This window comes from Chanos chanos, chromosome 6, assembly GCF_902362185.1.
Source record: "Chanos chanos chromosome 6, fChaCha1.1, whole genome shotgun sequence".
NCBI lineage: Eukaryota > Metazoa > Chordata > Actinopteri > Gonorynchiformes > Chanidae > Chanos > Chanos chanos.
In genome coordinates, this window is record NC_044500.1 from 19,157,327 (window position 1) to 19,272,066 (window position 114,740).

A 114,740-nucleotide genomic window follows, 5' to 3' on the forward strand; every position below is an offset into this window, starting at 1 on the left:
TTAGCAATAAAATGGACACAGTGGATAGCATGGGAAGGAGGCTTGTTTGTGAAAGTAGATATACATAGGTGATATCTTTGTGCAGTTCTGACTGGCAAAGGTTTGAGAGAGGGTCTGGAAATTCCATTGAATTTTCATCACAAATAATTCCATATGTGTTCATCTTGAAACAATACCCCTCTGACTAACACACTTCCTATGTATTTTATAAACTGTTACAGTCGGTACGTACAGCAAAACCTGGTTATTTGTCCTGATATTTGAGTGGATTTTGAATCAACCAAATAACATAAAGCATATAGACATGCCTCTTCTGTACATATGATGTAGACGTTACTTTATGTATTGCAGCTGACTTTATTCTGAATATTTCTTATCAAAAATGTATTCATCCAACTGGCCTAACTGCATATCATCCAACTGGCCTAAGATCAGTACTGGCCATCTTAGTAAAAGGGGACCACTCTGACATACTTCCATGGTACATGTGGACCCAACATCGTTGGGTCATTTATGTCTTAGATAAATGTTTCCTCACAACATCCCCCCTAAAATTCCGACACAGACCCTGAGTATTCATTATGAAAGCTAAAACATGATAGCACCCTGAAAGTGGCTTTCCCTGAAATTTGCATGGTCTCCCTGTTCCCTGTGGGTAATAAACAGATCCTCTGAAGCAATTGTTATCACAGCAATTTTTTTTCTTTTTTGGACATGAGACAACCATTTGGGCAGTTGATTTTGTTCTTTGCAAAAAGAACAAAACAATACAAAACAAAAAAACACGCTGCTTTTAAAGTATGATGAAAAGGAGCATCCTTTAATCAGACTTTGAGTTCAGTATTCACGCAGGCACTGACATCATCCTATAGAAACTATGGCCTTTAATCCCTATAAACTTCATGCACATCCGTAAACGTGGATCACCAGTTTAGAAAAAAAAAACATGGTAAGGTTTATCTTCGTTTTTGTCTCTTTTTTTGCCATTCTGTATTCGGATCCGAATACAGCTCTTCTCAGTGAAAACAGCCAAGATGTATGATTGCCTAACACTCTTCTCCTGAATTTCTTTGATGTTTGTGAACATGTTCAATCCCACAGCATAACCTGATCCCCTGCAATGAATTTTCCTCAGAACTTAACGCTAGTGTTGCCTACTCAGCCTTGGTGTTCCAGTGTAAACCAAACTCTGTCATGTTGTAACATGCTCTTATTTTTGTCTTTCCTGCGGAGTGTCACCATTTATGGCTGTATACAGTTTAGTCTAAATCACATTCACAAGTGTCCTTGAAGGCTACATTCCAAAAAATGTATTACACTGTCAATTAAAACTGTTTGCTCTATACACACACACACACACACACACACACGCACAAACAATGTGTTGAAGTATTCATTCGCGTGTCATACACGTGTCCTGTCATGGGAACAGCTGATGGAGGCACGCCAGTCAGTCCCTTCAAATGAAAAATCAGACATGGAGTTGCTTGCTGCAGCAGCAGTGTCGTGTGGAATATTTTTGTGCTGACTCATTCTGCAAACATCCAGATTTCACTTTTATCCTGAGGGCACCGAACAGGAAGCAAGTACTGGATCTGAAGAAAGGTTAAGTGAATGACTCATTTTATCTTCTACGAAATGAAAATGAAAGTATAAGTTGAGTTATCACCACAGCACCAGCCTTCCTGCTGACATAAGGAAAGATCAGTTGGGTAAATGTGCTCTTCTAGTGAATGTCTTTTGTCTTACAAACACCACACAGTCTGGGTCTTTGTAGGACAGGAAATGTTAAGCAGTCGGTGTGTTTCGGTAAGATGTAATCACCTGTTTACATTGTCTTGGAAAACCTGCAAACCTGTCAACCTTCAAAAAAACAAACAAACAAAAAAAACACCTGTCAGTTGTGTTAAAAGGAAGCCAACAGTCACTAACTTCCTGAGATGACAGTTTGGTGGCGTCATTCCTTTAGGAGAAATTTAATCTTGGGCTTTTGAGTAATAGCTTGGAAAACACTGAGAATTACCAGTCTATCCACACCCAGAAGCTGTGCTCTTTCAGCATCTGATCAGGAAGTTTAGCTTTCATCCTGATAACCCGTTGCCAGCAAAATCCCGTAGGAAGTTGAACAGGAACTTGGTATTATGATTTGAGGCAGTGGGGGATACGTTTTTTTTTTTCTTTCTTTCTTTCTTTCTCTTTAACTTTTTATTTAGTCCCATAATCAGTTACCGTAAATGTACTCTGAGACCTTAAAGACTGATGGTTCTTGAGAGGCAGGAACCAGTTTTAAAGAGATTGGAAATTCCCTTGACTTGCAGTGGTGGGGCTTTCAAAGACAGTTATGAGGACCAAATAGACAAATGGAGAAAACAAAACAATTCTAAACAAAACAACAATAGCCCAAACACTTTGTTAATGCAGTTCATACAAAAAATTGAACAATAAAATGGAACATAGATTCATAAGAAAAGGAACAGAAAAAAAAGATCTGATTCACATTATCAAGAAATTTGATCCTTTACATGACTAAAACCTGCCACAGAAATACCCAATTGTTTACCTCTGGTTAGGTTTTGAGCTGCGTATTGTCAGGATTCGTGATAAGTCACCTGAGGTTGACCTAAACCATACAAATGACTGAGATATTGTTCCTCCATTCAGTTCCTCCTGTACAGACAATCCAGTCAACACTGAAGTTCATCTATTTGTGAACAAACCCACATCACACTAAACCATGACACATTTAGTGTTAATAATTTAACCAGACTTTGTAGTGAGAAATCCCAGTTGGTTATTTATTAGAAGGTAGTCACAGGTGTCCAAATGAAGCAAACATGAGTGACCTTGAGTGAACTTTAAAGTGTGTTTTTTCAGTGTTTGTTTAAATGCATCGATGTAGATGCATCCTCTTAATTTCTTTTCAGATTAGCAGCATTGGATTCTAGCTTATACTGAGTCATGTTGCATATCAGGTCATTGCTCCAAAGCCAAACCAGTTCTAAACAAAATTTCAAAGAATCTGTCACTGACGGGATCTTGCTTTTTTTTTAATGCTTAGACAACATTTAGTTTCTTGCCTGTTTTACCCACACAGTTATGATTTTATGCGATAGTATGACCGAAGGGAAAAGGGCTTTGCACGCTAGCTTGTTTCCTCTCAATTTCCTGCTCCCAGCTAATAGCAATCCTGGCTTCAAACATGTTTCACTTTGACAAATGATAGAGTAGTGGGTTCACTTCAGCAGCAGAGGTAAGCAGTAAGTCTGTGTGCCATCTTATTCAGGTGTATCTAAGAGACATCTGGTAAAACATTTTCGTAGATGTGTTTTTGCCTTGGTATGACAGTTTCTTCTTTCTGTCACACACACACACACACATTTGTTCTCCTTCCTTCTGATTTTGACAATCGCTTCACGTATTCTCCAACCTCAAAGCAGATCTGTGATATGTATCCTAAGGCCTTACCCAATGCTTTTTCAAGACAGTTATACTTGCCAGTGTGAGGTTTAATTCTGAATGGATAATCAGTTTTCCAATCAGAGTTAAACCTCACACGAGTAAGTATAAGTTATAGGGATCTGGATTACAGTTGTCTCTTCTGTACCTCTGTGTGTGGTTGTGGGCACATTGTCCTTCCACACGGCCCCTTCCACATTCCTACACACACACACACACGCACACACACACAGAGAAATTCACAAAAAAATGCACAATGGACAAAATGGAGGGGAAACAATGATTCCCAGCTTCTTGCTTCACTAACAGATTGCAGGGAGGAGAAAGTTTCTTGGAAAGTAACCAACTCTGAATTACTGCACATCTGAATGGAGGACGGACATCTCATTAGCAGGGAGCAGGGGAGAGACGGGAGCACTCTCCTGAAGCTGAGGCTGACAGCACTTCCTGGGAACCCTAACTGTGCAAAAACGCTAGAATACCACTATCATCCACCCCCCTGTACAATATTCTTCTGTTTGTGTGTATGTGTGTGTGTGTGTATGTCTCTTCAGTGACTTGGCCTGACAGTGCTGTGGTGAAAAGAGAGGCCTCCCAGCTTGAGTCACTACATACTTTAATATAGCTGTCACACCCTCTTAATAGAGAGATTTCAAGCATGTGTTTTTGACAGTTGATTATACCTATCACATGGGGGGCAGGGGGAGGGGGGTGGTTAACAAACTTCTAGTACAGCTAAAACTGAAACTTTGCTTTTATGTCATCATATCTGGGGTTCACGTTTATTTCTGTTTATGTTACTGTGGCCTGAGAGGTGTCTAAGAATTTACCAAACATGGTAAACATTGTAGGCACATCTGCCGTACAGTTGCGGTTTTTGACCCACCCCATTTATTTTTACTGGTTGTTGTTGTATTTCAGAAGCCTGGCCTTGTATATGAGTGTGTCTTTGTGTTTGTGTGTGTTAAAGGACTGGCCAGTTTCCAGAGACCTGTGCTTGTTGCCTGGGCCTGAGCCAGACTTACTGGCCCACGCTGTTTTCACAATTACAGCGTCTGGTCTAATGAGTGCTCTATGTGGGCCAAATGCCACAGAGGGAGGGCAAGAATGGATACCCTACCGGGAACTTTACCCCAACATGGCAGCACAGTGAGTTCAGTGAATTTTTCAACATCACTATGCTCCCTCTTCTGCCTAACGTACTTACAGGAAGAAAACATGGTCGGGTATTCCATCAGTTTCACCAGTTCAGCGCGCCTACACCTGCACAACAACAGCACAGAACATCACTATTCAGTCTGTGGTCTTCGCCATGAATCTGGATTCAATTACAAACGCACTCATATAGAACCTTTTAAGGAACAGTAAGGAGTTATGACTCCACTGACTATAGGATTGGGCCCTGTTAGGGCTCCTTCACTAGATGTGACATCTTCACTTTTAAGAAGATATTTTAGCTTTTAAGCCATTCCAGAAAGTTTCCCCTTCACTTTTCATCTTTTGTACACTCAACAGGATGGCATCTTTTTTGCCCATATCAGTCTGTCATCCAGGCCAAAAACCCTTCCCCCTTCCATTACTGAATTTGTTTGCACTGTGGCATAGCAAGAAACCTCCTGAATTACCACAACAAGGTAAATCAGCAGGTGCTAAAACTGTGAGTCATTTTGTTTAGATTACATTAAGAGAGAGAGCATAAAAAACACTTCTAGGCTAGGTCTTTAAGAGGTACTATGGTAAAGCTGATTATGAGTGAATACATTTTTCATCAGGAGCAGTCAGACGGTGATAAAATGTAATTGAACGCAACACTTTGTGTATTGTATTTCACATTTTCTCCTTTACAGAGACAATGGTCAGCTTCCTTTATAAACCTTTTCCTCCCCTAGCTGTCATTCAAAACAATAAAAGTGCAAAGATATTTATCCTTTGTGGATGAACATTTGCCTGACATTTGCTATGATAGCTGTTGATGTTTTCTTTAATTGAATCACCTGCCGCTAGTGATTATTATACTTAAATAGAATTAAACAAGTAAATAACTTGAATTGTGTTGTTTTGGAACTTCTTTGATAATGATAAGTAATAACTAACACATACTCTAAATAATCTTTCATGTAATAAGCATATTCATTTTTGTTTCTTTACATTACCCTTGAAATGTCATGTCACCAAACCAGATTTACAGCATAAGCTGAGCATTTAGGAACATCTGGAGAATCCTATCAATGCAGTAGAAGACAGTTTATTCACACATCAGTGGGATCACTTCTTTTTATCTATAAGCTAAACTAGACTAGATTTTTAGACTAGACTCATAACTCATCATATGCAACTCAGTGTTGTTGTTGAGTTTCAACAACAAGTCAGAGGAAAAGTTAAGTATACAAAATACACACTAGAACACACCTTTTGTCATTTAAAAACCATGATAACTGTGTGTTGCATAAGGTGTCAAAAATATTGTTTTCACTAGGGTTGCTTGCTTGAACAACAAAACGCTGTAGCATTTTCCCCCGAAGAACATGTACAGGATGAAAACCCCCAAAAGATCTGGTCTGTGAGGGAATATTGTTTGGTATGTAGAAATGTGAGTTTTTTTTTTTTGCTTGCTATTGTGCTGCTCCAGTGTAAAATGTCCCTTCCATTCCATCATGTTCAGTTCTCTCCTCCCCTCTGTAAAAGTACCATCATGTTCTTGGAAATTTCATATGACACCTGAGAAGATATCTCAAATTCAACTGAGCCCTGACTGTAAGGATATATTTCTAAGAGGTGATGTCAGGACTTTACTCTACTTTTTTTATGAGCTATGGCAGATAAGGTTCAGGGTATAAACGCCCTTGTTGGTTTGCTGGCAAAGGTGAATCTACATGCTTTCATTTTCAGAATTCAGATTGTGTTTAAGATAAGACATAAGAGAAACAAGAGAGCTTTATTGTCATTGTTCAGGACAATGACATTATACAGTTGCTCCCTGGTGTCAGTGCTGTGACAACATACAATAATAATTAAAGACAACAAGAATAAATACAATATACAAAATGTGCGATGTAAAGAATATGAAGAGTAGCATGGAACATAAATAAATAAAAATCTCTGAAAGCGAGTTAGCGACTGTTAATTCCAGTGTTGAGGAGGTCCTGTTGGCCGTATTGTAGTAAATTGGCTTTCCTTTCACTGAAAAGTAAACTTAAAACTAGCAAAAACAACAACAAAATGCACTTAAGCCGGGAGTTTGAGGACACTGCGTCTGTGCGCGCCGCCATCTCGAGCTGACACAGAGTTCAAACATTACTGGTGACTGGACAGTTTAATTGCAGTGACAAACAAGTGATGGAGTGCGGGAATTTGGGAATTTTTCTATGCCTCCATTTCCCCTGCTACTCCTCCCACAAATCTAAATACTTTCTATCTTGATAATATCTTTCCTGTTCAACAGCCAAGCCTCATATTTGTAATGCATATATGACCCTGTATTTGAGTTACAAGACACCAGTGGTGACAATAGCCTTTTTTTGTATATCACGTGCCGTGGCAGTCCGTTAAACCATTTGTTTAAAATGGGCCACATGGTTATATATATTATATATTAGAGCATGGCCCCATCAATCAATCATTCCTCACCTAGTTTCATTTTTTCCTTTCAGTCAGAAACCACAAAAGGTGTGGATTACAGGAAACAACGGCTGTGAAGAGAATAGATGCTGTTTTTTCAATGGATAATGTGCCAATATGTTTCTCTTAAACATTAACAAAACATAAATCTTAATGTGGTACTATGTATTGCTCCTCTGCTTTTTTTTTCTAATTGTCACATATAAAACAGGTTCTGAAGGTCTGGATTACAGTTTATTTAATTCCTAGATAATCTGCTCCATTACTGTTGGTTCATGTCACAAACAGGCTGTACTTAATTCGAGTCAGAGGGGCCATAATTTAGACCATAATTTTGTTTGACCCAACAAGCTGATTTATCCCTTGAGCAGCCATGAGTGTTGGTGCTCTTGTAAACAAAAGATGCATGCTGGGAAAGATAGCTCCTTCTCAGATAAACAGTCTGGAACCACTCAAAAGCGAACAATCACTAAAAAATGCAGCCCCTCCAACATATAAACTGCCAGTTTTTTTTTCCCCCTCCATCTTCTTTTGTGCTCTAGTGAAAAGGTCAGTTTGAATATGATGAGTCACATATGGTTGTGAGACAGATGATATGTCAGCATGAACAATGTGATTGGTCACTTTTTCTAAAACAAAGAGCACTCAAAGGCTGTAAGGATTAGCACTGCTGAAAGTCCCTTTGCTTTTATCTGGAAATATCTATGATAGGGTACACTCATTCATAATTTCTCAGATAACAAGAGACCATTTTTTTAAACAAATGCACTGTCAGTTTCCCATGGCTGACATGCCAAAATGGAAAAGAGAAACTATATCATCATCTAAGTTTAGGGTATGTACGCCTGTATTGTTCTCTCTGTTGGTGGTAATACCCAAACTCATCTGATGACCTTGAGGTCTAAAAATGCTTTTGTGTTCCAGTGGCATTTCAGTCTCATTTGAAATGCCACTCTAGTGACATCTATGACTTTACAATGGTATTTTCTGGAATTCTCCATGTGTGATATCATATGATGGTTGATGGAACATGTCAAATGGCTTCTTTTCAATTCCAGTTTAAATTACCAGTCAAAGGTGATTAGTGGCAACAACTTGCAATTTTCGTATATATTTCAAGGCAGTAAAACCTCGTAGTGTGGAATGAAGCTATGGAATTCTTAAAGAACATTGACCATAATAAGCAAACATTAAAAATGATTATTAAACAAAGTACTACACAGTTATATTTGAGTCGTACAACTGAGTGAAACCACGATTTTTATTGGAGTAATAGTTTGTTTACCATGTATGGTCAATCACCGTAGGTGAACTTAATCTAGAATTTTGCTCTTTAGTGTGTCCAGGCAAGTCTAGATTGTTTACATATGAAGTTTATCCTCAAAATAAAAACATTCCGAATCTGTACTTTCACTATGAGCTCTGCACAGCATATGTCTTTGCAAGACAACTGTTTTTTTGAGATATTTTGAAGACATGCAGTCTTGTTTTTCAGAACATGCTACACCTAGGTGATGGCTTTCCATTAGCTATGTCCTCACTGATGCTAACCCTAACCATATGCTGCTTTTACTTGGTAATGAAGAGAGAGGGAACATTCTAATAATCAAAAGATGTGGTTGTAATAAAAACCCTTAAAACTTAACAGCTGGTCAACTATGCCTCAATTTATGTATGTTTGGAATTACATATTAACAACCTGAGATATGACAACAAACCCCTCAATGTGCCAGTTTGCCTTGCCTGCACTCTCGTGCTATCTTTAGTCATAAAGCTAGCATACCTTTGTATATACACGTAACAGTCAAGAGTGAATGAACAGGGTGTGCAGGTGGTATGGCAGAAAAGATGCCATCCCACCTCGTCAGAGACCTGGGCTGTGGTGTCTCCAGTTTGGTGTCCAAATCACTAAGAGACCATCTTCTCATCCTTGCAAAAGCAACACTGACTGGTCACTGGATGGGTCACTAAATTAGTGGTGGACAGTTCTGCAGAGCACAGTATGAACTTCGCACATGTTATGGCTTCCTAGAAGAGTCCTCTGGAGCCTGGTGAAAAGAAGTGGTCGGTGACTTCACATGTAGCAGAGGAAACATACAGTAGTCTGCACACTCCCTGGCCAGCATGGGATTTGTGCAAGCAATAGGGAATAGAAACACCTGAGAATTGGAAATGACTAAATTGCATGAAAAGGGGACAAAAATGTGAAAGGGGAAAAAGAGTGAAAGAACAGTTGATTCGTTCCTCTATTTAAAATCTGGAAACTCACCCATAACTGGATCACATGAGATCAAGTAAAATGAAGAAAAATCAACTGTAGTTTGGAGTTGAGGTAATGCATCGAATACAGACTAAACTGAGCGGCTGAGGAGAGGAAGTGTTCAGGACACTTGGCCAAAATTCACATATGCAACTGTCTGTACAGCCAACAGAGGAGCATGGCACCAAAATGTGTTAAAGGTAAATTGCCCAACACCTCTGCTAAAAAATTCCCACGAAACTGCAGTACTTTTAGCTCTTGGAGAATACTGGAGATTCTGGGAACTCACAGAATCTTTCTTTGGAAGAGCCTGGTAAGATTTAAGGCACCAGTGAAACCTTATGAAGATCCTACATACAGTCTTAAGTCAGTAAGTAGGACTGTGTGGGACTGCTACCTTTTGATCTTGATTTTAATCTTGTAGAGTCATGCATTATATATCCTACCAGGACCCTACCAGGAAACTGTCCGTGTGGATCTTAAAAGATCTCATTTCACAAATTTGAGAAGGGTTCAAGTAGCTCCCTGGCAGATATTGAAATTGCAGTTCTGCAACATATTTGTTGTAGCAGAAGAATCCAAACTGAGCAAAATGAAATTCTTCCTGCTCTTCATTCTGTTAACTAGGGTGCAAAAATGTGACGTTGCATCATATATGTTGGACTGTTTTGGTCGTCAGCTCTAATTATATTTTTGTATTATTATCATAACTGAACATTTTATTTCAAATATTTAGACATACAAATACATACAAACAACAAATATAACAGACACTATATTATAATTCATCAGCGGTAGTAAATAAATATATAAAATGAAAGTACTCACCTGTATCATTATTTGTGTTACCAGTGTACAAAGTCATATGTCACGCTTCCAGGCCTCAAGTTTTACATGTTTACATGTTGTCATAGACAAAAAGAAGAGGTTTCAGTAGCAAACTAGCAGTCTCAGTGTAAAGTGTAATGAGTGTGGCTGGAGCTGAGATTGAAATCGAGGATGCGTCATCCTTCCTTAAATCAGAAGTGTGGCAACATCTTGGCTTTCTGATCATTCAACAGGAGAATGGCGACAAATTAACTGACAAAACGAAGACTGTATGCACTGTAGAAAACTGTCAGCTATACTACTGCTAGCACCATGAATATGATGCAGCATGTTCAACGCCACCACAACGACAAACTCCGGCCAGGAGAAGTGAGAAAGAAAGTGCTTAAAGGCCAAACTTCTCTTGCAAAAAGTTTTTGCATCCACTTTGCAAGAGCACAAGATATCACCAAATCCATAGGTGTGTTTATCGCTAAAACATGGGACCGTTCTCGGTAGTCGACAACGAAGGATTTCTTTGAGACACTAGAGCCCAAGTACAACATTCCATCACGCCCACACTTTAGTCAGTCTGCAATACCAGCCTTGTACAATGAAGCAAAAACCGTAAGTGACAGAAATTCAGAAAAGTGCGGTGAATTATCTCATCAATTTGTGTCTAAATTTGAGCGCTGCGTGTTGAGGTGCAATTTTCATAACGTCTTATTAATGTAATACAGACAGACCCATTCAATTTAATATTTTATATCTGAAGAGTATTTATCTTTTATTTTTATTAATTCCTCCTAAAGTCAAGCTTTTGGTTTAATGGTACAAAAAGACAACAATAGTTCAGCATTGTTCAGCATTTAAGATAAATCCATTGGTGTCAGTTCAATTGATTTTCTTAAAAATATTGTGGAAGAATCGAACCATAAACATAGTACTGTGAACTGAATCGAACCGTGAACTTAGTGTATCGTTACATCCCTACTGTTAACCACGTCATTTGTAGAACTCACTTTGATAGTGAGCACTACTATAGACTTCATCATTTCCCTCAGCTTCTGTGAAATCCAAGAAGCTTTAAGAAAAATTCCTTTAATGGTGAAATATGTTTCTGGAATCTAAGGAAAAAGTATTTTCTAGTTACAGTAATAATGTATGTCATCTGTCCGTTGAAATACTGACCATATCAAAGAAAAGCTGGAGCCCAAGGTCCACTTGAGGCAAAAATGAATTCCTCTCAGGCAGATTCCCAAGGTAAGCTCATTATACAGTATGCATTCTAAGAAAACTAGTCTAGAAAGACGTAGAGCAAAAATAACACAAGCTTTGATATCACCTTATAATTAAATGAAAAACAGCCACTGCACACTTATTTTTGAAACTGAAAATCGTGATGAAGCCATAGTAAAAGGTGGATGGTTCTGCAGGTTTAAGCGACCTTATCTTTACTGAAAAAAGCATTCTTCAATGTTATGTTTACAATCTTATAAATTTACTTTAAATTTTTTAACTTCCTTTTACAGAAAGTGTCACCCTGCACCAGAGGCTGAAAGGATAGAGGTCCTACAGAATACACAAAATCACAAATCAAGTCACTGGCAGGTTTACTGTATGTAGCACCTGTTTTATGAAAATGAATAGCTTTTACATATAGTCACATTGCCGAGGTTTGCTATATAAAACACTCATACAGGTAATGAGGAATCCAGTTGCTGTTTGACTGAATATTCGAATGGGCAAAACCAGAGGGCAGTGTGTAAGTGAAACAGAGTGTGGTGTGATCATGGGTGGCAGATGAGTTCAGTAATGTTTAGGGTTTGAAAAACAAAAAATATCTCGTCAGTGCAAGTCCTATGGCTGAAAAGAGCCTGATGATGAGAGATTTTTGAAGGAGAATAGCAAAGCTTGTGTAAACTACAAACAAGCAAACAGTGGCGAGCAGAAAAGTATCATAGAGCACACAACCATTCTGTTCCACTGTAGTAAGAAAACAAAACAAAACAAACAAACAAACAAAAACAAAGAATAAAGAGCTCCAGTGGATGTAAAGTCACTAACACTGGAAACTGAAAGCAGCAGAAAAATAATGTCTGGTCAGAAGAATCCCAACCACAGCTGGTGGGCTATTATGTCTACGAAACATCACATGAAGATGATCTTGACACTGAAATGTGAAAAGTTATCTTGACATGATGAATAAAAAAAACAAACATACCCTTGTAACCAATGAAACCCACTGGATTACATGAAGAAATTACCCTTGTGGTCGTAGGCTACCACATAACAACTGCAGCCCTGTTTGGTAATGGGTCGGTCTCTGGGACAGGCTAAACCTTAGTATATCTTGCCCTTTTTTGTGTACAGGGGCTGAGTTGTAGCTGTGGGTAGCTGATCCCTGCTAAATAAGACAGGCAGCCACTGGGGAGGAGTAAGGCCCTCTTTTCTGCGTGGCTGAGTGCCCACAATCTGTCACAATAAGAACGTGTACATGGATTGCAGACGCGTATCAATAGTTTACTCAATGGAAGCTCATTCATAAAGCATACAATTTACCGTCTGTAAAATTAGATTGACACAATAGTCTGAATTTAGGATCGTAAACAATGAAATCATTGTCTTAGAAACAGTATCGCCAAACTCAAATAGCTTTTAACCACAATTGTTCTACGACATAACAAACTCAGTCTGTAAAGAGTGGTATGACTGCAAGATCGCCCTTTATTTACTTATTTATTTTTATTTATTTATTTAGTTAGTTTATAAGAAACAGATAAATGATGGAACTGTTTAACCACGTGGCATTTTCGGTAACATAAAAAGGCATGTTCTTTGGTAGAATTAGCTCTCCCACGACTTCCAGTTAATGACGCTGTGTTAAGCCTGTTGCCAATGTGGAATATTTATTTGATTGAATCATAGATTACAACCAAACAGTAATGTTTTCCATATGGCAAGTGTGTATGTATGTATTTTCACATGGATAAAAGATAAATAATCGAAACGGCTGATATGCTTGTGCAGGCATATGTTCATCTTCAGTTTTAATCGTATTTTTTTTTTTAAATTGTGCAATTACATGAAATAATTTTCTTTAGATGAGTAATTGTGCTTTTACATATATTAAAATTTGTATAAAATATTATTTTGCGTGCCAGTGAAATGTAGTCTGACACGAGACTACATTACAGCAGTGACCATGACAAGGTTATATGAACCCGAACAAACAAAAAAAGTTATTACACACCGTTTAGATGTACTGGGACGTTACAACTCTAGATGGCTGTGTAAAATCTAAAAAGCTACGCTGCCATCTAGTGTCTGACATATGACAGATTTCAACAAATTCCCAAACCAGACGCTGTATGTTACACTGTGATAAAACAACTGACAGAACAGTTGATATCAGTGCCAATGAGCTCAGTTCACACCAAGTGGAAACCATTCTTATTAAAAATGAAAGCGAAATATCAACATGCAAAAAAAAAAAAAAAAAAAGTTAATGGGTTTCTCGTCTCAAAAGATTATAATATCTCCCAGGAACAGGCCAAGTAGGAACCTTATCTGAGCGTTTTTGCTGAGCGTATCTGCCCTACTGTTCTGCATCATTATGCGCAACGCTAAGAATGGTCGTATCGAGAAGTATATCATTTGTTTCATGATTCAGTATGTGTTCATCTTATTTGATTCCGTCGAAATTTGAATTTTCGTGGTTGTGTATTCTGACGCCTGGAGTATGTGTGGGCATCTTCACGGTGTTAAAGGAAAATTTTAAGTTGTGTATCGATTGTATGAAGGAAAAGGTAGGCTATCCATTAAATAGCGTCGTACAATTGGGCTGCGTAGTACGGCTCAGCTGTGTATCTTCTCCTGGTGTTTGTCCAGAAGGGCTGTCTATTCGGTACTATGTACTTTGTGATATTTGTCAAGTGTTAGGTGATAGGATTGTTTGTTGTATAACGTCTTCCTTTCACGCCGTGAACGTTTGCGGTTTAGCTAGGCGTAGGTACATTACGTGTTGCATGTACCATAGCACATCCATTTAGTATTTTTAGCTCCTAAAAAGCACCAGCAAGAAAAAATACCAGGAGTCTCCACGGTGCATCATCACTGCTGAAATGGAACAACTGAACAGAGTTCATGGCTCAAACACGAGGTGGTCCAAATAACTTTAAGGCCTCTGGATTAAAGTAAGTTAAGTAAGATATGTTAAACACTTAATGCAATGAGTAACTTACCAGTAGCAAACCTGGCCTTGGTGATAGGCTCCGTCGTCCGTACCCAGTACTTGGTAGTTTTGTCAAATTCAAAATTTTTATACGATAAATGGGAACAACAGCCCAATAATTATCTTCCAAGTACCTTACCAGAGCAAACTTTTTGTTGTTTTTTTTTTTTTACTGTGAACTAAGGCTAACTGTAGGCTGTAACTGCAAAGCCGCATTTTAACTGAAGCGAAATTCACGGGTTTTGATTGCTTGCCTTTGTGCGACGTTACAGCATGGATTTTTGAATACACCAATCAGATTACTCAAGAAGGGCTAGAAGCCACGCCTCCTTCCCAGGTATCTCTTCAGTCAAGACGGAGGACAAGCTGATCGTATAAGCAAAATGCTTGCTCTGATGTAATATAATTGTTTCAGTAAGTAGTGATCATGTCCAAATAAACAGTTTTTTCCCCCTTTTTGGTCAGTTTATAGCCGGCAAAAAATAAATTAATAAAAAATGACCAATAGGAAGGCAGAAAACTTTCTTTAAGCAATATACAACTTTAAAAATGAGTGTTTTTAAATTGAATATGAATTCATGTTCAATTTAAAAACACTTATTATTTTAAAAGAAACAATAACGGTTAAAACGTTTTATAAATGACTTGACATTTTCAAAAAACAATGTATTCTCTTTAGTGCACTTTGTACATTGTTAATTGATGAATCAAACAATTCATTTCATTAAATTTCATTATTTTTGAGTGCATTCTCAATTTACAGCACTTTCTCACCAAGTGCAGGTATTGGGTTTGTTAGACCAGTTGAGACCAATTGTTTCCAGTTGAAATAAATAGCAGACAACACCAGGTACATCCTATTGGTTTCAACTGGGTGGAACTGGTGAAGAAGCCACTGCCCATGGCTCTGTTGGTCTAAATGGGTTTCAAATGGTTTCAACTGGTATTCTTAACTGGGCAAACCAGTAGAATCTGAAAACCCAATTGGAACCAACTGAAACCAGTACAGACCATTTGAGACCAGTTCATCCCAGTAGACTAGCTACTGGATTTTCACCTGGAATTTCCACTAGGGCAGGGACACTTTAATGAAGAAGAAGAAGTCGTCCTCAGTGTCTTCCTGTTTGCTTTGTTGCTACAAAAGCCCAAGACACTGTATAAGAGCTCAACAAAAAAATGACTAGCATCCATCCCAGAGGACTAGTGGTGAGGGTAATAGCACGTAATTTGACTAAGGTGATAAGTTTGGTATTTCTCTGTGGCGAGTCATAGGCCTAATATGAGAGCGTCACAGACCCTTGATGCTTAGTCACATCCCGTGGGCAGTGCTAAAAGCCAGTTCTGTTATTAGCGGTGGGATTCAATTGCAAGCAGCAACTGAAACGATGTATCTTTTCATGAAGCTCTAAAATATGAGTGTTTGTGTTTCTTAATAGAAAGGGAACGTAACAAAAGATATTTTTTTTTTTATTTGTCATCAATGTTCTTACCTTGAACCTACGGCTGAAAAGATTCTATTAGCCTTTTTAGCTGGGTTTGAACTTGCTTAAGTTAGTATTCTCAGCTTGAAGCTATGTGAACATACTGGACGCCTTTCAATGACACTTTCACACAAAATCGTAAATCGGTGTGCTATGTAAAATCCTCTGTGCATGCCAGAAAAGCTGAACAAGGTCAACAATCTGTCTCTCTCTGTTTAGAAAGGGCTGATCAGCCGCATAGGCCTAACTGAACTCTTGACAAGTAAGTGAACTAACCAGTTTTTATCCCACTTTTACAAATACTTCCTGTTGTAACCACTGCAGTTTCCAAATATTAAAGCATAACACACAGTTAGAAGCATGAAAATCTGCATTATGCCAGACTGGGGTTCAATAAATCCAGTCCACTATAGCAGAAATCCGGCTGATGGTTGTGGTAACCACCCACTGCGGTTTTTCATCGCTATCAGGCTTTATTGATCATTTTAGGCCAAAGTTTAACTGGTTTTCACCCTCCCTAGACTGGGTTTTGGAAACCCCACGGGGTAGCCTACGCTATAAAGCAAGGTACTTTGGCTTAACATTACCCAACCAAGAAATCCCGAGTTCTTCTCTGAATACAATCAATGTACTCTTCAAAGAGGTGTTGATTGGGTGAGGTTAAAGAATATCACTTTCATATATGAAGACTTAAAATAAATGACTTATACAAAAAACAACAATTGAAGTAGACTGTAAGACGGAATACTTGTGTCTGTAGCGCATTAATAGCATCCTTTCCAGTGATGCAGGAATCTCATACAAATAGGGAAATATTCAGTTTTGTAAATGTTTGTTGACATTTTCCATCAATGAATTTCTGAATGCTGATCATGTATTGTACATGCAAAGCAGCGTTTAACATGAATTTTACTGGTTTGCTCAACTGCGGTGTTTCAGAACTCACTCTCTCACGCAGTGGTGTTCAGTTCCAGCAAGAATGAAACGAGTGGTTCACAGAGCCCGTTTCGTTTTATTTCCATAAGATCGCAACGCCCTCTGATCCCGTTGACCAGTAATGGCCGAAACCGACTGGACAAGATTTACGTTCAACATGCGTCTACGGATTAGTTGTAGGGCTGTCAAATATTAGATAACTGATCATTGCGCTATGTGTAACTTAGTAAACAAGCAGAGCGTCTGTAAAGTTTGTAAAACACTGCATATGTATTTTTGCATTTTATTCTGAAATGGGTTCGACCGCCTCCACCCTATCAAAAATTCCAGACGTGGAAACCTTGATGCAAGAAACAGGCTGTAAGTGGTTTTAGGGTTTTCCGTCAGTTTTAAACAATCTGTACTCCTACTGCACATTTTCGCAACAGAGTATTGTTTATTTTCCGAGTTGTAAATGTTGATTTCTGTGGTGGTTAACATGTCGACTGTGCTGCTGTCAGTCCTCGACAGATAGATGATCCAACAACATCAACAACATGGTTGTTTCTTACTAACACACAAGCTGAAATGTCGAATTTTTAAGTAATGCTCCTTGCTTAAAGTTGCAGGCTTTAAACTCAGCATCGTCCTCGTGCGTATTTGATACTACTGAGTTTTAAAATCAATTTAGGACTGTCGTGTTGTTTGCTCGCTAAACACAACACTGCGTTGGGCGCGACCCAAATACGCGTCCGTTACAGAATGAGCTAGAATGGCAATAACAGGTGCAGTTTGGTTTCACAAGTTGATTCCTGCTTTTGAGCATTTTAGAGGCGTTTTTGTATTTTCTAAAGCGTACCGCGCAGGATTTAATGAGTTAACCACTTTGTTTTAGTTGGGATTGGCTTTCGATTAAACTGTCCGCTATTTCTTTGGTTCAGTACACGCGAATCACCGAAAAATTACATAAGCTATATCACAAATAAGCTGTACATGCTGGCTCTGTTACAGTCACCCCTGCACACATGGTTCGACTGTACGACCGTTTCAAAGCCCTGGACAAAGAGAGGAAAGGACATCTCTGGTGAGGAACATTTCTAGAACTCGTAATGACTTCATTTAGTCTAAATAGGGCCAATGACGAAATGACAGCAGGTTTGACGTCTAAACTTAACGTAATTACTTTTTCTTTTGAGCCCGCAAGATTTTGGAGCCATTAAAGAACTGGCTGAAAATCCCATTGGGGATAGGATTGTTGGGGCTTTCTTTTCTCAAGGGTAAGGATGGTTCTTGCTTGTACTTGTGTTTTGAAACATTTCTATCGCAGTGAGGATTATGTTTGAATTACTGTTGTGGACCATAGTTTGATGCCGGTGGTTGCATGTAAGAAATACTGTTACAGCCTCTTACAAATGTCATGATTAAATGTGGTTAGAATCACGCACAGTGTTTCAGCAGATATTGTGAGATAATTAAGATAATCGGAAGCAGTTTTCAAAGTCATCACATGTGTGTGCTGATGCAAGGAAATGATGTCATTTTCAGACAGGAAACTCTGGATTTCCACTCCTTTGTGAGGATCTTGGCCCACTTCCGTCCTGTGGACAAGGATCGCCCCAGAGATCCAAACGTGCCTGAACCCATAAACAGCAGGAGCAACAAACTTAAGTGTACGTTTGCAGAACTCGGATGAGGAAAACCAGAGCAGAACAAGACAGTCAAATGTCTTATCAGTCTTGCCCAAAGACCTTAGACACAGTCCAAAGGGAAGGCCACGTTAGCCTGAATCCAAAACAACCCTCAGTCACACTTTACTTCAGTACTGTTATTTCCTGTTACTGATGTACCCAACATGGGTTTTACTGGGTGTCACCTTACGTGTGTAAGGTCTATTTGTTTTATGTGTATTTCCAACAGGTATTTTAATTGTTGTTTCACTTGTTGTAAATTGAGAAAGAGTGATTGTGGGAAAAATGAATGTGATGTTTTCTCTGTTTGATCTGCTTCATCTAGTTGCATTTCAATTATATGACCAGGACAAGGATGGCAAGATATCCAGAGCTGAACTTTTACAGGTCTGTATTCATCCATATACACACACAAGCACGCGCACACACACACACACACACACACATATATATATATATGTGTGTGTGTAAGGACAGAGAGAGATTCTAATTATAATTGTCAGTTCTTTATAGAAAAAATGTTAAAATCAACCAAATTATCATCACTAACTCCCTCCACACTAATTATTAACATGTACATACTCTTTAATGCTTCTTCCTTGTGATGAAGAGAACCCATTTTATAAACAAGATTATTTGGCAGGTCCTGCGGGCAATGCTGGAAATGCAGGTGACGGAGGAGCAGCTGGAGAGCATTGCAGACCGGACGATTCAGGAGGCCGACCTGGACCGAGATGAGGCCATTTCTTTCGACGAGTTTCGAAAGGTACCGCAGTTTAGCACCTTTCCCTGGCCTGTAAAATCTGTTTTTATAATGGTCACAGTAGTCCTATCACTGATAGGGGGAAAAACTGAAAGAGCAGTTCTGGCATTTTGTGGGAAATTTTGCTCTGTACATGTACGTTGGTCGTGATTTAGGTTAAAACTAAAATTTTATCTTTTCTTTTCCTTCTCCTCAGTCCTTGGAGAAGGTGAACATTGACCACAAAATGAGCATCCGCTTCCTGCGATGAAAGGTTGAGAGAGAGCCACTGCACAGAAGCACATAATATACACACTCCACATGTACAGTCTGTGTCTAATTGTGAATGACTTTTCCATCTCTGCTTATTCATCTGTGAGAATGACCTCCCCAGCGCATTAAAGCACTAGCAGCCTGTGTAACTTTTATATATATATATATATATATATACCACCAGAGGGACTCTCATCATAACTGGACAACAAAAATCTTTGTACTTACCCCTTTAGCACTGCACAATAACAACTTTTTTAATATTGAAACTTTTTTTTTAAACTATTGTGTACTTTTTGGCAGTCATTATGAGCAAGAGTATCTGGTAGTTCTACAGAATGAAAGCTTGTTAACCTGACTTTATGTGGACTTTTTTGTTTGTTTGTTTTTTTTGAGTGATGTGTATATTAACCTCAAAAAAAGCCACTGTGGAACATGGTTTACAGTGGGTAATGATACCGGGCTTGCGTTGTGTTACATCCCTACAAGTCTTAAGCGTGCACTCATCTGAATTATTATGGCCTTGATTTTCATGCCTGACTAAATATGAGCATCTTTGTGACTGAAAAGATGTTTTGGACAGGTTATGGACTGTTTTATTTTTTTCCCTTTTTTAAAGAAGGAATATGTATAATTTTCTGTGGGTTTGTTTTAAGTTGCATTTCTGTATTATGCAGAATGTGCCTACTTCTTTAAAATCATAATAAAAATAAATGTGTTAAAACATTTATATAAAATTTACAGCTTGTGTTGAGTTCTGGTACTTTTAAGTGCTTTAAGTGTCTTAAGACCTTTAGGGTGAAGGTGGGAGTTAATCACATGCTCATGTAATTCCTCCCTTTGGCCACAAGATGACAGAAAAGTCAAATTTCTGCTTGGCATCAGTTACTGGCCAGGATCTACAGGTCTGTCTCTACTGACTGTTATTTATACCAAAGATCTTTGTGTACAGACATTCTCAAGAAACTCTAGGTTCATAAAAACTTGAACTTTTGGTTTACAAAATCTGTCCTGTTCTATTTCAGATTACAGGAATGCTGAAGTGTCTCTTGTCTCATGAAAACTATTCTCAGTAACCCATGGGAAAGGACACAGATAACTGATAACAGTATTTTATTGGATGTAGTCACTGTTGGGTCTGCCATATGGCACTGGTTTTTTCAGATTTTTCTTTTTTTTTAACATTGGTGATACCCACCATTTGGTGGTAACACTTACTCAATGACAAGTCAATTCTTTTATGAAAGATGACCAGTGTGTGCCCAGATGTAATGAGGGACATATTTGATGTGGGATGCTTTTTTATTTAGGAAATCATAACTGTAATAAAATGTGTCCTCAGTCCTCTTTGCGCCTTGGCTGGCAAGCCACGAGGAGCCAGTAACAGGAGAAGCAAGTACCTAAACGGACGGAATCAAACGGACGGTTTTCAGCCAGGAGTTCAGTCAGACTTAGACAGAATGCAAGAGTATATCAGTTACATTTACTCTAGTATTGTTCACTTTCTGTGACCTGAGAGAGCCTTTGGGCAAAAACAGCATGGTTATTTAGTGCTGTTTAAAGGTCCCTATGATCTGTTTTTAGTTTATTAATGTCGCTAAGCAACCAGAGGAAACAACAGATCTGTACTTTTCAAAAAAAGAAAAAAACCTCACAATTGAATTTCAAATGTTATAATTTATAACTATTCCTTTAGGAATGTTGGGCATGTCAAGTCCAGGAAATCAAGTGATTCACAATCTCACAGGATCTCAGAGACGTTATGACCTCTCCACATCATCGCATTGTCTGGTAAGAGGAGAAGGGATTAGCTACCTGCAATTGTGATGGTCATAGTTAGACGGTACAGCAGGACATCAGTGGTCCCTCCCTTTATGTGAACTGGCAAGCCATTGTCCTCCTAAAATCGAGACGAGACCAGGTTACAGCGAACATGGCTTTTGTCACCTTCCATTGTCTCCCCAAGTTGTTGTTGTTGTTTTTTTTAAACATTTTTGTAGTAGTTAAATGTAAACAGACAAAATACCTACATACACTGATGAAATTTGAATGTTATAGTCTTATAGAAGTTCTCCCTCCATTTGATCATCTGATGAGGTGTTTTAAAATGTAGAGTTTGAATGTGGTTTAACATCATGTTACCTAAAAATGTCACTTAGTTGGAGGCTCTCTCTCTTTTTCTCTCTCTCTCTCTCTCTCTCTCTCTCTCTCTCTTTCTCTCTCTCTCACTCTCTCTGCCTTTCTGTCACTCTGCTTGAAGCAATCCAACTTTTGTATTAAGACCAAAAATCTTTGCGAATGTTAAAGAGGAACATGTAATCACTTGCACTACTGATAAACACTGTAAAAACAGTTTAAACGACACGGTAAACATTTGCTCTTCATTCTGGATTTCCCCAGTCATGTTTCCATGGACATGGACATGGTCTTATTGCCTCCCATTGTAGCCACTAAACTCCTCACCTGGAATAACTTCTGTCGCTCTGGCACCTTGTTTCTCATCTGGCGTGCAGTTGTGCTGAAAGCCCGGGTGGCCAACCGGGGAAGGTTCTGGAAAAAGATTCAGTTAGTCACGAAAGACTTTATTTATCATCTCAGTTCCACTACAGAGGTGTCTTTTAGATAACGTTATATAACTTTTAAATAACATTTTTATGTATTATTACTTTGACATATCTTACAGTAATGATCATGTAGTTTCATGTAAACACATTATTTCGATTTTATAGTTTGGGTTTTTTTTATAATTTTAATAAATATGACATGTTGTCATCAACAGTAAAAAAAATCAGTGTGATGACAGTTTTTGTACACTCTATCCAAACACACGCTCCTTGGCTGGAGAATTTTGTCCCATAATCTAGGAAGCCCCGGTCCTTCTACAGAATGTGGCTATGAATGTTTGGTAACATCAGAGGTGATGTTTCTACTAAAGCTTTTATGCTGTTATTGTGGGCTTTTTACAGAAAAGCATATAATACATATTAAACATCTATAATTCACTTAAAAGTGCATATTACTTGCGTACTTTTTTATTTATTACTTATATTTAAAAAGTAATAAAAAAGTTTAAAAAGTTTCACTGAATTAGACCCGTCTGTCCTTTTTGCATTGTGCAATATTAAAATTTTTCAGTACAGTGGCATAGTTTCCAAAACATAACAGAAAATCAGTGTCCTTTTTCAGAAAATAACAATGTTTTCCAGCATATATAGTAACAGCTATGGCAACATTTCCTGGCACTGTGTATGGAAGAAAACCTGTCATTTCAAACCCATATCAAACATTAGCAGACTGTCTAACAAAGTGAACTGTGTGTTCATCTTCCGTTCAATGACAAACTTAATTAACAGAAAATTAACATTATGCCCAACACATACACAAAACAATAGCTTCTGGTTATTTCTCATTTATTTCTTCATTTATTTATTTATATATTTATTACATGCAAGTTCTGCTACACTTCATGGCGCCCAAGGTCATATCAGGTGCAAGAGACAGTGAAACCAGAGCAGGCTCTTGCATTAGCCAATGAGTTTAAGTCAAGCTGTGAAGTGACCAATCAGAGCATTGCTAATAAACTATGGGAGGTCTGTAAGTGGCCTACTTGAACTGTCGCCAGAGGGTGCACGTGTATGTGTATGTGTATGTGTATGTGTATGTATAAGTGTATGTAAGCCCTAATAAATATGGAAACAGCAGCACAGGGTGACGATAGAAAAGTAACCTGACTTGACAAGCAAAAACAGTAAATTGGACACGCTCCAGAGACAATGAGGTATTGATTCCGATCCTTTCCTTGTCTAAACGCATCCAGTGTACGCACACTTTATTTGCATATTGACTCTCAGCCAAGAAGTGTTGCAACAAAAAAATGAAACGGCAAAAAAAGGGAAATGCCTCAAGAGTTCTCAGATAAAAGCATATCTTTTTTTTTTTTTTCAAGTAACCATGAACATTTTCAAAACAGCCAAACAAATTACATTAGTACATCAATCACTGCCATTAGTCATCATGTGGACCCTGTTCAACCTGAAGGAAAGGTCACTTCAGGACACTCATTTAGAAATACAAAAAAGCAGCAACTCTTTTTAAAGTTCTCTTATAAAATCTAGAGGACAAAACCTGCTCGAAAATAAAAGAATGAACCTGACACTTTCTAACTTTCCCCTGAAACACATAGAAAGCAACAACTATAAAGGTCAGATTTTCTTTTCTTTTCTGTCTTTTCCTTGTTAGCTGGACTCAGATTCCTCTTTAAGCTTTCTCTTCCAAAACCTGTTTGTGTTGGAAGGAAGAAAAAATCTCTAATGCTGTTATGCAGTAGACCACAAAGGACGATAAGAGGGAAAAAGGATATTTACCAGTAAGTGTCTCATGTCCGTCGGGGTTGTCAGTAAAGCCTCCTGCTACTTGTCTAGCCAGGGCCCGTACAAGGACACACACACATATTGCAGTGCAGCTGAACAGGAGCCAAGTATGGTCAGCAGCAGAGACCAAATTCTGTCAGCGGTAGACAAGTAACATCTGACTAGAGTCAAGACCTTGCGGAATCAAAACCACAGATGAACCAACAACAAAAAAGAAATTTGCCGTGGTTAAAGAGAACATTATGTGATTTAAAATTAATGGAAACAAAAAGTGGTTGTTACAATCTGACAGTATAATGGATTAGATTTTGTTTTATTTTTACTGCTGATTCTTCTTATATTTATCAACTCTTGATTACGCAATGAGTGTTTTGGTGACCGGTTCACAACAGAAGAACTTAACTGATCTTTCTCCTGGGTATGCGTTTAATTTTTCTGTGAACACACACAGGCCTTTTCTAAACACATTTTTCTAGACACATCTAAGTAAATAACCCATTGGTAAATAAGCAAAGTAAATAAGCACATCTAAGTAAATAAGCAAGTCTGAAAATCTACTTGACGCCCCAGCTTTACGTAAGTCACTGGAGTCATGACCATGACAAGACAAGAAGGTATAGAAGTTATAATACACACAAGCATTGAGGCTTTGCTGGAAGAGTGTAAAGCTTTAGCTTGAAGTTAGCTTTATGGCATGCTCGTGGCCATTCAAAACATAAATCTTTACTCTCTCCCAGCAAGCCTCAATGTTTTGTGTGTATTACACTCTCTGTATTTCACTTCCATATTTCCTTTTTCTGTCAGTGATCATATTTCCACCTGTGTTTGCAGTTTGAATAATTTCTGTTCTGCTTTTGCTCACTCTGAATACAGGAACTAAGACTGACTTCATTTCACAGTTCCATAAGCAGAACTGTCCTCGGGTAGTTGGAGTCAGACCACATCAGAAGCAGGTCTTCGTTAAGATAGCAACAGCAGCGGTGAGAGCCAACTTTCTTCTGAAGTATTGACTGTTGTACTGTAATTATTTGTCTTAAAAAAAAAAGGAAAAGACAGTAATGACCATATATGTGTCAGCGAGCAGATCAAATGGTCTGTTACTAAGGAATGTTGCCTAAATCAGTATCAGTGCTTTAAACAGAAATATCTGAAAGGTAAAAGAAACACAGAGTGCCTTCCATTCTTTTTTCTTTAGAAACTGTGTGAACAGTGTTATCAGCTACACAGACAGGCTGATAAATGAGATACGTGACCTGACAGTCAAATGAATTCTTGTCGTTTCTCTACCCCATGTGAAATGCCTTTTAATGTGGGCTCCAGGAATGCCTCTCTTTTGGAAACTCTTCACTCTTCTATTCATCGGATTGGTTTTCACATTAGACCAGGACCTGTGGTCCAGCAGTGAGGAGCAGGAAAAGTATGACTGTGTTTTTTCTATTTATCATAAGTAGCATACAACATAAACAGACACTGAGCTGAATGATGCATTCATATATAGACTAGTATTTTGTGTGTGGCATTGCACATGGACAGGCACTGCAAATGGACTTGTATGATCCTGACGTTGCAGTGGCCTGGCAGCTTCTGTCTGGTGAGTCCAAAGGTCAATTTGTAATGATGAATGATGCATCTATCCCATTTTTATTGATTCTGAAAGTTGCGAAAACATAATCTCTATAGATAGAACCTTCCCCACTTCCTCTCTTTTTTTCTTTCTCTGTTTTGGTCACAGATCCTAAACAATGAAACAATTTGCAATTTATCACCTGACATTCAGAACTGGACCATCCATGGCCTGTGGTAAACAAAAGAAAAACTCATTTCCACCACACATCACTGAATGGAACCCATATTTTCCATTATCTAACAGGGAGAGAAAACCATGGCAGTATTAATTTAACACAAATCTTGTCCTTGTGAGAAACTGCCTAAAAAAATAGCACTGTAGCATGCTGGAGAAGAAAGTCCCCTCAGACTTAATAAACAGACTACGATCCAGAGACCTACACCAAGTACCTAATCTAAAAAAGATTACCATCCAGAGACCTAATCCAAATACCTCATCTAAAATAGCAGCACCAGGAAAAAAAGTATAAACACACAAGGTTTTCCTTCTGCTCTCTTATTTTGGATTCAGGCCCATTCACACAGGCCACTGCTGCAGTTGCTGGCCAATATTCCAGTCTCACCTTGAGGTAATACGTTGTCTTCAACCTCCCTAAACTCCAAAGCCCAAAGACTATGTGTGATTGCTATTTGTATGACAGTGGTTCTTTGTTTGTTTTTCCCAGGGGCTTGAGCCTGAGCTCTCCAAATTCTGGCCATCATTCTTGAAGTCCACGACTGCTTTTATGTTTTGGTGAAGAATTGTTCTATTTTACTATAAATGAACAGTAGACTTTATGACTGCTACAACTACTACTACTGCTACTACTACTGCTACTACTACTGCTGCTGCTAATAATAATAATAATAATAATTATAATAATAGTAATAACAGACAAACAAAGTCAGAGACAGAGACTAAAACAATTCCTGGATTGACTGCATTTTAAATCTACAATATTTAAGTCTAGTACTAGAGGTATGTTTGGACTAGGCTTAATGATCACCTAAGAAACCAGACCAAATTATTATAAACACTTTATTCAAATGTGGATGCAAGTATGTAGTTTCACTACAGGGTGTCCTGTTGTTTTATGTGTCTGAAGAACCACCAGTTTCAACTACAGTTGCTGTGTGAGAAATCAACTGCACATGACCAGGTGTGCCGTGAGAACAAGTACTCTGGTAAACGAGGGGCAAAGTTGGGCATCAAAAGCCGTAGCCTAACAAGTGATCCTAACAAAGATCCAAACAAAGAAAAGCGTAAATAGATTACATTTCATTGTTATAAAAAAAGAGTTTCTCTTCCATAAACAGGAAACAGGAGTGGTTTAAGCATGGCACGTGTGCTGCTTGCGATGAGAGCATGGGCTCCACACAGCTCTATTTCAAAACTGCACTCAAACTGCGTTTGTCGCTCCGCATTGAGAGGTCAGTGCACGGCATGGTCGTTTAACGGTTAATCAAATGTGTTGATCAAGAATAATGCAAATCCCAACATCTGCAGTATATCAGCTAGTTTTGAATGATAAAAAATAAAGATACTTTCATCAGTGCTTATAACTTTTTGAGTGCATCTTTGTGCAGCGCCTTGGCTGATGGTGGCATCAAGCCTTCCTGTGACAATGCTTATCGGGTAAGCAATGCTAACATGGAATTCAGATTCATGTGAAAATGTGAACTTTACAGTGAAGTATTGGCTGTTTGTTCAGCCAATATACACTCACTGAGCACTTTATTAGGAACACCATACTAATACTGGGTAGGGCTTCCCTTTGCTCTCAAAACACTCTTCATGGCATGTATTCCACAAGATGTTGGAAACATTCCTCTGAGATTCTGGTCCATGTTGATATGATTGCATGACGCAGTTTCTGCAGATTTGTCAGCTGCACGTTCATGCTGTGAATCTCCCGTTCTACCGCATCACAAGGGTGTTCTACTCGATTCAGATCTGGTGACTCGGAAGGCCACTGAAGAACACTGAACTCATCGTCATGTTCATGAAACCAGTTTGAGACAACTTTTGCTTTGTGATATGGTGCATGATCATGCTGGAAGTAGCCATTAGAGGATGGGTAAATTTGGGCCATGAAGGGATGCGTGTGGTCAGCAACAATACTCAAATAGGCTGTGGCATTCAAGCGATGATTGATTGTATTAATGGGCCCAAAGTGTGTTAAGAAAATATTCCCCACACCATTACACCACCATCACCAGCCTGGACTGTTGACACAAGTCAGGTTGGGTCCATGGATTCATGCTGTTGGCACCAAATTCTGGCCCTAGCATCTGTGTGCCTTAGCAGAAATCGAGATACATCAGATCAGGCTACATTTTACTAAACTTCAGGTGTCCAGTTTTGGTGAGCCTGTGCCCGCTGCAGCCTCAGCTTTCTGTTCTTGGCTGACGGAAGTGGAGCGTGGCATGGTCCTCTGCTGCTGTAGCCCGTCAGCCTCAACGGTCAACGTGTTGTGCGTTCTGAGATGCTTTTGTACTTCCCACAATTGTACAGAGTGGTCACCATTCGAGTCACCATAACCTTCCTGTCAGCTTGAAACAGTGCGGCCGTTCTCCGTTGACCTCTCTCATTAACAGGGCATTTCCGTGCTTAGAACTGCCACTAACTGGATGTTTTTTGTTTTTCGCACCATTCTGAGTAAACTCTTGAGATTGTTGTGTGTGAAAATCCCAGGAGATCAGCAGTCACAGAAACACTAAAACCAGCCCGTCTGGCACCAACAATCATGCCACAGTCGAAATCACTGGGATCACATTTTTTTCTCATTCTGATGGTTGATGGGAACATTAACTGAAACTCCTGACCTGTATCTGCATGATTTTATGCATTGCACTACTGCCACACCATAGGTAGGTGTACAGGTGTTCTTAATAAAGTGCTCAGCGAGTGTAGCTATCAAGGCTGTATTTTCAATGAAGTGATTACTGGCCAGTAATTTCAGTTCCCTCCTCATAATATTGGGGGAAAAAGTCTCGTTTCATTCAATGCTCCAGCTTATAGATCAGGATGGGGAAAATGTTTGTTCTTTTCTGTGGACTAGCGTAAGTAATATAATGAAACTGGTTAATTATTCATCTTCATCAGTTTTTCAAAGTGTGTGTGTATTTGTGTGTGTTAGGGGTTGCCCAGACTACCCGACCATTCGAGTACTCGAGCAGTTACATCAATTCTAGAGTTTCTACATTATCCTCGAGTACTCGCTAATCGCCTGATGCTAGATCTCGCGCGCACGCAGTTTCCAATTAGACTTCTTGGTAAACAAGAGGAACAATGGTGACAGCATGAAAGGGTGAATCGATTGTTTGTTTGCTTTGTTGTTGTATTTCACTGTGCAAAATTTGTCCCAAATGTTGCTTTGATGAAATAAACGTGCAACATTTGTGAGTTGTGGATGGATTTCTCAAGGATGGCCCTGACATTGAGTCTAGGCTACTAACGCGGCTAAACAAATTAATGTTGTTAGATGCAAGCAAATATGACTAAATTCATTATTAAGTCGGTCAGGCTAAATAATGATGACCAGGAAAAGACAAAAAATATCTACACACAATAAGAACATTTAACAGAGAAATAATTATGCGTTTTCAAATTTACCCGGGTTTAACACTATAGTGTGAAACGCTTTGTTGACTGATCTTCCTATCTTGGGCTACTGTAGAATATTGGTGACAATAACTTTTTAAGGGTATCATGCATACTCCACCATTGCGTAAGGTAAGACCAAGTGTTATCTTCATATCATATTGTTAATTTTATGCTTTGCCCTGTGCGCTGGGACCAACCGCATTATAGCTGCGTCTTTTAATGGATGCAGCAGTATCCTCGCCCGCCAGCACAGGGTGATCAAGTTGTAAAAATATGCACTCGTGCAACCCCTAGTGTGTGTGTGTATGTGTTTGTCTTACGGATCATATATGCCTAAGTATTGTAAGGTGTCAGAGGTAAATAGCCCACGGGCAAATATTATGTGAAATAGGAACTCTTGAGGTTTTGTTTTTTGTTTCTTAACTTAATAATATTCCGGGCAAATTCAAGAGTACACACGAGGAGACTGCTTTCTCCTTTAGAGAACCACACCATGTTTGGCCTGTTAGCTGGCTAGTAGAGAAAAACTGAATGGGAGCATTCTCCAGGTTATCTGTTCCGATGTGTGTGTTTACAGCACGACGACCTTCATGCCGCCCTAAGACCGCTCCTAGGCGACAACTGTGTCCTTCAGTGCGTGAGAGATGAGAAGGTGAGCTATGAGCATTAATCAGAAACCAGGGCTATCACGTCGTGTTAATGTAATTCCGTTTGACCTGTGAATTGTTAAGATCTAAGTTAGTCTTTGTCCGTCTGGACAAGTCTGCTGTTGCCGTTATATATTCAGTTATTCATCTTTTCCATCAGATCTCAAAATGCATAAGCGCACACGGATTTACAGGGTTTTCAGACCAGATCTACTTAACCAATCACCATTGGGGAAATTCCTTTGTTTCCCCGCAGCTTGCAAAAATAAAAAATCAATAAAATATATAAATATATATATATTACAAAAAACAGAGTAGGCCTAGTTGTAAGACAGATTTCCTGAGTCTTTTGGTTGTGTACTGCAGTGGGATGAATGTATAAGTGAAGCTGAAGAAAATCTGCACTGAATAAAATGAGGTTTTGAAAACTGAAAAGTCCTCAGAACTCTCTCTTTGCCTTGTGTTGTCATGCAGGGGCACGAAGTGTGGGCGCAACTGAAGATCTATTTCTTCCGGAATCAAACTCTAGGTTGTCATTTCAAGGAAATCGGATATGCAGACAAGATTTTTCAACCCTCAAACTCTTCAGGACATCCTTGCCCTACAGAGACCCCAATCTTCTACTACCCAATCAACTATAAGAACCCTAAAAGGCCCTGCCAGTGAGAGAGACCAGCTCAGGTACACACTGTGGAGACTAGAATTCTAATGCAAAGGTTTTGCAGGAGCTATACAATTTCAAAAGGCCCCAAATAAGGAAGTTTGGCTACCTGCTCAATTTTTTTGATCAGTTTTTATGTCTAGGGCTTTTATTTCCACAGAACTCTTCATTCAGATTCTTTGATAGTTCTGTAATGCAAAACTAGTTAAGACTGAGGTTTGTTATAGCATTTGTGTTTTGGGTTTTTTGGAAAGCTTGATTTTCATGTCTTCAGTTATAGGTCGACTGCGATGAACTGGCGACCTGCCCAGGGTGTTTCCCTGCCTTTCACCCTATGACAGGCTCCAGCACTCCTGCTACTCTGGGTTAAGCAGCTTAGCAAAGGAAAGAATGAATGAATGAGTTACAGGTTGAGTCAGATCAAAGCTTTTGGAACTATTGGAACCTTCAGAACATGCTTTCTTCAAGGTTCTTTCATCTGTATTCCTCTGAATATACTTAAAGCAAACAGGCACTGAGTCATGTAGTCCAAATATTTATTGACATGGAATTGAATTGCCAAAAACTCAATTTCAACACCACCACCAAAAGAAAAAGAAAAACACAAAAATACATCCACTATATTGACTAAAAAGAACTCTACTAAAAATAATAAAATGCAAATCATGTGAACTAATTTTTAATTTCAATATATGATGGCATGGGAGGCGTCAAAAACAAAACAACACAAAAGACATTGCTGATTTCCTTTGAAACATGGTTGACTGTGTTGCTGCTGCTGTATGTGTGTGTGTATGTGTGTCTCCTCCCCCTTACACCTCAAGTTTCCCAAGGAAGCGGAGATTGAGAATCTTGAGCTGCTCGTCCAGTTCCATTCGGACAATCCCATCTTCTCCATCAATGCTAAGGAGGACTCCTGTAGCTTCCCGATCTTCTCCTAATATAACTTTCACCTGCCCAGAGGACATAACAGATGTTCACACATGCACAGACACACATTCACTGCCTAATCACTTTGACTTGGCACATCTGTATGCTACTTTTTGAGGGCCATAATTACTGTAACTTTCAACTTCAGTTACCCCATAAAACTGTCAAAGGCAGGGTCGTTTGTAAAATGTGCGTTTCCATTGAGCTTGCCTCTTTTTCGGGAAAACTGTAATAAATGAATATACTATACTTCAGACTGGATGTGCTTTGATTGGTCTTGAGCTATGATACCAAACAGCGATTACAGCAGCACAGCCAAACAAATCTATTAAAAAAAGAGTTACTGATGATCACCAGAGCTGAACAGACTTCACTCTCTAGAACAGGAGAGGCCTCCTATTTAAACTCTTACATTTAGGAGGGAAGACAAAAAAAAGTGCACTTGAACCCACCCAGAGCTGAGTCAGAGCTCTTTGAGTTATAAGAGATCTGTGGCTTATCACAGAGTATAGCCAGCATACCTTATTGTTTTTGGTTGGTGTCACAGGCTCCAAGTGTTCACTGGAAATGCTAACTACCTTTTCTGTATCCTGGAGGAAGACGGAACACATGCCTCCCTGCAAAACAGAAATGAAAGAAATCTCAAATGTCCACGCTACTAAATACTGAACCCGTTCAGGATTAAAATAATGAGAAAATCCCCAAAAGTCTATATTTTACTCCAAAATCCACAGATGTTAGATCTCTCAACACTGTGGCTAAGCCCCTCTTTCTTAGGAAGGTATTCACCCTTTCCAACATCTGGACTTAACAATATCTCAGGTTCCTGAGAAAAAATCTTTTTTGGTTATTCCGCGGTGGATTCCTCTTTTTTTCTATTTGTCATCAAAATCTGATCTAAAATGCACTACGAATTATGCAAGACATAACATGGCCTCAGGCTCAGTGTGGTGTTTCTGCATTAAACTCCCCAAAATAAATGTCTTTTAAAACCCACAGTGTTTAAAAGGGAAGACTAAAAACAGTTTTTATCCAACACAAGGGGTTTCATGAAGTGTGTAATCCAGTCCATATTGCTTTTAGATATCCTCACAGAAGGTGGGACGACGCAGACTCATACTATTGGTGTTCAAGACAGGGTATGACGCTGCTTTCACTTGGCTGGCTTGATACTTAATACTTTCACAGTGTAAAGAACCAAAAAAGGAGAAAAAACAGATCTACTTATCTAAGGTTTCAGGAAAAAAAACTGCATCAAATATTCAGTTTCAAATGCAAGTTTTCCCTTTAAACAACCAATATTTAAGAGCAATGACAGGAACATGAAAACGTTTTTGAATAATGTATGAAGATACAATGACGTATGTTCAACGTTTCCTGAACGTTTGAGGCTTTGCTTACAGTCACGCTGCGGATCACGCCGGTTTGGTTAACGACCCCTCCGTCCAGGAAGGTATCCTTGACACGGACCAAGATATCAGTGGTGACCCAGTCACTGGAGGTTTGATCTATGTTGGAGCCCGGGGTGTGGGGGTTGTAGCCGCCCGGGGAAGGTGCTCCGGGGGTCATGGGACTGTAGCCTACAGGACTAGGGCTTGGACTTGCCTGGCAAGCAGCACAGGAGAGAGCAGAGTTAACCAGACAGACACTGCAGTACTGAAGCATAAACAAGCCCACTGTATGTGTTGAAAAACACACACACACACAGACACACACACACACAAACGCACACACTGGGGTTAAACCTCTTTTGGAGGAATGATTTGAAATACATCAAAGTCTTAACTTGTTTCTTTAGTGCAAGACTGTGCAAAATACACCAATGTATGTTCTTAAGTACAATCAAAGTCGCATATTTTCACACATTAAAAAAAAAGATTATAAGAAATCTTATGGACTTAGCAACAGACTATGAAAGATTTCAACTGCAGAGAGTTTAAATGGAAAGGGAAATGTGGTAATTCAGTGTTTGTGATGGAATGCATAAGGCTTTCGTTGAATACATGAGTATATTGCTTTCATGATATCATTTCACTTTCTTTACAATATCATTTCTCTCTCATCACGCTCATTAAGATAAAATGTGATTATAAATAGATGCGTACAGATATTTAACCTGTGTACACACTTTGGATCATGCATTCACAGGCTGTAAAACTATGCCAAGGCAAGTGCCAGTGAACCTGTGTTGATCTTACAAAAGACCTAACGGGAAGTTGAGATTACCTGATAGGCCATGGGGGATGGGGTTGGGTGGTAGCTTGCAGGTGAGTGGGTGTTTTGGTATCCCACCGGACTGGGTGCTACCTGATGGTAACTCTGTGGGCTTGGGCTGGGCTGGTATGAGCCCTGAGGAGAAGGTGCAGCGTATGGAGAATACTGATCTGTATTATACCTGTGGAGAGAAAGGGGAAAAAAACCAAAACAAAAAACACACACCCACAAACACACGCACACATACACACACATACAAACACTCCCAGTCAGATAATTTACTTTAGGAAATACAGAGCTAAAACATGTATGCATGGAACATGCTGGAAATGAATGGGCCCTTACATGGCTGGCGTTCCAGGTGTCTGGGGGTTGTACTGGGGGTTGACCTGTGGGGAGGGCACTTCTGGGTAGCCAGGGGTTTGGGGGTTAGGGGTACCCCCATATCCCTGAGGAGATGGGGAAGGCTCATCATCATAGCCATATTCAAACTCATCATCCGGCCTGCCAGAGAGAGAGAGAAAAGGTTATCCTCAAAGCAGCATAGTCTAAAATGTAACACAGGTGAAGTTAATCAGAGCACACATCACATACATAACAGCACTGTGGTCAATACACTGATCACACATTAAAAAAAAAGCTACATATACTATATATTACACATAACATAAAAGACCCATATACTATGTCTGGGAGTGGCCATCTCACCGTGATGGTGTGTTGGGGTTGTTTGGATCCCAAGCTCCACTCTGGCCTGGCGTCCTACTCCCATCATGCAGCGGGGTCTGGGAGCCATAGTGAGGGGTGCGGCTTCCTGTGATGGACCAGATGATTAGACGATTACTGTAGCATTACAAGCCAAACTGTTTCCTCAACTAAACACCATAAAGGGGCTCCTCACCGTCGTGCAGGGGGGTCTGACTGCCATACATTGGGGTACGAGAGCCTGTTCCGTACATGGGCGTCTGGGAGCCGTACATAGGGGTTCGTCCATAGGTCGAGGTCATTCCTCCATGCTTCTTGGCCCCACTGCAAGGATGATGTAAAGGTTAGTCATTCTAAACATGACTGAGGATAAGTCAAGAACATATCTGCCAAACAATTCAGGTTGTACTTCTGCCAGTACAAAAGAAAAAAAAAAGGTACAGAGATAAGGTTTAAATATTGTAGCATGGCAGCACTGTCAAAAAAATGACATACACTGTTGTGAGGCGCTGGCGATCCACAGAGATCGTCTGGCAGGTTGAGTGAAGTTCCACACGTGCCGTTGATTCTGTAGCATCCTTCACTACACCAATGTACCCTGGGAGATTAAGATAACACTTAAATGATCTTCGTGGCAAAATTCATTTCGTTGTGCAGAGAGGAAAAAAAAAAAAGGTAAATCTAGATTAATTGAGCAACTGCATGAAGTGAGCAAACTCGTCATAAGGAAGCAAGTAAACACTTCATAAAGTGACCGTGAAAAACGTGACCATTTGAATAATAATATATAAATATAATAATAATGTATTACTTAAGAATATGAGCAAGTTAAACATAGGTGGTCTGTGCTAATAAGGTGACCGTGTATCAGGTATACAAGTTAAGAAATATACAATAAAGGGTTCATCAGTTCCAGCATGAACGTTAGAGAAGGAGGCGTGGTCCCTGTACTTTGGTGGGAGGGGTGTCACAGCTGACTGTGGCTGGGGTCAAGGTCACAAGCTGTGGAATAGTGTGATGGCTGTCGGCCTGAACGCCTAGGGTGCGCCTTTATATACAATGAAGGGATGAGCCGATGGCTGAAGGCGCTTCTGTGCTGCCTCAGCTTGTCGAAGAGAGGATGCGGCAGATAATCTAGGATTTGATCTTTCCTGTCATCCTCCTCTCTGCCGCCACTTCCAGACTGTCCTGTTAAAGCCCAGTAACAGAGTTGGCTTTCTCCATCAGTTTGTTCAGCCTGGCAGTGTCAGCGGTCTCCACTCTGCCTCCCCAGCACATCACAGCAAAGAAGAGGACGCTGGATCCAACTTACTGGAAAATATCTGGGGCAGCTAGTTTAACACGTTAACATGTCCCGAGCCTCCTCAGGAGGAACATCCTGTTCTGTCACGTACTGTACAGTTCCTTGGTGTTATGTGAACAGTCCAGTCTATTGATCAAGTGCACACCTAGGAACTTGTCCCCACCCTCTCAACCTCTTCATGCTGGATGGTGACAGCTGTCAGTGGTTTCCAGCTCCACTGGAAATTCACCACTAGCTGCTTGTTCTTGCTGACATTGAGCTGCAGGCTGCTGTAGTTGCACCTTCTGATGGGCCAAACTCCTGTACTCCTTCTTGTAGTCCTTGCTGATGCAGCTCATGATGGAGGAGTTATCAAAGAAAGTCTGGGGCTAGCATGATCCAGAGTTATACCTAAACTTTGATATGTAGAGCACAAACAGGAAGTGAGGCAACAAGGTTTCCTGAGGTGCACCAATGTTGTTCATTACTTCATCAGACAGGCATTCCTGGTGTGTGATTGTGCTAGAGCCTACCTCCAGACATGTAGAGAGGCATTCTACCTGAGGGGCTTCTCTGCCAGCATAAAAAACCTGTTTCAACTCATCTGTCTCTCTTGGTTACAGTGACGGAACTCATGCTGCTCCAGATGTCCTTTGCAGAGTTCTGTTCCACTTTTCCACTGCTCCACTTTATTCTGTATATATCCTTTGCATCCCTAATCTTCTTCCTGAGCCACTTCTGGACATATTGGACCTCACCCCTGTTCCAGGCCATAAAAGTCCTGCTGTTCTTGCTCAGAGCGAATTTAATATCTCTAGTAAATCAGGGTTTGTTAACAGAAAAATACAGCTGACAGAATCCGTGGGAATTGTATTGTCCATACAGAAACTGATGAAGTAAGTGATACATTCTATAAGCCTATCTATGTCTTCATCGTGTGAATTGTAGAATACATCCCAGCATGCGGAGTTGAAACAGCCCTGTAAAAACTCTGTTGTCTTTTGGAAGCGTACCCTGGCCATCTGTTTGACATACTGACTGAAGTTAGCGTGGGGGAGACATTTGAATTTGTGGAAGATGGAATGTGAGCAACCAGTGTGATGGTGTGGAAAACCAGCTGTGGCAGACAGAACAGGTATAAACCCATTGACAGCTCTATGTTAGGAGTGCAGACAGGCATCTTTATAGTGACCGTCCTGGATCATATCATCTTGACTTTGACAACGCCCGGCTAAAATGGCAAGCCTTTCCTCTTATCACTATCGCTTCCCCTGTCTCCCCAGCCAGCTGAAGTGCATCAAGATCCAGGGCAACAGCAGCATATGGAGCACCGCTGAGTTTGCCAGTGACCTTTTGTACAATCTTTAATTTATTTATTCTTTTAATTCTTTATTTTGGGGCAGCAGTATATATTACCAAACTTACATTAAGACAAAAGCAGTTTCATTTTTCAGCTGTCCAGATTTTTTTTAACAGTTAAAAAGACAATTAAAATAAAGTAAATAATAAGAAATATAAAAATAAGCAAAATTTAAGAACTTTGTATAGTTTGGGAGAGGTAAAGTGTGTACATACGAGCAATGGAAAGTATATCAAGGGAGACTTGAGATAAAATAAACTAAAAATCAATGAGGCTTGTTAGAATAAAACAACATTATAGGGTCGTTCATTCAATACCTCCACACAATCTGGCCGTAAAGGCCTTACAGATTTAACCCACTTGGTCCAGAATTTAATAATCACATTTTTATGAAGACGAAGAGAAAAAGTAATCTTTTCCATAACATAAATGTCAATTACTATATCTATCCGCTCCTGTACTGTGGTGGGTTCAGGAAGTAATCAATGCCTTGTGAGCGCTTTTTTACAAGTGGACATCAAAATACCCAATAAATATTCATCAGTCCGTCTTGCCTGAAAATCAACATTGCCAAAAATAATGCGGGAAGTTGCAAGGGCAGGTCAGTATTATGCTTTTCAGTGCTTTGTGATACTCTTCCCAGAAAGGTCTCATCACTGGACACTCCCAAAATCTATGCCAGTGATTGGCTTCCTTGCTTCCTGAAATTCACACCATCTCCAACATTTGGCACCCCTCCATCAAAATGTGCTTTCTGTTTTGGTGTAATAAAAAGATGGAAAAAAAAACACTTCTATCTAAACCCTGCCATATGTGACAGCTGATGCATTTCCACTGGAATTATCAATCCAATACTCATTTGATATTGAAAAAATGCCTTCTTTTTCCCATTTTTCTTTAACATTTGCTGTAGTGTGGGACTTTTGTCATGAGGCCTTTATAAAATCTAGAGTTAGCACCCTTATTTGAATAATTTTAGTAGGCACTGATAAATATTCTCAGTATTAGATTATTAAAGTCTGTTTTATTTCTAATGTTATGTTCAAAATAAATGCGTAACGAGAGATATCTATAAAACTCAGATTGTCGAAGACAATATTCTTTCCTAGGTTTTCAAAGTCTTTTAATTGTCCCTTTTCTGTAAATGAATATAATGCTGTTATTCTTTTCGAGATCCAGGATTTAAATCTATGATCTATCTTATTAGCCTCGAACATAAGCACAGCATTCAATTATTTGTAATTTATGATCCAGTTTATCAAATCTTATCAAATCCCAGTTTTTTAACTGGGCTTTGATCCATGGATTTTGCACATTATCTATAAATCTTCCCAAATCTTGAGCCAATACTGTGTGAATTGTTGGATCATTCATAATAAAAAGTTCAATGTCTTTCCACCTGGCATGAAATGTTGGCTTACACATGTTAATTAATCTGGGCTGCATAAAATAAATCTAGAAATGATCTTATTCAATTCGGAATTTGGAGAGCTTGAAATAAGAAGAGATATAATGGAAGAATGTTCATCAATTCTATGACTGAGACCAAGGAAAGAAATGGATTTCCATCTGTGTATGTCATGTTTAATTTTTGTTAACAGGGGGCCATAATTTATCTCTGCGAGTGTTGGGATTTTTTTTGGTAGGTATATTCCTAAATATTTCAATGAGTTCTGATCCTAATAGGTGGAATTTCTCTATGGTGTTTTGAGGGGTATAATTAGGTTACATCCTGCATATCTACCAAATGTTTCTCAAAGGTTCATTAATTCGGAAAAAGAGTTGGAGGGTTTACTTAAATAGATCAAAATGTAATCGGTGTACAATGCCACTTTGTGATCTTCTCCATTTATTAGGGATGGGATGATACAGTTATCTTACGATTTGGTCCTAAATACGATATGAAGTTCATGATTTGATATCACCAGGATCCGATAGAGCCTAATATCAGTTCAGTGACAAAGTATGAATATTCAGAATTGACATTTAATTTTTAGCCATGCAAAATACAAAATAAATTCTCATTTGAATAAAGTTCTCCACTAGACAACACAAAGAAATCAAAGTAACAAGAGAAATTCTCATAAAGATCAGAAATACAACAAAAGTGTCATAAATACAAGCTACCTCAGTGCTTCCTAGCAGCAAAGTATATTAAATTAAATGACCAACATGACGTCACGAATCATACATTAACTATGTGTCTCTACATTATGAACAGAAACAGTTTCTTTGCAAAACAAGATACCATAAATCCCTTAACGTTGTTCAGTCATTTTAAACAGCAGTTTTCAATGACACGTGTACGTAATGCGTTATTTTGACACTGATAGTAACGTTACGATTAGCTGAAAAAAAGCTTAGTTTTTAAATGATATGAAAAATACCAAGATACCATAATTCCATTATCGCTTTCATCGTTAAGGCATCTTAATAGGCGATTTTTAATTAATGACACGTTAGTATCTTGCTACGTGACGCACAGGAGAAGAATGTACTCGTTTATAAAGTCCATATACATTACTTAAATAAGAGTCTCAGTTGTAGACAGACGTTGAGAATCATAGCCAAAGAACCTTTAATTTCTAGAGGTGATCGGGTATACACTATGAACAGAGACTGTTTCTTTGCATAACAAGATACCATAAATCCATTCACGTTTTCATTGCTCAGTCATTTTAAACAGCAGTTTTCAATGACACACATGCGTAGCCTATGCTATGCGTTATTTTGACATTGATAGTCAGGTCAGGATTAGTTGAAATGAAGCTTGGTTTTTAAATAATGCGTAAGATAACAACATACTATAATTCCATTATCGCTTTCATTGTTAAGGCATCTTAATCGGTGATTTTTAATTAATGACACACATTCGTATGTAATGCGTTAGCAACTCCATACTATAAAACTCGGTACGCAATGTGTATACAGAAGTATGTACTCGCTGCATATGCACATTAATTAAATAGGCATCTCCGTTGTAGATAGAAGTTGGGAATTGTATCCAAAAAATCTTTGGGTTGTACCATACATGTATTTGTATTTGCTACTTTGCACTTCACCCTACTCTCTAGAAATCAAAGTAGCAAATATCGCAATATCCTTTTCTTACTTAAGAAATGGATCGTAATATTTTTGGATCGCAATATACCAAATGTTGATTTACTCTCGTTCCTACCATTTATAAAGATGCCTTTGATGCAATCAGTCTGTCTTATCTACTGTGCGAGAGGCCCTATATAAAGTGCAAAGAGCAGTGGTGAAATTGGGCACCCACTTGACCTGCGCTCTAATATGATGGTGTCTGAAAGGTACCCGTTTATTTTTATCTGGGCCGATGGTTTACTATATAGTGTTCGGATGCCCCTAACAAAGTTTTTGTGCATGCCATATCTTTCTAGAACTTTCTATAAGAAAGGCCAACTCACTGAATCAAAACCTTTCTCAGCATCCAAACTAACTAAGAAGGCTTCAAGTTAGTTTTTGTATGGTCCTTACCTTTGTATGGTCCCTGGGATATGCGGACAGTCTGTCCAATCAGGTCATTGTCACGCCTTCCTCGGCCCCGCCCCATTCCTCCACCGCCTCCTCCCCTCTGCTGCTGACCTTAAAATGTTAAGGCACGACAACATGTGTTATTTAAAATATTTACACTGAATCCATAAACCAGTTCCTCTCATAACTAAACATCTGACATCTTGTGCAGATTAAGTAAAACACATCAGGCCTTTAAAGCTGAGCAAACAATGCTGGCTTTGGCATGATGATGGAGAGTTAATTATCACGCTCTCTCTCTTTCACTTCGATGTGAGGTTGTGTTTTTTTATGAACACTCACCACCGCCTCCAGGGTGCATGGGGCTGCTGATGCGGGGGCTCATAGGTGCAAACCCCCCCACTGTGAAATTGGTCACATCTCTCGGCTGCAAGGAGCGGAAAGAGAGAGGAATGTGGAATGCGGTTACAATGCATAGTTTACAACTGGAAGTACGTTCCGTACCCCTTAAAACACTGTGTTGTTCTAAGTGCACACACGTCTGAAACAGGACCACATATACCGAACAAACAACATCTTCAGAGGTGTACAACCAGAGATAACCTAATACCAGTTATTAAGCATGCTGGGCAACAACTGGAGGAGAGATTTTAACTTGTTTTTCTTTACTTTTTACTTTTTACCCTGCGCTCTCAAGGTACTGAAGTATTAGTCATTCCAAGTGTTAAAAAGAGGTCCGCTAGCTAGTGAGCTTTTTCCTAGCAGCAAAATCACTGAATACCTTTAAAAACAAACTAAAGACTTATCTATTTTTCCAAACTTATGGATAATATAATTTCGATTTGACTATTATGAAGTCTCAGACTATCACTGTAGGCTCTCCCATCATAGTTTAGTTTAATTCCTACCCATTCAGATGTAAAGCCCTTTGAGACTTTAAAAGTGATAATGGGCTCTAAATAAACCTTGTTGTTGTTGTGTGCTATTAAATGTTTTTTACGAGTTGTAAGATTTGAAATTGCATAAACTCTCCCCATATCTCTCTCTCTCTCCCTCCCCAGACCCAGCCACATGTGTAGAGAGTGATTTACAACACCCAAATCTGCCCCATCATCATATCTTCAAGCCCAATAAAAAGACTATCCTCAAAGAGGGATCACAGGACCATTGGCACCATTTGGCCATAAGCTATTAATAAGAGTTACCACTAAGATATAGTGGTATATTATTATATATTAATAAGAGTGACCACTCAGTTACCACTAAGGCCAGAAAACAGCACCCTGTGATGAATTGAATTCAGATGGCACAGTAACTCCAACTCCACATTCCTCCACTCACATATTACCATACATAATAAAAGAAAAATTATCCTATGCAACAATATCAATTACATTCCTCCACTCACATTACCATACATAATAAAAGAAAAATTATCCTATGCAACATGTCAATTACATTCCTCCACTCACATTACCATACATAATAAAAGAAAAATTATCCTATACGACAATATCAATTTACTTTGCATACCAGCTTACAACAAAACCAAAAAACTGCTTTGTAATGATGGTCAGTTGAGAACCGTGTTTGGAAGTCCCAAATTCATTCGAGAGTCACCATGTTTGGCCTTTCTAGAAAGTGTAGACAGTAACGCAATTGATTCTGCTCCTCATATTAGACAATATCTTTGTTAGAGAGAGCTATTTAAAAATACTCAAACTAAAGTCTAAGCAATACTTCAAGAACACAATCTCCCTCTAAGGGGGGGCTCCTCAAAGGGAGAGTAAACCCCCTGTTTTTGAATCTGATAAAACCCCAACAACTTGCACCTCTTATCACTGTTTGAGGAGCGCTCAATGCATCAGTTCTCATCCCCTCCGGCTCATCCCTGTGAAGAATCAGTCCAGCCCGATCCTTTGGCAACATGTGTACCGTTAACGCCTCTCCTCATTCCCAAAACAAAGCCAGAAGCTGACTGAAGGATTAACCCTGTTAATAACTCTGGACTCTTGCGCTTAATCAAGCCTGCTATTCTTCTCCCCTCGGTCTCCTTTCCTCACTTCCTTTTAGAGTAAGGAACTTCATCAGTGCACCAGTAAACACGCCTATGTACAGAGTAGTCACTGTTTAGCATATTTCTGATTGCTCCCATTTGTACACTAAACTTGTGAGATTAAGTAACTGGTTCGTTAGTCCTGTTGTGCATAGCTTCAAGGATTTTGTGTGTGTATGTAATGAATGCCCTGTAATCTCCACCGAAGTGACAGATTCATTCTGTATTGTTTGATTTTAACTGTTGTGATGAACCTTGACATTCGCTGTTGTATACTTTGAGTATGTGATAAATCATTTCTTAGTTTACTGAATGTGGGGATCCAGGCACATGGTTATCCACGGGAATTTCTTTTCCATTTTCTGTGAACCATTAACTGTAACTGGTCCACACCATAGGCAAGACAAGCATAACCAGAACTTTAATCAAACATAGAGCATGTTAACACAGTGTGTGTTTTTGTGTGTGGTAGATTGTAGGTTGTCAGCTTTGAAGGGGACCAACCTTTGAACCTCCAGCTAGGACCAGGTGACGTGTCTTGCACACAAACATGCCTCCATTTTCAACCAGTTTCTTACAGTGCAGGAAGGCAAACCCTCTGAATAAGTGGCGGATCTCACCCTCACGCCCCTAACATAGGACACATGGAAACACAGAACAAGGAAACACACAAACACAGAAACACACACAAACAAACCAAAATGATCAGCAAAAAAGTACAGGAGGACAGCAGTCATTTCTATGCCAAAACTGGTGGTGATAATTCTGGTTTGGAATAGAGACCAAATGGTTAACCAGTTCACTTGAAAAGCTGTTGTTATGTCATGTACCGTAACTCAGACAGCACAAGGGTGCATGCCATGAGCAACCAATTATGTAAAGGAGACATGGCAGTTTGCCAGCTGAGATTATGACTCCCACAGGTGTCTTTAGCATTCCAGTCATGTAGCATTCTGACATCAATCAGGACGGCGAAAATGAAGGATGTGGATACGGAATTCCATGTGGTTTTACGTGCCTACAGTTCAGATGCCAGCAGTAATACATGACCGCCCACAGAGACCTGAAACCTTTACACAAACTGACCGCTAAATATCTACGTGACTAAACAGCTGCTTTGATTTTTCTGTTTGCATTCTGGTACATGAGTTGTATTATCAGCTCTTTCAAATCAGAGCAATTTTACAAATCAGTCTCATTTAAACAAGCAGAAATCCCACGAAAATTCAATCTGCAGCAGTGATTCTCAACTCCAGTCCTGGGGGCCCATTGTCCTGCACGTCTTTGTTTTAACTCAGGACTAACACACCTGGTTCCACTGATCAGTTAATCATCAAGCCCTTGATTAACTCAATTAACTGTGATAAAGAAGAGTTAAAACAAAGACGTGCAGGACAGTGGCCCCCCAGGACTGGAGTTGAGAATCACTGATCTACAGGGTAAACAGAGACTGTGATCTCTATGGATGGTTAGGCCCGTGGCACTAAAGGCACCCAGATCAGTTGACGTGTTCACGGCTCTGCTTACCGAGTGTGGTCCATCGATGACCTTGACAATGTCCTTCACGTGGATGTTGTTCTGCTCTGAGTCCAGAGCGACAGCGAAGCGGTTGTCTTTCCGTCTGTTCACAGCCTGGTGCCGAACGGTTAACACCTTCCCATGCATGTTCAGAACCTTAAGTGGTTGAGGACCAGGGAGGTTATTAAAAGCATATGTCTTCCTACTTTAAACACAACATCTCAGTTATTTTTAGTTGGGAGAGACATGTTCCCCCCCAAAAAATAGGGGAAAAAAGGAAACAATAAACCCACACATTACTGATAGATGAGAATAACCCTGATGAATTAGCAGTGATGTTAGTTTATGGCCATTATACCTGGAAGGTCTCCCTCTCCAGCCTAACAATAACGCCCACTGTTTGGGGGTCCAGCTGCACCAGTTCACCCCACTCATGCTGTCCACCTGCATCAACTCCCGAGGCTGTTTCAGAGCACAGCTGCAAATCACGGGGCAGGACCTTCAACTGGAACACAAAGACACGCAAAAGACTTAAAATTAGCACCCTGAGACACAAGTGAATGTAACTATAAAATACTGACCTGATAAAGACAAAGCCTCACAGTTAAAGTTAAGTTAAGTGCTAAATTCAAGGCAGCTAAGTAAACAGTTAGTGAGGCCTGTTGAGGCAGCTAACCTCATGCATGGTGAGATCAGAGAAAAGGATGACAAAGTTCTCCTCCACACGCACGATGAGCCCAGTGTCTCCTTCATACCGACCGGCGATGACTTTCACATGGTCTCCCATACGGAAGTATTTCCTCAACTCGTGAGCTGGAAACTCCAGAGGATCCTAGGGAAATGCAGTGGAGACAGTGACGGCGGGTGTTTAACACTTAAACTTTAGACAACTGTGCAGACAGGACTCAAAGGTAAAGTCTTGAAGGCCTTAAGTGCTCAGCTGAAGGGTCCTGAAAAGATTCCTTAAAAAATTTGTCCCAAATGTGAGCAAAGGTGCTGAACACACAGGGTAATTTGGAGAGTACTCTGGGTATTTGACCTGGACTACAAAAGGGCTCTGTTAATTCTGTAGGGTGCAGCTGATCAGAAATGATTTATGCCATCTGCTAATGAATGGATTCACAGACAGCTGGTGATTACATGACTGTTGTATGTAGGGCTGAACAATTAATCGATTTCAAATTGAAATCGCGATTTGAAACAATGCGATTGGCAAATCTCAAAGGCCGCGATTCAGGATATACGTTATGCAGTGCATCTGACCCAGGGTTTAAGCTGTCGTGCCAATGGTTTTGCAGATTCATGCTGTCCTCCTTGTGTGACAGTCATGCTCACCAATCAGAGGGGCCGTGCTCCTCGTGTACCAGTCATGCTCACCAATCAGATGTGATTCGGGGCAATTGTGTAGACGCCCACCAACACGTGAAACCCAAGAAAAATGCTATATTCGTGGTGCGGAAAAATGGCCTCCACTGAGCCAGAAGCAACACTGGACAATTTAGTCTAGAAGAAAAGCAGCACTTTGGTGGTCCGTGGGTATTTTGGGTTTGAGACGACAGATGTGCAACAAAAGAAGGTACTGTGCAAGGCCTGTCGTGGAACAGTTACACGGCAACACCACAAACCTATATCAGCACTTGAAAAAGCACCACAGGCAACTATGTGACGAGTATAGCAGAGTCAAGCAGACACAAGTAACAGTACTATTTCAGAGCTGTTTGCAACTGTTAGTGCTGGGGGCAATGTAGTCATATGTCAGCATTCATGTCTGAAACCAGCAAAGGTTGACATGCTGGTTTTCTTGACAAATCTGTAAAGACTGCAATGAGCGTTGAGAAGAAGTAGAGATGTCAGAGAAGGAAGTATTATGTGAGGCTTCTGTTGTTTGGAGTAATTTTAAGATTTTATTTGTTCTGCACTTTAGCCTATAGTGGCAGCCTATGTGGGGGGGGGAAAAAGTTCAAAAGTTAAATGCTGATTATCAGCAAATAAATGTTTTAGTTGAATGTGCAATACTTAGATATTCTGTGTAACATTCCCATCTCTGTTATTATATTTAGTGATTGCTTTTCTGAAAATTATTCTGTGATCTGTCAATTTATAAGCTAAATGCTGCATATCAGTAAATAATGTTCTGTTGATTACAGATTGTGCAATATGTAGATACTGCTCCTGAGCAAGAAGTGAATGACCTCCTATTTCAATGTCAGAGACTGTTTATATTATTTAGGACTATTTATTTATATTATAATAGGACTGGTCCTATTATTTTCTTATTGGAATTTTTTATTTTTTATTATTATTACTTTATTTATTTCACTTAACACAGTCTCAGCTTTTGTGATAATTGTTCTATGTTCTATGCCAATTCAAAAAATGTGATAAAAACATGTTGGAAGCAATTCATATCTTTAAGCTCTCATCCCTGCATTAGAATATAGAGCAGTTAATATATTGATGGTATCTCATGTAGTAATGCTCCATCACATGTTTTAAATCTATTACACAGTGAATACTGAACTGAAGCCTGACTTTAAACAATTCTATCGCAAATCAAATCGCAATTGCAATATCGGTGAGAAAAATCGCTGTGTTTGTATGAAGTGAAGTGAATGTATGAAACTCTCAGCCCAAAGCAGAGACTCTGGTGTTATTCAATGCTTCTTACACCATCGATCAGTTTCTTTTTTTTGGGGGGGGGGGGGGGGGGGGGGGGGGTAATTTCATTGAGTAATATAGTAACTACCTGTAATGTTCCAGTTTTACCTTTACAGTTGTTGATTGTGATGTACTGTGATTGAGACTGTCATTGATCACTGACACTTTGAGCTTCCTTTAGGTTGTAGTTTATAGCTCCTTCCGCACCCAGTTCAACATCTGATCCAAAGGTGTTGCTCAAATGGTCACCCAGAGTTACAATGTGACAGAATGCAGGCCTTTGTGTGTTTCTGTTTTATCTGGACTGGGCTTTGAAGGGCAAGTTAAGCTCTGTATCCTGAGGGGGGAAGGCTGACTTGTTTTCTGTACCTTGAGGTCTTCGTGCTTGGGCATGATGGTGATCTTGTTACCATCCACACTCAAGATCTTGCCCTGAAGGTTGATCAACTCGCCCTCGCAGACCTCCACATTGTCTCCTGCTTGGAGGTTATGTTCACGCTCTTTACCTGTGAGAAATCAGTTTCATACACACTCACAAATCTGACATGTTTGAATATGGACTGAGTGAACGCTACGTTCGGAATCACACACACACACGCGCACGCGCACACACACGCACACGCCCACGCCCACCTGTTGTTTCAGTCACCACTTCCAAGTCGATGCCTTCTGGCTGATCCTCAAACTTCTCGAGCTCTGACAGAGTTGGCTTCACCCCATCTGTGATCTAAGACCAAAAGAAACAGCTAAGACCAGAATCAACAAAACCCAAGAAAGGGAGGACAGAGCAGAGATTTCTCTGAACAGTAGTTACACAAAGGTTTTGCGTCAATTGCAAACCAAGCGCAACCAAATTTTGAAACTTTTTTCCCTTGTGAAGAACATACAATAACATCAGGAATACCAAACAACTGTCAAGTTATTGTCGAGAGCATATTTGTCAGATACAACTTACCCACCAAGATAAATGAAAACAGACCATCAAGTTATTCTTAATAATGAAACAGACTGAAATAGAAGACAATATGTTCATCCAATTCTTGGGAGAATAATACATAAAAAACCACAAAGAACACTCCTGAACTGAACAATCTGACTGATTTCATGTGTTAAGGCACCCTGAAGTGACAGACATGAACTACTAACAACTAAGTATTTCAATGCTAAATGCCAGATTTCCCAAAACCTTTCATACCACTGAGGAAACCAAGCTCAAATCACTGTGAATGGCTAGAGAACGAGACAGAGAACTGGTATTCAGTCAGTGTCTGTGTGTACTCTTGTGCGATTCAAAGAAATAAACAGCCCAGAGGAGGGGCCAGTGATGTGTGAGTCATCTGTGGAGGAATGTCTTACCACTGCTGACATGGCAAAGCTTTTGAAGAGGAAGCCTTTGCGACTGTACCGATTGCCTTCGAATATCATGAAGTCTCCATCGTGGCTGACTTCTCCTCCCAGAGACCTAGATGGGCACATCCATATATATATAACAAAGACACAGGACTTGGAACCAAAAATTTGGACTTGTCAGACCATCAGCGCCAGATTGCCAGTAGTCTGATGTCCACTGCCTGCATTTCTTGGCCAAAGCATGACTCTTCTTATTATTTGTCTCCTTCAATAGTGGTTTCACTGCAGCCATTCTACCATGAAGGCCTGACTCACGGCTTCTCCTCTGAACAGTTGAGATTGAACAGTTGGTGATTTCTGAGGCAGGTGACCCTAATAAACTTTACTCTGCAGCACAGGTCTTGCCTTTCCTGTGGCAGTCCTCATGACAGCTTCTTACATTGCAATGCTTCATGGTTTTTGCGACTGCACTTTCAGAGTTCTTGAAATTTTCCAGACTGGCTGGTATTTACTTCTTCAAGCAATGATGGACTCTCATTCTTCTTTGGTAAGTTGAGCTGTTGTCACCATTTTACAGACAACTACAACCAGAGACAACAGCACTCCACCATATAAGGCTATATATACACCCACCCTACCATGACACAACAGAACTGACTGGCTCCAACAAATAAAATTCCATGAATTTACTTTTGAAGAGACACACAATGTAATTAAGATTATACAATGATTATGGTTCAACATTTTCTGACTCATTTTTCTAAATAAATTTCACTCAAGTTCTAAACTGCTTGGTGGAACTGACATTTTCAGTTTGTTCTCAATTACCTGTATATGAATTTCTTCATACACAGGTATCTACTTCACTAATTTCCGTTTGTCTTAGAGACGAATTTGAAGTTTTTAAGCATAAGACTTTAGAAGAAATGTCTTTCAGATTATGAAAAACATTCATTCAATCAGGTGTGTCCATAAGTCCAAGTTTTCACTGGTCCTGTAAGTATACCAGTTGAGTGACTGAGAAATTTAACAAATTTAAGTGGCATTTAAAAGTTTCTCCATTGTACAAAACCTAACCTGATCTTCTCAGCATCAAAGAGTCTCTGAGGTGGCCTCTTGAACTTCTTTCTCTTGGCAAACCAGTCTTTCTGCATAACGAAGGAAATGAGAAAAACCTCATTAAAATCATTAAACCTCAGTCACCACATGTCAAACTCTCAGTGATTGTGTGTGAAACTTAAGACTTTTTTTTTTCTTTACCATGCTCATCCTGGCTTTGATGCGGTCCAGATCTATCCGAGGGATCATTTTGAGTGATATTGTATTCTGGCTGGGTTCCACATAATCCACCTAAAACACAAATTCATTCAAGAGTTAACACACGAACCATGCCTGAAACAAACAATTGAGATATACTCTGTCAATCAATCCACTGCTGCAGGAACTAAAGAAAAAACCCTCAAGAACAACTTGACACTCTTTCATACTATTTTAACTATCCTGGGAAAAAAAGCTACCCTCTCAGCTTTCCACCTAAGACTGAAACTATCAGCTGTACACACCTGAGCGATATCGTCTTTGTAGAGGCCTCTCTTGAGTCGGACCCATGACTTGGGCTTGAGGTTGGTCACCTCCTTCACAACTTTAAGGACGTCAGTCATCTCTTTGATGGGTACCATCTGTTGGTTCCAGAAGCCCATGCGGAGATTGCCCACTCCCTCGATGGCAGACTTGACATGAGTCTGTTTGTAAGCTTCCACGTAGATGTAACCTTTCACATGTTCAGGGGCCACCACAGACTTGATCTGAAGAGGCTGTGATAGAGAAAACAGGAATCATAGGAAGAGATGTCACAATGGCAAAGACAATGAAGTCTAGTTTATACAAGATTACAAAGATCTGGTAGAAGTGTGTCAATTTATTGTCACTTTGGAAAGATAAGCTTTCAATTTCACAAGGTAGTGTCCACCAACCCCCACCCCCCACATCCCCATGAGAAACTCTGGCATCCATGGATACCACCTGAACTCAGACTGATACCGATTTCGATAACTGATGATTTAAAAATCCAACAGTGATATATTAACCGATATTCTTCTTCTTTTTTTTCCTCAGAAACACATAACATAAACAAAGATTTTCCCTAACATTTGTTATGTGTACTTATTTAACAGTCCTCACCAAGATAACATGACATAATGCAGTTTAAAAATAAACTTGTATCATTGTAATAAATAGTACTGAACAAGTCCAACAAAATATATTGAAGTTTTGATGAATAATACAGTGAACTGATACAGTGACCAAGAGCAAACACCACTGTTGAATGCCTCTAGCCCACATGACTGTTTGCATCGAGGACGTGCAACATCGGGTTTTCACACAACACGTTTGAAAGAGAAGATAGATAACTTTGTCTGGCTACCAAGCCATGTTGGATACTTGGGGGGGTATTGCAGAAAGCAGGTTTAGTGAAAACTCAGAGTTAATTAACTCAGAGTAAGTAGTAAACCTCCTAACAGAAGAGCGGAGAAAGAGGATGACGTACTGTGTCTGTGAACTGATAAGCAATGAACTTCCTCATCAAGGCGATGGCAGTTGCCCTCTCCTCACCTATCTATGGGGAACAAAAGAAAAAGAAGTCAGACATGTAAAAACTTAATGGTGGTAGACTCAGACTCAGACTCAGTGGTGCTTGACATGTTGAGATCTTACCTTGCACTTAACTGTCCAAAGATTAGGATCTCTGAAATGGAAAAGTCACTCATCAAATACCACCTATTCAAATGTTGTAACATGCACTCACAGGCAATACTTTTGCGGATTATACATGTACTCTCAAGGTGTGCTGACACAACAAAAACATACTTGACACCAGGAAGCAGTTGCTGTTGAGTGATGTCATCAGACAGATCTTCTGATCCTCCGTAAAAACTGGAAAAAGGAAGAAGAACAAAAAGGGGTGATGTTGAAAATGTACAGAAAAGATACAATTGTAGGTCGTGAAAAGTCCCTGAGTCACTGATATTTGTGTAAAACACACAAGCAAAAACCCGCCCTGACACATATTGGGCTGATTTATCGTTTCAAAAGTAAACTCACTGCTCTCCTCCTGAAGATTTAGCATATTTTCTCATGTAGTACTCTCCCAAGGCTTCTTCTCTAGAGTCTCTGGAGATGGGGAGAAAAAAAAAAAAACAGACAGTTGAAACTTCAGGTCACTTGTTACACTAACAGGTCATAAATGTCAATGCGTTGGCTTTGAAGACATAACGAAAAGTGACTGACTGACGCCACAGCTGCTGAATGACGAAACTCATAATGTGCCATGTCTTTGGTTTTCAGTAAGGACTAAATAGCTAGGGTTTCAAACCTCCAAAGGTTCTGGAGCCTTCGGGATCCTGAATGATCTTCATCCAAAACCACATCGATGTTGGACACTGAATGGAGCAAAAACACTCTTTAAACAAGGCAAAAATACTTCACATAAAAGCACAATCAAGACAAGATATATTACCCAGTAAGGGAAAAGACCAGTCTACAGCAAGAGCAGTACAATGGGAAAACTGGGAGAGACCCACACAATGGCTGTGATTTAAATCATGTTTTATATCAGTACTGCATTGCATTTGGATGAAAGAAATATTATTACCCAATTTTACACATACATACATAGGTGCCATGATTGGAAAAAAAAGATGTTGAGTTTTGGAAAACTACCTGGCAATTAAAACGATAAAAAGTGTGGCCACAAACATTTCTGTGAAGAAAAACACAGTTTTCATGCTGCACAGCATGAGGAGATGGAGGAGAGTATGGTATGGCCAGACAGGTAAATTATTCATTTATTTTCACACACTATATACAGTATGAAATCAAAACTCTGTCAGCAAGTTTTGGCTTTACCTCCCAGCCATATCTAGTTTACAAACATTTACATTCAAAACTTATCATATAATATTTAGATGAAAAAAACACACAGATATAAATACAGCCTATTCCATGCTTTATTTGCATTTTATTTATTTTTCATTAAATTATTTTACATGCAATTTCCTCAAAGTTATTGACTGCACCATGGTAACACCACAGTTATTAAGAAAAGGGCCAAGGTGCTATGATTATTCAGTTCAATCTATCAATTATTCCATCAAATATTCTCTATTAAAGCAGCTGCAAGCCCAAGTTATTTTCAGGAAAAAAAAAATAGTGGATACTGCCCCAACGTGTCATCATTTGTCGTGCATGCTTTGGTTACACAATGTGACTTGAACACTTACCTTCTGCTTCCTCTGCTTAAGTTCAATCAGGATTCAGGGTTGAGAGCCATGACATTGACACGTGAACCACACAGTATTGGCAGGTAAGGCCACAGGTCCAAATAAACAAAAAAAAACCCATATATTAGTGACCAGCAAGACTATCAGAGTGACTTATTTTAATGACATGGAAAGAGTGCGATGCTGTGATGTCATGTCGTAGTTAGCTGATGCACGATAATAAGCAAATATACAAATTTGATCAAAATAAATGCTTTTTTTCTCAAGGTTTTGAAAAGGGAGCAATTTCAGGCAAATGGTCACTGGGTTCCCTCTTAGAACTAGCCCTGATAATCTACATGTTTGTTTAACAGTTAAACTTATAGCGATTACTGCAGTTTATAATCATCCATTCAGATTGTCTGAAGAATAGTCCTTGATTTTACCTACAGCTGTAGAGACAGTACTGTACCAGATTAAGATTTATCAAGGAGGAAAAAAACTCATTAATGTATTTGCCATCCGTGCTCCCAAATTAATGTGTGTGCAAATTAAACATTAGCAAAACAGCATAAAAAATATCACAGACACGTTACGTGAAGGACTGCAGTTATGGGGGATGGATTTGGGACAAACATGAGTGAATGAATTTTAGATTAACTGATTATTTTATTAGACAAGAATAGAGATCAGAGAAATCTGGAATAGCTTTACCGTTTACTGAAGGAGGCATGCATAAGAGGTAAAGAATTATAAAAACACAGGGTAAAATTGTGGAAAAAAAAATCTTATCAGTTCAAACAAGCTGTCTTAGATCACCTGCACTAAGCTGATAGAGCTAATCAGTTACGGATGCCTCACTTTAAATTGCTGCCTCCTCACTGCGTTCTCACAGCACATACAGCATATATAGATATTATTCAATGCAATTAGTCAATCAAATCATGAGGGTTACATCCGGGAGAGAACTGTCAAACTATAAGTACGAAACAAATGGCTTGCGAACCAGATATAATCAATTTGCATAACAGCTGTGAAATTGTGGATCACAAGGCTTACGTTTTACCTTAAGCTCCATAAATTCAAGTAAGCAAAATTTACCTTTCTCCAAAATGTCTTCAGCACCTTCCTCCCATGGGTCTTCGTCTTCATACTCATCATCCACGTCTGATCAACACACATACAGAGAGAAAAAAAAAACACAATGTACTGTGTACAGGTTGCACATGTCAAACAAGACTGTCTGCAAACAGCTGTCATGGGAACATTCACAACTTGATTTACAAAAAATATGTCCATTTACCAGCTTCATCCAAGATGAAGCCACCATGTCGCGGTTTCTTTCTAGGTCGGTCATCGTCCTCCTCCTCCTCCTCGTCATATTCCTCCTCATCCTCCTCCAGGTCTTCTCCTTCTTCTTCTGCTTTGTCACTGCCCGCCACGCTTCCCTGCCCCTCTTCCTCCTTTCCATTGTGAAATCATATTTGCATGACAACATAATCATATAAAATCATTAATATCACACGGCTAGCAAAAATAAGTGTAAAGCTGTAGATAGGGTTACGTCGGTACTGCAGCTGGCCGGAGCCACTTCAGTAAGTCATCCTAAAATGTAGTCAGTATTCGACATATTAAGTCCGCATCGTCGTTTGTAGGCTCCCGAACTGACCTCGTTCTCCTCCACTTCTTCCGCTTCGCTGCTCCGCTCACTCTGGTTGTCTGAAAAGTCACTGTCCTCGCTGTCAGACATTTCTTTTCTCAGGTGTTTACCTGCGACAACAGCATGCCGTCTTTTAATACTTAGCACTAGCCGCATCTAGATAGCTGGCTAGCATAACAATAGACAACTAAGACGTTATATCAGATCGTTGATTCCGACAATCTTCCAAGTTAATAGCTGGGGGGCTGATTCAGCTACGACACGACCAAAACGCAGCTATTTAAGGTAGGTCAAAAATAAAAAAATTACAGCAAGAACGCGCACGTTTAAGTGACTGACACCAAAATATTCTGGGGAACTACACATTAGCAAGCTAGCCGCGCTAAGTGATTCATTAGGTTGCTAATTTGTAATTATCAAAATGGCTAGCCTCTGAAACTCTTAATGCAGTATTTAATCACAGATTCGTGTCACGTCACTACTGTTTAATTACAAACATTTCATTAAGAAGCTATATTCAAGAATTTACCACTCAAAATGTAAGGACTTAGGAGACAGCTACATAGAAAAGCCCAAACGGCGAGCTGGTAAGGTTAACTTAAATATGTGACTACCGGTGAGTCGTCTGGGTAAGCACTTCCTTAACAAATGGTTTATTTGTAATCAGCGTTTTTAGATATTTCTACAGTATCTAAAAGTACTGATGGAGAAGTAACAGGTTAAATGGGCCTTCCCTTTCTTACAGCGGCGAAAATTAGCAAGCTAGGTTGTTACCTGGCCCGCTATCCATTTTTGAACAAACCGCCGTAGTTCTGCTCTTAAAGTAAAACCAGCATATTCGAATATATAACGAATGTCTTACCTTAACTTGAAAAAAATATTCAGAGGAAAAAATGAACTAAATGGCAAAGCTTTCTAAACAAATCAATTAATTTTTATGTCTCTCGTGCTGCAGGAAGAGAGCTCAGTCAATTCTTCTACTGTCTTAATAGGATGGAAAAAATGGTACATAGCGCCACCTCATGTGTTGGAGGACCCCAAAATCCATGACGCGCTGCTCTCTCTCTCTCTCTCTCTCTCTCTCTCTCTCTCTCTCTCTCTCTTTGTCTAAACTCAGTTTCACTTTCGGTCTTCGCACTGAAAGAATGGCTTGTGGCCTTTGGAACAGTGGTGATACATGGACTACGACGTGGACTAGGTTTTGTGGGTAGCATTTCATCTTTAAAGCCTAGCTTTTTAGGCTACTCAGTTACCACGTATATCTTCTGCATCATCTGGTTTCACCTTCAAACTGGCCTGGAGAAACTTCCATACAAGTGCTTGTGGCTGAACCAGACCTTGCTCCACATAAAATATCTCACATATGAATTAAATGTAGATGTAAGTTTAAACTGAAGAAATATTCTGTCACATATATATTTTGAGTGATGGACCACTCTCTAACCTCAACAGTAAGTCTGGCTTGTGTAAAAAAACCCTGGAATATCTGCTGTGCTTGATACACTTTTGCTGATGCAACACCCACTAGCATGCCAGCATCACTGTGTTGAGAATGGTCTGCAAAACAACAGCAGCTGGTCAGTTGCAGACCTACAGGCAAAAACAGACTACTGACAAACAGGGTAGAGGAGGGCTCACACAAATTGTGCTCTGAAACAGATGGGCTACAGTCTGTAACTGCACACCTACATGGTGTACCTAGGAGATAGGTGTAGCTCATAAAGTGACCAGTTAGTATAGGTCCAAGGTAAGAGTTTATAATAAAGTGAACAGTGAGCATACATAATTTTTTTTTTTTGGCGTAATCTCTCTTCCAACTATGCTACTCAATATGAATGTCATAGTGGATTATGATTTTCTTCAGCTTCAGCACATAAACAAAAGATAACTTGTATCACATATTAGTAACATTGGGAAAATGTTGTGAGCAATGCATGATAGCAACATTTGCAGAAAAACATCAGAAAATTTGGCACACACCTGGGTTACAATGAACAATGCAACATAAATTAAAACGAAATAGAATTGCAGGTAAAATCAGCTTGTTTCATTTTCTTTATTCCTTTTTCAGCCTCTATAAATCCTCATAATACATGAAAAACTAAATTCCTCATAATACATGAAAAACTAAAACTAACACTAAAACTAATTAAAAACTAAGCTATAACTAGTCAATTCCTCATAATAAAAATAAAAATAAAATACTTATTCACTTGTAAAACTAACTCAAACTAAACTGAAATCAAAGACCAAACTAAAAGACTAAATAAAAATAAAAACTAATGAAAATTTCAAAACTATAATAAACCTGGCACAGACAAAGATATATCTGTGGGATTCCCCTGTAATTCTGATGTTGTTTAGAAATGAGCAAGCAAACAAAGACCAAAAAACAATTGTTATGCAGCACTTTATTTTGGACATGATTCTGGTAACACAATAAAGCACCAAGTATGTAAAAGTGCATAGACAAACAACCAAAAACATTTCCATAAATATCTAAAAAAGTATTATTAACAATATTCTTGATCAATATACAAAAGCACAAACATTAGGAGATCCCTTTATAAGTGCAAAAACAGTTCAAAGAGTTCAGTTCCCTAAAGCGTCTCTTTAAACATTAACAGGTTTAAGAAAACTTGAAGCAAGTTTTTACAGTTCACAGGGCATATGATGACAGAAAATTTACAGAGCTACTTCATAGACTTAACATGCTGCTAAAACACAGCTTGCACCTATATTGCAGACATGCACAGATTGAATTAAGGTCACTTCACCTATGCTATAAAGGGAGGTTTTCAGGGAAACATCCTGCAGACTCTTCAGTGACATAGTATGACTGTGTTATATAACTGGATACTATTACTGTTATAAAACTGACGATAAGTATGTTTGGACATCAATGGTTATGACCAGGTGGCTTATTCTGCTTGCATGCATTTAATCAAAGGAACACCGGTGTCCTGCCAGTATAAACTGGCACACCTGGGGAAAGCTGACCTCTATCATATTAGGATATCTCAACACAGTGTACCTTAACCAGCATGCTAGAGCAGTTTAAAGCAAAGGAGCTCTCTCCAGACAGAAGAGAGTCAAGTTTACCTTTGGCATTAACCACATCCATTTGACCAGCATACCAATGTAGCTATGACATCAGCATGGCTCAGAATTGGCACTTAGCTGGCGTAGGCCTTTGTGGCAAGACATGTTTGCAGGCTATGGACATGATTTTAAACATCTTTACACCATATTTAAACTAAAATGTAGAAGTTCTACTAAAGGTGAAATGTTAGCGAAAAGTTTCAGCGAAACTGGAACTTTGTACTCTTGTTATCCCAATAAAACTCATAAACTAATTACCCTTGTCATACTGCTTTTTTTTGACCAGTTTAATTTCCTCACACTGGATTCACCCATATGTTTACCCTAGTTATACCTTTAACCGAGTTGGCCTGTCAATACATTAAATCTTGTGGGACTAAATAGCTTTACGTTCCAAATGAGACCAGTATAGCTGAGGCTTTTGTCCCCCACAATGTTGGTCCTTGTAATTTAAGATTTTGTGGAGACATTATCCTTTTTTCGTGGCCCTGCAATGGGGACACATGTCAGAGCAACATACATCAGCTATTTCACTTTTGTCACTTTCCAACACAAACTAAGGATGTGACTAAACTAGAGGCAAATCAGTCATGTAATCGTAAGAGATATTTAACACAGTAAGTGTCCTGTTGTTATATAGGTATTATTCAGTGCTGTGATGAAATTATGTCGTCTATTACACTGTCCACTTTTACTGTGGCTGTTTAATGTACCACAAGGACTACAGGAGAGGAAACAGCTCAGCAAGTTTTACTAAGGCGTATTAACACTGATGTGGACACTGAAATGACAAAATGATCTGTGTCTTGTTTTACTGACTGTTGGGGTTTTTTTCTGGATTGCTTCTCTTTCATTTCACTTTAATTTACTGATTTGTTGCTAATTTTTTTCATTTTAAATTATTTACAGATTTACTGATTACTCATTTATTAATTGTGTGAAAGTCCTCAGTCTTCATAGTTAAAATATTTACTAAGCATTTCATTGCAAGAATATTTTTTAGTGTTAAATATTCTTAAACAAGACACTAAGAATAAGACTTGTTGTGATGTGTCTTTGTTTGTATTGTGCGATCACTTTAACAGGTGAATGCAGAGCAGAGACCTGATGTGTGAGGTAATCTGTTAGGGACACTGTTTGAAGAAGCACAGGCTCCATGCATAAAACAGAGCATAGCTTTTAGCCTAAATGGCCAAATATGCAGATGTCAGTCTGTCGTTACTGAAAATTATGACTTATGTGCAGCTTATAGCACAATGAACTTCAGTGGTCAGGTAATAGCTGGCATCATCCACGTTGGTTACAATACTTTGAATTAATCCACTGCAAAAAGACAGAGAGTTTTTCAAGAAACATATCAGCGTTTTCTTCTTTGTAGACCTCACAGTGTGGGCATGGTCCTCCACTGTCCTGTAACTTGATTAGGAGATGAAATCATCAACTTCAAAACGATATTTCTATGTAAACAATAACAGTAGCAGTGGCATTAACATGTAAATCATATAACATTCCATCTACTATAAAAGACTAAACTTCAGCCCCCCCCCCCCCCCCCCCCCAAAAAAAAAACATGATATTTAAAATGGCAATGATTTGAGATCATGTTCAAATGGCGGTCAATGCCTTGCAATGGATGTCTGAACAGAATAAACTCACTTTTTTGATCAATCTGATTAATCTTGCATATAATTCACGAGACCAAGATGACGTATCCTTGATCTCAAAGTCCAAGACATTCACTTCCTTGGCAAAGCATGTCAGTTTAGACTTGAAACAGTTCTGCTGATGAAGGAAACATGTGACATGTTATGTTCTTAGTATCAACTGACCTGGGACCAGCCTGTCCAGGATTTTTATTTCAAAGTTTATGTTCACAATATGGTCTGACCAGGGAGACTCCAAAATGTCTAACATAAAACCAACTAACGTAAACAACGCCCGGGGTAAAAAGCTGACGATAAAGCAGAAAAAAGCAAGATTGTTGTCATGGATAGCTAATGAATAGCTGTAGCAAAAATACTATTCAGCTGCTCCAATTAAAGAAAGAAAGAAAAGAATTCTGAAAGAGGCTGCCATCAGTAAGTATTTAGAATGGTGAAAAGTATTTTTCATTAATAAAGTATAAACAATTTTCACCCAAGTTTTCTCACTCACATGACCCTCATAGTTATTCAGTTCCCGTAAGAGGGAAAACTCTCTGCCAATTCACATTAAATTAAGTTGTTTACATTCTTTCCAGTAACAATCCCCTTTTACTGAACACTTGAGCATTAATGAGGCATGCAAAACACAAATAAGCAATGTACCTCATTGGCATCTAGAGTTGGTGTGTAAAGTCTGCAGTCATAAGATTCCTGTTATGAGAGAAACATAAGAGTATACAGCATAGTATAGAGCAGTTCATCATGTAGCAGTAGAACAAAATTTACAAAAAAGAGAGAGAGAGAGAGTGACAAAGGGAATGAGAATGAGAGTGAGAGCGAGAGAATCAAATTCACTTAGTTGATCCCTCAGTACCGTCTTATTCACAATCTTCCGGAGTTTCGCCACAATCGTCTCACTCTCAATGCTGCATCTTGGCTCTTGGCTCCTGGACTGTTTCACCAATGTGGCAACCAGGTAGAGAAGCATGAGTGAACAGTACAGATTATATGGATGAAGGTCAGCTCTTTGTCTCTCAAGCATGTTATGACCCTCCTCTGCTGTCAAACTCAAAGAGACACACACAGGCAGGGTACCACTCCTCCATGGTTTTTAGTTCATACTGGTCCCAGGTTCCTTTGGGACAACAACACCAGGCCTCTTACTCCAATCAGTTATCAGAAACAGCATGACTTCAGAAGACCACACTTCCACTTCAAGGATCCCTCTGAGAACAAAAGGATGCACATTGCTTTACAGTTGTTTGAGTGGCACTGAATCATTTCACCCTGTCACATTTTTTTTTAAATCATTTGTCTCTGTCTTTCTTACACTCTTCATCCTCCACCATAAGTGGCTCTGTGGCAGCTGGACGGCACATCGATAAAGGTGAATCCCAATATAACACAGTCTGACTTTGAGATACCCAAACAAATGTGATAACTGCCAAAATAAAGGTAACACTGACGAGAGGTGTCTCAGCAGGGCATCTGGCAATAGTGCAACTTAGCATAGATTCCACAAGTGTACGAATCTCTTGTGTGGGACAACAGCACATTGAGCAGTTCCATCATTTGGTGCTTTACAGCAATGGGCATTTTCAACTAAATATTTATATTGACTGATGATCACTGTGATTTAATCAACTGACTCAATTAATCTTGAAGAACATAGATGCTTTTGCGGCAAATGATAGCCCACTGAGCATGTAGGTAACACAGCTCCACACAACACAACATACACTAAACATACTGCTCATTGATTTGCTAAAATATTTCCACTCACAACTGCTACTGCTGTTGTCGTGCTGGTGACCACTTTATTCACAGCTTGGTGCCATAAACACAAATAATAAAAAGAATACCTTTATGTTATTTTAAAAATTGAAAAGCCAACATCAATTACAACAATAATTGTTCTTGTTCATGCATTACACAAAATAGAATGAGAGAGAGAGAGAGAGAAATGACAAGAGATCATCACTCAATTGAGTATTTATCCAGTGTTCAGTTAAATCATTCGTGCCAGTTGCAGGAGTTTTGTTGGTGGTTGGTGATGGTGGAAAATACTGACTGAGGCAATGTTTCAGAATGGTTTCAGTTTAGCTTTGCTTCCATAATCATCAGATCATTCAAAAACAACTCAAGCCTTCTGGATTAGACCATTATCATCCATGAAAAGACCACTCTCTGGAAGAGATTATATTGAATTATTTCTCCTAAGACTTTTTTACATGCATTTATACATTCATCAGACCACCATAATGCTCAGTGTGCCACCCCCGTGTTCTTTGCACCACTTGCGTTGCAAAAATGTACTTTTAGGCGTAATTAATGCAACTCAAATGCAGTATCTCCTTCTATGTAGTTCCTCTTTGGTAGGCTCCTAATGAAAATGCCTCCTGATGCCATGGAGTGATACTCGCATTCAGCGCTGACCAATTTTTTGCCTAACAAATTACAGACATCACGACTGAGGAACAAAAGGGGGCAAAATTGTTTCCCCCTTGGTTTTAACTGTCATAATATACACGTTTGCCCCCTTGCAAATCTCAAATGCCCCCTCAGTCATTGCACCCTGCAGCCGGCCCTGTTATGCACACTCTGATCTCCAAATGTTTAAGCGACAATCACCTGAATCAGCAGTCCTCGGAAAATCTATAAAAATCAATGTTTGATTTATGTTGTGAAATTTACAGACAAACGACCAGTATGAAATTTATATTACATTAACGTTTCTAAAACATACAATGAATTAATTTATAGGAAATTGCCATGGTGTACGGCTAATACAGACCAGTGCCCGCCACCTCCCTATAATAACCCCTATGATGTTTTAGTTTCACCCTTTCAGATCACGAGTATCACTTTTTTACAGCATGGCAACTCCTTTCGTTCAGTGGACTCTTGAGAATGATTATGGCTCACGCGAAAAATATAGCATAATGGGCAAGTAATTAACTACTAAAGTGTATTCTGTACGTGGAGCCCGTAGACATGTGTTACTGGTCTTTAAATAAGTTTAAGAAGTTGCCCTGCCTAACAGCTAACTACACATCTTATACTTGTATTTAATCTCTAATGCAAAATTACACTGTAGTTATCTGATATGCAGGGATTCTACCTTCTTTCTTTCGCTTTATGTCCAGATCTGTGAGTTGATTCGGGATGAGCTCCTTTCGTATGTTTGAAAACATTGCACATACAAATTAAAGACACGAAAATACACGAATTGGTCAAATAGAACGTACCTCCGTGAATCTTGCACAAGAAGCGAGCAATTCGACTTTGTATGATTTGTAACCATGGGTTCAAATTCTTTGATGGTCGTAATCCGTTAATGCCTGTGTTATCACAGGGCAGTAAAGTGCTCTGCAGGTCGAAAACTTCTGTTTCAGACGAATACGGAGATTAAATTGTTAAAATATTGCTCTCTATGCACCCCTTAGTCTAGTTTCAGAGACGTTTAACTTAATACAATCGTGTTGACCCACGATTACGTCGTCTTGCTTTCCATCTGGTTTTCAGCTCTCTCTTCCTCTCCCCTTTTGAGATACGGTGCACAGGTGTGTGCTCTATAGTTCCAGGGGTGAAGTTGTGGGCAATAACCATCTACAGCGTAGCAGCTGAGTGAGCTTTGTGAGGATCAGTGATTCCCGTGTTAAAGAGCAAGTCATTAGAATATTGCGCAGTTCTACTGAGCCCCACCCATGGGTTGTTCTTATTTGCCATACCTCTTTCACTGTCCTTCTCCACAACTACATCTAGCGGTAATTCCAGATAATGCCGCAGCTGGAGGAGGTCCGAGATTCCATCTAGCAAGGTCCAAATTTCCAGATCTCCGATGACAAATTTGACAGAATCTTGCCAAGCAGTTATCTTCCTCGGGTCCGCTAACTTAGACATACCTCTAAACTCACACAGCTTCTCTCAACACCTAAATAACCATTCATTCATTCATTTTCTAAGCCGTTTATCCTAATTAAGGTTGCGGGGTTCAGGAACCTATCCCAGCGCCCATTGGTCGACAGGAGGGGAAACAGGTAGCAAGTCCATCGCAGGGCAGACACACAGACAAACACGTTCACTCACACACTCACAATTTAGTATATCCAATTCGCCTGATCTGCAAGTCCTTGGACTGTGGGAGGAAACCGGACCTCCCGGAGGAAACGCTCGTAGACACAGGGAGAACATGCAAACTTCACACATAAAGGACCCTGGCCGACAGCGCTGCCCACTGTGCCACCGTGCGCCCCACTAAATAACCAACAACACCTAAATGCCGAGTGGGAACTTCTGTCGCTACTAACCACTGTCAACAACTACGCTCCTCTCAAGACAACACCGACTTCACCGGCGCACTTCTCCGTCTAAGAAAATATGTGCAGAAAAAATAAAGACAATCTCGAAATGATGTTAACACCTCCACTGTAGTCTCTAGATCATCCTCTTTAATTAACGAGTGCGCTGATGCAATTGAAAAGACGGTAAAGAACAACGCAATGAAAATTGAGTGATTGAAAAAAGTGCGTAAAGAGATAACGAAAATGAAAGAAAATGAAAAAAAGAGTCCAGCAGGTCAACTCCAGGTTGTCTGCTGAATCATGCCAGCTGGTTGAACATGCCAACATGTGTCCCGCATCTCCGAACCCCAGTGACATTCACGACGTTGGAATTTTCGACTGAAAGGGCTACCCGAAAAAGATGAGAAAAATATAAAATGTTAGGCTGTTAGCATCTGAAAGCACGTCTACCTGGATTGGAAAGGCGATACTGTACACAGGCCTGGGGGTGGGGCGGACAGAATAAACTGTATGTAATTTATATGGTGTGCAAAAGAAATGCAGTCTGAAAATCTGTAAAGAATGCACCACCGTGGGTTACGGTTCTCCGAGAATCTTACCGTTGTTGACAAGGAAATACGCAGTTTACTTGTGTAGCAGCTCGAGCAGTTTGTCAACGCGCATGCCACATGCCAATGCGCATGTGCTTCTATTATCTTGGTGGAAGTTGCATTGCTTTCTTTACTGCGTCATTGCAGATTAAGCCCGAAGCTTTTGAACCTATGAATGAAAAATAATTCCTCCATCTTTTTGGTCTTTTGTGAGGACAGCGATTGATTTCTCCTTTTATATGCTACTCTCTTCTCTGAGCTGAAGGTAGACCTGTCCGCACGTGCTGATAATTTGTTTAACTGACCATCTCTCATTCAACAGAAGATGGTCTTAGAGCTTCTTACTGGAAGTTAAATAACTCCCTTCTAAATGTAAATGGGTTAAAGATCATATTAAGCAACTGACTGAGGCCCATAGAAGAAAGTATCTGACCAGAAGAGACAAAGTTGTCCGTGGGCACTTTTAAAATTTGAATTTGGGAAATGCATAAGATCTTTTGGCTCCATGCTGATGGAATCAAGAAGAATTGAAGAAATGAGTGAAATCTAGAATCTGGCGCCTGACCACTTAACTTGGGTTGAAAAACTAGAGCTTACTGACCTTTAAAATAAATTAGATAATATTTACAAAATTGAAGCTGAGTGTGCCTTTGCAAAATCTTGCAGAAAATGCATGGAAGCGGTGAGGGGGGGGGGGGGTGTGTTCTGCTCACTTTTTTAGTTTGGGAAAACTTTTCTAAAAACTCAGCAATTGATTCACTAAGAATGAATGGTAGAATCACAAACAGTTACAGAGGAGTTGTAGATTTTTGTGCTGACTTTTACAGGAACCTTTACAAATCCAGTTATTCTGCAGGGGCAGATCCCTTGTTCTTTAATTCAATTCACACTAACAAGACCATAACAGAAATAGATAGGCCAATATCATGTGATGGTGTTACTACTGCAGAAGAGGTTACAGTTCTGTAAGAGATCAGAAATACAATAAGTCGCCCAGCCATGATGGCATAACATCTGAATTTTGTTCTATTTTCTGAAGAGCTAATGCCATTTCTTCTCAAAAGTTTTCAAAGAAAGTATTAGTTCTGTTCCCCTCAACCCCAGCCACAACTCATGGACCCATTAATCTTATACCAAAACCTAAAAAGGGATTTACAACTAATTACTAATTGACAGTTGGAGTGCCATCTGCCTTTTCAACAATGACCACAACATCGATTTTTACGAAAAGAGCATAAAAAGTTTTAGGATATCACTGATGAAACAAAGTCTGGCTTCGTGAAAAACAGAAATATTGAAGTTACAATGTTCAGTTAGTTTCTTGTCTAATCTTTATTAGACTATTCTGATTTATTCATTGAAAGCAGCTTTATTCTTTTCCTTGATTTTTGTAAGACTTTGGATTCTTTGGAACATGCTTTTATTTTAGATTCCCTCAATAAATATGACTTTGGTTTCTGCTAAAACATTATACAATAATGTAAACTTCTCCATTAGACTCAAGCATGGAACTTGAGCATGTTTTAGTCTCACCAAAGGTGTCAGGCAAGGATGTCTCATCTCCCCATAAGTGTTTCTTCCCACTGTTCAACTCTTTTGAGCATTTATTCCTGAAAGTAATACTCAATGAATCTCTGCAGATGGTCAGGATATTACCATTGACCAGTTAAAAAGTTTCACTGCACTATTTCTAAGTGATGTGTCCCTGGTTCCCAAGGTTATAAATCACAAGCTGCAAGTCCATATGTGAATCTGGGATAATGCAAACTTCTGTCCATTAAGGAATGTGCCAGTCCCTTTATGTACAATATCACTGTGAAGCACCAAATCAACTATCAAGGGATTGTGATTACTACGAGTGCAGTAGTCAGATGCTCCCTGAACTTTGATCATCCTGTTATTGAAAAAGCACAGAAATGTTTTAACCTGTGGGGGTTGCTCTACCTGGCACTTGTCAAACAACAGAAGGTGACTTAGATGATTTGCAGCAGTAACACAAAGCAGACCCATGGATCAAGACAGGATTGAGAATGGCTGAAAGTGACCACTGCTTGGACATCCCTGTACCATACTGAGGGCATGAATTCATCAACTTAACATCAGGGAATGGGATTCTTTGCAGACAGGTCCGTTCAGTCCCAGAGAAGTCATGTGCCAAGTTGTGTTTCTTACGTACTTGTTCCAAAGGCACTCACATGGAATAGTAGCGTGTTCAGTGGCCACCTATGTTTTAGGTGGACAATATGCTGAGCTTACAGTCAATGTTATTGGCCTTTCAAGACAGATGACATCCACAGTTTTGTAATTTTCTGATTATTACAAATGAAGCAATTATTATTGAGTGCTTTATGTCTTGTTTTTTTATAAACCAGTGCCTATTTGCACCTATTTTCCAAAGGGCAAAGAACTCCTGAATTTAGTAGAAACAAATTTGTGTGATTAATCCATTCCATCTCACGCAAAAACATGGATAACATTTGACACTATTGTCAAATTATTATTTATTGTACTTATTTCCCACTCAGAAACTGTGTATAGTTTATGGGGTGAAATTAGCACCTGTGATGACCAAGAAATATGTGAGTGTTCACAGATGTCTCAAACTGCTAAGAGTAGAAAATGATGGTAGCACTGAGACAGAAGTAATGCACAATGCACCCTCCATGCTCAGCAGAATGTACTAGAATTGTGTGATGATGTACAGCTTGTAAAGATACTGAGTCATTTGTGCGGGAATCCCTTCTATTGCAGATGGTCATGTGTGGGTGTGGCATTCAACCCGTTAACGCTGAGACGACAGTTTATTAGTAATATTCTATTTATTTTTTATGACATCACACAAATGTCCTCAACTTTAGATATCAACTTACACACCCGGTGAGTTTTGCGATTAATGCTTTAATTTTACAGGTTTCCTGAATATTTTGAGTGAACTTATGTTTATGAACAACATGAAAATGTAATGGTGACAGGTATGATTTTGCATAACCCACTTCTTTTGCAGTTCTATTGGCTTACACTACAGAAACAGGTTATAGTTAATAATGTGTCATTTTGGGAAAATTGCTTCATAGCAATACAACTATTGTGCTTTGTCTTTCATATCCACCCCTGGGGTTCACTCCTACTCTTCAGGAAAAGTTGCTCTGAGAGGCATTACAACACATTCTTACTCTCAGCTTTAACTAAGTTTTTTTTCAGCCCTAAGTAGACTTCTTTTTAAGATAAGACCATTGTTACAGCTAATTCTCAGAAGGTCTATATGTTCTGGCCCAGACGTCCTGAGTGAACAGCTGCATCTTGCATGCAGGCCTCCCTGCCACCATTCCTTTCTGGCAACTCACCAGACTGATGCCCTCCCTCCTCATACCATTCCCTGGACTGAGTCAGTGTTGAAATATCCCTAATAAACACTAACCACCATCAACCACCATTCCCATTCCCTCTGGACCCCTTTATCATTTCTCATAGATTTTACGTTGTTAAAATAATTTTATAAAAGACACTCAGATTCTCCAAAGCCAAGGCAGGTTGGTTTATTCTCGCGGCAAGGAGACCAGTCACAAAGCAATACAGTCGGGCATCACTGTTGTGAGTAGTCTAAAACTCCCTTTGCGTTCATGCAGCATTTATCTGTTAGAAAGGAATCACACCAGTTATTTTTTCACACCAGACAGAGATAAGAGATACATGTTTCTCTGCTGAGCTGTGGAACCTCCTGTTCTTGGTCATGGTGACCTTGACTGAACTTCTGGTTCCAACTAGATAAGCATATTAATGAGCATATTTCATACAAAGGAATAACATATTTTTCTGACATACGTATTCTCATTCCATATAATAATCCTGTGACTGGACTCTAAATATTTCAGTGCTAGCCAGAAAGGGATGGGCTCCTGTTTTTAATCTCCTCTCAAGGCTTCTTCAAACTTTAAACAAAAACGTTTATACGATTGTTTTACATATGTTTCTGAGATATCTAATGGCTACAGACACTCAGTTTATTTTAACATCTTGGGTTAATCAGAGTAATTACATGTACCCAGACTACAGTTCAGTCCACTGCATTTTGTTCCATAACAACCACATTCCTAACTATTATCAGAGTTAACAGAGCTGAGTGAATACAACCCACCAGCAGTGGCGGTTCTAGGGTGAACCCTGGGTGAACCCCTCCTCCATCATTTGTAATGCACGAGGAAATCAACACAGTGGCATAGAAATCCCACCGCAAACTAGCGTTTTGAAGGTTTCATTACAGAGCGATGCAGACACACCAACGCAGAAGTATAAATGCTCACAATGGCGTAGGCCACTCGCGTAGGGTATGGCGTAGGCTCTGCATAGAGCCTACGCAGAACTATAAATCAGCCTTATCTCCGGCTTCCATGGGGGAGACCTGAGATCAACCGAACCCAGCCCCCCTCCTCTCCTCCTCCTCCGCCTCCCCACCCTTCCCAGTGCCGCCCCCGGCAAGATGCCGCTGCCCATGTCGCCTATACTTAAATCCACCCCTGCCCACCAGAATTAATTTATAATTCCATTTCCTCAATACTAGAATAAACTAATTTATAGAATAATTTAGTCAGCCAAATCATTAAGCTTGACAGAGGTTTACAGCTTTCATTTTTATTGGAATAACAAGAGGGAACAAAAATATATACAATGTCTTATGGTAATGTGTAATTTTTGTACATTTAAAGTTCTTATTTGAACAAATGTTCCCTGTTCTAACTCATGAACTGCAAGTGTTAACCTTATGGAAGAGATAAGACACTTCTAACATCAATTTTTAATTTCTCTTGACATTTTAGATCAATGCTTACAAAGGGAACAGAAGTAAAGCTTGCATTTTAAGAGGGGATTAGATCTAGTCTAGGACTAGACTGTGGACCCATCATGGTTCTGAAAATATGGACCACTTAATGACATGAAAAGGGTTGTCAATGTCAGAAGACAAAAACTATGATAAAATAGATTTAGATGACACTTTATCATCAAATCCTTATTATAGTGCACAGCAGGGGAAAACAAAAATGCCATTTTGTTACCTCATGAACTTGACTGTTTCTTGAGTCACACTAAAAAGTCCTCTACGCAAAGATCATTCTTTTTGATAGATCTGGAAATCAAATGAAATTTAAAGCAGCATTTCCCCTCATTATGTTCCCTTGCTTACAAAATAAAATGTATTAAAAAGCTCTCAATACAGACCTTTAAAGGCATCAAGATTTATATATATATATTCATATATAAGAAAATATTTTGTCTGAGATAAACAAATTTCACAGACACGTCTGGACCACACTGGAGGAAAATGTGCAAAATAAAAGAAAAGAGATAAGTGCCAGGGGAAAAAAACAGATTACTTCATAAATAAGAGACCTTATTAACACACACACACAAACACACACACATGCACACATACACACAAACCCTTTGGTGAAAGAGACTTTAGTTCTAAAATGCACACTGTAAGAATTTAGATTATGATAAATGCATACAGAGCAATAAAATAACACAGGCAAACACAACAAAAAAACTTTAATATCACTGAAGGGCTCTGCTGGGATCCTGATAGGTCAAAACTATCCCTTTTTGTCAATACACCAGAATGGACATTTTCATGAGGGGTGCTTCATGCACCATTTGTGACCAAGTGCTTTGGAGGTAAATGTTGGTCACACCATCCTTTGAATGTCACCCGTAGATTGTCACCTGGAGCAGTTTATGAACCCATAATTCTAAGTGGAAAAACATCAGGAATCTTAGATGAACTGTTCTGCTACACAATAAAGTGCCTACTGAAAGGGTCATTGAAGTGCAAAGGCACCATATTTTATTCCCTGGAGAGGGTCCCTCAGAGCCTCTTGCAGTTCTGAGGAACAGAGAGATTGCAGCCATTGATACTGACCCTCCGTCTGCCCTGGTTGTCTGTTACTGGAGCAAGGGTCTGTGTCAGGCTGACCTGGGCATTGCTGAAAGATGTAATGCGCCCACTTCCAGCAATTTGCAAATTGACAGTGGTGGCATAGCTGGTCTTTAGTCCTGTTTTCACCCCTTGTGAGTGAAGAGCGTTCTCTGATTTGCCCTCCTCTCGGCATTGAACAGGACTGTCTGATTCAGGTGCCAGGGGAGTACGGGCCACATAAGCACAGATCAGGCTGCTTCGGCAACTAGCCTCTCCAGTGTCAGAGTCTTCCTGTTTTGTCTCTAGGCAGGCTGCAGAGTCTGTAGCCGCATTGTGTGATGTTCTGTCTGTATTGTATTTGGTCAGCAGCTCTCGTACATCAGGCCAGGAAACGCTAGTGAAATGTTGTCCACTATGGCCAGGAGACACAGTGCCTGAACCGACACAGAAAGAAGTGCCATGGGTAGAGGTCCCACGAGGGCTCACCAGTCCTGACTCTATACCTGCTGACCATCTTCCACTCTCTACCCTAGATCTGCGTTCATTCTTAGCTGGACTGGAAGGTCTGTCAGTCAGGCTAACAAAGGGTAGACTTGCACCTTTCATCCGTGACTGGCCCTGAGAGTGAGCAACTGAGCATGGAGAGACCCCTTGTGGGGATGGTGAGGTGATCTTGCTGCTTCTTGATGCAAAGAATGCCTCTTGCTTTGTGGGAGAGGAAGATGTTGCAGAAGTAGAATTCTGTGACTGAGGGCTAGCAACAGTCCCCACGTCTGTAGGGATGCCAATTGGAGGAGGGGAGGTAATGCGAGGGCCATCACACGGGGAGAAAGTGGCTGCTCTGGACAACTCCAAAGTTAGTGGGGTAAAAGGGCTTGCTGTTCCTGATCGGGGAGCCCTAGGATTAGGCGGTTTAGCTATCAAAAGGCCACTATTGTGATGAACTGGTGGAGGGGAGCATATTCGAGTATATGGGGAGGGATATGGTGAAGGGGAAGGTGACTGCACACGAGAATTAGGCTCGGAGGCTGGGAATGGCCGAGCAATTCTGTTATGAGAAACTGCCCGAAATGAATCATGGAAGTGCTGTGTGGCAACAACTGGAGACTTCTTATGACTACTGCCACACAAGTTATTACTTTTGCTGCTATTGCAATTATTATTATTGTTATTTCCATTCAAATTGATGGAAGTGTTCTCTGGGACACCTGACTTTGGATGAGCGGTAGCCTGCAGGCTTGCTGGTGGGGCAGGGGACACTGATCGTTGACTGCGATAGGGAGGAGGAGACAGAGCAGTTGCAGGGCTGGACCGGAGACTGTTTGACCGGAAAGGAGAAGAAGGACACTTTGGAATTTGGCGAAATGCCCCACATGTACCTCCGGGACAACCAGGACTTGGAGAGTTGGACAAAGTCGTAAAGGTACTAGGTTTAGGAGAGGGGGACTCAAGCTGTAGAGGGGATGCAGGAAAAGGAGGGCTAGAGCTTTTTGTTGGGGAACTAGACTGCATTCGGGCATTTCTCCTAGCCATGCTTTGAGTGATAGTTTGGCTGATACAAGAGGCAGCAAGAGACTTAGTCAGGGAAGAGGGGCTAGTGGTACAACCTGATTGCAGGGGGCGTTTGACAGGTGACAGTGAACGGACACGGAGACTAGGGCTGAATGCAGAGGGTGGTTTTTTGTCTAATGATCGTGAAGAGCTTAAGGGAGGGGTCATAGCTCTTTTGCAGAAGGTCTGAGAGGGAGGCAGTCTTATGGGTGAAGTTGGTGAGGAGATGCTGTGCACCTGTTCTCTGGGTCTAGATGAAGTATGTGGCAGCCTGAACCAAAGAAAGAAACACAAATAATTAATACAATGAGTTTTTAGAGAATCCTCTTGATACAATTTTGAATAAATTGATATAGAGTACAGGTAAAACCAGCTATGAGGATTAAAGGTACAAAGATAGTTTAATGCTGGAATCACAACATGCTCCATACTGCACCTTTGATTGGGGTTAGCTGAATTTTGTTCATTCCAATTTGTAGGGAGACTTCTTCTCCCCAGGGTGGTAGGCAGATTGGTTGGCCTCTGGCAGGTAAATTTTGGAAGGCAGTCTATGGATGGTGTGGCGGGAGGAGATGTGGAGGACCTGGTTGTCAGGCTTAGTTTGGGATCTTCATTGTTTCGAACAACTTCTGAATTTCTGCTGCCTGGACGATCTTGTGAAGATGGCATTTGTGTAGAGCTACTCTTCAGCAAGGAATAAGAAGGTGTTGGAGGGGTTGCAGTCTGTAGTTCACCTGTGGTTTTACAGTGGGCTGTTGATACTGGATTAGACACCTGTGGAAAACCGTTGCTGGAAACAGCACTTTGAGGGCTTGGTTCCAAAATGCAACTAACTGGATCTTTGGCAATGTTAGCTTTTTTTGATTCAGTCCCCTGCATAGGTGTTACACTGCCACTACCTTGTGTTTCCCCAGTCACCTCTTTTGTGGGGGGATCAGATTTTAAGACTTTGCTTCCAGAGAGCTCTGCGTTTGAGTTACACTCATCTTCTGCACTTATGGTTGGTTCTTTAGGACATGTAGGGGCACCTGGTTCAGTAAGTGGTGCACTCTTAGGATCACTGGAAGCCTCATTCCTGACAATCAGAGTTCTTTCTTCCGTTGGCATTGCCTTTGTTATTTTGCCTTCATTCTCAACCACAACTGTTGATGGTGCTCTGGCCATTGAATGTTCTTCCTTGATAGGGTACACAAAGTGATCTGCTTTTTGCTCTTGCATGAGCCCACATGATGTCTCTGATCCAACTGGGCCGCTGTATTCCTGTGCCCATACTTTAGAGCAAGGTAGATCTGACATGGACCTGTCTTCTTGGGATTCCATCCCTTGAATTGTACTTTCCACAGATGTTTCAGTGGAGCCTGACTGCTGGGACCATTTTGTGTGTACAGCCTCTGAAGGAACACCAGTAACCCCAAGTTCAGAGGCAGTTGACTCGTTCCCTGGTCCTTCAGGGCATATTTGAATCGATGTAGAGGGAAGATTATTGGAGCACTCAGCAAGTGAACTTCCTCCCAAATGAGTGATAGTCTCCAGGGGGCCTGTAAGGATACATCCATTCTCTTGGTGACAGGTTGTGGAGAGTTGCTCCTGGACAATGACATGGCCAAATGGCTGTGATTGTGAGGGAACTGTAAATTCCATCTTTCCTCCTATTGAACCAAATGTAAAAAGGGGTGTTACATATGGGGGACATTGTGATCTTTCCCTACAGACTGGTAGTCATTGATTGACTTACGACAATATTAAAATGTTGATAAATACTTCTACAAGTAATACATTTTTTAGTGTTGTTAAACCATCTCCATTACACATATTTTCTTTCTCAAATGATACAAGAAATTTTGGTAAGCACATACACAAAAAATACACACACACACACAAACTCACACAAAACACACAAAAACCCACCTGTTATCTCACCTGTCGGTTGGCTTTGTGTCTTAACCTCTGCTTGTTGCAGTTGAGACTCAAATGGATTGTTCACCCTGTTGGCCATTGTCCATGCACCACGACTCACTCGTGTCTTTTTTTGGTGCAGAGGTACCTTCATACTGCTTGCCTTCGCAGTATACATACGTGCTAACATTTGCACCTTATTTAGAATCTTCTCTGAGTTCTCTACCAAGCACTGGTCAGCCTGTCCACCCTCAAAGAGCCCTATGCCTGTTACATCTGTCATCCCCTCATAAAGAGTCCGGCTGCAAGTTATTGTCTTGCCATGTCGAGACAACCTCCCAACCTTGATTTGACTAGGCAGGCCATCCAGGTTCCCATTAGGGGAGGTCCTGCTTCTGGTCCTACCTGTAAACTGAGAAGATTCAGTAGCCTTTTCTGTTGCTTGAGAACTTGTAGGATCTTGTTTGGATTCAGGACGTGGAGAGATTGCACTGCTTCCTTTGCTTTTTGCAGGAGAAAGGTCTTGGACATTTGCATTTGTGTCTTCGGGACAGCTTTCCTCCTTAGACTTAGTGGCTATGATATTTGGTTTGTGAACTACCTCTTGGTGTTCTCCAGTCATCTTTTCTTTCTGTTCCTCCCTGGTAGATGTGGGTTCTATGGAGGGCTGATGCTCCAGGATGTGTTTATCTTTGTGGCATGTTGATTCTTCATGACTTTGTTTTGTGCTTGCGGTCTTGTGTGGAAGTAACAAGTTAGTGATGCTGGGACTGAGCTGAGCGGGTGATTGTTCCTCCTGGTCAAAGACAGGAGGCAGGGGGGATTGCAAGTCAGGCTCAGTATAGTCTGAGCGGCCACTCTCAGAGTCACACAGGCTTTCTTGGTGGACAAAGACATTGAAGCGAGACACAGACTCCTTCACCAGGCCAGCTGGAATATTGCAGAAGCTGTTCCTTCGAGCCATCTGACTATCATCAGTCCCTGCCTCTGTCTCAGCAGCCTCATAATAGCTGCGAATCTTCTCAATTATCTGTCTGTCACTTTTGGTGAGTTGGGAGTCTATCTTAGATGCCGGGGGGCTAACTGTAGTTGGCGGTGTGCTGGAGATGGGAGGTTTGAAAGGCTTGGCCTCTGAAGAACTTTTGTCGGCTTCCTCCTCATTGCTTAACATTTCACCTCTGACAGAGGAGTTCTCAGCTGTCTGATTTTCCATTTCCTCTGGCTTGACTTTAGGCTTGTCTGTCTCCTCAGGTAATTCACATAAAATATGCGCTGAAAGTTCTGTCTCCCCTGTCTGTTGCTGTCCATTAAGTGTGTGTGTTGCAGAGGATACTGGACCCACTGACTCAAGATCCTCCTCAGAGGTCGAATCATTAGCTTGGCAGGGTGAATGGACAGGGTCTTCATTTTTATTTGTGACAACTTCTGACAACACTTGGTTTATATCTATGTTCTTTGGGTTGTTGTTCTGCTGCTGGTTATCCTCTGTCATAACAGCTGGTTCTTTGTTTTCATCAGGCTGTGGTGATTCGGTGCTTTTGACATCCAAGACCTCAGACATAGACTGGCACTACAGACAGAGCAAATATATAATTAGGAACCATGAAAACATGTTGAGAGGCCAAACATTATCACAAGTTAACTTAATACCCAAGGGTGCTACTACACTGTAAGATAGAGGTGTGTTTCATATACCATATCATTTTGTAGCTCTGCCATGCCTTCCCGTACCCGACTCTGGTTGATAAACTGCAATATTTCTTCTGTGATAGAGAGGGTAGGCGGTGGGGGAAGTGGAGGAATGTCTTCATCATCTTGACAAAGGCCCAGTTCATCCTGACTTGCTTCCACCTCAATGACTGAGGATGCCAGAGTGCTAGTGCTTCCAGAGGAAGCCAAGCTGTCGGCTTGTGGGCAGAGCTCACTTTCACTGCCAGACTGAGTGCCAAAATACAGGTGTACAAAACAATGTAAATTAGAGGGTTCTAAAAGTAAATGGTGTATGCAAATAGTGATGTGTGCAGAGTCCTTTTGAATTTTAACAAAAACTTTGTGGAAGCATACTACAGTTACAGACATTGATCTCTCTGCATGCACTTTCTGTCCTGCATGTTTCTCTGTGTAGCACAAATGCAAATTTTAAACGATAAAAGTTACTTATATCAGACATGATACACTAATGGATTTAAAAAACTGATTAGAATCCAGTGGAACACAATATGTTCTGAAGGTCACATGACCTTTTAGATGTTCTTGTTTGTGGTTTGATTCTGAGGGGGAAAATTAAGGGTTGGTATCAATCATACTTACTGTATCCATAGTTTGGATACCTTCTGGCTGTGATTATTACATCATATGAAAACAATCTAAACATAATGTGGGGGGAAACATTGCTCTCACCTTTAAAGCAACTGTTGTCCAGGATGACAGAATCATTGTAGATTAAAAGAGGGAAGTGGACAAAAGAAAGAATAACATCAAAACCAAGAAGGTAGTTTTATGAGCCCTCAAAAAGCAATTTCCATTATCCATCTAATTTTTCCTCAGTTGAAACATTAATAGTAAGTGAAATTACAGACATGAGCAAGGTCATGTGCCCTTAATTGTGGGAACACAGGCTCTGTTTATAGGTGAGCAAAGCAGAAAAGTACAGATGCAAATACAACCTGAGTTTACAACAAAGCTTTAATTCTTATATACAGTGGTGTTTTTATAAAATCACAGACCAAATTACAATATAAACATAAAAAATGAAGAGCATAAGAGAGTTAGAGGCACACTCACCACTTTGTTGGAATGCTGCTTCAATGTCTTTGGCAGGGGCTAAGGACAGAGAGCTATTGTCACCATCACAGTAATTACAACATAATTGGATTACAAGTATAAATAACATTTCTCTAGATCTCTACGATGTGGCCACACATTGCTCATGTCTTTGTCTGAGAAGGTAAGAGTCAGTAAAATCTTGGAGTTTCACCTGATTGCCTTCGCCCACGCCGGTATGGTAAGTTCCCTTCCAACAGCTGGGGAAGACTCTTCTTTGCTTTCTCAGGAGTGTAGATAAATTCTGGAGGTTCTACAGAAAAAAACATAAGCACAAAAGTGATGTCTAGTATGTATTTAATTCCTTAGGTGATAATGTCACTGTACAGATTCACTACCAGAAACTACACACCTGACTGTCTCCTTCCTCGATGATAGCCACGGGAGTCATCCAGCCGTGGAGAAGCGGAGGGCTTTCGAACTGAGTCATGATCAAACTGAAAAGCTGGATAAGCAAACAAACAAAGAAAAAGAAAGAAATAAAGACATACACTCGCACTGATGAACGGGAACTGGCACAATCAAAAGATCGGTAATCCGACTAACACATTGGTACTTACACTGACAGAAGTTGTCACCAAGAACCTGCCTTGCCTATAAAACACAAACACACATTTAGTCATTTAATAATCATCCATGGATTCGATCATTTCTCATGGATTTGGTTCCAAATGTCTCTTTACATCCCTGTCTTCCTGTCTTCTTCTCTTTTTTTCACATATGGACCGCATATAGCTGGCAGCACATTTTCAGAGTTCTTATCACTCTTTAAACATTTGGACCATCTGTGTCAAGGGTTTCTGGAAGACAGTCCAACAAGCTGGTCTTCCAGTGAACAAACATACTATATGTCAGCTAACCTTCTGGGGTAATGATGCAGGATGGTTCTCTACTATTAGCCTCTTGAGGTAGTGTAGCCACAACCGCTTCTCCTCCTGGTTTTTAGCCTGCAGAAAGCCACAGTCAACTATCTTAATCATGAAATGTTCTAAAAGCAAATCCAGATTACTCAATTACATAAAGTATATTCTTAATCAGCCATAATGTACCATACTTTGTTGACTATAGTGTGGCGTTACCTGAACAATGTGCTGCTGTTTTGGAATGGTCTGGTCAGACACCTTGAAACAAAGGGGGTCCTTCATGTTCTCCACTAGTACAAGGTTACAGCACTGAAGAGAAGAGCAGAAAGAAAGAAAATGAAATATTGAAATGTTAACCTAAGTTGTAAACAACACAAAGGGATAGAGATCCAGAAGTTAAAATTAGTCAGATCATCATAAGTTCTGGAGTTTGGATTCATTAACGGGTACTGAAAATATGGCAGAACAGCACTTTAGGGATTGGTCAAAACAATAAATAACTTACAAAGATATGTGTGCTGTAGATGAAGTGCTCTAGTCTCTTTTTAGCAATCAGCAGCATTTTATCAAAAAGGAAAAATGCCCTCTCCTTCTTAACCCGTTGCACTCGGAAAGAACCTTCTAGAACAAGCTCGCCAAACCCACTGAGATCAGGACCAGTCCAATTCACCAACAGGCTTTCGATTTCCTGTCAAGATAAATGTTTACATAAGATCTATGCGCTGAATTGTGTGGCTGAGCAATCACTAAAAAATGGTAGGAATCCCTCTAATTACTTCATTGCATGTGCATGTGCAACTTTGAATGATCAAAGACATTCATTAACTAATATTAAACTTAAAGGATCTACTCAAGACAGTTTTGTTCCCTCATATTAATATATGTTACATTTTCTTAATCATTTTCTGCCATCAGTCTCAAACTAATGTTCACAAATATTCAAAACGGGCTTCTTTCTGTAAATGAGACTTCACTGATAAACCAATAACCATGTCATGATCATGAGACTGATGTGTTTATTTGTATCATGAACGGCATATAGGAAGTGGCCATCTTGATTAAACATTTATGATGCTGTCTCTGTGTACCTGTAGTCTGACGGCATGCTCCTGTTTTCTCTTCATGTCATTGATGTACCATGCCACTGCTGTCATGGTTATAATTGCATCTTCGACCACTTCATATCCTGTGTCATTTTTGTCAAAGTGCTTGGACAATTCCTGCCACAAGGTGGACACATTGACACAAAAATGAATGCAAAGCCTCTCAAAGGCGCATTCATCTAGAGAAACAAAAATCAGTTCTCCAGCAACAGCAAATAATGTAGACTTCAATTACGTGCAACAACAGATTTATGCGACAGTGAGTTTAGGCCCTGAAGACACCTGGCATTGTCAACTGGGAACATTTTAAAATAAGCCATCTCTTACATGTGGTGCTCTGACAGTAGCTATCAATTGTTATGTGTAGCCATAAATATAGCCATATATTGTAAAGTCATGCATGCCACACTGACCTGTAGCAGGAGGTGGTACTTGAGGATCCTTTGGACAGGCTTAAGTAAGTAAGTTTCTAAGGGCAGAGAGTGGCAGAGGGTGGCCTGCCGCTCCTGGAAGAAGCGTACCAGGCTTTCATTCTTCATGCAGTCTCTCAGGATGGCCACAGAGCTAAGGGAGAAAGGGAGGAAACGGCCAGACGGCGAAGCTTAGGGTGGTCCACTGGGAGACTCATCAGTTAGGAAGCTATGCCTGACAGCACTTCATCTTACCGTGAGGACCAGGGGTAATGAATTCAACGGATGGGCCCATAAACCACCAACCGCAACACTACACCCCCCCCCCTCACTCCCCAACTGACCTTCGCCTCCTCTCTGGACGTGCAAGTATTTACAAAAACAGACAGCATCTCTGCATGCCTCAACTACACTGTCTGGTTACTGCATCGAAAGAGGATGTTGGTTTTAGAGATGGAATGGAGGGGTAGTCTGGTTTGCATTCCTGCTCAAATAGCCACTGATATGCTGAAAACACAAAGAATTCATCTTTGCCAGCCAACCATAAATACACGAGTGTCCTCCAAAAGTTAGGCCAAGAATCAGTTTGCGGTGAAACATCAGCCATTTCTACTGGGAGAAGCCTGAACTATGATCATTCTTTTCTTTCATGTGTCTCTTTTTCTGGTTGATGAATGACCAAAATTACTTAATTGAAAACATTTCTATATCAATCAAAGATGTCTCTAATTACAAATTCATTCGTCTGATTTTGATCTAATGATATAATTTGTCAGCCCCACTTGTCAGTTACATTAACAAAAACATCACATTTCTTTCATCAGCTTATACTGAGCTTTCCACACAATAGTTCATTGTTTTAAACAGTGAAAACCACGCCACAGGTATTGGTATTTTGTCAAAACAGTCCCTAAAGAATAATAGTGTAATAATAGTGGAGACAGTGATACATAGCCATGAGTATAAATGTCATTCACTTACTTGGGGTAATTCATACAGTATATGGTGTAAATATCAAAAGCTTCACTCTAAATGGACAGGGGGAGAGAGAGAGAGAGAGAGAGAGAGAGAGAGAAATAAACAAAAGACATTAATGGTACACATGTAGTCGTGAGACAAACCACTAGCATAGCCCCCGGACTTTGAGATGCATATTCCCGCTCAAACGTTTTCTTACGAAGCCATCTAGGTTATGAAAACATAAAATGAATCCAAACAAAGAGAACAAATAAATAAACTAAATAAAGATTGGAATCTGGGCCACGGGTTACTCAGATAAGAAGAAACAACTTCAACATTTTCTTATTCTCTTCTTGGTCCTGGACAAATGTGCACAATAAAAACAGTACATTCAGATGAAAACTTTCAGCTGTTACTACTACTGAATATTTATTCTACCTCTGGGCACTGAAACTGTTATAATCTGGCTAGATATGGACTGCTTTGTTGACTTTTGATTTTGATTTTGAATTACTGCTGCTGGAGTGAATCTGTGTAACCATGCAAACACATCTGATTTGTACTGTGTTTTGTAAACTGGTGCCCTGGTCAGAAAAAGCAAAAGTTTGTTTTAGGGTTTTTTTTTTTCTATATTATTTCTTCTCACTCATTTCTTAACCCATGGCCTATTTCACAAGACAGTCTGTCCTCATCCAATAAGAGGAGGTCAGTAAAGCTCAATGGGGACTACATCCCCAAAAATAACCAACCGGTAATAGCTTAATCGAATGTTCTCAGAATTTCCTTAGCTGTCACTAATTGCTCTGAACAGAGCTCCATTCAACTCAAAAGGAAACATTATGTCTTACAAGGTTTATAAGGTCTAGGACGTAGATAGATAAATCTAAGTGAGGGAGGAATAAGCCTTATCTAACTGATAGTTGGTTCTTTCTTTTAAGCCTGATCCTAAATCATAAACAGAGGGAGATGCTAACATGCTGGCTGATCTCATGATTAATATAATGGCTTTCCTGTTCCCTGATTGGTTTCGATGTCAGTGAAACCAATTCATTGTTGTGACATATATAGTGCCATGAGTGGCAGTTGAAAATGCCTCCAGGACCCACTCAGGCTATGACAGTTGGATGAAATTTTAAGGTTCATTTACAAAGCCCTTCTCTCTCTCTCTCTCTCTCTCTTTCTCTCTCTCTCTCTCTCCCTCTCTCTCTCTCCCTCTCTCGCTCCCGCTTTCTCTCTCTCTCTCTCTCCCTCTCTCTCCAACCCAAACATTGCTCAGACTACACAGATTACTGTAAGTATGTCTTAGTGCCAAGCCTAAGGTCCAGGTGTGGTTGTCTAATATAACTTAACGAGGAATTGTTTCTCCTTTGGCAAGCTTGTCATTTCAACAGCTCCTCATATATATTTTTAGTGGAGAGCAGGAGAGCTGAGTAGTCAATGATTCCTTTGACTCTTTGTGCTCTTTTTTGGTTCTTGCTCTTTTTAAATTTCTGGCTTTGTTTGGTCAAGGCAATTTGAAGCACAGGCAGAAGTTTAATCTCTGTCCAAATTCATCGCAATGGTGTGTCATTCTTTGACTAAAGCAAATAAGATTGCATGACCTCATTTTCCAAACTTACCCTCTCTACAAAGCACTCCGCTATAGCGGCAGCATGGGGGCACCTCTCCAAGTCTTCCAGAAGCTCACTGTTGGAGAGAAAAAGCCATCAGGTCAACACTTTATGACATATAGTTTCCAAGCAATGCAGCCATGCAAAACACAAAGCTCAAATCCCTCATGGACAACCCCTGTCAGTCTTTCACACATCTTTGCTCAACTTCTGAGTCAACAATGCATCGAGTGTTGAGATTTGACAGCACTCAGGGTAAATACTTGAAACCTCCGTGCAATGGAGAGCATGGGAGCCTGATCGACCTGGGCTGGGTCTCTTTGTTTGAACATTATTTGCGGAGGCACCGAGGGCCAGTGTTCAAAAGGACAAGCTGAAGGAGTCTGGCTTAGAGTGAACCCAAGCTCCTGTCTCTGTTTCAAGTGAGTGTTCATTTGTTTCTCCTCCGTCGATTTGGCTCTGCTATCGCTTAAACGCACACAGATGGAACGCATCTAGCTTTGGCTCACTATCAACCCCCTGATCCCTTCTCTCCCGCTTACAACGTCCCTCCGTTTCCCCAACTCCCCCCTCTGCAAATCTACAGTCCTTTCCCCCATCTTTATGATTGCAAGACTTTTTGAAGCTGACTGCTAAAAAGAGTAACGAGAAGGAGGTGAGGTAGGGTGAGGGGTAGAGGTGAGAGAGGTGTAAGATTGCCAGACTGTTGCTAGTGTCTTTGTTTTTGGTCACATGCTGTCTGCTCACCTCTTTCCCCCAACAAAGATGTCTACAGCTCTATCATGACACACATAGAGAGCACGCTGTTCAGAGGAGCCTCTTGCACTTGATTTACATCTTTCAAATAACGGCTAGCAGAGGATCTCCTATTCCAGACTCCGAATGAATCAAGACTAGCAGTCTTATACCTTATCTCCATTGCCAGCATCCAGTGGATAAGGGAGTAATAAGGGGAGTAAGGGGAGGATTGTGTTTTATTCTGGAAAACCATGTTGTGAATCAGCGCAAAACAGAGAAGAATGTACGTGCAGTGAAGAACTCACACACACTGCTCTAAAACACATTTTTCCAGTAATGTAACTATTCAGTGAACAAGGGATTGGATAGGGAGATTTCTTGACGACATTATGAAACCAACTCCCCCCCACCCACCCCCATCCATCCAATCTCTTGAAAGCTTTGACGAAAGCCTTTGTGAAACTTTGCCAACCACCATGCAATTCAGTCAGTTCATTAGCAAGCCCTCTTTGCAAAGAGGCCCTCAGTTTCAAGACAAGCCAGTCTTCCAGGAATCCAAACCGACCCTCCGAAGGAAAACAGTATGGTGCTCTGTAAAGACTGCGCCTGCTCCTTCATGCGGTCGAGGAGAGAAGCTTGGAGGGAAACCACAACGCTCCAACCTTCAGTGTCCCTCTCTCCTCCTCTGGAGACGACGCTCATTTAGTGGCTGCCCTCTGTGGTGAGGGGGTCTTCATTTTGGGTTTAGAGGCAAGAGGAGGGGACTTGAGTAAAATGCTTTCTCGAGAGACAACCAAAGTTTGCTAATACACAAACTGAGCTGAAATTTCTCTTTGTGTGTTTTTGGGGTTGGGATGTCTGTAGCTCAGTGGGAAGGGAGAGGGATAAGAGTATGAAGTTGTTCATGCCACAATGTACATAATCACTATGTGATTATGTACACAATGAAGATGTTATTATGAACTCAAAGGGAGAGGTTAAGATTTTGAAATCATTAATCATGTATCTCTGTGGATGTCTGCATGTTTGTATCCAAGTTGAATTCTGTTAAGATTTGGCATGTCTTCAGAGCTCTTGGCACTTTTAGACAAATACCCCTGGAGAAGTATTGGCCTATCTGGCCCAAAAGATTTGAGTTATACTTGTTACATTCATCTTAATTACTTTCCAAGACTTTCATTCTCAGAACATTTGCCATAGCTTTGAGGATCAATGGGGGGAAAAAAATAAAAGAATAAACTGAATCTCAATGTTCACAAGATCAGTGCTTTTGACCATGTTGGTGAATAAACTGGAAAAACATGATTACTGAAGATTTACACAAGTGTTCCACGAGTGTTCTTACAGAACACAGATGAAGTTCAAGGAAACATCCAAAATGGGAACGTAGGGAGAAGAGTCCTGCATATGATCCCTTCTTGCTGTCACATATTTCAAAAGTTATGAACAGATAGGGAGGAGTCACCTGCTAAAGGTCCCCTCATCCAAATAAAGGAAAAATAACTCCCCTATTCCCTCATTTTTCCACCCCCACCTCCCCTTCATTGTTTCAAAGGAATCATCTCAGTGCCTAACCTTCCTTTCCCTCTCCTTCTTTTCATCTTTTTCATCTTACTTTTCTCACTGCCCGTATGTTCGACCATTAATTTGGCTAACGTAGTATTCACTGGGCAAATAAAAAGTGCACACAAGAACTTTTTTTTTTTTACTCCATACTTGTATTTCCAGTCAGAGCTGCCAAATCAGGCAAGGCTCTATTTGCACTCGAGGATGATGGACACCTATTCCACCCTGGGGGATATTCGTATATAAGCTCTGTTGCTTTTGTTCATAGTGAGAGTTCCTCTAAGGGAAACACCAGAGCTGCACTCTACTAAACCATCAAATAGAGATGAAAGCATGCAGATTGTTTGATGGAGTATATGGGGAAGCCCAGCTGTAACCTTTTTTGGAAATGGAGACTCCCTAGCTCAGGTTCTGGGGTGCACATGGAGAGGGAGGTCAGCCGATCTAGCCTGAAGGGGCGAGAGTTGGCTGGGTCATATCCCGGTGTGGTTCAGGGACAAGGTCACACCATGGGGAGGGGTCAGACAGAGGTCTAAAGTCTCTCAAACTGAATCTGGGAGATTCCGCTAAATGTCATGCGTGACCCCTGTGTGAGGAATAGGCCTTTGAAAGAGGCCTCCCACATTCCATATGCCTGTGCCATTCTACTACATATTCTGTCCTGTGTGGACCACACCACTCTGTGTGCAGTAATACACAGTTGACAAAGCTGAGGAAAAAACGTAAAAAATCTACCCCCCCCCCCCCTTGAACAATGAAGCTGGAACTCTCAGACTAACAATAAATAAGTAAGTAAGTACGTAAAATGCTTCCCAATGCACATAGCATTCTACTTTTACTGAGGACAGCATAAAAAAGTTGACCTAAAATTTGACTGAAAAGTACAGAAAAAAGTCCTGTCCCTACTTCCGAGGATGCACTTCTTGCTTGGCTATGTCCTCATTCCTTGTCCACTCACGTGTGACTGGCTAGTCGGTGAGGAAGGGAGGACGCGGAGTAAGCCTCTATCTTTAAGCCTTGGTATCCTGACTCAGGGTATCTGGCTTCAGTGTTCAGCCTGAAGACCACTGGCCATTGCCAAAAAACTACACTTAATGGCACGGGGTGTGAATGCACAGCCTACATTCCACAGCAATGAGTGGATAGGTTTTTTTTTCTTTACAAAGAAATGTGTAAGTAAAAGGAAGAGGAGGAAAAATGAGACTCCTTCCCTGAATTGTAAGTCAGAATCAGAGCGAAAAATTGGGTCAGCCTTTCATTCAAGGCAGTGGATTAATAATTATGGGCTCAAATGGAAAGCATAGAGAAACTGGCGACAAATGCACGGTTGCAAGTGCTGAGGGACCTGACTGATTAATTCTCATTCTCTTAAGACAAAATCTAATTTTTTGAAGGGGCCCCTAACACGCCTAAGAGTTTGAAGAAATACTCAATGTTCATCTTTTGCTTTTCCACAAGTGACATCACCAAGAGGGCATCATAGGTTTCCACTGAGATTTTGTTTCCGTGCGAGAAAACACAATTCATTTGGTAAGTGTGTGAATAGGACTTACAGGAAGAGGAGCATATCTCTTAGTACCTTATCAACACTTGCTCCTCACATAACTCCCTTTTACCTACCTTGTCCTCAAAAAACAACAAAACAGTCAGTAAGCTCCACTCGCATAACCACCAATGACCACAGGCAGAAAGTTGCCTGTGAAAGAATGGACATTGAAGAAGTTCTACCAACTGACTGTATTTGTCAAAGAGGCATTGACACAAACTCTTATCAGTAAACTGGCATTCTTCACAAAATGGAACCATGAAACACAATGTAAAATCATGCATAATCCCCAAAGAATCACCAAGGAAAAATCAACTTGAAAAGGAATTACTTGAGTTTCTCAGCTGATCTTTAACCACTTTGCATTCATGAAGGCAGATGGGCACAAATAACAGAAACAGTGGTTTTGGAACTACCCCTCTGGGGGAAGAAATGACCCCATCTAAAAACTGTGTAAGCATGCATGGCATTACCTTGCACTGTAATAATCCAAACGCCCTGTATATGGTTGTAAAAAGTGAGCTCATTCATGACTGTGGCCTGACGCCCAGCATACCACTGGTTTGAGCGGCTCAGGAAGAAAGGGCAAGAGAGGGTGAATTTTCTGGAGAGTATCTCAAATAATAAGCGCTCCCTTTGGGCTGAAGCCTGGAGACTGTCCTTGTTGTTGAGGATGACCTCTGCCTAGGGCCAAGCCATTGTGTCTGAGACACATTAAACAGACATTGATGCCACCCAAGCAGAAGTCTTTGAGCTTGCTGCCTCTAAATGAGGCATGGCCACAAGACACAAGCAAGAACAGAAGAAGGAAAAAAGAAAGAAAGAGAGAGAAAGAGAGAGAGAGAGAGAGAGAGAGAGAGAGAGAGAGAGACCTGTTGAACTCGTAGATGTCCTCAATGTTGCAAAACAGCGTGCTGACCTCCTGGGGTTTGAGTGGCAGGTCCCCACAGTCTATGATGCATCCCAGATAGTCCTAAAAATACAAAAAGAAATGAAAGAAAAAGAACCAGATCAGAAATTGTGACGATGGTGATCTTGGTCATTAAAGATTTCAGAAAGTTTAGAACTTCATACTGAATGTAAACATATTTTATTTACATTGTTACATACAGAAGTAATGTATCTGCCTCTAAATCAAATAAAATAGTAGATGGATCAAAATGATTCTTAATCCAGGATGAAATCTAAGAAAATGAGTTAAAATTGAGGAAGAGGGCTTTAGTCAATATTTTTTTTTGTGCTCCAAAGCATTCCTGCATTTCCCAGTAAACCCAGCAGGACTTTCCTCTCACATCCAAATGACCTGACAACATGAGTGAGGAATACTGTAATTCCATTATTCAGAAGCCTTCCTTCATGAGAACGACTACATACTTGAGCCATTCACCCGTCTTCATCCAAACACCCGAAAACACAAAAGACCAGACTGAGAAAGCAAACCAGACAATTGATATGGTGGTGAAGGGCCCTCATAATATTTATCTTTTCTCTCCGCACTCTTTCGTTCCTGACCTGGGAAATAAAGACTTGAGCTTGTCTCATGAGAAAAAACACTAGCTTCTGTCATCATCACAGCGTTCCCTAGAGCCTGTTACTTCTCACAGCAGGCTTGGGAGCTGTCTGCTTGGGGTAGAAACTGCAAGAAAGCAGGTGGTCCTTGGTGGCCTGGCTTTCTCCAAAGGCCAAGAGTAAGCTGGGTGTGTTCAGGCCTCTCCACACTAAGGCTGTTTCACAAAGGAACCATGAAGAAGGGGCCTGGAGTTTGTAGACCTTCCAAGACATTCTTTTGCTATGTCCTTTATAGGCTAATACAGCCTAATCAGCTTCATCTTAAGTTAAAGGTATTCACTCCCCCCTCAAAGTTTTATATGGCTGGTACTGTTAATTTGTTTGGGTGACCATTTTAGATTTGTTTTAGATACAAGGATGGTGTTCAACTAGGCAAGAAAGATTGTCTGAAGTTTCTTATCTTGCTTTGCTAACTCTGATCTGACAAGCTAGCTGTAATTAGCCTGGGCCGGTGCTACTGCTGAGCACAGCCTCCCTTGCAAGAAAGATTTTAGAATCCCCACATACTCACATTTTCAAGTATGACCGAGTTAACAGGTGGGGAAGGCTTTTGACGTTGTCATTACTCTTCACATTTTGACAATATTGACCCTCATTATATTTTATATAATTAATATAACATTTACATAAATATATCATTTGACTTACGGCTAAGACAGAAGGCCAACAGACCCACATAGATTTCAGACAAATCTTGCATATTATCAGGGATCTCATACATGCATTCAGAACTAATTTTGTATATCTGACAGACTTTGTCTTCTCAGGATCATTAACCCTTAATTGGCGAATGTTATGTCCCAAAATCAAGATAATCTGATAGTGCAACACCTCACAGACAAATAGATTCTGCTGGGCAACAACACACAAAGGTAATCTCAGAGTAAGGCTGAAACCAATGTATAATCCCCTGAGAAAACAGGCCTCTGCAGCTGACAAGTTAGAGGCCACCAGAAAGAAACAAAAGGAACTAAATTTAGGTGCAAACTCGACTGGTACAATAAACAACTATAAATAAACACATTTTGAGGCTTGCTGGGACTGTGAAGAGAGAAAGATTTTAATCTGAACAGGCTCTCTTTTTCCCTGCAGCTAATGCCCAGATCCAGAACCTTCTACAGTGCATTCCTCAACCGTAAAATATGGAGCCTTTTTGTCTTTTCATGTCTGCTTCTCAAGACCTAGACGGTGGGTGAGTCAATCAGTCCAGGGAAGGGGCACAAAAAAATGAGGTGAGGAAGGGTTCTATACATTCATCACCTTTTAATGGCAAGAAGGATGTGGCCACTGTAATTACCCCAAGATTTACAATGAGCCACGGGCCAAAAGAGATTTTCTTTTTACCTCCACTGCAGTTCCCCACAACGAGTGTGACCCTCGGCAAAAACCAGAGAGTCGGATGAGGGGATGAGAGAGAAATGACAGAACTACGCAGAGAGAGGTGAAAAAACAAACTGAGAGAAAGAGAATTATGCCCAGAAGAAACAGAAGGAAATATCACAGGATTGTGGTCTGACGTATGAGGAGCATGAGAAGAAAGAGTGCAAGACAAGTGGTAAAAAACCTAAGAGACACGAGGGAATAAAGGAGAACGAGTTCACATGAGAAAGAAAGGGGAAAAACAAAGAAATGTAACAATAAGAAAGAAAGAAAGAAAGAAAGAAAGAGAGAAAGAAAGTGGAGAATTAGGAAAGAAACAGATGCTCACGTTCCACACACTTGCAAACTCTTTGTCTGCGAAAACTAGGTCAGAGACTGGAGAAGAGGGAGTGAGTGTGTTCCTCTCCTCTCCGGTGTGCGGGCCCCTGCAATTCTTCCCTCTGCCTGTGCCCCAGAATGGGGGTTACAGCCAACTCCCCCCCATCAAACCCTGTCTTCACCCCCCAATTTCCTGTTCTGTTTGGCTGGAATATGAAGCAGAAGAGAAACGGGGATTCATTCTCTCCTTCTTCTGTGTAGTCTACACACAATGTATCCTAACAGCTCCTCGAGGCACCTTTATGTATGAATACACACAAGTAACCATAACAACATTGTATAATTACAAATGTTCTCTTATACACAGAGACAAGATTCAACATGTAACACGCTCTCAAAAATGAATACTTCTGGAAATGAGCAAAACACTTTCTAACAATACAGGGTGTGCTGTGTAAGCACACACATACACGCAGAAACACACAGACACACACTCACACGCTGTGCTCACACTCTTGTTGCGGTCGGCTCCTATTTCCAGCAAGTCTGACATCATTGTTCATGGGGCTTTCTATCAAAACCAGACGACTATTACTAATAGAAGCTCAGCCAGACCTCTCCACTTGAGCCCAATCAAATGTCATATGTGCAATTCCCAGACTCAGCACTGTCATTTAAATTCTCTATCCAACACCATCTTCTCCAGTTCTGGAGATCGCAGACTGATAAAACTGTGGCTCTCCTCTTGCCAAGAGCCCTCTCTTTGAACAACGTATTTTACAGACATTTCATTTGAAGGCACATCCTCACAAAACTACCTCAGAACAGATGGCTCTGCTTTTTCACTGATTCTTTGGCAAAAAAAAACAAAAAACAGTCTGCTTCAAACAGCCAAGCAGCCCAAGTGGCCACTAGGTTGCATTTAGGACATTCTTTGACCCACTGACCACATGGTTCATATGTATACATATAGGCCTATGTTTTCTCAGGGATGCACACATTCTCGCTCTGAAACAACCCCTCTCACACACACTCTCTCTCTCTCACACACACACACACACACACACACACACACACACACACACACACACACACACAATAATTACCCCAGCTCTCAACACCATTTTCTTAGCTGTGAGATCGTACTCAAGACCTGACTGATAACAGTCTGCCTTGTTAATGTTCTTCATATTATCAAAGTTTCTGGCACATATCTCTATTCAAGATAGCTATCAAAATTACCTTGACATTCACTGCTTGACCTTCCAGTTCACATGCCACTGTTGCTAAAAGTGTGTTAAATAAGACAGGCCAACCATACACCCCAACTTGGCAGTCATTTCTTAACCTCTTTTAAAGGTCACCACCTAAATTCCATCCTTCCGGCAGCTTCCGCAAGGAATATGATAAATGTGTTGATAGCTGTCAACAAAGAATGGCCTTCTGGATTTAGAGCTCTCTCTTATGTTGTGTGTGTGTGTGTGTGTGTGTGTGAGTGCGCACGCGTGTGTGTACATGTTTGAGTGCATGCCTATGTGTATGTGAGCAAGCATGTATTTTTGAGTACGTATAAATGAGCCTGTATGTATGAGTGAGTGAGCATGTGTGTGGGCACACATGTGTGCATGTGTTAGTGAGCATGTATGTGTGAGTGAGAGTGTGTGTGTGCATGCATAAATGAATGAGCATATGTGTGCGTACATGTGTGCAAATGCGTGTGTTTGTGTGTGTGCATGTGTGTGTATGTGTGTGTATGTTTGCGTGTGTGCATGTGTATGTATGTGTGTGTGCATGAGACCAGCAACAGCATCCCCATTGTCCCATGCCAACCTGTCTGAGTGAGAAAGAGTGCAAACATGCTTTTGAAGTAGCAGATCAAATTTACTGCTACTTTCATCGTCTGCCATGCACTCCTCCGTACGCCCTCTCCTTTCACCTGATGACTGGCAGCACTGCATATCACAGGCCTCACAATAAAAGACTGCTGAACGATCCCTCCTAAGAACTAATTCACTATTATATTACAGACAAAGTAAAAAAAAAATGACACCATTTCTGCCAGATTAAGAGCTTGTGTGGGATTCCTTTGTACACCCTAAAAACTAGTGAATTCTTCCTAGTGCAGATAAAGGATGCTAGGAGTTTTTTGTTTTTTTTTAACTCTGTACAGATGCACAGAAAGGCACAGTGTATACGTGGCATGAATAAGCATATGAAAAACAGTATGAAAACTATATGAAAAACAGGAGTTTTGATGGGTACTACACTCTCTATAGTATTTTTGAGCTGTTTATTCTGTTTGTTGTGTTTTAAGCCACTGTGACATCATAAATGGCCCTTCAGAAGGTTTTAGTTCTAAGAACTGTTCTACTGGCACTCATAATTCCATAAGTTCACGTGTGCTGTCAGATTGTGACTGTCTGACCTCAGCTGTAACGTGTCTCACCTCCACTATACTCTTGAGATCCCGTACATAGGCCTGCTCTGTCTCCACTATCTCCCGCACCACCCTTTCCAGTCGAGAGAGCTTGGGCGTAGGTGTGGTTGCAGATAAAGTCGGTAGATTAGAGTCCTTTGTTGCCATGGTGACTGCTCCTCCTGAACTCCGCCCACGTTCCTCCAAAAGCTGGGAGAGCGGCGTGAGATCCAGACTGATGTCAGAGCCGTTGCGCTGTGGTGAGGAGGTGTAGGCTGGCACTGCTCCATAAGGTAATGAGGAAGAGGAGGAAGAAGAGTGGCCATCCTGCAGCGAGGCAGAGGAGGCGGATGAGCTGAGGCTTGCTCCACGGTCACTGTCTGAACATACTGTGTTGACGGAGGTGCAGCTCCCACGAGAGGCACCACCTGATGAGGCCATGCGGCTGACGATGCTACTCAAGGAGGACACGGAGGAGGGGCGCTTGGCAGCTGAGGAGGAGAAAACAGAGATGAAAAAAAGATCAATTTCAATTTCAGTTTGCATACTGAGAAAGTTAAAAAAAATCAAAGTTATCAATATATATCTGTATTACATAGACAAACTACATAATCCTATACAAAATTCTGTTTCAATCAATTTATTTCAAACAAGTAGCAAGTTTAACCAGCCCAAAAGTGAAAAAAAAATACCACACCGCCCCCAAAAAAACAAACAAATAAACAAACGATAACAAAAAAAAAAGACTGTAGAGGTTAAGATTAATCATGTTGTAATGACATTTTGTGCCTTCTGATGCAGGGTAATCTGTCATCAAAAAAACTCAAACCCTGCTCATAAAAGAACAGACTCTTTCTCTCGTTTCCAGCCATTTGAATATCGTTACTTGCTGCATGCTCCACAAAAAAAAAAAGAAAGAAAATAAATAAATAAGTAAAAACTACAGATGACCTCACCAATGTTCTAGCTAATGGAACCTACTACACAGCCAAAGAAGTCATGAAAAATATGAAAATTTCGTGAAGACTCACAAGGACAGGTTTAAAAGACTGGCTAGAAGTGCATTAGGGAGCACCTTCCTTCGGCGAGGTAAAAAGTTGATCTGTGCATGATGAGTTATTGAAAACACTTCCTCTCCAAGCAACTCAGGAAATGAGACTACTGCTAAAGGTGTGATCGAGCAAAAGTTTGTCTCACTGATTCACAGTGAGAAACACACACACACAGACAACCCCTACACACACACATACACAAACAAACAAAAAGTAGGTCTGTCATTCATGCAGCTTCGTGCGAAAACATCGATAGTACATACAAAGGACGAACAGGAAAAAGAAAATCACGATTTCCTGATTCTCCAGAGAAACAGCTGCCGAGATTACACTTACAAATGCTCCAGTCATTCAGAGAGGATCCACCTCAAGTCAACCAGAACATCTGACAAGAAAGATATAAAATAAAAGAAATAAAACACAATGAACTGAATGAAAAGCTTCATCAACCTCCACAAAATCAGTCTGGTCATCACGGCGAGTGAAAACAGGCCAATGTAGAGTTTTTGAAAGGACTAGCATTGTTTTATGGGTCAATGTAGGGTTGAGGTTCCTACAATGCTGGTCCATTTAGACGAGGAAAGCCCACAGAGCAGAACAATTCACAGTTTCCTGTCACACAGCTAAGCGACGCGGTTGACTGTTACACGCCTCTCTCCCCTTTGCCTGCCAAGTCTGCCTACAATTTATCAAATGGCTACGTTTAACCATTAGCTGAAGTCATTGGATAATGTTCCAGTACCTGCTCCAGAACACTCAGACAGGGGTTTAAAAGCACTTTGGCAATATTAATCGCCCAAATTTGATTTAAGTGCACTCATAAACAGTTCGAAGGCATGTGTTTATCTTTTGCTGGCTGCTTTCCAACATCAACACTATTGTGGCGGCAGACATACATGGTTGGAAAAATGCAAAAAGAAACAGACAAAAAAGAATTGCCATCTACAGCTAAACATAGCTTTCTAATGGCTGGACTGGTATCATTATCTTGTACTATTACCAGCTCGTTTCAATAAGATGCCAGCCTTCACATAATGTCTTTCAGTCATGCTGGATGCAATTTATGGGGAAAAAAAAGCATTCAAAATCATGGACAAAAAACTTCATAGAAATCCTTCAAATCCTCCTCTGTTCATCTCAGTTCATCTTTCAGCTCAAAAACATCACAATAGCATCGCCCTTAAACTGTGTTATTTTGAGCTTACTGCATTGTCATGGGGAGGTAGCATTCAGTGGGTTTGAAATGCTTCATAAAGTAATGTTAAAACATTGTGTTCTTTAACTCCTACACTGATATAATTCTCTCATTTGCCCTTTCTATGTGCAGTGTTCCATGGTTTTTATTCAGTTACACTAATGGTAAACAGCCCAAGTGGTGTTACTGGTTATTAGTGTTACACACATAAGTAACACAGACCTAGCCTACCGCTCAAATTTATCAAAAAATATTTGTTTTCCACTGGCTGGGACCACAGGCTGGGTCAAATAGGCCACGCAAAGTAGCTCAGAGAGAGAGAGAGAGACACCCAAAATAGTCAATGACAGTTTCTGTTGTCCAAATGGATAGTTTGACTATAGAGGAAAGTCATGATCATAAATGTTTATCTTATTCAAAACTACATGGAATCTGCATTTCATTGATCTAATTTTACAGTTATTTAACATAGGAAAATGGCCAAGAAACTGTCGAAGGATATTCACTCTGAAAATGCAAATTTAAGACATACTGTGTGTATGAGTGTAAAACTGTGTAGATCACTGCGTGAACTGGACCTGAATTCAGTCCCTGATCATGGCCAAAAACACCTTCTGTAGTCCTATCTATCATAATCAAATCATACTGCAGCTCATAAATGTTATCATATGATGCATAGCCTGCACCACTCTGAACTCTGTGATTTTTGGACTGAATAATTTGATATTTGTCATTGGGGTCTATATGTCTGATAAATGATCTGATATCATGTGTGCTACTCTGTATTCCGATAGCCCACATCAGCGCCTGGGATTGGATACAGAAGAAACTCATTTCCTGTGTAATTATTTATCAAAACATCATTGCAGTTACACATTATTACACTTTAATTACTGCATTAAAAGTCCTTATTTAACGTAACCCTTACCCTAACCATAACACAGGCTGTGGAAAACAGGGAATTTCAAAATGTGTAAAAATGACTCCATTAATCAGGCACACTAATGCAGAGCATGACCTGGGATTCCATTAAATAATTGTTGTTGCATGGTGCTCACAAAACGACGGGTTTCCAACTCAGCACAAATGCATTTTTTTTTTTTTTTTTTGGAATACCCTCCAAAGTCTTCTCGAAGACTTTGCATCATGCTGTGCGTTCTGTTCAGGAGCAGACGATCATTGCATTTCAATCTGTTGTCTGCAAACATGTCAAGTGCCCTGAGAAGTATGTGCCAACATGAGGTGTCACTTACCCGCTCAACTGCAGGTTCGGTCTCTCTGCAGGTCTTCCTAAAACATTCTGTTGATAATCTTGTCCCCCCTTCCTCTAGCTAATAAACGTCAAATTTCAGCGCTGGTAATTCATACAGTCCTGTGAGCGTGGTTGGGCTTTAAAAGCTGTTAACCCAGCTGGCTGCCTGTGTGCCTGCTCACCCCCTGCTGCATGAGAGCAACGAAGCTTCCGAATAATTAGAATTGATTTGTTTTTATCCCAGCAGTGACTGACTAGTGCTCATCTCAGCTCTTCCTAACTAGGCATCAAACTCACACTTGTCATATGAGGCCACCTCAGCCTTGGGGAGGGAGGGGGAGGAGGGGGGGGGGCATGAGAGACAGAGGAAGAGAGAGAGAGTGAGAGACAGAGAGAGGGAGAGAGAGAGAGGAGAAAGAGAAATGTGTGTATCTCTAATACACTATTTTTACAAGAAGCTTCCTGTTTTTAAATCTTTGTAGTGTACATCAGCAAACAGGCTCACATCTAGTGTAATAAAATCAAATTTCCTAGGTCATACTAGGCTGTGTTGACCAGTGGTGACGCAAAACACCTAGATACCAAAAAAAAGGATAAAATAAAGAGATAAAGAGGGGGGGGCGCGGAAAGAGAGAGAGAGAAGACACCCATTTTCATGATGCACCTCCCCTTGTTTGGCATTTCAAGCGATGTATAATTTTAGGGAACGTCACGTCATTGTTGTGTCCCTCTGAGACTGAGCAAGTAAACAGATCGTATTTAAGGAGAAACAAGAGTTAGGAGCAAAGCATAAACTCCACGAGCACAGAAACAGGGGGGACCGCTGTACTAAAAACGGCTTTTCTATCGGAGTCGTTTGGGTGTGTCAACACACTTTCTTTTCACATCACGTTTAACACGCAGTTCAGACGGAGACCTTTACCAGCCAGCACCTGACTAGCCAATGAGAGGAAGTGGTCAAACCACAAACTGTCTGTTTCACACCCTAGACTGTTTTCAGCCAGAGGTGCATGGTTCCGTTTAGTAAACAAGAGAGAAATGGCTGGCGTGGTTCCATCATGAGAGCTGAATCCCCAATTCCTTGGCATGATATGCTCAGTTCGTTTTGTTTTTGGCCCATGGAACAGTGTATTCAAATTATTCTACGTGGAGAGGTCGCTGCAGTGCATGTAAGCTGTTGTAAGGGTATTGATTCAAGTAAATTTGACTTGACAAAAATAAAGAGAGTATTCAGACAGCCTCTTTCTGTCAAAATGCCCTTGACATTTCAGCTGCAACAGTGAATCTGTGGAAAGCAGCCAGTCAGAAAAATAAAATAAGAGCGTTGTCAAGCAGATGTGTGAGTGCAGAAACTCAGTTGCACGCTGGTGTTCACTGTCACAGGTTTCACTATTGCAACAGGATGTTTGAATTCATAAATCAAGCATCTGGCCTTCTGGTAACTCCCAAATCACTTTAAACCCTACAGAACGTGCCAATCTTAGCGACACCCACCGCTAAGGGAAGTCTGGCTTTGTCTTGTTCTTCAGATTACAAGGTGCTTTTCACAGAAATATAGTGCAGTGAATTTACAGTTCTCAGGCAATGTGTGACTAAAAACAAACCTCTTTTTATGTTATTACTGCAGGGGAGATTTGATGCCTACTGGACAACACTGCAGTTCTGCTGAAAGATGGGACCATAAACACGTGTGAGGATCGTAAAGTAAAGCTTTGGTGCTGTTGTGTGTATTGTTAGGCAGGCACAATGAGATACTGACATACTCTTACATGGTTTTTAAAATGGGGTAAGTTAGACAACCACAAACAATGCTGAGGAGGACCAGATTCATCAGGGTGCTCTGCTATCCCATTGTCCAGAGGGCTTTTTTCAAGCTCTCAATGTTTGTGCAGCTCTTTCCAATAGCATGGGACCAGCCCCAAACAATCAGAATTATCAGTGCATTTCCGAGACATTTTTCAGCTTGTTTGACTCAGATAATGTAAGCAACTATTCTTTTGTCATGTTTAAGCAGGATGGGGCAAGAGTCTAAAAATATCCCAAAGTCTGTAGGCAGCACTCTTTTTTTCTGAGTCAATTCTGAGAGAACGTGAAATTTGTTAGCATTTCTTTATTTTTGATTACGGCTCTTATCTTGGGCGTATCTCACTCTCCGTTTCCATTGATCATTGTGCTCTGCTTGCAATAAGATCCGATATTTCTTTTTTAATCTTTGGAGCTTTATTTTCTTTTCCCGATGATTTTCTTCTCTGTTTGTATTTTCACTGATTAATGGGACTTTGATGTCTTTGAAATGTTCATTTATAAAGTTTTAATCTTTTTGTTGTTGTTGCTTTTGTTTTAAATGATGCACTTCAATTAATGATCTACATAAAACATTTTTGATAAGGAAACTGGCTGATATCCATTCTACTTGTTTCGAGACTTCTTTTGCAGTGTATTGTTTGGGAATCCATGTGTGCTGGGTGAACTGACCTTGGTTGCTGGACTTCTTCTGGCTGTCGCGACCCGCCCCCTCAGGCATGATGTGATGATGTCACAGGAAGGAGAACCCTGCAAATGAAAAAACAACCAATCATACCCTACATGTCCTGAAATTAGGCGAGTGAAGACATTCAATTATTTATTTATCAATTGCTTGATTAAAGAGTAACTATATCTTTTTCACAATGTGCATTATATCAAGGGATTCGTTTTAATCAGGTGTGACGCTTGAGGAAGAAGAGCTCATTTCAGCCAGAAAAAATGAGAATCACAGAAGTGTTAGTTGAAAATGTAATAAGACTCTGATACATGTAAAGCACCAGATGAGAACATGAGAATGAGACCAAGCTTACCCCCCCCCCACCTCCCGCCACTACCACGCCCTTTCAGGGGCCCAAACTCCCTCCCAGTGCAGAGGTTTCTCTACATCTATCATCTGCAGCTACGTCTAGCTGTAGAAATCGTTGCACGAATAGCATTCTCCTCTGACCACACATAAACAGTCCTCTCCCCAAAACCATTACATTCTCAGCAATGCTAAACAGCTCATAATGTAAAAGTGGATGGCTTCACATGTCATGGAGTACATTCCAGCACATTCTATCCTGCTCTCAACCATACTGAGATGACTGCTGTGTAAAGGGTAGAATTACAAGGCTTCACAGCTAACTGGGGATTCCAAATTCATGAGAAAACAGAGGAATGTTCTTTAAAAAAAAGAATGAGATTAGAGTCATTGCTGGGCTCAGAAAACACTGTAGAAAGAGTGTTCTCATCTCCTTCACAGAGCTGTTGCCAGGACAAAGGTGAAAGGACAAAAGGTGAAAGGTGCCAGTCAGGTATTACCATAGAAACCAAGGCACCGAAGACCTTAAGCAGTAACATTATAAAACGACAGTTCATGTATTATTCTAATCAACCAAAGTCAACTCCCTTTAGTTTAGACTGAGAAAAGTCTAAAGCAAAGCGGTTCTCTTTATCAGGGCTCAAGTGCCTTCCGTTTCTTTCACAGAAAGAGGAAGGCATCGAAAAAATAGAGGGTGAAAAAAAATGCCAGAGTTCCAAGCCAAAGCAATTAAAGGGCTGAAACATGAGAGAGCCTGCTTGGAAAGATGGGAAAGAAAGAAGAAAGAGGGGTTTAGCCTCGTGGAGGGATTCTTCTCTCTCTCTCTCTCTCTCTCTCTCTATCTTTCTGTCTGTGTCTCTCTCTCCCTCAGAGGAAAAGGGGAGAAAACAAAACATATGTAATGGTTGGCTCAGAGGCAAGAATGTGCTCGTCTTTTTGCCCGAGCGGAGCGTTCAGCATGTGTTCTGTCGGCGCGATAACAACTAACAAAGCTTCGGCGTTCAGAAGGAGGAAGTCATAACGAACGATTTGATATGAGCTTTTGTCTCAAGGAAAATTTGCTTTGAATGAATGCATCTGCCACAAACACCTGCCCCCGCATTAACTCTACAGATTAACTCTTCAGTCCTCTGAAGATGCTCAGCTGAAGGTCACTAGAACGTTGGATAACCCCTGACCTCTGATACTCCTCCATCAATCAAACAACAAAAGAAAGCTCACAGCATGGCTTCCATCTTTCCCTTTTGCTGCTCAACAACTTGACTGACACTAGCCTCCTTTTTCTACCTTTTATTTGCATTTGTGACTAAGACCATTCTACATGAGGATCAGTCTGGAGACTTCATGTCTCTGGAGACCATTTACTATAACTGGATTCAAGAAACCCTTCTCTGGATGTGTGTGTGTGTGTGTGTGTGTGTGTGTGTGTGTGTGTGTTTTAATAGACCTCATACTTCTTGTCAAAATCATATCTTACAAACCAGTTTTAATGATCCGTGCTTAAGACTTCTTCTGACCAGAGCAAATTAAAAATTACATTGGAAAGGCTCCACACTCGGTCCTGAAGAATGTTTCTCACCACGATTTTTTTCCCCCAGGGTCTTTTCAGAGGGCCGGTTTCCAGTGTTGCCTCATTAAAAAGCATCACACTTCCTGTGTATGGAGGCTATGAAGGCCTCGGTACACAACCAGGCACTGTGGTTAGGCTGTATGTATACTTTTTTGGCTCCAGAGCTTGTTTGCTGTGAAATTCCTGAATTCCAGAAATGGAATTGCGGTAAGAATTAACTCCACTTCTTCCCCTTCTTCTCCCCCTCTTTGACTGTGTAGCATCTAATAGTATGTAAACAGTTCACTTGAAGGGGTATTTTTTGAGGCAAAAATGGAAGTTGGCCAACATCTGGTTACCTAGTGTTGAGGTTAAAGTGAGGTTACTACCACTTCTGCTTCTCCCTAATTTTAAGCAGCCCCCTCAACCCCTGACCCCCACCCCAATTCCCACATCACCCCACCCCCGACCCCTGACCCCCCCCCCACACACACACATGTTGAACTGCATGTTCGGAGCAAGCTGACATGTTCGTGAAGTGAAATTGTAACTTTGTCAGGATGAAAAATGCACAAAGTGAGGCCTCTTTCCACCCTGTAATTTGATGTGTTACAGTCACATCACTCATGGCGTGCTTCCAGGTGCATCCGCATGCTCTCTCTCAGGCATGCTCTGCACTGAGACTATCCTTATTGTTAACAGAGTCCTGTTACAAGACAGCACAGCTGGACAGCTGTGTGTGTGTGTGTGTGTGTGTGTGTGTATGTGTGTGTGTGTGTGTTAGCAAGAGAGAGAGAGAGAGAGAGAGAGAGAGAAGGGCAAACACAGAGAAAACAGAGGACAGAGAGAGGGAGAGGTAGGGAAGACAGCGAAGGAGGGAGGGAAGAGTGAGAGAAGAGACAGAGAGGTAAGGAGGGAGGGAGAGAAAGACAGAGTGGAGGAGTTTTCTTTTTTTTTCTCTCTCTGCTATTGCACTGTATTGATGGAGGGTATGGATTCAATTTCTTGTATTTGCGTGTTTATGACAGACATGTGCACGTAAGGAAGAGATTTCAAACTAAAGAATGAGCTTTCAAGTGCTACAATTTAATACACAGTTGTTATGTAACTTACACGACCAACCATTAAATTACCGTCTTACTGCGTTTAGCCTGACATGAACCACAGCACGTCTTTTGGCTTAATTACGTCAGCAGAGGAACATAATTATCTAATCATTTCCTTACCGTAATCCAATCATACAACTTACAATACCATAGATCAAAGGCACAGTCACGAAGAGAAACAAACGCCTATATTAAAAAAAGAGTCACATTCTTTGTTACCCAATTTGGAATTCCCAATTATCCATGTGTTTCCCCTCTCAGGTCTGCCAGCTCAGGCTAAATATGTGTTTCCAGCTTACATTTCCTAAGGTACCTGCAAAACCAATCACTGCATATTTTCACACTATGAGTTGAGTAGCGTAAAAAAGTCAACTAACACATTCAAAGGAGAACACTGTTCACGTGACGCAACCTGCTACCAAAAAGATACCACATCATCAGGAACCGCTGACAGGCAGCGAAAGGGAGAGAGACTCTGGCCAACACATCACCCAAAGGAAGAACATGACCAATACCGTGAACTGTATACCACTTCTGCACTGAGTAGTGGTGTCTTAACCCCCCCACCCCACGCCACCTGCCCTGTCCCATTCATGATTTTTTCACTATAAAGAAATTACACAAATATGGCTATGGAGCAATTAGGCATTACACCAACATTACATCGTTTTTACAATAAAGAGGATTCTGCAGAGGTTTGCCAAGAACGTGAAAAGTAATGATAAGCAATATTAGCTGCACTATCTAATATCTACAGTATGTTCAGAGCATGTGGAGTTTTTATTCACGTTTCAAATGCTCTCCCACAGGCAATAAACTAACAGTCATAGGGTGTATTCATGTGTGTTCATGTGTGTGTCTGTGTCTTTGTCTGTGTGTCTGTGTGTGTTCGCAGCAATTATGGTTGGCCAAAAAAAAACCTCCACAAAAACAGGTCCAGCAGTAATGTGGGTAGAGTAAGAGTGAGAGAGACACAGAGAGAGAGAAAAAAAAGTATCCACATCTAAAAACACAAACAAACAGGCAGGGGTGCACAGATGAGTGTTGTGGCCCTCAGCCAGGGGAGGTGACAGGACCAGTACGGCTGCCCTATTGTCTGTCTGCACTCCGAGCTGGGCGTCTATTGTTGCCTTTCCAGCTGACCTTCACATTTCCCCGCAGCCCTGAGGCCTCTGTACATCCATTCATCCAGTCCCAGGCCAGACTCTTCACAACTCCTCCTTATTGTCAGACAACAAAAGGGCCCCTATTATTTTGAGGGAGCGACACAATGGAAAACGCTTGGTGTGGAGTGAGCCACCTCTCATAACATGCAAAAAACACACATAACAAATTGAGCGTGCGTTGGTACAGAGCTGGATTTAGCCAGGAGAATGGGCAAGGATGAGGAGGGCTGAAAATAGGCTTGCCTTTCTACGTAGGAGACTCCATAGGTGGTCCCATGTGCGGTGTATGCAATCAAGATGACTTTGTTTTCCAAAGCCGTATTGACACCGCCCTGAGAGAACAAACACTGGGTACTAATCCCACAGTAAAAAAGAAAGAAGTTTTAAATCTTACTACTTAACACCTGTTATACTGAGGCAAATAAGAGGAAAATGTTACTAGAAGAGAAAAAGAAAAACTTATTTTTATGAAGACACATATGAAGACACGACTAAGATTTATTTCACAGCATTGGTCAACAGTGGTTTTCCCCTGGTCAAAGTTTTGAACTGCGTTTGTGTCAACATCTGCTGAGTGCTTTTTTGGTAAATGTCATTCGCATAATTCACACTCATCAGTTCCCAAGATGGATTTCCCAAGACTTTAACCTAGAGACTGCAGCCTTTGGCTGTACTTGTGACATGTCCAAAATATTCTCTAAGGATCCTTATCTACATAAATAAATAAATAAATGATGCAGCTGTGAGTATCATTAATAAATTGTATGTGATCCAAATACATTACAAGACTCCAAATTATGCAAGCGGTAACGTCATACGATGTTAAAGAGAAAACTGAGTGTGGTAGGTTTGAACAAATCAGGAGGGCCACAGTCACAACTAAAAATGATGAGCTGCACAAATACACCCACATGCATGCACTCACACACCCACACATACACACAGAAGCACACTCGCACACACACACACACACACATACACACACACACAGAAAATGTTTTAAAAAGCCTAAGTTAGAGCCATTTTTCTGTTTCCCTTTTATTTTGGGGAGATGTGTCATAATTGAAGACAATAGGCACTCAATCCCCAGAGAATATCCTGCAAAACAGAGATTTGGCCTAGAAAGCTATAACATCCAAAGTTCCTGAGGCTCCATAAAAGTGTCATCGGCTGTAGTAAAGAATGGGGCTGTAAAAAAAGGGGGGGTGAGAGAGAGAGAGAGAGAGAGAAGGAGAGACAGACAGACAGACAGACTACAGGGAGGCTCTCGGCTCCAAGATCCAGTCAGGGAAATTCCCTTTGTCTAACCTGAATGTAACTAATTATAGATTGAGAGTCAAAAGCGCAAATGGGAACTATAAAATAAAAAGTATCTCTACGTAAAGTGTAACATGACAAAGTAGCATACCTCTTCAGCACCTCATAATTGGGGTAGTGGAGGTTAAATACCACTCTCAGTGCCAGGAAAGGCATAGCTGTGTGACACATGGCATACTGGGTGTACTGGAGTCTGGTAACAGGGTTCTACATCACCAAGAGAAAAAAACTCTAAAGGTTAAAGGATAGGAAAATGAAAAAAAAAAACCTGAGAAAGTCGAGAAGGGGAATGGAAAGAGTGTGAGAAAAAAGGAGGGTGGAAGAAAGCCTTTGGCCCTCAATGAAAGGACAAGAGACATAGGGCTGAAGATATAGTAGGATTTAGTGCAAGTGCATGTGTGAGTGAGATAGAGAGAACAGAGAGGGAGAGAGGGAGAGAGACGGAGACAGAGACAGAAACAGAGAGAGACAAAGAGAGATAGAAAGAGAGAGGGTGGGGAGTGATGAGTCACTGTACATGCTGGCAGATGTGAAAGAACGACAGAAGCTTTTTGAGTCACCAGACAGAGGACAGTGTTCACAGCCAGTCATTTCCACACACCTGGAATTGGACGTACACAAACAACACCCCAACTGCTCCGTCACTGAAAACCCAGGGGCTCCCTGCCATCAATTCACTTAACATATGAACGTCCTATCTGTTTCTCTCTCTCTCTCTCTCTCTCTCTCTCTCTCTTGCTCAAACCCTGTCAGCACTTTGAGCTTCTTCCAACTCCTTTCTCCTCCGCAGGCCACTAGCGTACAGTGTATTACAGGGTCGGAAATGCCTCTGCTTGAGGGAGATGGGTGTATAATCTGCCTCTTAGAGCTGGCGGTGAAGGGGAACTGATCTTTGGTTGGAGCATGTGGTTTTACAGAGGTCAGGGAGAGAGGAAGTACTCTGTCTGCGGTTCCATAAAAGTATCTCCATCAATATAATCACGTAGATGCCTGTCAAACATCGGTATGATGTGCTTGTTTTTTTTCCATGGGCTAACCCTTAAGTTAATTGCAAATCTTAAGTTGTGGCAAAGCCTCACTGTGTCTTTTGTATTTTAGTGGGACTGTCCTATTGTCACAAGCTTTAAGCTTGTTCACATTTTATGACACGTTGGTGACACATTTGAAAGATTTTCTCTCCCCAAGAACTCCACAAATTTAGCAATATATAGAACAGACACCACACACACACACACACACACACACACAAGTGAGTATCAAAGGTCTCAGGTTCTTCAAAAAAACAAACAAACAAACAAACAAAACATTTGCAGACAAGTCGACAGACTTGCTCCTGCTGTAGAAAGTGGCAGAGGAGCACAAACACTTTTCACATCTGGACAGGTTTGGAAATGGATCTGCCTGTCTTGGGCCGGGCAGACAGTGAGCACCAGTGTATCCTGACCAGAGAACTGGGAGGCTCCTCAACTTAAATTCTGAGAGTTGAGATGCACCAAGAGGAAAACGGAGCTTGCAAACATTCAGTTTCCACAGGACCGAGCATGAGAAGATGTTCCTCTCAGACAAAGGAAAACCCAAGAAGAGACCGGTTAAAAGACGAGAGGCATATTGGCTGAATGTGTAAAAGTGTACCAAATCACTGTGTGCTGGTTTTCAAAGCGGAATATTGCATGTAACCTTCAGAATCAAAGAGCCAAGCACCCGGGCGGAGGGCTTGGACAATTTCCCATCTTTCTGTTCAGATTCCATGACCAATTCTCAGAGCCATTCTGTTCTTTGATCCATTCCAAATGGCTACACAATGCCCTTTTCCTCACTACAGTCCCAAGGCCAGTAGTTTATACCAGAACTATTGTGTGTGTTTGGTATGGATAGATGTCTAAAACCAGCTAAGTCTTTGGAAAAACATCAGAAATAATATTGAAATGGGATAAGCCAATGTTTTCCAAGATCAAACCAACTATTTTGTTATTTCTTAAGTTCATGTTAGCAAAAAGGCTTCCTGGTCTGTCATGACAGTTTTTGAGCAGGTTCAGGGCCATTTTGAAGAGAAAACTGATAGGTGTCATCACAAGCTTTAGTTCTTGAAAAGGTCTCTGCAATCTCAACACACATGCACACACACACACACACACACACACACACACAAAGCAGTGGTCTGTGTGAACTAACCACTGTGCAGGTAAAATACATAGCTTAACAAAACATGAAGGAAAGATTTGTTGGGAGTATGGAGACAGCTGGTAGACCATTTGACGGTGAAATTAGCAAGGACAGCCTGAAAACTATAATTCACCGTTCCGTTGTTAAACTTTCATTTGAGTGGTATCAGGCGTAGTTTGGATTGATGTTTGCAGATGCGGAATCTCACGGTATTTATGACTGACATCTTTCCCGAGACTGATGAAACAACGCGTCTAACGGCAGATTAATAAACTGGCGAATTGAGACCAGACGAGCCTCACAGGCCTGTTTTTTGCACACCCCGAATAGTCAGCATTCCAGTTGCTAGAGAAAATAATGTTTGTTGAGCAAGAGGGGGGCTCTCAGGAACGAGACCGCAGGCCAGCAAGGATTGCATTGTTTCAGCGTATCTGGCCAGGGTCTAATGCGGCGAACTTTTCCCTCCGACGCCGCTGAAGAGGGAATGTTTTACGGCCGTTAGGAGCGCAGAGGGGGGTAGCTAATATATCAATCGGTTAAGAATGTGTTGTAACAGTCCGTGGAATGTAGCAAAGATATAATATCCAAACGTGAGGACTGTGAGCCACAAACATATGAAACAACCAAACTGCTCGTTCTACGATTATGTTTGACAGATTACATAGGCTATGACAGAATGAACACCATCATTTAATCACCATTAACGGCCTTAAATGTATGGATTACCTGACGAATAACGTGGTGGAACGCAGCCCGCACGCCTAGTGACAATTTAACAGTATGACATTGCCGAATGTTATTATGTGTCTATTGTCAGTAAGCTACACAAGACACCGAAGTAACCTCGGTATTCTGCATTGCCTTTCGAAGCAAAAGTGAAAGAATGCACTCCGACTGTCAAACTTAAGACAAAAGTAACAGAAGGTTTACAACAAGATTACACTATAGCAACAGCTTTCAGCTTCGAAAGTAAAACACATATCTTAAAATATATCAAATCTTAAAATGTCCGTGTAAAATGTATGATATTGTCTTAGGATGTTTTGAGTGTTAAAAATTAAAGAAAAAATATATAATGCAAAAAATATCACAGTATTTACTTCCACTTTTAAGCGCCTACCTTTACAGGTGAGCAGGTTGGATACATCAAAATGTGTGCAGTTAGTATCAGCGCTCCGCTTCCGACCGGGGTGTGTTAATGTCCTTTGGTTACAGAAGTTCGCCGTTTTGGTGAATTGAATTTCCCAGCCAGTGCGCATTAGGATTACTGACTGTGCGTCTTTACAGCATAGGAAACAAGCGTTTCGTTCTACACGCTCGAGCGTCCTAAACAAAGCTGGCAATCACTTTCTTCTATTCTCGATAATTTTCTCCTTGCCTGCTGTGTCGTCTGCGTGTGATATCCTATCATTCCATCCAGAGTGCTCGAGCTTGCCGAAACCTCATATCTGACTAACGGTCACGCGTCACTGAAGAATCGGTGAGAAGGATAGTCAATACAAGTTGGAGCACGAAAGTAAAATGAGCTAATTTAAAAATCTTTCCATCGAAAACTTTGTGTGCTTCTTCCATTTACAACAACAGGTGCGCTGTAACAACCTTAAACATTTCGATTTTCCTTTGTCTCCAGTGGGAACAATTTAGGATTGACGGGTTATTGACTTAAAATTAAAAAGAAAATTAAAATATAACTAAACGTATCCTAAATTAAACTAGTAATGATTCCAAAATACATACACGTATATATTTAACTCTTGCAAGAAAAGTTCGCATAACGGCGGTTCGTTTCGATGACATGAGCCAACAGAGATAAAATGAGACCGGAGTTCAGAAAGAGAAAAATTGCGTGTCCCCTGTAGCTCAGGACTCCCTGAACTTCCTGTAGGAGAGTTAACTCCTTTAGCGCTGTCGGGTTGGGGATTTGATTTTGCGAATAAAAAAAGTCGCCGAAAATTCTAGTAGCGTACAGTATAATTACGCTGCTATAGGTTCAAATTCGAACAGCACTGCGTTATTCAATTTGTGGGTGTGTTTGTTCCTCTCAATTAGGCGTAAAATTAGCCAGAGTGCCAATAAATCGTTCTTTTCAACGATTGCTGGATATACACCTTCCAATAACTCTCAAGATGCATTTTCGTAGTAGTGCGAAAGGAACAGGACTATGGCATGATAAGATTAAAAAAAAAGTCTGCATGACAGATGACTTCATTGAGAGTCAGATGTCTGACAACCAGACATTTTTGAGGGTATCCCTTACGTTTTCTGTGTGAGTCATGGACGGTTCAGACAGAGCCAGAGTGAGCGCTGAACACTGAAAGTTCTCTCACGGTTTTCCCATGCACCTAGGGGATAAGTCTCAGCATGATACGACATCACATGGATGGGGTTTGATGACTAATAAGGTGGCAGTAACACGTTAGAGTCTACAGAAGTACACGTACCACTCCTCGAGAGATCTGAAGTGTTCTTTTGGTACATATCCCGTTTTTGTTCTTTTTCTTTTTTAGTTCAGCTTTATTTAACTAGATCAGTCCATTTACGAACACTGTCTCTCATTAAGAGGGACATGTTGAGAATGGAGATGTGTAAGTGAGGCTGGAAGTCCCACGCTGCAGTGCATTGTGAACGAACTGACACTCAAGGACACACCAGTAACACCTAAAAACAGCATTTGAATCGAAAGCCCTTGAATTGTCATTCATGTGTCACAGTAGAATCACCAGAACCAGACTGTTGTCAGAACATGTCCATCATCCACATTTTGGTTCCATTACAGATTTCTTTATCAAAACAATTACAGTCAAGAGTCCAGAGATATTTCAGATCAGTTTCTCTTTCTTACAGTGTGTGCTTTTATTCATAAATCAGAAGGTTTATGTTTGTATCAACTGACAAATCTTTCATTTCTCACAACTAAAGTACATATTCTCAGACTCATTTAAACTAAGGTGATCCAGACTTTCAAAACCATGACAACATACACAAAAGTTTGTGAATTGCATAGACAGAGGTATACATCACACAAAATATTTATGAGAAAGTTAAGTGTGTGTGTGTGTGTGTGTGTGTGTGTTTGGGGGGGGGGGGGGGTGAGACATTCCAGGCTCACTTTTAACCTACATACAAACAAACAGAACGTCTTTAGAAGGTCCTGGACTATACTGAAATGTACACATCCGCTGTGTGTGCGCGCGCGTGTGGAGGTTCAGTTTGTTTTGCTGAAATGTGGGGAGAAGACACTATTCGCGTGTGAGTTTGAACTTTAAGTGAGAAATTCTTTCCTCCCTCTCTGGGTTGTTTGTAAGTGCTCTGTTACTTGCCTTTCTTAAAACAGGAAAATGTAAGCTGACAAGATGCTGATGTTGTGTAAGAAGGTGATTTATTTTTATCTTATAATACACAATAAAAGTGTCACTCATCTAAAGATTTCATCAAATATAAATGTCTTTTTTTTCCCCTATTACTGACCTGAAGGCAAATACCTGAGAGCAGGTTATGTATGTGAAGTACTTCATACCATATGTAAAGATTACAAGTAGTGTATGCAGAAACAACTAGGTTAAGGTCATTTAACATATCTGGTGATCTATTCTGTAGCTATTCCTGAAAAACACAAACAAAAAACAAAGAAAGAACTACTCTGACATGGCACTAAGGGAAAGTTAGTCTGAAAAAGAAAGGTTGAAAAAAAAACAGGGCTTGTGGGATCTATAAGGCAAGTGAATAGTTTGGGCCAAGCAAAAGCCCAGAAACCCAGCAGTCATTCTCCAGGAATTCTGCATTTCAGCACATGTCAAGTGGATGAAGGCCAAACAGTAGTTGTATAATACTTTTCCCCTCTGATAATGGCCTAAACAGTGATGCTCTGCTTGGGGCAAAAACTGCTAGATAGATTTAGTAAGGCTCCAGTCAGGAGGGATGCAAGAGGGTTGAGGAATTAGCCAAAGAGGTTTACCATCCCCCTTGCCCTAAATTCTTGAGCAGGCATATTTGGATGTCAACATGCAAATAAAGACCTCAAATAAACAACGAAGAGGAGAACGAAAACAAAGAGGAAGATCACTATCATTTGACCTACTCTGTTACACAGTGAAAAAACGGAGGTGACATGATCTTACAGCTTTAAAGCAACCCATGACATGACCTTTTCTGGAGTTTACTCAACTTGTGTTCTCTTAAAAAGAGATCTTGGCCACTATGTTGAGTAAACTCAAAATGCCTATGCAGTGAGTTGCCTTAATTTTTTGAGCTGGAGACTTTTTTAAAACGGTGTAGTATAGCAGCAAACAATGCTTCCATTATCTCAGGGGGAAATAACATGAAATGTTTGCCATAGGCAAAAAATAAATAAATAATGCAAGATATTCACCACAGCTGAGAGGCCCAGAGATTGAACTTGTATCTCAGCCAAAGTTACATACATTTACATGGCCCAGATATAGAGTGCAATGTTTGGGGGTGGAGGACCTCAAATGGAAACCGTGACCACTGAGAAAGCTCAGGTTGCTTTAATTACAGAGGACTGGTCACTGGCTCTGACCTGGAGCTGTTAAACAGCCCAAAAACTCCATTAAACCCTGTGTGACTGGCAACAATCAGCAAGCGCCTGCCTCTTAAAGAGTTACCGCACCACACCCCAAGCTTCTCACTCCGAAGCATTGTGTGTCTCTATCAAAACAAAAAAAAAGTCAAGCTAATGATTTAGCTTTGACTAAGTATTTGGCCACTCCTGTTCGTGGCGACCAGATGTGACACCTGGCTGGTTGGCTAATGGTGACTGTGTTTGCTGAGGTGAAAAGAGTCACCCTTTGATATGATTCAGTCTTGAAATGGGAGCAAAGCTCAAGGCTTGGTTGACTTACTGATGATTCATACAGGTGAACGAACATAATGTCCAAAACTGCAAGGGTCTGTACTGGTTGAAAGCAATTACAGGGCTCTGTCAGAGGCTGGGAAATTGTCCTCCAAGCACTTATTTTGAAGCTTTAGAGACAAAATACAAGACAGCACACCTGTGTAATTGTTTTCTCCCACGTTTGTCATTTGAAGAAAGGTGACGCAAGAATTGAGCTGTTTCGTTTCTCACTCAACCTCACCAGCAAAACTCTGAAGCTCATACACTGCAGGGGGCAGAGGTGGGGATGGGGGTGGCAGGGCTCTGTAGTTCATTCTTTTTCAGCATATTGTGGTTTTCCAGTTTTCCAGTCATATATCAGGAACCCAAACGTTTTAAGAACAACATCTGACTCCAAGAAAATTTGTCTTCCGAAGATCATGTCAATGGAAATGAAAAGTGATGGTTTGTTGAACAGCAAGCCACTGAACCCTCACTCAAACTTTTTAGTGTTCAGTGACCGGCTGACCAGCAGGAAATGGCTGGAGCCTTAGGAAAAGTAAACAGACAAGGCCTGCATCCTGTTTGTGTGCATCCACGAATACGTGGCTTTAGTGTGAGACGGCCCTGCTTGCTCTAAGGAGCTTCCGAAGATCACCAACAAAGCCTGCGAAGTTAAGTTATAAGTAAAATCAGGTTCTAAACATGTCCACTTGTTGCCGTAGCAACAGGCACCACTTTATGATCGGTGATCTGTTGCCACAGCTGGTGGCTCTATAACTTTTGTTTTAATTTCAGGACTCTCCCTCTTTGTGAATGGATGTTTGAAATATTTGAGCAGTTATTGGGGTGAAAGGCTGGGCCAACAGACTGGTCTTTTACACCCACTTTTATTAGATCACAATTCGTTTCCTCTCTTTTAAGCTACATTCTTCTTGAGGAACCATCTTACAGACCACTGCACTTGGAGATTAAAAATTGCCTCTATCTGGTTTTAGTCTTTGCTCTTAATTGGTCATTGTGTGGTTTTTTTTTTTCATAAAGCAGCTGTGGAGAACACAGTCCATGATTCCTGAGAAGTTTACTCACTCCGATATCTCGTGTCTAGCCCCGTTTCCCAGATGCTACACCAAACCGCTCTTATTAATGCTACAGATTCTCTGTCTCTTTAGCAGAAGTACTGATTCTCTGTGAATGATTTAGTCTATTTATGGTTTCTGAGAGCCAGTGAAGACTGCCATGGTCAGCGAAAAAAAATTGACCTCTCGAAAGGAGCAAGAGCCTCTTAGTCTAGGGTTTGCTTTGTCATGGATGCCTCTGGTGTGATGTCACATCCTCTGACTGGCAGTGGAGACAAGGCTAAGTGAGAAGAGAGCTAAAAGATTGAGAGATTTAGAGAGAGAAAGTATTAAGAGAGCAAGATGTTCTAAATTTGTTTAAAGAGAATTATTTTGTTTATCAGGTTCAGCTGACAAAAAAAGAGAATGTAATCGGTGTGCCTTGTTGTTTTCTCTCTCTCTCTCTCTCTCTCTCTCTCCCCCTCTCCCTCTCTCTCTTTTCTTGCATCCAGACATTTCAATCCATAAAAATCTCAACACAATGAGGAACACATTGAAGATGTTTCTCTCTGTTTCACGTACGTACTCACAGACACATCCACGTTATGCAACTAACTACTCCTACTCTCACTATGAGAGCTCTATAAATTGCTTCTCATGTGAAAAGGCTAACACTGTAGTCACTAATCAAAGCCAGAAGACCGAGCACACTGTCGGACACAGCCTTGTAAAACAATCTAACATTCTCAAACTCTTCATCATCCTCATTCTTGGCAGTAAATTTGAGTAACTGAGAAAACACGTTCTTATTTTCTTAGCTAAAAATATATCATGGGTGATTGTGTGTGTGTCTGTGTGTGTGTATTTGCAAATGTGTTTTGTATGAAACGTGTTTGGATTTAGATATTCATAAAATGAGTGTGGATGACATTTGAAAACATGTCTTTCTCTGGATACACTTTTATATGGATCACCCACACTGAAAATTTCTTCTCAGAGTCTGCATGACCTCAGTCAATGCTGTAGTCACATGGGCTCATCTGCTCAATCCAGTGGAAGCGAATGACCACTCCATCCTGTCCTTTCTCCATCCCGTAAAGCCCAAAAAATTCTGTTTAGGATCCAGTCGTCCAAGAAGGTCAGCAACCTCCACCAAACATGGTAATATCAACTGATACAGACCGGTAGAAACCAACAGCATTCCATCCCAGGCTGTCGGAAACCACTCTCTTTTTCCATTCCACATGTATGAAAGTCTAAGGTTTTTGTACAATGAACTAATGAGTGCTCCAATGATGAATGTTTGTGGAAGCTCTTTGGCTTTATGTGTAAAACCACAGAGATATACCATGTTTTAGCTCATCAACTACTGTGTGTTCAGTTAGTTGATTTTGGGTTTAAACTATGATTTTTTTTTCAGGGTTTCTTAACGAATCCCTTGGCAACGCCAGTAAGGCTGATTAAAGCACATGCACTTCTCTTCACAGGAGAGTACAGGTACGTTCTTTGGCGAGAGATGAAAGAAAAAAAGGATGACATAATTTGCCCTGTAATCAAGGCATGAAAATTACAGAGTGTCAGTTTGCCCCTTCCCCCCTTTGCATCTGGGTGTCCCTGACGTATCAGATGAGGTTAAAACGTTACAGTGCTTGTAAAATCGCAGGATATATTATTATGCCATTTACTTGTATCTTGAATCCACAGTGAGAAGATTGATAGACATGCAGAAAGAAAGATGAATGGCAAAGCCCTTCTGTGCTTCTCGGACTACACACAACATTCCTTCATTTGTCCAAAATGCTATTTACATTTTTGAACAACTACCAAAACATTCCTTACCTCTGATTGTATCTTGCAATAATACAATGGGGTTATTATATTTTTTTTTTCTAGGAAAAAGGCATTTGTTTCATGCGTGAGCTGAGATGACCTTAAACAACTTCTCTCAAAATTTGACATTAAACTGCCCCCCCCCCCCCCAACAACCCCCCCGAGAATGTTTTCTCAAACACAGAGCGCGTCCATAATCCTTAATGTGCCATAAATAGAATTAAACACTCATAAACTTTGCCACACACATGCACTTGGCTGTCATAGATGTAGCCACCCACATTTTCACCTGGCTAATATCCTGCTCAGAGAGCTTTACAGCAGAGACAATGGGAGACAGACCTAGTCCTGACATCACAGCCTGCCTGGAAGTATTTAACAGATGCTTAGATTAGCCCCCATCTTGGTGTCATCCAAGAGAGTGCAGTGGCCCATAGAGGCAAGGCAATGTTGGGTGTCTGGTTCTGTTTATTTAGGCTACGAGTAAGGACCAGGCATGCTCTCAGCAATCAATCTTTAGACCAAATACTCAGAACAATTAAGGCTGGTTGCCAGATCTTTACCCTAACGCGACCTCACACTTTTCCTCTTCATTTAAAACAGACTCATTTCGGACGTGGAGGGATGCCTTCACCACTTTCACTTAAAAGCTACACTTTTCCCTCTCTTAACAGACCTGGGTAGGGTGGCCAGGGCCTCTCTTGTCATCAGTTTATGTGTGTACTCCTGTTCTCCCTGTGCAAACCTTTACAAGTTCAAAGTGGAACAGAGAAAGAAGTTTTGTCTCACAGCGAGATTAGGGAAGCTTGAAATGATGGAGGGATTTCAGACAGAAGGAAAGCATGCGGTCAGACACAGAGAGTAAAGGCCATTTAGTCAGTGAGGAGTCTCCTTAAATTATCTGTCTCAACTATTTTCCATTTCATGGGTGCTTTTTTTTTTTTTTAAATTTCTCAAGATTTTGCTTTTTATAAAGATAGCTGCCGTGACCCTGTCACAGCCCCCCCCCCCACCCTTCTCCTCTCTTGCCTTTTTTAAACATGGATCACCCCCTCTCTCCAAACTGCCACCAGGCTTCCCATTTATAGGCACAGAGACTGGCAAACGAGAGGAAAGGAACGAAAGAAGGGATGGAAGTTGGGAGGGGGGGGGGGTGGTGGTGAGGGGAGGTCGGGTGGTGTCGTGGGAACTGCAGGACAGAGTCTGGATCGCAAAAACTTCGCCCTCCAGAGGATTTGCAACTGCTTTCAATTTTGGATGGAGGTCACTCGAATTACAGTCCCCTTTTCCGGCAAGATCCGATCCACTACCCCCCCCCCCCCCCCCCCCCCCACTCTCTCTCTACCCCACGAGTCCTCCCTGGCCCAGCCCCCTCTGCGCTCCAGAGAGCCAGAGAGCCAGAGGGATGACATCACTCTGAACCAAGAGGTAGTATTTCTCCATATGCTCCTCACCCCTCCTCTTTCTCTCTAAGCCCTTCTCTCTTTTTCACTTCTTTCATTTACTGACTCACTCTTAACACACTGTTTCTGTATTACTTCTAAAAAACATATCTCGTTCACAGTCCTTTGCCCCATCTCTCCCTCCCTCCCTCTCTCTCTCTCTGGACTAGTCTGCTCCAGGCCTCTGGTTAAGATCAGCAGGAGACTTGGGCCTGTGGGTTATGCTGGCTGTGTGGAGTCAATTGTCGTGCGCTAAAGATGTGCAGACAAGAGTGAGAGGGTAGCAGGGAGTTCTCTAGGGCCAACTGCACCTCTAAAGAACACAAAGAGCCTACCTTCACCATATATATACACACACACACACACACACACACACAACACACAAACAAACACAACCACCACACAGCTCAGAGCGAAGTGTGTCCCATCCCACCTAATACCCCCTCGAAGATTTGATTTGAGAAAGGAAAAGAGATGTCTGTGAAAGGCTTGCACACTTGCGTGCACACGCACACACACACACACACACTTCCTGGCATGAGCAAAGCAACAGATGCAGAAGCAAACTCTCTCTGAAAGTATTTACTCGCCCAGCAACACTATTCCACCTCAACAAATTTGAACTAAAACACACACACACACATTTACACATACACACGTACACACACTTCCAGCAGAAAAAGTAAAACGTCTAAAGTAAAACACGCTTTCACTGCAGCCAGATGTAAACTAAAACAGACATTTCCAACTCAACACATTTAAACTAAAAAATGTCCACCAACACAAACCACAGCAATGAAAGGGAATGACTGCTTTGCACAAACTGATCAAACAACATACTTGGAGTGATACAAATGTCTAGTGAGGTCTATTTTCTTAAGAGTCTTTTAACTTTCCCTCCTATGTCACTCATAAGAAACGCTGCTCTACACACAAATATTATGACATTTTCCAACGCACAGATGCACATATATGTGTCTGTGTGTGTGTTTCGGGGTGAGGACGGCTCATGTCCTAGGAATGCAGAGCATCTCTTCAGTTTGTCAGGCAGCTGGTGCTGGGGGCGGGGCTGGAGAGGAGGGAGGGGAGGAGAAGAGGGTGGTGGGAGGGGGTGTCACGCTAAATAAGCACAATTACACTAACTCTGGATGGAAACCAGATGACCATTGGCACTGACAACACGCTGGGGTTACCAAGGCCAGCTCAGGCGTACACACACACACGCACATGTGCGCGCACTCACACACACACACACAAAGGGGCCTTAGAGCGTTGTGCAGATCAGCGGGAGACTGATGAAGAGGCTTACAGTCACTCTGTAAACACGCAGCGTTTCCCACAGTACATGGCTGGCTCTGGGAGGTTTTAATGGTTCTGCTGTGAGCACCGATTCCCACTTTTCAAGAGTCTCCCATTCTGTCTTTCCTGTCCTGCTTCCTCAGCAGTTCAGTTCTGTGTCCATATTTGAAAGTATTTCACTGTTTCATTTTCTCAGTCCCCCACTCAAACTCCAATACAATGTCTATCATTTCCTTCATGCTTATCATTGCTTCTTCCTGCCTGTGTGTATCTGCTGTCTAATGGTTGCTGTTATACGCTTTCATGAAAACATTTCTAGAAAGCACAATGCCTGTCCTTGTTTCCAATCATCACTTTTTCTATCTCTCTTTCACTCAGTCTTTCTCTCTCTCTGAGCTTGTTTAAGAAAACGGAGTGATTTTACATGACTGGGAAATGAGCTAATCGCTGAGTCTTTATGACCTAATTTTAGAACCTTCTGCTCATTGAAACAAAAG

At 40.7% G+C, this 114,740-nt stretch overlaps 5 protein-coding genes across 7 annotated transcripts; 2 read left to right on the plus strand and 3 right to left on the minus strand.

Annotated features, from left to right (window-relative positions):
• Positions 1 to 16,923: 16,923 nt before the first annotated feature.
• Positions 16,924 to 19,599, plus strand: chp2 (calcineurin-like EF-hand protein 2). Of its 2 annotated transcripts, none has more exons than XM_030777737.1 (7): positions 16,924 to 17,152; positions 17,783 to 17,855; positions 17,968 to 18,048; positions 18,317 to 18,441; positions 18,785 to 18,846; positions 19,091 to 19,225; positions 19,419 to 19,599. In XM_030777737.1, exons 1-7 carry the CDS (start codon positions 17,086 to 17,088, stop codon positions 19,470 to 19,472), a joined length of 597 nt encoding a protein of 198 aa, XP_030633597.1. In that variant the 5' UTR covers positions 16,924 to 17,085; the 3' UTR covers positions 19,473 to 19,599. The 2 variants fall into 2 exon arrangements, with proteins under 2 accessions (XP_030633597.1, XP_030633598.1); XM_030777738.1 differs by having other exon boundaries at positions 19,103 to 19,225.
• A 1,158-nt stretch (positions 19,600 to 20,757) lies between these two features.
• cox7a1 (cytochrome c oxidase subunit 7A1) lies at positions 20,758 to 23,970 on the minus strand. The gene is made up of 4 exons (XM_030777026.1): positions 23,839 to 23,970; positions 21,938 to 22,024; positions 21,290 to 21,374; positions 20,758 to 20,874 (listed from the first exon to the last, which is right to left on the minus strand). The coding sequence occupies exons 1-4, from the start codon at positions 23,851 to 23,853 to the stop codon at positions 20,813 to 20,815; spliced, it is 249 nt and encodes an 82-aa protein (XP_030632886.1). The 5' UTR covers positions 23,854 to 23,970; the 3' UTR covers positions 20,758 to 20,812.
• A 1,399-nt stretch (positions 23,971 to 25,369) lies between these two features.
• On the plus strand, positions 25,370 to 30,711 carry rnaset2l (ribonuclease T2, like). Its single transcript, XM_030778135.1, has 9 exons — positions 25,370 to 25,435; positions 25,577 to 25,644; positions 25,982 to 26,039; positions 26,136 to 26,203; positions 26,767 to 26,880; positions 27,037 to 27,085; positions 29,634 to 29,708; positions 30,178 to 30,384; positions 30,639 to 30,711. Exons 1-8 carry the CDS (start codon positions 25,370 to 25,372, stop codon positions 30,367 to 30,369), a joined length of 690 nt encoding a protein of 229 aa, XP_030633995.1. The 3' UTR covers positions 30,370 to 30,384; positions 30,639 to 30,711.
• Positions 30,712 to 30,886: 175 nt separating this feature from the next.
• supt5h (SPT5 homolog, DSIF elongation factor subunit) lies at positions 30,887 to 54,819 on the minus strand. 2 transcript variants are annotated; one of them, XM_030777435.1, is made up of 30 exons: positions 54,714 to 54,819; positions 53,861 to 53,961; positions 53,495 to 53,654; positions 53,293 to 53,358; positions 52,213 to 52,224; positions 51,306 to 51,372; positions 51,035 to 51,103; positions 50,801 to 50,866; positions 50,648 to 50,678; positions 50,481 to 50,549; positions 49,495 to 49,746; positions 49,193 to 49,282; positions 49,010 to 49,080; positions 47,939 to 48,044; positions 47,216 to 47,309; positions 46,952 to 47,088; positions 44,601 to 44,756; positions 44,283 to 44,429; positions 43,934 to 44,080; positions 42,911 to 43,036; positions 40,693 to 40,777; positions 40,354 to 40,461; positions 34,709 to 34,811; positions 34,410 to 34,537; positions 34,217 to 34,322; positions 33,854 to 34,012; positions 33,521 to 33,689; positions 32,696 to 32,899; positions 31,816 to 31,911; positions 30,887 to 31,317 (listed from the first exon to the last, which is right to left on the minus strand). In XM_030777435.1, exons 2-30 carry the CDS (start codon positions 53,939 to 53,941, stop codon positions 31,177 to 31,179), a joined length of 3,246 nt encoding a protein of 1,081 aa, XP_030633295.1. In that variant the 5' UTR covers positions 53,942 to 53,961; positions 54,714 to 54,819; the 3' UTR covers positions 30,887 to 31,176. The 2 variants fall into 2 exon arrangements, with proteins under 2 accessions (XP_030633295.1, XP_030633294.1); XM_030777434.1 differs by having other exon boundaries at positions 52,213 to 52,227.
• Positions 54,820 to 76,005: 21,186 nt separating this feature from the next.
• plekhg2 (pleckstrin homology domain containing, family G (with RhoGef domain) member 2) lies at positions 76,006 to 96,173 on the minus strand. Its single transcript, XM_030778137.1, has 12 exons — positions 96,125 to 96,173; positions 90,181 to 90,641; positions 85,340 to 85,440; positions 80,627 to 80,693; positions 79,029 to 79,075; positions 78,051 to 78,201; positions 77,623 to 77,754; positions 77,040 to 77,222; positions 76,751 to 76,843; positions 76,532 to 76,618; positions 76,218 to 76,265; positions 76,006 to 76,116 (listed from the first exon to the last, which is right to left on the minus strand). The coding sequence occupies exons 1-12, from the start codon at positions 96,171 to 96,173 to the stop codon at positions 76,006 to 76,008; spliced, it is 1,530 nt and encodes a 509-aa protein (XP_030633997.1).
• Between the last annotated feature and the right edge of the window lie 18,567 nt (positions 96,174 to 114,740).

Bases quoted from the DNA above. Each gene is read 5' to 3' on its own strand.
- chp2 (XM_030777737.1), top strand. From the start codon at position 17,086: ATGGGTTCGACCGCCTCCACCCTATCAAAAATTCCAGACGTGGAAACC. The intron at 17,153-17,782 runs GTAAGTGGTTTT...GCTCTGTTACAG, and splicing joins CTTGATGCAAGAAACAGGCT to TCACCCCTGCACACATGGTT. The intron at 18,049-18,316 runs GTAAGGATGGTT...TGTCATTTTCAG, and splicing joins GGGGCTTTCTTTTCTCAAGG to ACAGGAAACTCTGGATTTCC.
- cox7a1 (XM_030777026.1), bottom strand. The intron at 21,375-21,937 runs GTGAGGAGTTTA...TCTCGATTTTAG, and splicing joins AGCGACAGAAGTTATTCCAG to GAGGACAATGGCTTGCCAGT. The intron at 20,875-21,289 runs GTAGCTAATCCC...CCGTCCGTTTAG, and splicing joins TATGACCATCACAATTGCAG to GTACTTGCTTCTCCTGTTAC.
- rnaset2l (XM_030778135.1), top strand. From the start codon at position 25,370: ATGGACAGGCACTGCAAATGGACTTGTATGATCCTGACGTTGCAGTGG. The intron at 25,645-25,981 runs GTAAACAAAAGA...TTTTGGATTCAG, and splicing joins TGGACCATCCATGGCCTGTG to GCCCATTCACACAGGCCACT. The intron at 27,086-29,633 runs GTAAGCAATGCT...GTGTGTTTACAG, and splicing joins CCTGTGACAATGCTTATCGG to CACGACGACCTTCATGCCGC.
- supt5h (XM_030777434.1), bottom strand. From the start codon at position 53,941: ATGTCTGACAGCGAGGACAGTGACTTTTCAGACAACCAGAGTGAGCGG. The intron at 34,812-40,353 runs GTAAGGACCATA...TTAATCTCCCAG, and splicing joins ATCCCAGGGACCATACAAAG to GGTACATTGGTGTAGTGAAG. The intron at 33,690-33,853 runs GTAAGGGCCCAT...TTCTCTCCACAG, and splicing joins ACACCTGGAACGCCAGCCAT to GTATAATACAGATCAGTATT.
- plekhg2 (XM_030778137.1), bottom strand. From the start codon at position 96,173: ATGCCTGAGGGGGCGGGTCGCGACAGCCAGAAGAAGTCCAGCAACCAA. The intron at 80,694-85,339 runs GTCTCTCTCTCT...TCTCTCCAACAG, and splicing joins GACATCTACGAGTTCAACAG to TGAGCTTCTGGAAGACTTGG. The intron at 76,266-76,531 runs GTTAGCTGACAT...TGTGTTTTATAG, and splicing joins CTGCATCATTACCCCAGAAG to GCAAGGCAGGTTCTTGGTGA.